This window comes from Aulostomus chinensis, chromosome 9 (genome assembly GCF_037954235.1).
Source record: "Aulostomus chinensis isolate RoL2024-O1b breed Wild chromosome 9, RoL_Achi_v1.0, whole genome shotgun sequence".
In the NCBI taxonomy this organism is placed as follows: Eukaryota; Metazoa; Chordata; class Actinopteri; order Syngnathiformes; family Aulostomidae; genus Aulostomus; species Aulostomus chinensis.
This window is the reverse complement of record NC_141328.1, coordinates 5,511,181-5,624,928: the sequence shown is the minus strand read 5'-3', so window position 1 is coordinate 5,624,928 and position 113,748 is coordinate 5,511,181. Positions and strand designations below refer to the sequence as shown.

Sequence of the window (113,748 nt, the reverse complement as noted above, 5' to 3'; positions counted from 1 at the left end):
GTAAACAATTGTAAAATTAGCTTGTAATTTTGAATCTAAGGCCCTTTTTCTTGACCACACGTCACTTAGTGGGCCACAATTCTATCTGATAGGTTTGGAGATCTCAGCTGGATTTGGAATCTGTTTTCAACATTAATAATTTTCTATATGCCGGATTTAAACCTGCGTTTGCTTTCATGGGTTTCATTCAGTGACGTATTTTCTAACTTTTTTTTTTTTAAATCCCCGTCCTCATACAGATCTGGAAGACCTATGTGTATATTAGGGCTCTATTTAAAAACAATTAAGACATCCAAATAGCAATAATTGAAACTGAGGTAATAGCAAAACAGAACTTTTTAAATTTAGCAATTTATTAGCTTTGTACCTGCGTGGGTTCTCTCTGGTACTCCAGCTTCCTCCCACAGTCCAAAGACATCAAGAGGGGACGAGGCTGATTGATACTCTAAATTGACTGTAGGTGTGACTGTGAGTGTGAATGGTTGTCTGTCTGTGTTGGCCCTGTGATGGACTGGTGACCTGTCCAGGGTGAACCCTGCCTCTCGCCCAAAGGGTGCTGGGATAGGCTAGAAAATGGATGGATGGAGTAGCTTTGTGGTATTTACTCTTTTAACATAAAAAAACCTGGTGTGGGCGATTCATTTCAGCAAAAGAATAATACCAAGTAAGAAATAATACCAGTTCAAGGTTTTAATATTCCAAAGTAGAAAATACAGTTCTTCAGTCCTAAGTAGGGTTGCAGTAGTATGAGAGTCATTTCATGGTAGTGCAGCCAAATAATGCACTCAAATGTAGTACTGGTACACACGTCCACCTCCCGTCAGCGACAGCATTAACGAGGGCTGCAAAATGAACACAATCTCCTCATGAAGATAAATGGAAGCCAGCCACCATCCATCACTTCTGTCACTTACATCTACGTGCTTCATACCATGAAAGGTGAAGCGGCCTTTCCTTAATCAACGAAAGTGATTAAAACTCGACTGTGTAACGGGGCAGGCAAGCTCCAGAAAAAACATTTTGAAACTTCATTTGGGAAAACATTTTGCTTTTATTTGGTATTCTAAAGTTGCAGTATGCGCCAACAGCAACACACATAACATCTCCTAATCATATCAGGAAATGTTGCTTTTATACTGACTGAAAATCATCTTGTAATAAGTATATACTGTACAGTATACAGTTATTATGAAATCAAAACACATGAGGGAAAACAGTCAAATATGTCTTCTGTTGGCCTGGAGGGAGATGGGGGGTGGGGGGGGGGCAATTTATCCTAACTTTTGCTTCAAAGTGAGCATCTGGTGTTAAAAAAAGTGTTTTACCATCCAGGGAAGGAGAAATCACCGGTAGGACTGAAATGCATTGTGGGAAATACCAGGCTTCACTATTACTAGAGCCTAAAAATTGGAAGTTCAGGTTCTGCTGCATCAATTCCAACCTTATTTTAAAAACTGTCCATCACGAGTGCCCCAACTTTATGAACGTAAAAATACTGCATTGCTGGAGGGCCCCTTTAAGAGCTTCCTGAACCTCGGAGCAGGAACTCCCAGTCTCAAAAAAGACAACGGTCATTTCAGAAGACAGAGGAGAAATCTTTCACAACTTCGGGAATCATATTTCAGATCATTTTCACGACAGACATTCTGCACTGTCCGAGCAGGAAAAGTACACATGGATCCATCACCAAAGTCACGTAGATCCTTTGACAGTTGAGACTTGCAGCCATGAAAGCACTGCACCTGCTTTTAATCTGAAACTTCCTTATGACGACCCAACACCATGATGTTAAATTTCGTCTGTCTCCTTCCAAAGTCCCCTGCTGGATTGCGACCATTGAGGCCATTTGACTTTAAATGTAAATGTTGACCAGCTCCAGTGACATCATTTAATTATGATTCAAAGCATCCTAAAACAGCTGGTCATTGTAGTTTTTAAGTAAGTGTCACAAAAACTGTAGATTAAACGGGTTTGGACTAGTGAGTATTTACAGCAGCAGGATGGTTATTAATAGTTTTTTGGAAAACATGATGGCACAGATGAATATGATTTATCAGGTTTTGGCTACACAGACAACACTTAAGATCAGTTACGTTCAAGTAACTTGTTAGTTTTCATCTCTTCATGTTGACAATGAGACAAATGTGGATTATTACTAGATGCTAGTAATGCTTTGTTGTTGTTTTTTTTACATAATTGTTTCACTAAAAAGCTACGAGATCATTTATTTAGGTTTTTTTTTTTTAATTTTCTTTAACTACCTGTAGACAGACAGCGCCTCAACATTATTAGTGCTCCAAGAGCCCATCCAATTACTGGCAGATCAACCAACTAGATACTTGTTAACAGTTTTCTGGAAAGGTAAAAAAAAAAAAAGAGGAAGTAAACAGACATGCACAAACATCGGTGGCTTTAAAAAGATGGGCTATTTATAAATGAACGGCCTGCTGACTACCAACATGTGCGAAGGAGTCTGGATATTAATTAAGAGGTCTGAATCTACAAAACAAATTTGTCCTTTTCTTCTCTGTGGACATCCAGGTGATGGGACAAAGTTCACATCTGAGGTTCATGATGTCAAATAGGTAGAGGATGTTTAATAGAAGCTGTGATAACAATGCTGCCAACAGCCTTTTCCTGTCTTTCAGTGTGTAGTTTGTGTGTGCGTCCAGTCCCGCTCGGTCGCCCCTTATTGCTTTAAGAGTCACGCTCCAGCTGCTCCAACTCATCTTGTAAGGCTTTTGCCCGACCCAGCTTCTCCAACTGATCCTTTGTCGGCTGTTTTATTTCCCCCGAGTCCACTTTCTGCTGCAGCTCCTCAATCTGTCGCAGCTTCTTTCTCAGATTTTTGATTTTCTTGGTCTTTTCAGCGGCCGCGGAATCATCCGGAGATGAGACGGGAACCGCCGCCTTGTCTGAGGACTCGGCGCCGTCAGAAATAGACACACTCTCCACAGCATCGGTAACCGACTCCACGTCCGCATCCCCGTCCGGGCCCTGTTGTTGCTGCTGTTTTCGTTTTTCTTTGCGTTTCATGTTGCGTTTGGCCGACTTTGAGAGACCAGCCGTCTCAGCGTCCACACAGCCAGGGATCTTCTGCTGCTGCTGCGGAGCTGGAGCTGCCTCTGATGGGTTCAGGCCAGGTGGCAGGCCTGGCTTGCTCTTGAAAAACTTCACATATTTGTTTTCATAACTGAAACATTTAAAAAACAAAAACAAAACAAACAGAAAATAAATGTTTGTGTTGCTACAAAAGCCCATTTGGCTCAAAACATTTGAGCCAAATGATCACATTTGATTGGTCCATATCTGGTATCCCCTCCTGTTTTCTCACTTAGATTTTATTTCACAGTTCAACTAGAGGAAAGGAAGACATTCACTTACACTGGGACTTCTTCCTGGGGGACATAACCTTCCTTCACCCGCCGTGGTTTCCTCCACGTTCCATCGGGTCGCTGAGTGGCAGCAATGTATTTCCCTGAAGAGAAACATTTTTAAAAACCAATGTCATTTTCAATTTTGTGTCTACATGATGTCGAAGGGCGCTTTTCCACTGTCTCACTCCGGCTCGGGTTGGGTGGGGACGGCTCGGTACGGGTGCCTTTCCACTAGCACTGGGTACCACATCAGCGTGGGTGAACTCACCAGCCGAGAGTTCCCCAGAGTAATTTGTGTGCGACACAACAACAACAAAGGAAGACATGGAGGCAGCGTGATGCCTGTTGCTCACTCAGTCTGTGGTTTTTGCTTAAACTAAAAGTAAGGGAGGAACCCTAACCCTAACCCATGCAAGGCTTCAAGTGGAGAAACAGAACACCCAAGAAAAGTATAAAAGACTTGACCAGTATTCCACCGAGGCTAAGATGATATGAAGTAGACGACACAAGGTGGTAAGTTACCCAATCAGCAACCCGCTATGTGTTTACATCACATTTTAGTCCCCGCTGGGCTCGCTTGGAATCCCAGCGGAGCAGGGACCAAAGTGGTAACGGTTAGTACCAAGTTGGGGCCAGTGGAAACAGGGCCAAACCGACCCAACCACACCCGAGCCAAAGTGAACCAGTGGAAACACACAGTAAATGGCCACTCTACCACCAAACCATGCCACAGGTTTGATCTCAAGAGCTCTGACTTTCATCGTGAGGGCTCTTACTTTAATCTCTGACAACTTCTTACTTGGATCTGATTTGGGTCTGTTAAATTCTGAGTCCTCACTTCACCACTGATGTATAATAATATTTAAAAACAGAAAAAAAAAAAAAATTTTGTCATAGCCTACAGAACAATAATACATGCATTAACTGCAGCCCTTGTGAACAAGAACATTACAGCTTTAATAAATAAAACCAAGGCTGCTTGGACTTTTACTACACACATGAGACTGGAAATATGAAATAAATGCAGTATCGCTGCCGTGTTTCGGCCCCAGTATTGATGGACTGCAAAAAGGTTTACCAACCATCAGATGTCACTGTTAAAGGCTGCAAAGCTTCTAATCTTTTTCTGGCACAAACAGAGTTTAAAGCCCCACAGCTTAATAAGGATTCATCTACTCATCACTAGTTTGACGAGCTCTGTCTGTGTGTGTGTGTGTGTGTGTGTGTGTGTGTGTGAGCGCACGTAAACCTTCATCCCCTTGCAGACACACATGTTCAGTCTCACACTCCTGAACCATTACATTCATTATTAAATGATGTTTAATGGTTATACAGACACAAACTACAGCTTTTGCACCGTGGGTCCGAGAGGAATGAAATTTCATTTATGCTGTATGTCATGCACGTACAGTATACTTGACAATAAAGTTGACTTTGACAAACCCAAAAATACCTCTGAAAATATGCCAGTGGCTCCCAGGCCCTAAATCCAAAGCACCCAAAGTAAATTAAGTGTAAAATAAATGTGTAGTTTAAGGGCATTTTTCACCAAATGGTTCCCTTATCAATTAATTTCTTCATAATTTTATCACTTTGGTATTCCAAAGATTAAAAAGGTACACAGTAACTTTCATACATGCCAGCACAGGTCCATCACACTTTGTAATACTGCTTTACGCCTCGAAAAGTGAAGATGAATGCAGTAACACAGAGCAGCATCAATTCTAGCCTGAACCCCATCCAGATCAAAACTCCACGCGACATGAACTTCATTCCGTATTTCATAAGTTTAAAGACCCATAGTAAGTATGTATATGGGAGGGCATTTTCTTGTTATTTCTTGTGGTATAGCTGGACATTTCAACTTTCAGGTATTTTGCTGCCACCTGTTGGTTTGCAGTGTGGAGTACGACGTATAAGCTTGATTTCAAAGTTGCAAATTGCACCTTTTAACAACAACAACAAAAAAAAGGACATCGCGTTTAATTTGTTCTCTTGTATTGGAAATGTAACAGGCTGAGAGGATGAATACTTGTGCTGTACTATCAACAGGTGGGACCATTAGAGGGAACGAGCAGGACTGCTTCAGGGCACTACTGCAGTAGTTCATCATTTTAACATCAATGAGACTGGATAGTTCTCAGCCAACGAGGATATACAGTGTACAGTTCAGATTACTTTGGTTACGACGTGAGCTTACTGTCCAAACAATTAACCCTAGTGTCAGATGTCTGATCATAATACAAAAATCTATTAGACACTGAAAAGCCTGTAGCTTAACATGAGACCAAATATGAAGTTTTACACTGTTATTAACAGAGGTATGATAGCGACATGCTAACTAGCGGCAGTGGCTAGCATTTTAGCTAAGACTCGCTTTAGCCACCCGCAAAACAAACGTCGTTCAGTGTTTCATAGTGAACAAAAACAGCGAAGATGAATTTGATGGAAATGGCGCCAATTCTGCAGCCTTTTGTAGAAAGAATATGTGTTTTCAGATGGACAAAGATCTGCCACATGGGTCAGCCTTACCCGATTCATCCGTGACATAGGGGGTTGCCATTTTGGTGTGCTCCGCTCCCCTCCAGTCGCTCGGTTGGTCCCCCTCGCTTTCCTCTATCCCCCACGGACGCAAATTACGGCTTTTGTAGCATTTGCTTTAAATAACTTACATCCCTCAAGGCGAGACGTGTCATGGCAGCTTCTACTGACAGTTATGGGAGTGTGGAGCTGGACAACAGAAGCCAAACATCGTCCTGTATGTGTAGTCGGGCGACAGAAGGTGACAAAACAGGCGAACCCTTTTCTTCGACCGCGGAAGTGACGACGTGGAACTTGGGTTGCCAGATTTGCACAGAAAACCTCTTCGATATAAATTGTCTCTGAAACAGAAAAAACATTCAGCACCACGTCAACCACCAAGAAACGCATTTAGAGAGAAAGAGTCGATTTAAAGGTTTTATCTAGAGTCTCAAGGGTTTGACCAGAGTGACAAACATATATAAATATTATTTATGCCTCTATTTGTTACATTTCAGATCTAAAGTAATAGTGAAGCTGAGTCTACTTGTATACTTTCATTAATGACAACCATTTTGTGATAACTGTCTGACCTGCTTGTGATAATTTACTTTACTTAACGTCCCCCAGTGACTGAGTGAATATGGCCTCTAAACAGGGCACTAAATGCTTAAAACCGTTGGTTTGGCTTTTTTTTTTTTTTTTTTTTTTTTTGCACGCTCAATTAAATTAAACTGTTGAATTATTAAATGTTAAATGATCAACAAGGTCCAAAATGTCTAAGACTGTAAGAGCACCATTTTGCTATTTTGATCCATCAGTTCATAACAGATTTGTACAGGGATTTAGAATTGAAATTTTAAAAATTCACACTTCATTTCACCGACTGGTTTATTTATCATAAGGAATAATGCTAACTAACAAAATGATAATGTAATTGTAGAATAATTTAGATTCAAGATAGTCTAGGATGTGCCAGAAGAAAATTACATCAGTAACTTGTTCATCTTATTTAAATAATTTAAATATCTAAAGATAGATCAGAAGCTCTGATTCATGCAAAAGGCCCCAATCAAATCAAAAACATCCATTCCTGTCCGTTTTCAAACCTGTTAAAAGGGTGTTTTTTGACTCTGAGCTGGCAACCCTGGAAGAGTCTAGTCGAGGAAAATTCAGCATACTTCTCGGCATTGAAGACGGCTGGTGGTAGGAGCTGCGTTTCCAGAATCTACTGTCCAGTTTTCTTGCCAACACCAAGTAGGTATTTGATGTTGTTTACATACTAACACAACGGCCTAATGTCGTTGTTAATCTAAAAAGTAATGTCTTAACAAGTGGTGAGCATTTTGAGTCAGTAGCCAAATGATGGTTAACCCCACAGCAGAGATTTGAATAATAAAAGCAAGCTAGCTGCGCACTAGCTAGGGCTGCATTCAAATTTCCATCCGTAATGGAAGCTCCTAATACTTAATACTGCACCGATTTACCGCGAGTGTAGTGCTGGTGGTAGTTTAACCTTAAATCCTAATAAATGCGGACAATAACGCAAAACTGTTAGCGTCGCCAAGCTAACGCACCGTTAGGTAATGGCAGCAAGCTAACGTTACCCTCGGAGTTAAGCCAAATATGTGAAATAAACGAAAGCTCATTGCGTAAGTAAAGTTTGGATAGGGGTTTAGCTCATTGTATTTGGGTACTACAATAGTTTTCAGCCACATTACATGATAAATTAATTGACTTTGCCTTCTTGAAAGGGGGAACGTCTGTTGGCTAATATCACACGAAGTTGCCATTTAATGATCAGCGTTCGTCCTGACTCTTTAAGAAGAATTTTGAGATTATTTTCTTCTCAACGACATGGTAACCAAAGCTAATAATTCACTTCTGCATTAAAGTGCAGTAGATTTTGTTTTCCCGCCTATGCTGCAAGCCAAATTTTACGGACTGAACTTTATATATATTTATATATATCTTTAACGTTTTATGAGGCGAGATTCCAGCTTTTGTGGGAAATGATGACAGGGATTTCTGTTTAATTAATATCCACGTCATTGCCCGTCATAATTAAAGACATGTATAGTATAATTATCTGGTTGAATTAAGTAAGGTTTTTGGCCGCAAGGATAAAAACGTTTACAAGAACACATGAAGACTCTTGGCCTGCGGCCTCCTTTTGATAACCACATAGCCTTACAAGCCCATTTAGCTTTCACTTGGATGTGTCACACTCACCTACCATCTTTTAAATTTGTTAACTCATTTGGTTTTCCTTTCCTCTAAGTTTTATTTGAGCGATGAGTTTGCACTTCTTTTTGACTGCGTCACTCAACTGAAGGACTCTTGGCTCTCTTGCCCATTCAAGCACCAACCCACTTGATAAACACAATGCATCCTTGTGATAGCGTGAGAGGCCACTGCAGTTTCACTTGCCGATTGTGTAAAAGTGAGCATGACGTCTGTACAGGTGTGGAGGAAACATGACTATGGCATGCCATGTCTTAAGCAACAGAGTGTGGAGTTGCATGACTTTTTAAGTTTCATTTTCTGGAGAACAAGCAACAGAAACCTAGCAGGGGGAAAGAGCTGACCCATAAAACAGAGTCCAGATTGCTGAGGGTAGAGTTGGAACATTTCAAGGGCTAGTGTGGACATGATTGAAGAAGAGTAAAATATGTCAGCAGTCAGCAATTCGGTGTGGGGTATCAGTGGAGAGATTGATTATTCAGCAGCATCATTCCAAGAGGAACAGCTATTGTTTTAGGGACTTGCAGATGTTACTTTTTTTTCCATTTCAAAGTGCAGAAATTGCATTTTTGGCAATAAAGATGTAACCCTCCTCAATGAAGCTATTTCGTCATTCATGCAGATCTGATGATGAATATTTTGGCATTCCTGCCTGCCTGTTCCCATTTTGCTGCTTGCAGTCTTTACTCAGGCTTCATTTCCCAGAGCCAGTAGTGATGTCTTCACATATATTACTGCATGAATTTATGAGAAGCTTGTAAGCAGCAACTGTTTAGAATTTTTGTTCAATAAAAGAAGGATTCATTGATGAATTGACTAAGTATTGCAGCGCCAGTCATGTGAAACATCCTTTTTTCCTCTACTTGTGCCTTTGTCACAAATGATGTGTCTTTTCCATTTTGAAGAGTTTTCCAATAACGAGAATCCAATGCTCTTTTCTCAGGGATACATTTGTTTGCCTTCTCCTATGCTTTTTACCAGCTATTAACGGTGTCCCCTTCCTCGCTTCTTCAGAGATAAAATCTTAGTGTGTGTGAGATGCAGTTCTTGGCTCTGAGCTGCCTCAGTCTCAGACTAACTGTTTACAAATGCGTTCAATCAAAATCGCATTTATCTTCAGCATGTACACATTGCTGACATCATGAAACGGCCACCCGTCCCATTAATTATGAGTTTTGCCATCGGAAAATATGTGCGTTCGTCTTTGATCATTGCTATTGAGAGCATTTATCAGAATGTTTGAGTTTGCAGTCGTCAGCCAGTTTAAAGGGCCAAGAGTGTGACATTTGCTTGGTTCTTATTATATCACCTACCAGTTCTCCAGAGAATACAGAGGAAGGAATTGCCCTTCAGAGATGTGTTGCTCTGCAGGCCTGCTTAAGTTCTCCCCCACAACTAAAAGCAGGGCTTCTGCCAAGGACAATATTAACTGCAGTTTCTCCAGAATGCTCTGCCAGAGAGACAATAGTTTATTGAAATCTGTTTTTCATTGATATTAAAAGCGAGAGGAAATGGATTTCATGTGATTTGCATTTATATTTTCACTTTTTGAAGGTACACATTGGTTTTTTATGTTTGTTTCATATAGCATGACTAAAGCTGAATTCATACATTTTAAAAAACCGTTTTAGATGCAAGTAGTAAACAGTTAGGAATCAATAACTTTTTATAACAACTGAGATTTTTTTCTGCATTTTTCTCACACAGATTTGAAGAACTTGGCTGAGAACCGAGAAGAATCTTTGCCTGAAGAGTGAAGGCCTTTCTGAACCTGGTTCTTCCAATCCCCTTTCCAGTTGTGAGCCTTGTTAGCATTTTTCCTAACAAGAAAAACTCAAAGTGATACTGCTCTTGGATCCAACACTTGAACTCCTGCTTGAGCAAATCGGAAGGGATAATAAAGTCTTGAGGAGGAAATACATATCGAAGCATTTCTTGGATACATCTTTGTGAACTTGTAACATGGCAAAGAAAAACAGCCAAAAGGGTACGTATTTGTTTTATGATGTTTTTTAATAACTAACCAGACTAAAGCCGATGGATGCATGTCATACCTATAGCGTGCAAATACGCTCAGAAGATGGCATCTTCCAGAAATGTCCAGAGATTATCTGCGTTGCATTACAGATAGTAGATACAGTGAATTTGCATAGTTGTGTAAAAAAAAAAAAAAATCACTATGAACATTAACCTACTTCCATGCAAAAACGGCTTGTAAAAGACCACAGTTTAACTTTGGACTTTCATCTGTCTCTCATACTCCGTTGTGGGGGTTTTCCCATCACAACGTCCTCTGATCACAGTTGGGCTCATTGCTCTGAAAAGAATGCCTTTTTGGAGGCGGGTATTGGTGGTTATTAGTTCTTTAAATCCAATGCAGATGCCAGACTCTTGAGGCGCAGATGTGATGAGTTGTTGTTATGTTTTGTTTTTCCTCAGTGCTTGTTGCTTGTGCTGGCAGCAGAAGTAGCTGTACTTAAATGCTTTGTTAGTTCACTGCTGAAATTGAAATCCTTCCACCTCCACAGTCCAGCTTGCAGGAAGGACATCTTCTCTTTTTTACTCTGTGGTCAATTCCTACTACACAGACTGAAGCTTTACATCTCATTAGTCCAATTAATTGGACCACCGTTGTTGTCCCGCTATATTTGAATGATGATCTCTTCATTGACCAGAAGTACGTCTGCCTGTGGAATAGTTGTTGTACTCCTCTTTTATAATTTGCGGGTCCCCAGCTTTTATCATCACATTCCAAAACAGGTTAATCAGCAGTAAATGACGTTTCCCTCCAAGGACGATCTTAAATTCAAAGACTTATTAGGACAACAAACAACTCGTTAAATGAGACGGCATGAAGTTCGTCTCTTTATTGACTTCCAGTTTACACACCACAGTGGATCCCACAGAACACGCCGATTAGGGGCAGATTGAAGCGTATATGAACCTGTGTATCTGTCGATACCCATCCAATACAATCGTTTTCCTTCAGTGCTACAATTGTAGGCCGTCATCAGCTTCATCTGCCGTCTGAAAAAATATATACATATGGAACATTTCTTTTCTACATATTCCCTTCTTCCATAAAGAAAGAAATGCATTCCATTTGGCCCTCAGTGTTTACTTGAGCATTTATGTGGGAATTTGGGCTCCTGGATCAGATCAACCTATGTATCAATATCACTGCCGGATTCGTTGGCTGGTGCTCTGAAATGGAAACTTGTTTGTACAGAGCAATAACTGCAGAGATGGAAGATGCATGTCAGATTAATTCAATTGTGTAATCAGAATTAGTCCAGCAGAATGTTGTGTTCAGGGAATCTCAGCGAAGATATTTGTTGGTTGTTTTGTTTTGCAAATGATTCTCTGCACTGGTTTACGAATACGATTCCAGACCCGAATGGACAATGGAGTTTTTGTTTGTTTGTTTTTCTCCTAGATACCTCTGGAGTTGTATTCGATACTGCCTCAAAAATGGTCATGTCCCAAGGAGGAACAGCTGAGAGGATGAAGGAGAAGGTAAGAAATGATGTCAGAGATGATGTCAAAACCTCTGATGACCTGAAATCCCATGGGGGGGGGGGGGGGATGCTATAATTAAGTAATGAAATTAAAATTAGCCTCCAGAATGTAATAATATTTTAATCTGAGATAATTGTTGTCTTGATGTGTCTCGCTGAATGATTTGCAAAAAAAAAAGTCACGGCATCTCTGTGGCACCATTGTAGCTCTGTCTTTGCTGGCCTTGAGTGTATTATGATTTTGATCATATTTGGATTAATCGTGATTAGATAAGTTACGTATGCTTTTCCAGGATTTTGTAAGTGGCACTCGGTTATAATTGGTGTCAAAACTACTTTTGGGGAAAAAAATCTGAGTGTAAGGAAGCAGCTTCATAGGTAATAACCTAAGTAGTTGCAGTGGTGTTGCCGGTATGCATGTGTTTATAGAACAGCGTGTGAATGTGATCAAGAGTTTAGGACCTCATCCTCGAGCTAAATGACTTTTAAATGAGTGTGTATGTAGTAAATGTGGAATCACTAATGGAGATGATCCCCTCGCACTCACTGTGATGCTTGTGTGTTGTATTTCTTTTACAGATCAGTGCCGTCAGAGCAGTTGTCCCCAACAAAAGCAACAATGAGATTGTTCTGGTGTTGCAGCACTTCGAGAACTGCGTTGACAAGGCTGTGCAAGCATTCTTAGAAGGTATGAGAATGTTTCAGTGATGAATGAGCAAAGAATTTCTGAAAATAACTTTCCGTTAAGTTCTCATCGTAACGAATCGTGTGTGTAAAGGGGAGAGCTGGAAAGTTGGAATTACTCACTCTGCGACATGTCATGCCTCTGACTGTTGAACGCTGCAATGCTATTAAACCACGTACCTCTGTGGCATTGCGTCAGCATTATGTGGTTCAACTCTGAGCAAAGCCTCATAATGGCCGTGCATTTTTCAGCAGTGTTGTGAATCTGTGTAAAAGTGGCTACTGAAAATCCAGGGTTGAACCTGAAGCTAGCATGCTAACCCTAAACTGCCAACCCTGTCCGTGCTGCCCTGGCCTCGCGCCGGCTGTACGTGTTTGATTTGACCTTGAGAATGGCGCCGTGAATGCCTTGCTTTGTATTGATAAAACCATGAGAGTTATGCATGTCATTGTTTTCTCAGGTATAATTTTAGCACAAGGAGCCTCTCTCATTTTGTCACACCAGTTTGTTCCTTATTTAGCAGTGACTTAATAGCACCTCGGGGCATTTGGATATTTTATACTGGTTTTGATATAATTTCTCACTGAGTACCTTTTGTACTTTTTGTCATAGTTGTTTGTGTTTGGTTTTTGTTTTAGGTAGTGCAGTTGAGATCCTGAAAGAGTGGAACGTCACTGGCAAAAAGAAGGTAGGACTAATACTATGTTTTTTTTTTATTCATAGTTATATGAACTATATTGCGTTAAATGCAGCTTTTAGTTGTGAGTGGCTCTTACGAATGTCAGTCCAAGTAAATTTCAGCTTAAAATCAACCTGTTCTGTCCTTATGTGTTCTGAATTTGTCCATGGCACTGCACTGATTAGCGCAGCGATAATGAACAAAAGAGGATTGGAACAAAGCAGATTGACATTGATATCTTGATCTCCAGCCCAAGAAGAAAAAGAAGCCCAAGCCCCAGCCAGAGGCCTCAGCAGAGCCTGGCCCACCTGAGGCCGTCACCCCAGAGGAGGGCAAAGACGAGACGAATGGCTTTCATGCCAACGGATCGGTAATGGATGGGGAGTCCCTGGATTCCCTGAGTGAACAGTTGGACTCTGCCTCCCTGGATGCATCCGAGCTGGACTCTGAACCTGCCACATCCGAAATCACTGGTAAACACAGCCTATACAAGATATAGGAAAAAAGAGGAAGGGGTCAAAGATTTCGAAGGTTTTCCTTCAAAGGGATGCATAGATGATGATTTCCCCGCCCCAGTTTGTGTGAATTTATTATTTTGAAGACACAGGGTCTGTTTTAATCGTGCCAATGCGGCGTGGTAAATCTGAGGCTAACACACCTCTGGCGAAATCTTGCTGATGTCAAAATGTTGTTTTTCATCAGAAAGTTTTGCTGTGAATGAATCACACCCAACCTGTGAACCATTCTAGTTCTGTCAGTTTTTGAGAGAGTTGCGTTGTGGCCTTTCATAGGTGCAGAAGCAGAAAGTCCTGCCTCTCAGCAGGGAGGGAGGAATCATCAGGGTCCTCGAGGCTACAAAGGTCGACACCGGCCAAACTCGCATCCCCACTCCTCCTCATCAGCGCCCACCAATGATGAAAGTCGGCAAGCATCATCGGGAACCAAAAAGATTGGTAAGAGAATTAACTCTGTGGCCCAGAGCTGGATTGATTCACACAAATTAAACATCCGCTGGAACATTGGTGTTTCATTCAAATCAAATGTTTACCCCTCAGCTCCAAACATTGACCGCTCTGTGAAGGATCTGCAGAGATGCACTGCCTCTCTGACTCGCTACAGGATGGTGGTGAAGGAGGAGATGGACTCTTCCATCAAGACCATGAAGCAGACGTTCTCTGAACTTCAGAGCTGGTACGTTCATTTCTTTTAAATCTGGCTCTCGTCACAGTTGTAGTTCCAACGCTGAAATCAGAGGTACAAGAAAACTCTCCAAATGCAGGAACTTTACCAGGCGTCGAAGAACCTTTTTCTTAAGGGATTCTGGAGATAAATGTGTGTTTCAGCTGAAGGAATTGGAGACTACATTCACTTTCTGATAGTCCAGAGAGGCTCATTGCCACCGACTGGTTAAACACTCATATCACAGCAATTGGTGCACTGCTTCATTGTTATAACAAGTACTAACTTAAAAAAAATCATAGAACAAAATACATTAAAATTGGTAACAGCTGAGAGTCTGAGTACGTGGGTAGAGCAGACTGAGAGAGGTACAACTTTCACGAGGATTCATTCTACAATTGGAAATAAATAACCATCAGACTCTCAATAGAATGCCGACTTTGGGGAAAGGTGATCTGAAGTTTTTGGTCTGACCCTGCTCTGCTGAACATTGCTCTCCTCATGACATTCAAAACACTCTTGGTTCTTTAGTTCCTCTTCCTCAACAGTACCAAGAAAGGGCCTGGTGTCAAAAATATCTTCCTTTAAGCTCATGTTTACATAAGCAGTTTGAGTGTTGCAGCATTTTTATAGATTCTCCTGTGTGTCAAAGGGCATCTTTCTTACCTTTGTCCCACTTGACACTGGAGTCCAGGAGAACACTGGGAGATTTACACAACAGGAACCTGAATATTCTTTAAGTTGACCCTCCAGTGACTCTTACAATTATGCTCCTTCGTGTGATGAGTCAAAAAAAAACTACAGATCACAAATTTTAGTGGATGAAATTGTGGCCTATTGTGTAATACGGTTTAAAAAACTGCAACCATGCATCCATGTGTCTTTTTTTTTTTTTTTTCCTTCAATATTTTGTCTACTTACGCTTTGAAAAATCTTTGAGTAACTTTACACACATCTAAAAATGTAAGTGTCAAATTTCAATACTGCATTGTCACAACTAACCAAACCTATTTAAGATCTTCTGATATTTTTTGTGTGCAGTGAACTGCGGCAGAATGAACAGGTACAGATGAAAGCGAGAGAGAAGAAATTGATCCCGCTGGAAATAAATCGCTAAAATGAGCCGACAAATGACAACTGTCTTAAACACACTTTGCTGGGAATACTGGCCGAAAATTTAAATTTTCCACTTAAGTTCTGCAATATAATGGTTTGAGCTCCGCTGCTTTTGCAAAGAATCCCTCTCTGTGAGGAAACCCCTCCCCTGCCTCAAGGGTGTGGGCACGCACCCACACACACACACACACACACACGTGCGCGCGCACACTCCATCAATGTAAAACCACAGTGTTGGAGATTTTTCATGTTACTATGAGAATGTACAAATATTTTCAGTTCATGGTTAAACTGGCTGGACAAATTGGTGGGTGGACAGTCAATTTATTTAATGGGAAAAGCAGACAAAAAAGTAATTTATAATGTCTGTTTTTTTGTTTTGTTTTGTTTTTTTACCAGACATCTTCAGTAATGACCCAGAAAGTTGATTTTGGGCTTTGATTTAATTTCTGGCTTTTAAAATCTCTTCATTTACTGTCTTTATGCAATAAACATCCGACGGCCTCTGGGACAAACGATAAAAGTGGTGTTTATTCGGCTGCACATATAACCGATGTCGCCATGTCAGCGTGGTGCAAGGGTTCATCCAGCTTGTTCGGTGATTACTGATTAGTTTCCAAACTGAGAGGGAAGAGGGAAACAAGATTACCCAGCAGTAGTAATAAATTGAAGCCTTGATGGGTCAGCAGAGTTGCTGTGGATGCTTGCAGCAGATAAAAAGCTCAGTAGCTAATTGATTACAGTAGATTGAGGATTAGCTGGAATTCATCCTAACCGGCTTGTGAAGTGGAGGCACAGATGTACGGCACTAAATATTTGGAGTACCGCACATTCACAATTAGCCGTTTGAGATATATTTGAATTAGCCGTGCACTTCATCCTAAAGAATCTTTGGTATGCGTTTCATTTCTCACAGAGAAGCTCCTTCATTCTGTCTGAAGAGCTGAAACATGATCTCAGGATCCCCATTCTTAGATCCTTTTAGCTCTATACTCTGCCCCCCACCCCCACCCCCACCCCCGCCTGATCGCTCACCCGGTTTATAAAAGGTTAGCGCCTGACCGTTTCAGCAAAGACTCTTAAGATTGTTTTGTAAATGTTTAACATTAATAAATCCCTTGAGGCTCTGAGAACACTTGTGTGACATTGCTGGTAGAAAATGTTTTATTTCCGATAGGTCATTCATTTTGTGTCGGCAGTTGTTAGGCTAACCTTTATAAATAACACACTTACATGTCCTATTGGCGTGCAGTAATGGGAAGGCTCCAGGTTCGATACCCCGGCTCCACAGAAAGGAGTTGCGGTGGACTGATAGAGAACCTGTTTATTGTTCCTGATGAGTAGGTTGGCAGCTTACATGGCAGCTTCCGTCATCAGTGTGTGTTTGCATGAGCGGACTGTGTTGAATGGGTCAGGGCCCCCATATGAAGGGCTGCAGAATGGAGCCGCTGGGATGTATGACAAGTGCAGCAAACATCCTGGGTGATTTGGGCTGCCTGTGAAGGATTAGACCTGCTCTGTTCGGACTTGATTTCTTTTCATTTCTGGCAGAGAAGACACCAAAAATGAATTTCAGCCTCTCACAGAGTAAAGACAACGCGCTGGGTCTTTGCAAACAGAAAGGATTGCGTATAGTGCTAGGAAATCCAATCACAAGTTGTCACTGAAGACACAGAGTGGAGGAGTGCGAATCTCCATCACTGAGGCTGACTCAATACATTCATTACCACAACAATATGCAGCATTTTTGGGTTTTGTGGTATAATTCTGTTAAAGTTGTCAGATGCAAAACTCTGAATCTCACTGTCAGTAAGAATTTACGGTCTATAAGAGGCCTTAAGTGGAATTGGATATGAAACGAGTAAAGTAACTGGCAGCATTCATCCATGTTTGTGATGGCGCTGAGCAACAATCGAGAGCTCAGTGGGGTGAATTTGTGACGATGCCGTAATGGCACTGTTTTGTTGTTTTTGGCAGTCGGGAGAACTGCAGTCGGCTGGAGCTGAAAACACATTATTGAGCTTTCAGGATTTTTTTTAATGACTGCATTTATGTCATTGTGTGGAAATCATCATCTTTTACCGATGCCGCTGTGTTTCTGTTGGCTCTCATTTCCAGGATTTCTCTGGAATCTCAAGTCGGCGTGTTCAGTGTTTTGGAGCCAGTTAAGAAAAATGACCCCTCTTCTCTTTCCTTTCCAGTTTAATGGACAGAGAAGTGACTCTACTGGCTGAAATGGACAAAGTGAAAGCAGAGGCTAGTAAGTACCATATTTTATATATAGACTAAACCTCAACCCTGCCTGGCACATACCACCCGGGAGCTACTCGTATTCCTCGCATATGATCACCTGGCTCTAGGGCTCAGCGAATCTGACCTGAATAATTTCCAGAAAGGTAGAAAAAAAGATTGTTGTGGAACAGGAAGTCCTAGTTTTTTCCCCACTACACTGGTGCCCCGGGGGTCCTGCTATAGCTGCAGCATGCCACTGTATATGTATGTGTAACATGACGGAGCAGGACTGCATTTTTTTGTACAAGTAGGCCATTCTCCCTTGTTCTTTTCTTACAGTGGTAGCGTGTTGTGTGTTCCAGGCCTGGAAAAAGTGAATAGTGTCAGGTGTCAAGGGAGACTCAATGCTTTCTTTGTGCAAGGTGTGTGGGGAATTGAGAGGAAAGCGAAGGAAGTCGAATACAAAACCCAGGTTTCCTCAAAGTCTCTTCAAGTAATCTCCTTCCTTTGTCACGTTCAGTAACTGCTGGTATTCTTCGAGGATTATTAGCTGATACACAGACCCAACTTCAGGATTGATTGGTTCGTGTCATTTGTATATATTTAGATTCAATTTTCATTGTATTTAGGGCTCATACATTCATGGGGGAAAAAAAACCTGGAAAATTCATTGCAAATTGCCTCCAAAATACATTCATGTTGGAGTACATACGGCTTCGTGAACGTAGATCGGGAAAAATCTTTTTGTTAATTTTTTTTTCTTAAATAGACATTAATATTGTATCAAGCCACATAGCTTGTACCTTGCGTTGGTAAATCTTGACATGGATTTGTTTTTAGTGTGTAAATGGATGTTTCATAAAGAGCGCGGTGTCTTAAAGGAGCAGGAAAGTCATGGGAATGTACATGTGTGGTCAAAGGAAATTCAAATTCCCATCACATTACTGACCTTAAAGTCGCATTTGGGTGCACTTCTCAAATGCAGACGACCTCTTGTGTGTTCCAGACAATGAAAAGGCTATTTGACAGGATGACACTAAAGAAATAAATGATCAGATGTTCACATGTAAGGTTATTGTGTAAAATTTTTTAAAGGTTTGTAAACCTGGTCCCCAGCAGAACAGTCGTGAGCCCCCACAGCCAGTTTTTAATGGGAAATTTTGAGCTGATTTTTGATTTGCGTGAGAAATCTCGCCTCAAGATTCACTGATTTGAATACAGTTTTATTTTCTGTTGTGACTCAGAGCGGCTTTAGTCATTGTTGCGTTTCCGTAGGTTTCAACAGGCCACCTGCTCTCTTGAAGGTAACGTGATGATAATGAAACCAAAGACAGTTGACCAGCGGGTTAGAGAAGACACTCAGTCCTCCATTTGATCTTTGTCAGAATCTATTCTTTTTGATGCAAAGCCACATCACGAAGTGGGAGCAGACTATTAATTTGGTGATTAACTGGAGTTCATAGATTTAATGAGCTGTGTGAGAAGGAGCACAAACTCCTCATCATTTTAAACTCTTGTCAAAAATAGCAGTTCAGAGCAAAACCTTGTACTTGGAGTATCCTCCCATATCGAGAAATGACAACCCTTCAGGTTGTGAAAATCTCACAAGACCTTCGATGCATCATAATCACAAAGTGCCGTCTTCTTCATTGTGTGTAACCTTTTTTGATTAAAAACAGTCATTATTACAATGAGATTTGAATTCTATAATGAAAGGATGGACAACAACATCCAAAAAAGCATCCCTTTCAATGTTGTCAAGCTGATTTCAAACACAAAGCTCAGTCCTAATGTGGATTTGTTTTTCCTCCTAGGATCATCACATTTTCTCTGTGGGGGTCTTGAAAAGGTTTTTTAAGGAGCATTAAATTAGATTTCACAAAGCACCGGCAGCCCTAATGGAGCTGTAGGAGTTCTATTTTGGACCGCAGCACCATGCCCAGCTGCACTCGAGCTTCAGAAACGTAGCTGGACGTCTTTGTCGAGCTGTTTGATTCAAAAAGGACGTTACCACCTCCATTTCTCACCTGCATTTAAAGTGACGCCTCTGCCGTGAACACTGCATTGCCACTGTATGTTTACGTTAATGTTACTTCCGACCTAACGCACACACTCTCACGGCAGAATTGCTGATGTTACTGCCTACACACTGACTTCTTCCTTAAGTGAACCCTGCTGTCATTTTTGATTCCTGCCAAGGAGCTTCAAAGTGCTTCGGGGAAGTTGGTGCCACCTTAGGTGTCTCCAGGCTCACATTGTGCTGTGATCACTCACACACACACACACACACACACACACAAGTTGAAAACAATAGCAGCCATGCACCGTCACGCCTGGTGATAATTGGACCATTAGTCATCGCTAACCGTTTACTAATCTCTTTTTAAACATAAATACAAACATTCTCTCACTCTGGTTTCTCAGATATGAGGATTTTCTTTGAGCAATGTGATGGTAAATTTAACATCTTTGAGCTCTGTATAGTCGGTCAGAGATGAAAAAATATTGGACTGCACCGTCCCGAGGCTTCAGGGATGGATACGTTTCTAAATGTTACATTTTACAGCATTTTGGAGTTGACAGGGGTCGCATGAAAATGACTTCTTGGTTGCTGATCATAGCAGGTCGTTAGTTGTTGGTTTCATGTTGTGGTGCTGTGTTTCAGTGGTAATCTTGGACGCCAGGCAGAAGAGAGCCGAGGAGCTCAGGCGGCTAACCGACCAATCAGCTTCCATGTCTGAGGAGCAGCTGACTGAACTGCGTGCCGACATCAAGGTATCGACTCTGTCATTCCTGTCACAGCCGACTAACTTTGAAAAGTCAATTCAGTTGCAGTTGAAACACGTGGAGTCGGTTGTTGCGAGCCTGTCAGAATATAATGAACATTTGCATATTTGAGAGTGTGAAGCTTGTCTCTTTTTCCTCTCAGCACTTTGTGAGTGAGCGTAAATACGACGAGGACCTTGGGAAAGCTGTAAGATTTACGTTTGATCTTGAGCCGATGAAGACGAGCATCTCCGGGTTTGGATCAGGTGAACAGTCCCGTTCGTCTGTGTGGTCCTGCTCTGTTTATTGATCTCCTATACCTGATCAGCGTCCTGCAGTTCCATTCAGTGCCACCTCCAAACCCTATCAGCTGTTCTTCAGGGGCTTGTCGTTCAATATTGGAACTATTCTGATCATTTCTATCCTTCAAATCAGAGATTCTCAACATTTTTGGCTTCAAGTCCCACCTACTCATAATTATCATGGATCAGGGCCCATATTGTGGGCCAGGAACATGCCTGTTATATGGGTAGGAACCCTGGAATTAAATAAATGATAAAACAAAAAAGTTACTTGCCACACCAGGCATCTCAAACCAATGTTGTTTAAAGATGTATGTAATTATTTATTTTAATACATTACAAACTTGATGTGATTTGAATTTCAATCATTTTAGATTAATATTCTACCCGACAAACAATTCTTTCACTTGCAAAAGGTGAGCTTCAACTTTTCACAGCCCATTTGAGGGCGCTCATGGGCCCCAGACCAGTAATTGAGAAGCACTGATATTCATCATTTCAACCCCAAAACCCAGGAGTCATGGCCCAGGTGGAGGGGTGTTCCTGTGTCACTTTATTGCTGCTTCATGTTCATGTGTGCTTCATGACGATGACGATAACGTACCTTCCTGTCTATTCCAGTTTACCACCCACGTACAGGTTACTCAAATCGCTCCCGCTGTAGCTCCACATCCTCTTCTGTGGCCAGCCCAAGTCTAGTGGAGACCCCCCCTTCCACCCAGACCCAAAGCATCCCCAGTGAAACCCGCCCCCCTCCAACCAAACAGGTCAGCTGGAAGAGCAGTTACGGCCATCAGACGCTCAGACTGTGAAGTACACTCCAGAGACGCATAACTCCTTTTCTGCTCCTCAGATTTTCCAAGGCAACAGGCGCACTTTCCAGGGACAAGGTTACCACTCAGGTGGTCAGCGGTATAACGGCGGCTCCTACCATGAGAGAAACGCCGGCCGCGCCCACCACCGCTACCAGAGTGACAGCGGCTCTACTTCACACCACTCGAGCAGCTCAAGAGGTCCCTTCCATTCCTCATCGTCCTCCTACAACCAAGACCGACCCTCTCATAACGGGCTGCCCCAGAGGCCTCCGCGGACGCACTGTCCTTGACAGTGGAATTCCTCGGCTCAATCAAACCCCTTACTAACCTTTGCACTCCCCTCCCCTTCCCCTTGCCATACCCCACACACTCTCCCTCCCTACTAATCCTCTCAATGAAGAATAGAATCCAAGTTTACATATTTCCACCAGTCGAGCTCCTCTCTACATCGATTCATTCATCCTTCAGACTTGAAACACTCGCTGTTCTTTAATGGCTTTTTTTGTTCATTTCACATCTGGTGATGGTAACGGCTTCTATCTTTAGGAGAGATCTTGTGTTGTGCTCTCATTGGTCTCCTGTTTTTCATTTCTGCGCCGCTTCAGAGAAACCAGTTAAGCATTCTGTAAAAGACTGACGCGATTACCTGCAACAATTTGTGCACTATTGAAGTTGAACTCTTAGTACTCTTTCTATTTTTGCTGTCTTACTTCAGCTGTCGAATTTGCACCTCAAATCTTTTTTTCCTCTTTTCCCAGAACCATTTCAATGCCTTCACTATGTAAAGTGAAAGTGCAACTGTAGTTGTAGGGATTTCTGTCATTGAGAGAGTAGACATGCAATCAACACTACAGACTATCGTTAATCATGTTTTAAGGTAGGAAAAAAAAAGGAAACATATCAAACTATTTCAGAGCTTTTCATACATGGCTGCTACAAACAGTAGGGAAGTTGCTCTTGTTTAGTAACTAGATTTGTGTGAGAGTATCTCCGGGAGCACAGACGTTGTCCTCTGTCAGGAGTAGTTTTGACATTTGCTGAATACAAATACATGCTATTCTTAGCTTAGCATAATGACTGGAAACCAAAAACCTGTTTTTGGACAAAAAAAAACAGAAATTGCTGGACTATTTGGATTCAATACTGTCGCTTCATCTTTAAGCCTTTCATTCCAAATTAAACAAAGAAAATAAAGGATGCTCGTAGGAAGATTTTGTACTGTTAGATTGAGCTCATCGTTTCCCGTCTTTATGCTAAGCTAACAGCACTTGGCTGACCCGATGGTTTACTCTGATCCTCTCAAAACGCTCGGAAAGACTGAAACGATTTCTCAAAAATGTCAAACTATTCCTCTCAACATTGCCTACGGCAGTGATGTTCTCTCCTCCCACTGGCCAGAGGGGTTATCGTGTGCTGTTGTCTTACTACTTGCTGTCTGTTGTTTTGTAACTAAGAGAGGGCTCATTTTCTTTTTGTAGAATAATGTTAAGGGATGTCTGATATAACATTAACGTTACTTCAGATCATCCGAATGACTTGATTTTCTTCCACATGCGCAGTTTGCTCCTTGTTTTTGTTTATATGCACATAAACAACATGCTTGCCTTTTTAGTCCCAGAAAGACTTCACATTTGCCTTTCTATAGTCATGGATGTCTGCGTCACCACGGCTTTCTAAACAGATGGTACTCAAGCAGACGTGAGACACAAATATAGATGTGGGAACCCAGCGTGAGATTTATTCCTCCTCTTCTTTAGGCTTGCTTTCTCTCCTCAATGGAAGTAGAACTGAACACGGTGGTTTGATTTGACAGGCTGTTGTAGTGATCAAGTCTCCTCGTAGCGTCCGCGAGATGTGAACAAAAAGCAGGCAAGTACCTCATTGCTGGCGCTGCGGTGAGGCCTGTTCTCAAGTCGTGTCTCTCAGTCGGCTCTTAAGGGAACCGCTGAATTTCTTCTTTTTTTTTTTATTTCATCTGTTATCTTTTGTAGAGCTGAAGTATGAAAGCAGCTGTTAAATTACTGCTGCATCTTGCGGCGTCTTCCCCTCCAGCAGCCTTTTGCAGGAAAAAAGTAAAGATGTTCTCTCCCCAGTTTTTGTTTCCTTGTTCTTACAAGAGGGTGTTTTTTTTTTCCTTTTTAATTTGACATGGCATTGATATTCATTATGTTATGGATTGATGAGGGGAAGATATTGCTGGTTATCTTTTGACTTGTAGGAATAGTTTGAGACATTTTGGGAAATATTTTGAATGGAAGCTACAATCAAGAGCTAGTTAGCTTGCTCTGAGCAAAGCAACATGTGACCCCCAGAATTCATTGCTTTACATGCTAGTTCTTCGCTGGTATCTGGTCCCAATAGAGAAGTAGTGCAGCATATAACCTCCATTTAAAATTTTGCTTTCACTGTTTTTGTATAAATTATATAAACTGGTTGGTTCATGTTGAACAGAGCCAGGCAAACAGTCTTCATGCTAAGCTCAGCTAATCAGCTGCTGGTTGTAGCTTTGATAGTGGACAGATATCAGTCTTCACCAGGTCTGAGTAGTTTTCTAAAAAAAATGGCCGACTATTCCTTTTAGTGTTTTCAGCGGCAATGATTTGTCAGGAGCTGACTGTAGGATTCTCCTCCACCTGTCTGCTCAGTGATGGAGGGTTTCAGGTTGAATTGATCAAAGCAGCGTTCCAGCCTCTCTCCTGGGAGATGTGCAGGATTTCTTGAGTCGCAACTCAAAAGGCTTCTCATCTGAGATTTTGTCATTAGTCTATTTTTGTTTCACATTCCAAACTATATGAATATTAGTTTATAGCCAAAGATTTAATTTCATCCCGTTTGAAGTTGCTGCATTTTTTTCTCCTTTCCTCAGTCTATAAAAACAAAAACAAAAAAAACAAAGGGGATAAATCCAATGCTTCACTTTCTGTTTGTTCTTCTCCTCTCACCTTACTTCCCCATTCCTCCCTGTATATACATATATGTCGCTATATAATTTGTGCTCACATGGGGCATTTTGTATGTGATATTCATATTAGGCATAATGGAGGTTTAATCATCTAGTTTATTCGTACTTCCTGTAGACCTCGTGTCCTTCTCAAGTCAAACTTCTGAGACAGCTGTAAACTCAAGTGCCTTTTCTTGTCTCCCACCGATCCATTGACATCCCCTCCACCGGAGAATGGACCAAAGACATCGGCCGTCCCTGATGCCCCCACCCTTTCTTTCTCCCTTTCACTGAATGGCACACTTTTCATTTACTACGAATAAACAGTTTGCAATACTGACTGCGTTCTGTTGGGGTTTTTGAAGGAGGAAACTGTGAACTGTGTAAGATAAAGCAGAAGTGCTGATGTTAAACATTTCCCAGAAGAAAGGTTCCTGCAGGTTCAAGATCTCTTTAGATATTAAAGACCTATTTCAATCATACTGGCAAAAAGCTTCTGGGTTGCCGGGTGTCCTCCGTCACCAGGTTCTGCATTGACGCTGGCCATGCTCACTGTAGGGGGAACTGACAGGTTATTACCCAAAAGGTTGCTGTACAGCCTGTAAATTTCTGATTAGATATTGCAACATTGAAGAAACTTCCTGATATTTTTACCTTCATCTAAGCTAAAACCAAAAGACATTTTCTTTATTAAGACCGCAAGAGGAACCCTGCTCAAGTTGACACTGTATGAAGATAAACATGTTTAACCAACAGAGGGCACTGCTGGTCTTGGAAAAACTGAACATGGAGAGCGTGAGACACTTGAAATTATTAGAATGTTCATTTAGTAGGACATCCACAACCATTTGATTCACAGACTCTGTCTTCATTCTAAATAAAATTCAAAGAGGAAGTTAATCATGAGATTCACAACGTTGACCTAAATCTGAACTCTGGTTCAGTCAGAAATGCTAGAAAGGTAATATTTCTCATAAGTCCCAGGCGGACGAAATACCCATTCAACTTGTTTGTTTAGCGCACTGAGAAGCCTTCATTTTTATCATTAGGGGCGGTTCCAGAAGCTACCATCACAATATCAACGTTATTTAGACGTCCCCGTACCTCTAAAACTGCAGATCAAATGATGCACTTCACCCGTTTAACAGCAGCTTAAAAAAAGACGTAAATATGGGAAATTCCACTCGATTCTGTTCTGACTGTGGGGTAAAAAAAAAAAAAAAAAAAGCATATCCGACCATGACATTTGTGATATAACAATTATTAATAAGTAATAATGCAGTTCTTTATGTCAGCGAGCCTGAATGAGTCAAGTTAGAGAACCTGGAGGGGAATTCAAGGCCATGATGCTCTCCTCTGGGGCTGAAGTTTTCTGGATCACCTGGATACAAATTTGAACAATTTGATGCCTTTTAATATGAGAACTATTTACTAATTTAGTCAGTACGTCTGTTAATTACCAATTAATTCTCACTTTTGTGAGAATTAACTGGCATCCATGAATTTCACTGAATTCCAGAAAGCAGTCAAACTGAATTTGTGTTCTGAATTCTCATGTAAAATGTGCGTCCTATTTCAGGGTATTACCACAATAACGTGCTCACGATCCGTTTATTTATATACATGCACCGAAAACACACTTTTCTGTTAAAAAAGAGGCCTTACAAAATACAAATTCCTTTCAAGAATTCTTTCCTAAATGAAAGAACATGTAAAAAATTAAAAATGTTCAGCAAGTGACTGAAAGTTCCACGCTGATGAACGGACTGCTCGGGTAACAGAGACCTTTGCAAACACAGTGAAGAAAATTACAAAATAAGATTTCAGTCTAATTGCGTGCGCTAGGAATGAGTCAGTGTGCAACTCACAGCCCCATCACAGAGGGAAAGACAGCAGCACCTGTTGGAGGAAGAAGAGTGTCAGTCCACTCACACCAACTGCACTGACTCATCGTTACTCACTGAACACACGCCCACATCTCTTCCAGCTCATTTCGTACTTTTTGGGCTACCTTGACCATCTCCTGTGTCCGAATCTGGGACTTTCCAGTCCAGCTGTCGGCCTTTCTCATAGAGTCCCTTCAGGACCTTCCTTACTTCATCGGCCCCACCTCCCCGACTCAGCTCCAGGTACTTCCTGTAGAGTTGTAGGGCAGTGCGTGCATCCTCTATGCTGTCATGGGTTTCCCCCTGGATGTTGAGGTCTGACAAATCGGGCCAAAGTAAAACAGCATCATGATCATGAGTCCAACAGCAACATTTCATTGTTAATTAGAAAGCAGATGTTGGGAATTAACGGGGTTAAAGATGTCTGTGTAGGTTCTCATTCATCCAGGTCATCGTAGATCGAAGCGAAGTAAAATCTGGTCAACTGGACGTAAGTTTATCTTGAAGACGTTTCACCTCTCATCCGAGAGGCTTCTTCAGTTCTAGTGAAGAGTGTGGAAGCTCCAGCTTATAAACCTATGCGGGAGTGGTCAGTGCTATTGTGGTGGAAACGACCCTCCCGAGACTCACCTGGCCTCCCCAAACGACAGTCGTTGTGCGGTGTCAGGGAGTTTCAGGGGTGGTCGTTAGGGAGTTTCACCGACCACTCAGATGCTAATGGGCTGTGCTGGCATCCTCTTGGATCCTCTTGGCTCTATGTTGGGGAAACCAAACAGCCCCTCAACAAGCGCATGGCCCAACATAGAAGAGCCAACTCTGGAGGACAGGACTCAGCGGTTTTCCTCCACCTCAAGGAAGAAAGCCACTCTTTCCAGGACGACCATGTCCAAATCCTCGACAGAGAGGACAGATGGTTTGAAAGAGGAGTTAAAGAAGCCATCCACGTCAGGATAGAGAAACCATCTTTGAACAGAGGAGGTGGACTGCGACATTTCCTTTCACCTATTTACAACCAAGTCCTTTCAAAGCTTCCCCAAAGAGTTCAGCTGAAAGACCCATGTGGAACGGCTGATGCCAGCACAGCCCATTAGCATCTGAGTGGTCGGTGAAACTCCCCAACGACCACCCCTGAAACTCCCTGACACCGCACAACGACTGTCGTTTGGGGAGGCCAGGTGAGTCTCGGGACGGTCGTTTCCACCACAATAGCACTGACCACTCCCACATAGGTTTATAAGCTGGAGCTTCCACACTCTTCACTAGAACTGAAGAAGCCTCTCGGATGAGAGGTGAAACGTCTTCAAGATAAACTTACGTCCAGTTGACCAGATTTTACTTCGCTTCGATCAACGGGGTTAAACACAAGCAAGAATCTGACCTCTGAGCCCAAAACATCAGACGATCAACGCTGTGCTATTTTGTTTAGGTCAGGCTTGCATTGCCCCTCTGTAGGGTTTCTGTAGGTTTCAACAAGTTAAGTTTACGACCCTTTAGAGATGACGTTTTACATCCAGAATGGCTACAAGTATGAAGCAGCCTTACAACGAAATACATTTATCACACTCAACTGAACTTCAGACTAAGTGGAAATTAGGTCACACAGGGTCCAGAGTTTGGTGATGGTCTATACGGAACAATTTCTGATGGCTTTTTTGAGCTGGTGGCTTTTCACTGCGGCTTTATGCTTATCTAACTTCCCCTATGACTCGAATGGGCTAGATAGTTCACACACGAGCTGGGCGCGCTCTGATCAACTATGTCCAGGCTCCACCAGGTTGAACTAGTGGTTATCGTTTCCACATTGGTTCAAATTTGTATCCCGAGTTGCTTTTTGTGTTGAAGCTGACGTGAATGCATCTTCAGAAAAAAGACATTTCTAGACTTAAAATTCAGATGAATGGCTTATAAACTTGTTAAAGGTCAATGGAAACACTTTTATCTCACCAAGAAAGTACCAAGCAAGAAATCTCAGAGAAATCATCCTCTTGCGTGGTAAATGGAACAGGTAGACCGTATCGATGACTTGGTCTTTCAGAACCTTGAAAAGGGCAAAGAAACACGCTTCAAGAAACTATCAGGTTACAAAACTAATCTGACTTATGGCTGTTGACATACCAATAAGTTAATAACCCGGAAGTCCTTCTGTAAGCCATGACCCACGAACCGCACTCCTGTGTCGATGAGGAAGCGCAGCTTTAGGTAGGTGGACTTCAGGGTGGTTAAATGCTTTGAGGAAATCTTTGCGTCCAGGTCCCCTGGTTTGATCCCAGAGTACTGGGTCAAATAGTCGACCACCTGCAATATTCACACGTTAGCCACGTTCACGAACACACAATCTGACACTGCACCAAGACAAACTCATTAAAACTTTAATTAACAAGACCACAAATGGGATTGGGGGGTGTCCATCCCAGCTGGAGCCTATCCCAGCTGCCTTTGGGTGAGAGGCAGGGTTCACCCCAGACGGGTCACTAGTCCATCACAGGACTGACATCATACCTGTGGTCAATTTAGAGTATCAATCAGCCTCGTCCCCTCTTGATGTCTTTGGACTGTGGGAGGAAGCTGGAGTACCAGAGAGAACCCACACAGGAACAGGGAGAACATGCAGACTCCACACAGAAAGATCCAGTGCCGGAGCAAGGGCTCAAACCCGAGACCTTCTTGCTGTGAGGCGACAGTGTTCTTATCCCTCCCTCAGGGATAAGGTGAGAATCCTTTCTACACCTATTTAATAAAATGACTTAGGTATAATCTTTCATTTACTGATCATACAATTTAAGCTGCTAATACGGACAAAAGTAAGTCCCGGCGACACGGAGTGTCTGTGTTAACATGTATTACAAAACTGTATAATGACATGAAAACATGAGATATAAAAAGGTTTGCTTTCCGTAAATGATTAGACTCAGTCCTGATCATTCTATTTGATAGTGCATGTCTTAAGGAATGATCCTGCTCTTCGCTATTGTGACTTGTTTACAGGAACAAAGAGGTCTTGTAACAACAAAAGCCTCATGATCACATGGTGGTACAGATACAAAGGCTCAGCTCTGTGTGATATTTGGGTGGAATGAATCCTGATACCACCCAAGGACAGAACTTTATTTCTGTCCCATTTGTGTTCTTGGTGTTGACTCACCTGCTCCTGAGTAGAGATGTAGTCATCAATGAAGGGCACCCCCTCATTGGGCCCTTGACCCCTCACACAGGTGATCCTGGCAACAGACATCTGACTGGGCTTGATGGTCGACTTGGTGCCATCGCTCCGCAGTTCTGCCTCCTCCTACACACACACACACAAACACACATACATTTGCACATCTTGTGTATTTAAAAATCTATTCATCCAGTACAATGAGTCTGTGTGAGGGCTCTCCAACCCGTAGATCTCTACTTACCTCACTGACACGTATCTGGGTCTGTCTCATTCACACGCAATTCAAAACAGTTTTGTTTGATTTGACAGTAAAAATTTGATAGAAATGATGCCAAAATGGCAACATAAGGATGCTATTTGGTACAAAACCTGAAGTAATGTTTTGTCATGCGTTTCCACAGAATGACTCGTAAATAACTTTTAAAGTGCTTGTTTACTGAATGGAGTTTGGATTTGTTCAGTGACAGTAACTGTTGTGGTAACGCACTACATCACTCGTTCCAGCCTAAATAAAAATAGGATGCTTCTCATCTTCACCAGAAAAGAGCGCTGAATATAGTGAGTATTTTTTCAATACATGAGCCTAAATTTATTTTTAATCAGTGTCCACATATATCCTAACAGTCTATTAGTCACTGTGAATATTCCTCCCCCATCTCCATTATTACCATCTCTTCGATGATGCCTTCCCACGTCTATTCAGGTGTGGTTTGATGACACATTACACTGTTTGTTTAAACAAAACAGTCCAAACTTTGACTAACTCATGTCCCCTGAAGGCTCCTCTCACCATCATATATATCCAAATATAGAGATGTCCAGACTGACCTGGTTGAGTGTAACAAACTCAGCGTCCAGCCCCACCAAGTCACCAGCCTGAGGCATCTCACTGACCATCAAGGGGATGAAGGTGGCGTGACTCTTCCTCTGTTTTCGAGCCAGCGAGGCCTCTGTCAGTAGCACGCTGGCATCTATGGGGTTTTTAACTGAAACAAACAAAAAAGTGTGAGTAGACAAGTTAATGCACAGTCAGAAACTCCAGACTGAGCATGATGAAACTTACTCCGAAGGTCGTATTTAGTGTGGTAGTCCCTCTTGGCGTAATAGAGAATGGCGGGCACTTTCCAGCTCACGTCAAACTGCGCAGCTTCAGTCTAAAACAAAAATAACAGTTCTACATGGCTGCAAAGACGATATTTAATGAGTAGAAATTAACAGATGGGTTAAATATTTACCTTGTCAATTGGCTCGATTAAGAAATCATTGAAAAGGTACCACTGTTGGTGTGTGACTCCCTGAAACAAACATCATTGCTTCAGTGCCATCGTTTGCTCTTAGATGCAGTCAGGATTGGAGCGAGTGTGTGTGTTGGTTGGTGCATGTTGGTCTCGTTATTCCTCTCAAAAAGCAAAATCATGATTTCATTTTTTAATTTTTTTTTTTTTTTTGCATTAAGTCTCCCAGCAAGTCAGTAATGTGAGGATTCAAACACAAAATTACAGATAAATTTCACTGTAAAAATAAAACAGTAATACTGACATTGACTTCTCTAGTGTGTTTTCCAAGCTGACTAACCTCCTTTCTTTGGTGATACGTCTCTCCCACTTTGATGTGAGCAACCAGGTTTCCACCCGTGCGAGCGTCCAGGACATGCGGCACGGTTACCACCAAGTCGTAGAGAGAGGCACCCTCCGCCTCTTCAGTAGAACTTAACTAGATGGGATAAGTCAGTAGTTGCATGTTACGAGAGTATAATAACCGCAACCAGAATACCAAAAGAAGCAATAAAAAAAAAAACCTGTCTCTCTCACCTCCCCGCCTTCAGACCAGCTGTTGATCTCCAGTCCCTGATTCTTGCTGATGGACATCTTCAGAGTGAGAGGGATCCAAACGTGTCTCAGGTCCTCCACCCGAGTGTCAAAGGTGAAGCCCTCCATGCTACATAATTCCTCACCACTACTCGATGTACATTAGAAAAAAAAAAAAAAATTAAAACTTGACTCACTGATACAAGTGATGTTAATTGATATGAAATGGGATCTTACTCCAAACACCACTCAGTGGGCATCGGTGGGGGTTCTTTGGGCTTCACAGGTTCAGTTGCCTCTTTCTGCATGGCTTTATTGAAGGCATACTGAGAGGGGAAACATACAATAAAAAATGGGGAAATTACTACATTTTTGGGGTCTAAGATTAAAAATTCAGAAGAATTAAGTTACCTCTGCCTGAACTTTCCAGAACTCAGCCTCTTTGGCACTGTTCACCTCACAGTTTATGACCAAAACATCTGGGAGACATCGAATGTTTCTTGTCTGCACCTACAGAAGCACACACACAAAAACCGTCTCACGCTGCAGAACAGATTTAAATCAGACTAACTTACCTGTTAAGTTTTATCAACAACAGATGGACAAAGGGCAGCAAAGGCAGTCATTATTTTTTTACTGAATCCTGGCTTGATAGCAGAATACCCAACAGTGCCATTGAGCTAACTGGATATAGCCTCCACAGAGCCAACTGATCAGCTCACAGCACAATGAAAACCAGAGGTGGGGGTTTGTGTGTTTATGTCAACAAAACACTGTACACACACTGTGGTACACAGACAGTACCACCATTGAGAGTCATTGCTCTGCTGATGTGGAGTTTATTATGGTCAGATTTAGACCTCTCTACCAACCTGGAGAGTTTACAGCTTCCACAATGACTGTGGCCCATATCCCTCTGGACGCTAACACTAAGCAGGCAATGACCGTGTTTCATGCTAGCATTAGTAAACAACGCAGAGACAGCCTTCATTGAGGCTGGAGATTTCAACCACTCCAAATTAAGGTCTATTCTACACTCCCTAAATTTCAACAATATGTCTCCTGTCCCACAAGAGGAGACAAAACTTTGGATCATGTTTCCAACATTCCTGAGGCTTACAAAGCTGTTCCCCTCCCCCACAGAGGACAATCTGACCATGCTTCTTTGTTCCTAAGTATGCTCCACTCGTCAGACGTGTGAAGCCATTAGTCAGGACAGTTAAAGTATGGCCTTAGGGGGCAAACTCTGAGCTGCAGAAAGGGTTTCAACAGTTAGACTGGAGCTCCTTTGCCACCCAGGCTATCTTGGACCTCTACACCTCATCTGTTATGGATTACATCAAGGCCAACATCAACAGTGTAACCACCCTTAAACAGATTACCACATTCCCTAATCAGAATCCACAGATGAACAGAGAGGTTATATCTCCTGCTAAAAGCGAATGACACCGCTTTCCATGCTGGTGACAAGCAGGCCAACTGTTCAGCCAGGGCTAATCTGAATAGGATTGTGCTCAGGAACTGTGCTGACCGAGGTCAGAACTGACATTTTCAAACTGTCACTAGGCAGTTGTCCCAGCGTGTTTTTGAACCACACTCATCTGACCAACAGACCCCCCGTTTGTAAGGGTAGACCATCTGACCTCCTCAAACCCTGAACACTGGCATCCCAAAAGGCAGTGTGCTGAGCCCCCTTCTCTACTCCCACTCCACCTACGACTGCACTCCAGTATATGGCACTAACAGCATAATCAAGTTTGCAGGTGATACAACAGCGATAGGCCTCATAAATGAGTCGGCTTACAGGAAGGACATCCAGCACCTGGTGGCGTGGTGTGCCAACAAAAATCTGGCCCTCAATACAAAGAAAACCAAAGAGCTCATTGTAGACTTCAGCAACCTCTGTTTCAAGTCTAGCAGATTCAGGAACAGCTTCTTCCCCTCAGCCGTCATCTCCCTGAACTCTGTACCACGCCAGCTCCACCCTCACATTCTAACTACAAATACTTGAACTGCGTCGCCTCTACCCTAGGCCCTGCACCACTGCAATGAACTTTGATCTCTTCCTACACCTGCCGACTGTACGAACTTTGACCTCTTCTACAACCTCCTAATATATATATATATATATATATATATATATATATATATATATATATATATATATATATATGTGTGTGTGTGTGTGTGTGTGTGTATATATATATATATATATATATATATGTGTGTGTGTATATATATATATGTATAATATATATATATACTGTATACATACTTATCCATACCTGTATACATTTGCATATAAGACTTTTATTTAACACTATACATAGCTTTATACCTCATTTAACCACTGAGATTACTCTGTGTTACAGCACACATAACAATGTTGCAAACCTTATATATTTACTTTATATTTATTTCCCACTTCTGACAAAATATACATTCTCTTTATCCACTTTAATAACTGTATATGCCAGGGGTATGCAAATCTTACGGGCCACAAAGAATTTTTTTCAATGAGTGAAAGATTCATTTATAGAGGTCGGTCAGACCATGTGCAATAATACTGTAATTTTTTTTTTTTAAATGCCCTTTTCATTCAAAACAACAACAAAAATACAAACTAAAATAAAATGTCATTTCCATTTCGACGTAAAAATAAATAAATAGTTGAATAAAACGAAACATGAACCTGTCATAAATCCAAAACAAGTATCTCAGGAGGAGGTTAAAAAACTTTTCTTTAAAAATAGAAGCACAAAGAGCCACAAGGAAGAAGGAAATATGTATTTCTGTCCTATGGTGAATCAAGCATGTTCCTTTCAGTTTAACAAATTGATTACAATTTTTAAAACTGCTCCGCAAATGAAAGTGAAAGTTAAAAAATTGTGCTCTCAGCGTTGAACTCTGAGTGACCCAGCAACCGGCTGTCTGTGTATTGTTGGCAAGAAGTCAAGTCCCGGCCTGTGTATCGCGTCCCAGTTAATGGGGTTGCGAGTGAAATGCAAGTGCAGTTGCTTGTAGTTTATCGGTGCACCTGTCTGTATACGCTGCGACTGCGAGGGCAGGGTGTAATATAAATGCAACATTTGGGGTTATTTAAAAAATAAATAAATAAATAAAAACGCTCCAGCCAGATCGGCCATATGGGAAACCTCCCAAACCTCTCTATGACCACCCTACCTTGACGCGCTGACCCAACCAGGGGCCACCTATTGAGGATCACTGGTATATACTATACATACATATATGCCTGTACATACCCCCACTATATAACCAGTATGACTGCTCCTAAAGCACCACAATGCCATCGCCACTGTACATAATACGTATTACTATAACACTGTCCCTCCAGGTACTCCAGCTTCCTCCCACGGTCCAAAGACATCAAGAGGGGACGAGGCTGATTGATACTCTAAATTGACCGTAGGTGTGACTGTGAGTGTGAATGGTTGTCTGTCTCTATGTGTTGGCCCTGTGATGGACTGGTGACCTGTTCAGGGTGAACCCTGCAGCTGGGATAGGCTTCAGCACCCCCACAACCCTTAACAGAATAAGTGATGGGAATGGATGGATGGATGGATTATAACACCGTACATACAGGTGACTGTCTAAGTACTTCGTAGCACTCAATAATTTATGGTAATCTGTGTGTACCCCTATTAATCACCGGTGAATTGTATATTGCTACTGAACTTAATGCTATATTTGCATTCCGGTTAGATGCCGAACTTCTTTTCATTGCACTGTACTTGTGCTGTATAATGACAATAAATCTGAATCTAATCTAATCTAACCTAAAGGAGGCGGTAACTTACAGTGGGCTGATACTTCTCACAGTTCTCACACCAGGCCTGAGTGCTCTGCTCCAGACAGATGCTCTTCTTGAGGATCTCAGCAAAGTCATACTCCTTTATTGTCTTTTCTGATCAGTCAGAGTGAAAGAAAGATAGTCAAAAACACTGCCAGACTATTTCACTCCCTAAGGCCACATTAGCCACCTCACAAATGTCTAAAATGTCAAGATGAGCACAGCAACGTGTTCAACTCACCCTGAGAGTTTTGCTCAGGGTAGTGCATGGTGAAGAGCAGTGTGAGGGAGGCGCGGACCGTCTCTTTACCACAGCGACACAGGCTGCTGTTCTCTACCTCACATCCAAACAGCTTTCCGATGACAGACTCACCAGATGAGCCCAGGGAACTGAAACAGACAGACACCAAAGGTAAGTGAAAGACACACTGGACCCTGGATTTTCCCAGGAGATTGTAGGTCAGTGAAGAAGCAGGCAGTTTCCTGGTGTGAGCAAGGCTAGTAAGGAACCAAGCTAAAAGGTAGTGTCATTTCTTTGTGATTACATGGTGCAATTAACATTCATTTCATAATGACAAGTTTGAGCAAAGAACTGGTCTGAAGCCAATTTAATTATCTTTAGCTGATCTAATCTGCTGTCTGAGATGTCACTTTATCCACGGAAAGCAGATCGGATGACAATGAGACGCTCCCACACTGTCGTGTGTAGCACTGTTTGGGAATAAAAACAGTGAGGCGAGTTAATTAAAAATGGGAAATTACAAGATTTTCCTGATAGTGATACTATGAATGATTCTGGTTATCAGTCTGAACCTTTATTAAATCCCTTATTGATTCCTGATGAATTTTCACTGTGAAACAAGGGAGGCCAGCAAAGCTCATCCGTAAAAAGGAATATTTTTACAGCATTTGTTTTCATTTGGTCAAAAGAAATTCTACTAAGCATGCCGGGAGCTACCAAAGTTATTATTACAGAGGACAATCACCTGCATTTGTGGTGTTACATACATGACACTCCTTAAAAATGAAGCCCACAATGCACAGAAAGATGAAATTAAAATCACTATTTTATAGACATTACAATCAGCAAAGTTGTCATCTTTCTTGGTGAAAAGATGCTTTGAATCCTTTTTTTCTCTCTAGTTGCAAATCAGATTTATTAGAAGACCAACTGCTGGACACCAAAAATACCAGGGACTCATTTTGAGGCCTCTGACCTGCTGCTGGCTCCCCTGTAGGCCTGCGGACCCTCCTGTTCCTGTGTCTCTTGGTGGAGCTGAGTGAGGATGAAGCGATTCCAGCTTTGGATTAAGCGACCCAGTCTGGCCTTCCCCGTTTGCTCATCGGAGTCTGCGAGGATCAGGCCCAGCGCTGACGCTTCAGGGATGGTGCGAAATGCTCTAAGGAAATTACTGGCCTTGATGACAGGATACAGGAGAGACAGATTTAAGAAATCTACTTGAATCTCTAAAAGTCCAAAGGGATTGGCCAGCTGTCGCCCTAAGAGAAGCACTGAGAACCACCTACCTGACATGGATCTCCTCGTGACAAATCCAACATGTGGAAGAGGAAGCCGAGCTCACAGGCCAAACAAAACTCCTTCTGGCACAAATGATTCTGCACCAGACATCGGATTGGCTCCAGGAAATATAATACCTAAAGTGCCAAAAAACACGTGAACAACAACTTAATGTGGAACCAACCTTTTTTTTTTTTTTAAAAAAGACAATGACATAAAAAAAACGAACATTTTCTAAAAAGGACTTTTTTTTAATGGATTCCATAATGCAACTTCTCACCTGAATCATGCAGTTACAGTAGGCATTGGGGATGTGAGGCTCCAGGCCAGCAAACAAAGTTCTGTTGTAATGTTTGAAGTCAAAGTCTTCAAGTCCCAGTTTGGAGTATTTAATAGTGACCTGGTCAAACACAAAGATGCCTCCATCTCATATGTCAAATCAATCAAAACTATTTATATTATTTTTATCCAGAAAGGAAAAAAATATATATACAAAAACACACATCACATGCTCCTGTCATGTGAGAATCAAAATGCAGTAGATTTATTGCTTTGTGGTAGTGTGCCTCCACCATCGTGTCCTGTTGCAAGCTACACATTTATCTAGACTCAAAGGATTTCATAAAATCATCTAACATAGTTCAAATTGAATAACAGCCAGAAAATTTGGGATGGAAAATATCATCAATTGATCATTTGATGTCATTATTTATGTGACATTTCTAAGCACGTGAATTCTTCAGTTATGGCTAAAAATGTGTTTTGTAAGGTCCAAGTCTGACCTAATAAGTTCATCCTTGAGTCCAAGAGAATGGAACAGACAGACAGATAACCTCGCAACTACAGCTTTCTCTGGCACAGATTCATAAAAATAAAAAGACTAACCTTTCTGTACTTTTTGGGCACCATGTAGAGGTGTGGCTCTTCATCACGTCCAATTGGCGATTCTGGGACCTGGTTGTAATTATCATAATCAAGCTCCACATCTTTAATTTTATAGGGAACCTGAAACACAGAACGTAGATTTAGATATTTTATATCAATACACAAATGGAACACAGCAAAATCCTAACTTAAGACCAAACCCTAATATATTCTGTTGTGAAGTAGTGTAAGCGCTACGCTGCATCTTGCCTGGTTGCGAGGGCGAGCACGAGGATTTGCTGCATAACCAATGAATCCGACTGTCTTCATTGTGCGCAGAATTTCTGGGTCCACGGGAGGTGCTCGTCTGTAGGGGCAAGAATGTCTCATGACATGATGGCAGTGCAGTTAGGAAAAACTCTGACACATCACCTGCTTCCAAAAATGCTAAGATGCAATTAATCAATCTTTTCACATGAGAAAAAAAGAAAAGTTAATTTTCAAATTAACTTCAGTGAGAGGAGGCAGGTGGGCATAGTCCCTCAATACTTCACACTTGAGTGCATCACAGATGAAAATAAGACAACTTTTGAACCGGCAATGCAGGAGTCACATATTGCTTAGAGAGGACCAGACAGATCAAATGCAGTTTTTGGTGGTGGTATATGACTCTTATATTGAGGTATGATTTGCATATCAAAATCTACATGATCATAATTGTACAGTGAGTGCTTGGGAGGGGAGTCTGAGGGTAAAAAGGGAAGAACCACATTCGTCTCCTTAACTTCCACACCATGTACAGCAGATCAGTTTAACACTTTTCACTCCGAAACAGTTAGAAAAAATTAATAACCTGTGTTGTTTGTTGAATGTATAGGTTTAACGTAGGGTTTAAATCACTGATCATCTACTAAGGATGGTTAGGTAGCTGGTCATGTTTTGAGCACTTGATTGACAGGATAATGTCCCCGCTTTGATCAATAAAGTTTTTCTATTTCTGAAATAAGTTGTCATTGGTACTGGCTTACAATATTGCGTTGTGAGAAGTTTGAGAGGGTTAGAAAAACTAGAAAAATATGTGACAGCCAACAGAAAAGGGTGAAGTGAGGGATTGCAATCTCCAACTTCACCACTAGATGTCACTTGAGGTTGCATCACCAATATATGACTGGCCCAGGTCTCTTCCATGACATCAGATGTAGCTTATTAATTACACACTGGTTTAGGTTTGATTCTCCTTATTGGTCAGTATCCTAGCTATCGCTATCCAGACTGAAACAGTCAACTCAGTGACTCCCTATTTTTGGTTTGTCACCATTGGTGGAATTCACTGATTATTGGTTAAATATGGAATGTCTTTATAACATCAATTTAGTACTTCATGAAGCATTGCCATAACAGAGGCGTTGTTACCTGGGGCTAGGTGTTGCCAGTGCAGTTGGCCAGTCTGAAAGCAGCGGCTCTGTGCTGGTTAGTGGCATAGGGATGAGAGAAAGGGGTAGAAGATCATGGTTCCAGTCAAGCTGGTGTAGCGTGTCCACAAGGCAGGGCAGGGCAAACTCTGTCTCTCTGGAATAGTCATTGAACGAAACCTCCGGAGCATCAGACCACAGATGCACACATCCCCCAGAGTCACCGAAGGCTATTGCTTGTTTACTGGCCGATACATCAAAACTCATGAGCAACTGGCCCACGGTGTTCACATGAAAAATATCCGCCAAGTTGGCGAGACCAGTCGGCTCACAGAACTGGCACTGACCTGTAGAGAAACACACGAGTTGGACAATGAGTTCTCAATTAAATTTACATTTGGAATCATATAAAAAATCATATTCATTAATCAAGAATTAACATGAAAGTAACGCCACACTTCCTGGTTGATACCTGTCTGTGAGATGATAGCCAGGCGTGACGTGTAGGTGGGAATGAAACGCAAGAACAGAGGGTCTACATGCACTTGAAGCGGAGTTACGGCTCGCATCATTCGGAGGTCATACACCATGAGGAAGCGGTCACATGCCAAACCATTCAGGCCTCGACTAGAGAAGCCGCATGCCGCTAGAAGGTTTCCGTGGACATCGAAGTCTGAGAGACTGCCTGAGAACGCGTCGAACTCGTGCTCCATCTTGAAGCTGCGCAAGTCACGAAGGGTTACCTGGTTTTTACAGAAGATGACCATGAGCACTGCGGTTTTCACTCAGTCTGAAATTTTTTTCATAACCTTTTGGGAGTGTCCTTACCTTACCAGATGTGTGCCCACAGAAGAAGAAACGACTGGTATGGCGCATTATTGCCACTCCAGGTACCTCAACAGTGAACTTTAAAACAAATAAATAAGATTCTGATTTATCTCATTTGCTAAAAGATGGAATGTTAAAAACTAAGGGAATTACAAATCCCAGGGACTCACCTTTTGAGTTTCTTGAACAGTATTTAGGTCAACTTCAACAACGTAGCTCTGTAATCCACCCATCAGCATGGTGTTGTTGTCAGTCATAAGGAGACTGTGCATATCAGCTCCTTCATCCATCCTGAAATGTATATAAATTAGTATAATAACATAAATTAATCAATAAATTAAGTAAGATAATACAGTATATGAAAACGTTCAGTTCATCTCTGCCTAAGGGCACTTACGGATAATCAAACATGACAAGCCCCCCTCGAGTGTAGCACTTCAGGTTACACTTAGAAAGGAACAGCACGCCTGTTTCCAGACTTTGAATGTGTCGGATGTCATCAGTTGCATGGACTTGGAAAGAAGAATAGCGACCCATCGTAGGACCGAAGAATGAGGTTGCATGACCCTAAAGAGAAGAACAGAAAACATGGGAGGCTGCTGAAAAATCTGCAGTTTGTATGTACTAGAAGCAGCAATGCTTGTGGAAAACGATCACAATAGTCAAGGCTCTCACTCTGTGGTTTCCCATCCAAAGTATCTCTTCCTGTAGATCGAAATGTGTTGCTGTAACTGGGATGCCAACTTCGGAAACGACACTATGTAGCTCAGAAAACATCCCCTCCATGAGATGCACAGGTTCAGGGACGGTCACAGCCAGGGCCTCTGGATCAAGCTCCACACCTTGCAGTAGGGTGGTATTAATGTGGGGATCCATGGAAGGCTCCATCCCGGCATCCAGAGTCCCGTGGAGGCTGGGCGAGTACTCACCCAACCCAGCCTCGAGACCGTCAAAGTTCATCATGTGTACCCCTCAAACAACCTGCAGAGGAAATGACGACATATATAAGTAGCAATACCACATTAGCTTAGCTAATATACCATCATAATAATTCCGTGTTTGTGATTCAACTAAACACAACGCATCCACTCCCAGCGTGTGTCAGAGGCTAAAAACTTCAAGCTTGTGCTAGGACTCGGCTAACAACAGCTAGCTAGCTAAGCCCTCGGGCTAACAGCAAAGCTAACTGCTTTGGCGACCTAACATTCAAAATTTAAAAAAATATATTGTTATAACTAAAAAACATGTAGGAACCACAGTTAAGGGTTAAACACGTTCATTTACAAAGTCATGACCGGTATTTTGTCAGCATTCACGATGAGGTAAAGATACATCTACTCGCAAAAGGAACTGAAACAGGAATCGCTGCACATACAGTCAGGTTTTACAACCAAAATACTGAAACATGTGCGTCACTTTTTTTTAATAAAACGCCCGGTTGAAATATAAAAGATTTTACGCATTTACGCAAACCTATTCTTTATTCAGCGTCCATGCTCATTCCAGTCACAACAATAACACGTTCACGCAAACATATCCGGAGCAAACAGCGGTGGTGCGTTCAACTGCATAGCTGGATCTCCGGGATTGTGGGGCTCTGAACACAACCCAGGAGCGTCGGTGTTATAAAATGACGAACCCGTTCTAATTTTTTTTCTTTCCCATTTTGTGCGAAAGCTCCCGCACAAAAGGTACAGTGTTTTGAAAAGAGCTTCGCAATTTTAACCTCGTGAATTTTTCTTTTCTGTTCTCAGTTCAAACGTATCGCTTAGCTAATAAAGGTTTTAGGGGGTTCATTAGACAAAGCTCTAGTCAAATATATGTTTTACTTTTACTTTATCTTGGATATTTCATTTGACGTTTGGGCGGAGCGCGACGTTGGAATTTGGTTTTCACATCAATTGCACATCAATTGGCTGAAAGATTAAAATAAATAGTGCGCAAAAAAAAAAAAAAGAATTTGAGAGCCATTAAAGATTCTACAAAAGATAAAGGGAGTTTCAGTTGAGGCAAGAGAAATAGAATCCACCTGATAAAGACTTACGCTTTCATAGTAATAAAACACATTTACAACAAAAAAAAATTAACATTTGCATATCAACAACAGTCACTGTTTTCACGGGGTAGTCAGGGATTGGAGTTGAACAGTTGTGTCAGATACAACAAAACGTTATATTTATACTCAAAGCAACACAGGCAGCAGTGGGAACAGTGAAACCAAGCGCGGTTTTAAAAGGTACAATGAGGGCATGTTTCTTAAGTGGAAGCCTGTAGATATTCTTTGATTTTTGTCCAAAATCAAAACATCAAACTCACTCTCAACGAGTATTTCTTCATTTCAGTTTCGGTTATCAGCAAAATATAGTTTGAATAAATCAATTTAAAAAAACAGGTATAAAGTTCTTATTTCATGAAGAGATGAATATCACTGCTGACCACTCGTCTGGTTCTTGTTAAAAATCATGTCTGAATAATCAAAGAAAACAGAACAGCAGTGGGAAAACTGGAGGAAGTATCTTATGCTTCTCCTTATCATTTTCTCACACGCACCGAGGAACTTTAAGGTTTTTCTGTGGTAGAATAAAGGGACAGAGGGAAACTTTGTCCAGCCTGTGTCGAGGATTCATCTCATTATTGTCATAAAATGTAAATTAATCTCACTTCCTCGGTACAACTAGATGTGAAACTTGATTACAACATATTTAGGTTAATTGGCGTGTAATTTTGAAAACATTATTATCAGTCAGACGCTATGTCATTGGAAATCAGCGGTAGATACAATTTGGAGAAGGGTGGTAATGTGGCAATGATGAAACGTAATGATTGTAATTTTAAAAAAAAATCCTGTTCAATTAACTGTCCAATAATCTGTTTCGAATTTTATGACACAAATGACATCAAGGCATAATTTGGGAGGCTTTCCTGTGTATTGACTCTCTTCATCACGAACTCACCTGAGGGATACCCATGTAGGAAAACCCTGCATGACTCACGTTCCACTATAAAGATCAGCACGCATCATCCACCCAACACAAGAAGGACGAGGCCTCTACAGAAGACGCTGGACTCACTCACTCACACTCTCGCTCACTCTCCTCTCCGAAACGTCATCATGCCGTCCGACACTTTTGCTGTCTTTTTCATGCTGCTGGCCGCTGCGTCCTGCTTTCCTGTGCAAGATCCATGCGCTGATGTACGGGAGAGCTCCATTGAGCTCAACCACATTGCCAAAAACGCATCAGTGGAGGTAAGATTTTTAATACATATCATTTTAGTTTTATGGTTCAAGAAATATTTATGCAAAATACAACTCAAAAGTAGCGCTTCCTAAAGTGTACCATCAGCAAATATATATATATATATATATATATATATATATATATATATATATACACACATATACACACACACACACACACACACATATATATATATATATATATATATATATATATATATATATATATATATATATATATACACACAGAGCGAGAGAGAGAGACATCTGGCACATTCAATTATTTCAGCTAACTATGTGTTTAAGTGACAGATTTACTGCTGTGTCCTAATTTTTGTACTAAAATGTTCTGCAGGCACGAAATAATTCCAAAAATGTGGCAAATTTCTCAAGTCCCCTTGAGTGGATCGAGGCCAAAGATATGTGCGACCCCGAGAACCTAAAAAAAAACCCTTTGGTAGGTAGCAAAACATATGTATATATGCCAATTGAGGCTGTGTGGCTTTGATCACTGTAAGAGGATAGTCCCAATCAGTTAATGACCTTTTCTTTTGCCCTCTCCCTCCACAGCAATGTATTCAGAAGATATCCAGTGTCCTGAAAAGCTATGAAGTTGCTCTGGGTATTGTGGAACCATTTGAAGTCTGTTCACTGCATGTCAGAAGAGTGAAGTTGCCACTGACGAATCTGCAAGAAAATGTGGACAGTTGTCTGAAGTCAAAGGGAGGAAATCACAAAAATGTGAGCCCAGAACTCTATTTTCCTTAACAAAATGAGGCAAAAGCACAAGCCATGTCAACAAACAATCAGAAAAAATTAAGATGCATGCTTTATCAGCGATTTCAGTGTCTGATTATTTTCAAGGTGGGGCGTTACAACTTTTCTTTTTAATCTTTCAGATTCCTCAGGTGGCTCACATCAGCAGAAAGGAGGCGGACAACATGGAGCCCTGGAACAAGACTTTGATGTGCCACTATGTCCTGGACAGGCTCTTCTCCTTCTCCATCCTCACAGCTCGCGTCTTTGCCGTGGGGGATCCAGCTTATCACGCAGATGCTCACTCCAAAAATGTGTGCAGCAAATGATGTTTGATAACTTGCTTCATTATGATCACATTGATCTAAGTATGTAGAACGGGCCAGAGTGGTTGATCTTGTTTTGACAACAGTGTTTCTACTCTTTTTTTCTCCCATACATGAATGGAACAAGTATATTCTATGATATATTTACACTCTATTTATTGCAGTTTTATTTATTGATATTTATTGAAATCACCCTCTTTTTATCTGTGTATGCAAACAAAAAAAGTTCAAAATAAAAATATGACTGTCATCTTCATGCGTGTTGGGTGTGTAAGTGATGCCGTCTACTTCATGGCAGGTGCTCCTCTCCCAGAAAACATTCCCTGCAATCTTCTTTTATTGAATGAATGAATTTACTAAACAGTACATAAAAAAATATGCTGAGATAAGGGGGAAGTTGTGTTTTCCTGAAACATTTCTTCTGCTCCCCGGACATCCACAACTTCCTGCATACTTCCTACCTGTCAGTGTGTCTATTGTTTTGGATGCGCTCATACTTCAATGATGCAATCTTAACTTCGTTGTTATTCAAAGCAAACAAAGAGAGAGGTTGAATAGTTTAAAAAAGGAAAGTTTAAAGGGGAAGAGGAAGTAGCAGTGAGCACAATGTGAAGGCACAGGATTGCTCAACAAATTTGATTGTTGTCCAAGTGACAATGCCCACAATTCATTTAATAATTTAGTTCAGCATTTAGTTTCATTGTGACAGGAGTCTAGTCTGTCAGCAAAAACTCCGAAGTTTACTGAGTACGTCTTCTGCGTCAATGCCCTTCTACTGGCACTCCCAGGAGTAGAGGAAATTACAATGCAACTTTTTCAAAACAAAGAAGGTAATATCACAAAGGGTTACAAAATAATATCAGACTAAATAGTCATGCTAAGAGTACAGAATTAAGCCAAGGTCCCTTTTCTGCTCTCAAAATCTGCAGCTTATACCATTTTATATGTACTGATGTATTCCTTCGTTAGAATGTTGAGGAAACACACTGCACAGACGTACATCTAACCTTAGTTGTGCACATTTTGTTCCACAGGATCTGAACATTTTTTTAAGTTCCATGTAAAATCCAACACAATAGATATTATCACTCTAAATACCTGAATAATTTCATACACCTCCATGTAATAATTCCTCATAAATTTTCCATCCATCCATCCATCCATTTTCTTCTGTTTATTCCTGTTAAGGGTCACGGGGGGGGGGGTGGAGCCTATCCCAGCTGCTACAGGCGAGAGGCGGGGCTCACCCTGGACAGGTCACCAGTCCATCACAGGGCCAACACATAGAGACAGACAACCATTCACACACACAGTCACACCTACGGTCAATTTAGAGTATCAATCAGCCTCGTCCCCTCTTGATGTCTTTGGACCGTGGGAGGAAGCTGGAGTACCAGAGAGAACCCACACAGGAACAGGGAGAACATGGAGACTCCACACAGAAAGATCCCGTGTCTGAGCCAGGACTGAAACCCCGAACCCCGAACCTTCTAGCTGTGAGGCAACAGTGCTAAACACTGCACCACCGTGCAGCCTTCCTCATAAATTTTATTTATTTTAATTTTTTTAAATTTATTTAACCTTTCTTTAACCAGGAAAAGGTCCAACGGAGTTACAATAACTCTACCCCAGGGAGTCCTGGCCAAGACGGGCGGCAAAAGAAAATTTCAGAATACACCAAAGACAAGACAACACACTACACACAAAACACCACAAACCACACACCACACACATTAGAATGCTAGACATTGCACTTAATATCAAGCTAAGGTACAATCTAATACACACAAACAGCGAAGAAGGGCATCAAGTTAAAAAGTTCAGTCAGGTTTGGTTTTAAATGATCTTTAAAATTATTAAGAGGCGGGGGCGATTCCAGATTTAAGGTAGCGATAAGCGATAGAAGTTTCTCAGTACAACCGCAGTCTGATCTGTCACCACTGCTGCTCCACTGGGGTCAGGGGCATTGCTGAGGGCACCTCACTGGGGATAATGAGGAAGAAGCAAGTGCTGCTTATTTACTTTTCCAGGATGTCAAGCACATGTATGACCAATGGGGTATATGTGTTTTGAACATGACATCACTTCCTTACCTAACTTTTTAGGAACTCCTCATTCTGCTGGGAAACCATCCGCTCAGCTGTGGGTCATTCATCATTCGTCCCCCTCAGGGATTGTCTCCCACCTGTACTTTACCTGTAACAGGAAACCCATCAAAAAAATCTATGAAGTTATACAACTGCTTCCTGCAAATGTCGCCACCCCAGTCACAGTGATTTTGGCATAAAGTCCAGTTCAGGACTGTGAAGTGACTAAACAGGTCTGGGGACTTTTGTATTTTCACACCAGTAAAACCAGTTAAGTTGTTAATTTCCCTAAAGTAACCAAAGCAAACAGCATGCTACGGAGCGTGCCTTAATTACAATTATTTTTTCAACAGGTTCAAAACAGTTATGTAAAGGTAGTCAAACGAACAACAAAAGAAAGGAATGCATTTATTTGAACATAATTTCTTTTTTGACTTAAAGACATGTAATATGACCTAACAAAAACAAATTTTTAAAACTTTCATCCACTTTCTTGAGTGTTAAGACAATGGTTGGCTTTAAAATGCAGTAGAGACACTATTTGCATATTCAATTTGGATCTCTGCTGCAAAAATGAGCTTTTGTTCTTCATCCACCTTCCTCTCTCTTTATAAGGCGTCAGTAGCCTTTATCTGCTAGTGTGGCGTAATCAGCAGCACACTTGAACACACTTAATGGACCACAAAATATGGACTGCTGATCATGACCCCCCCCCCCCCACACACACACACACACCTTACTCCTCCCCCCACCCAACCCCCCACTAATAAGGCAGAAACGGTCTGTAATTTTGTATATAAGTGGTATAAATTCTCTCACAAACTTGCAAACAACCACCAACTGGTTTGGGATTCCTCAGAGCAGCTGCCCACTTTTCCCACTGATATTACTGCACTGGGTAGACATGGAAATGGTGAAACTAAGGTAAAACTGTTCTTGAGATACCGGAGATATTTTATTTGCTGTAAACATCCAACATTCTCTTTCCCTCTCTAAAGATCCCCTCCACACTTAAGGTATACAAAAATACTAAAATGTCTGACCAATTTTGTCTCAGAAAAAAACGAGTGCCAAATTAAAACCCATAAAATTCCACAAATTCCTCTCTCTTTCTCTCTCTCTCTGTCTAAAAAACATCAGCTACTGTGAATCAGGGATGCTGGAAATCAGTGTATCATAGGTATAAGCAATATCGGTTCAATGAGAAAAATTCAGTGCTCACCACTGAACTACGCCCAACCCTCAAACTTATGCGGGAAGTTTAAGTCAGATTATTTATCACCAGATGCATTAGAATTAGTAATAGTCATAAGTAATAAGAAGTGACAGGCTCTTCAAGAATTGATGCATTGTTCAATAAACTGTGACTTCATATTTTTGTCCATTTAAGGTCCACCTGAGTATCAAATAACTGGTGCAAACTGACTGAAAACTGAAATAAAGCTTTAAAAAATCTAAACATGACCCATTATATTTTTTTAGTCCTACATATTCCAAATATTTAAGTGGGCTCTTTGGGATACCAGGACATAGAGCTGCACAGAGCTGAACTTGTCAGGTCGGGACCATTTACTGAATAAAGTCTGGACCTGGTAGTGAATAAGGTCAGGACTTGGTAGTGTGTAAGGTCTGGACCTGGTAGTGAATAAGGTCAGGACTTGGTAGTGTGTAAGGTCTGGACCTGGTAGTGAATAAGGTCAGGACTTGGTAGTGTGTAAGGTCTTGACCTGGTAGTGAATAAGGTCAGGACTTGGTAGTCTGTAAGGTCTGGACCTGGTAGTGAATAAGGTCAGGACTTGGTAGTCTGTAAGGTCTGGACTGAGCAGGCAGGCAGGAGTTTTGACAGATGTCAGATGCTGCAAACGAAGCATCCTAAGAAGGCGGGGTTAACGAAAAACAAGGAATTTCCTGGTGAGCAACGACCACACGAGAAGGTAAAGTTTGCACCGTTGAAATGTCAAGTATTAACCTCTGAAAATCTACAAGTGGCGGGTTTGATTTCCCCCAGCGACCAGAAGCAATTTACCCCCGGTAGTTATAACCTGCCAGCTGCAACCGCTAAAGAGGACCGTAACTTTCAGCTAGTTAGCATGTTAACCTGTAGATGGCAAACGTTAGCTAGCTAGCTTATTAAAGTATCTTGTCTCCCAACGTTGTGAGGGTAGAAGGTTTTTTTTTTTGGAAGATTTTCTACTGATACAGACGTGTCTTGTTACCGTAAGCTCACATTTAACCGTTTTACACCGCTTTATTTGGTGTTGTGAATGTTTTCGTGCCTGAATGTTGCGGCTAGATGTTGCCGAGTCCTGTGAGTGGAAGGCGCTTGTCAAGTCACACAGCAGACTACAGACGGGCGGAGTCGTTCTCCCGGATTAGTTTTAAAGAGCATTGTACCTAATTTTCATTATCTGTGTTCCTTTTTAAATCAACCATGTATTTTTGAAATACCAGTCACAATCAAGAGTACAAAGAGCTCAAGTTTTTTGCCTTCACAGCAGCTTGTTTTACCTCATAAACCTAGAAGTGAAGTCTTCGAATATCTGGATATTATGAGAATTTCACTATAAATGTCAGGAGCACATTGTTCCTGTCCTTTGTGTGAGACTATATTAGGAGCTCAAATGTGTATGAACAGATTTCATTTCCATTTCCATATGTAAATAGCTGTTCCAGAGCCCCGAAATTAGGTCCCAGAAGTAGCAGTTCCTGAATGGAGCCCCAAATTTTCATTTCCCCAGCTACACCGACCAGCTATGGGGATGTAATCCCTCCCTTGGTCCTGGCCCAGCCCCACAGCCCCTCTCATCTGGATGTGCCCAGAAAACCTCAAAGGAGAAGTGCATCCTAAAATGATGCCCGAACCAACTCAGTCGGCTACTTTTGACGCAAAAGAGCATCGGCTCTACTCCATGTCCCTCACGGATGACTGAACTTCTCCCCTTATCCCTAAGGGAGACGCCACTCTCCTGAGGACATCAGCTTTGGTCATTTGTAATAGTGATCGTCTTCCTTGGGTCATGACCCATATTTCAGGACCATAAGTTCGCTCTCCTCTGATTCAAGTCATTGCTTAAACGTTTTGTCGAATTGACCTTCAAGCTCATAAAAACAACACACTCAAGCATGAAGTACAGCAGCATTGTGATCATTTTAGTGACTGTTAATGCTGTAATATCACGTATGTAATGTGATAGTAGCAGTTAATGAAACATGTTCAATATTTAGACCTATCCTCCTCATGTACAGTTGGACATGACAACCAGAAACTAGAGGGAGCATCATCCCGGTGTTTCAAGACTAAAGACTTCAAACCAAAGCTAATTCGAACTTCAAAATTTTTGCAAACTGTGCTTCAAAATTTAACTGCTTCTTCCGTGACCCGTTGCGGGGTCAGCCTAGTAGTTTTGACACAATCCTGCCTTGAAAGAAAGGGGTACTGATCACGTAATGTCCTTGGTGGAGAAAATATGTAGGTTTAATTATGTATCTGTTGATAACCACACATCCATCCATTGTCTTATTCCTACATTAAGGGTCGTGGGGGGGTGGAGCCTATCCCAGTGTCAACGGGCGAGAGGCGGGGTTCACCCTGGACAGGTCGCCAGACCATGGCAGGGCCAACACATAGAGACAGACAACCATTCACACTCACAGTCACACTTACAGTCAATTTAGAGTGTCAATCAGCCTCGTCCCCTCTTGATGTCTTTGGACTGTGGGAGGAAGCTGGAGTACCAGAGAGAACCCACGCAGGTACAAAGCTAATAAATTGCTAAATTTAGCAGGGACTCGAACCCGGAACCTTCTTGCTGTGAGGCGACAGTGCTAGCCACTGCACCACCGTGCCGCCCATGATAACCACCATTTTGATTAATTTTACGATATTCCAGATGGCTAAAATCGGTGAAAAGCACATTTTTTCCTTTCAGGTATAAGATGGATCTTGCTTGCTTGCATTGTGTTGAGGCTTGATACCAAGAGTCAGGGGGGTCTAAAAGTTCCTCTTTTACCAACATATTTTTTTTTTAGCTTTGTCCATTTTTTTCCCTCTTTTCAAGATGAATGTGGGCGTAGCTCACAGCGAGGTCAACCCCAACACGCGGGTGATGAATAGTCGAGGGATATGGCTTACCTACCTGCTGCTGACTGTCGTGCTGCACATCATCCTGCTCAGCATTCCCTTTTTCACCGTTCCGCTCGTCTGGACCCTCACCAACGTCATCCACAACCTGGTAAGTTGCACCGTATGAGGACACGTCTAATGACAAACAGTCAGGTACAAGTGACCAGGAGATGCTTACCTTAACGTCATGATTTATTTGGGATTATGTCCTGAACTAATTCACACACACACACACTTCTTGAAATTAATCATGTATTTAAAATGCATGCGTTTACCATTGACTTTTTCCCAAAATGTGGAACTAATCTTTTAAGATCGGATATTTTTTTTATGCATCTGTTAGATGGGTTAAGCTTCTATTTAAATCTCTACATGCATCCAGAAGTGATGATTCTGCCTTATTGTTTAAATTAAAACCAGCTAGTTAGTTTGAGATTCCTGAAAATGTGCTGGATCATCATACGTATATCCATACTTTCAGTTATTGTGATATCAAAACCATGCGATTGAAGATTTATTCATTTACTGTGTTTTATCATTTCTATTTGTGTATGCAAATACAGAATAAACTACAATTTGCGTAGGTCATCTTCTTCACATTTTTACATTTTGCCACTTCAGTATAAAAACCAATAGAAGTTGAAGTAAAGTCAGTTTTGTTTGTATTCGCCAACTCACAACAAAAGTTGTCTCATGACACTTCACAAGTAGAGCAGGTCTAGCACCAAACTCCTTCAATGAATTTTCACCCAACAATTCTCAATGGGATATGGTGGTCAATGGTATCAAAATCTGCACTGAGATCTGATAAGACCAGCACAGAGACCAGTCCCTCACCTGATGCCAGTGGGAGGTCACTGGTAACGTTGACCAGTCCTGTTTCTGTGCTATGATGAACCCTTAAACCCAACTGGAAATCCTCCAATAAACTGTTGCTTCAGAGAAAGTTTAGTGACTGCTTTCTCCAGGACAGACATGGGTCTGTAGTTTTAGTCTGTAGGTATTAAGGTTACTTTTAGCCAGCAGGTCTAAATTTGACTTGACGTCGCCCGCTTTGGCCCCAGGAATAAACATTTGACTGTAGTTGCCAGTGTCTTTACATTCCTCAGAATGCAACTTTTAGTTAGCAGAGCTGTTTTTTTCAGTGGGTGTTTCGCTGAGTGGGGAAGAACTATCAGAAATGTGAACCGGTGGTTGGACACCCAGCTCAGCTAGGAGTTAATATCGGCAGTCTGCACCAGCTGACCGGGCCCGCCGGCTAGCTCTAGCGGCTAATTGTTTGGATCCATCAGTGCGGAGCAGGCACAGGTCCAATTCAACCTCACCAAGCCTCGCCTCCAGCGTTACAAACAAACTACATGTAACACACTCATCAGCATCACTGAAGGAGGCAGAGGAGTAACTGAACATGTGGCACACTGAGCAGGAGAGAGGAGAGCGAAAAGTCATCGCTAGCTTACGAGTGAAGACTTTAAAAGGCAGAAAGACGTTATCACTCGTTTTATCTCTCCCGTCGGTGCACTGCTGTACTCTCTTTGTCCAGGTGATATCGCAAGCATTGCACAGAAGTGAGAGAAAGATCTTGACACAGAGTATTTTGACAGTGACTGGAAGGAGGCCACTGAAGTATTTAAATCCACCTTTACATGTAGACGAATGAGAGAGACAGTATAAAATATTACACTGTCTACACCTAACCCCTTACAGATTAAATCAGGACCATCAGGTTTCACCTCTGTGTAACAAGTGTCATAGCGGGGTTGGAACATATCATCACCTCTGGCAGTGTAAATTGATAAAAAGGCTTTGGGGTACAATCTCGCAGGAACTGAGTGGCGTCTTTCAAGTGAAGATGAGGAGGGACCCTGGTCGATTCATTCTCTGACTTAAACCCGTTCGTAGTTCAAACTATGCAACAAATTGCTAGTAGTGGCCGGAAAATATATTTTGATTAACTGGATCAATGACAAACCACCTACTGTCCTCTTCTGGTACAGGGAAAAATTCCGGGTTCTCCCCCATGAAAGTCTTAGTGCAGTTGTGAAGGGTAAGGAGAGGTCCTTTAATGAAATGCGGGCTCCTCTGCTGAACCATCTACCTGACGAATGGACTCAGTGAGGGATGAGGGGCCAGTCTTCCTTACTGGCAGTCAAATGGAATATTTGCCAGTTAAGGATAGATGGATGGCAATATTTCATTTTATTTGTATTTTATCTATCTCTGTTACTGTCATGATGGCAAAATGTAAAAAACAAAAATTCTGTTGAAAACCAATAAAAATTGCACCCCCCCCCCCCCAAAAAAAAACAAGGCAGAAAAACTGTCACAACAAGACAGATGGTCTTTTGAGCTTTGGCCAAAAATAATGCAGTTAACTGTGCAGTTTTAACAGGTAGATTAATCTGTGCAATTATGAATCAGCAGGGATGATCAAACTTCAGCTAGCGCAACAAAGCCACACAGTAACAGGAAGTGAGGTCACACACTTACCGCAACGCCAGTGAATTGAAACCCCCAAAAAAGAGTTTAATCAACACTCATCTCCCCATGATGGCAACAGGCCTGCAGTCTCATTATGTGGTGATCTGTCTTTGTGACTGACCATATTTGTGTCTCTGCCGTGTGGTTTGTCCTCTGCAGGTGATGTACCTGTTTCTGCACACAGTGAAAGGGACTCCCTTCGAGACCCCAGACCAGGGCAAAGCTCGTCTGCTCACACACTGGGAACAGATGGACTACGGTGTCCAGTTCACAGCTTCACGCAAATTCCTTACCATCTCACCAATTGTTCTGTAAGGATGGTTAAACTGTCTCTTTTTTTGGATGATGGCTGGATCAGCTCACAGTTAAATGTAACGGAACCGTAGTGGGTCTAGACTGGCCTTCGTTTCACAAGAGGGGATCCTCATGAAATTAAAACACGGTTGAGGGCCACACACCTTTAAGAGACTATGATCCTCCCACAAAGTCCCAGCTCAGCCCATTTTCAAGTGAACCCTGGTTTTCTTCTGATGCGATGTAATCAGACTTTATTTGGGACCTGATATTGGAAGCGAACCAACACAAAGGGCGCTGGGGGCTGTAAACAAACACTTTAGCAAGTAAGAGAGAGAGAGTTAGAGGCCGACCATTGGACCAAATAAAAAAATGTAAGTTGCAACACATCCATTGATTCCTACCAGGCATGAAAGCCTGCGTTTGTCACATCCTGGATCAGGATATCTAAATTTTGGTGACCAATTCAATTTTAAGGGCTTATGCTAATTTTGCTTCAATTGAAACATTTTTTTCAATTCTTCCAATCTTTACTCAACCACGACTATAGATTTTGCAGGCAACTGCCTGGCGGACACGCAGGGCCTACGTGATAGCCTACGTGATAGCGAGTGTGCTGGTAATAACTCCTGCAGCCCCACTGCACTCAGTATTCATCGTCATCAACTGAATGTGCGGCCACACTGACCACCTCATCGCACAATGCATCGCTGTGTTTTTCGAAGGCAGGTTTCCTGTGTGTTTGTTTTTTCAGAGCACATGACAACTTGGTCCTCCAGGCATTTAAAACGACAGAGAAGCTCAATGAAATATGCATAGAATGAATACAATCTCTTCAAGTGATTTAAGCCCCCACAAGCAGTGCAAAAGCAGCTGTGTCTGTCTCTGTGTGCGTTTGAGTCATAGCTGAGCAAGAGGTGGAGGTCATTGATGAGCTGTGTACCAGAGAAGGAGGTAGTGTTTAGATATCAACCTTTACCCAATTTTAATTACAAAGCAGTCATAGGACAACTACAGACATCGCAGCAGGAACCAAACCTGACATGTCACGTAGTGCTGTGTACGCTGACATTGCCCATCACGAACATCTCCTGAGTGCTCCAGGCATGTACATTTTGCTGCTTAATTCCAGCGTTTTGCTTTCCAAACAAGTGCATAATTGTGCAATTTTCTTGAATATGTTGTGAGCTTAAAGTTGTTGATGTTTTCTGTGAAAAGAGAGTAAACATTAAATCGGCTGAATGGCAGCGGCTGTTTTGCATCCTCAAAGATGCTGCCGTTGGCTTGTGAGCGAGTTCATGGTTCCACCTACAAAGAGTCAGCTGATGAGGTGGTCCTTCAGTTTGCCCCAGGCCACGTTTGATCCCTCAATGTGTTAAAACTATGTGGCCCATGCGTCCAGACCACCTCTGAATCAGAGTTGTCTACTTGTAATCAAATCACTCTCTCATTAATTCAGTTCCAGTTGAAGTCCTGATCCTAATATGTTGTTAGATAAACATGATTTTTCTCTCATATTTCTGCAGGTATATTCTCGCCAGTTTCTACACAAAATATGATGCCACGCATTTCCTAATCAACACGAGTTCCCTCCTGAGTGTCCTCCTCCCAAAGTTGCCCCAGTTTCATGGAGTACGAGTATTTGGGATCAACAAATACTGAAAGAACTGACTGAACACTGGATTTTAACCACCAACACTGGACTCTGAGTGTTCCGTTTTCTGCTGAATTGTTGTAGGTTTAGAATTTGAGGGAAGGAGAACGAGTTTATCTGTGACAATTGTGCAGAATAATATATTAAATTTGCAGGTTGGGCTGTATATGTGCTCCTGATTCACAAGTCTTTTTTTAAATAAAGTGTTTTTGTCCAAATCCAAACACTTCGATGCACTGTTCAGCCTGTCCTGCTCTGAGATGTGAAGTTAACTCATTATTTTAAAATTTGCTGTAGGTTTTCTCTCATAAACCAGTGCAGCTGCAAGTCTGTTTCTACTTTTGGCCATAAATGTGATTGAAAACTTTCATTCATTTTGGCTCTAAAGTTTGTTTTTTCTTTCTTGCTTTTCTTTAGATTTGTTATGGAAGATTTACACACCTGCAATAAACTCTGCAGTCTTTGTTTTGCTATGATACACATCATGATTTATGTGATTTGCATCCAGGTGTCCTTTTCCACCTAAAAAACGAGCAGAGCAAACTGGAGTGTACATCGTCATGCTATCTTTACTCAGCATAACCAGAAAAAAACAAAATCCAGAATCAGGTGAGAAAAGTGGGACAGTTTATTAAGATGTGGGAAACTTAAGACACTGAATTCCCAGTGTTGTTTTGGTTATTTTTACTTGCAAAACACTCAGCATTGAGTGGCTTGGTGGCGCAGGGGTTAGCAGTGTCGCAAGAAGTCACAGCAAGAAGGTTCCGGGTTTGAGCCCTGGCTCGGGTACAGGATCTTTCAGTGTGGAGTCTCCATGTTCTCCCTGTTCCTGTGTGGGTTCTCTCTGGTACTCCAGCTTCCTCCCACAGTCCAAAGACATCAAGAGGGGACGAGGCTGATTGATACTCTAAATTGACCGTAGGTGTGACTGTGAGTGTGAATGGTTGTCTGTCTATGTGTTGGTCCTGTGATGGACTGGTGACCTGCCCAGGGTGAACCCTGCCTCTCACCTGTAGCTGCTGGTATAGGCTCCACCCCCCCCCCCCCCCCCCATGACCCTTAACAGGGTAAGTGGAAGAACATGGATGGATAGACTCGCTCTCAGAGTTAAAGGCACTTTTGTGAGAAATTGCCAAGGTGTAACTACTTGGAAAATATACCTACATAACTGTTGCAGTTAACGTATTTCTCAAATGCTGAGCCAAGAGGAAGTGTGTATAATGAGAATAGGTACTATTGAGTCTCTGGGGATGCAGACTCATGAGGCCTTTTTTCTGTGGTAGCATTTGAAAACTGAGCTCTGCAGACCAGCTTTGTTCTTCAAACTCTTTGAAAGAATAGATGGTTGATTAATAAGGACTTAAGTAATGAGTAGTAGAGTCATTAACCTTCAACAGTGTGTACTCACAAACCATACGGGAATTTGTCAAATGTAAATTTTGCCAAAGCTGAATACTGCATTCCAAAAGTAGAGATTAATACAGGGATTAGTCCCTAGTTGTACTCTTGCATGTTTGAAACAGGAAGTGACAACTTCTTTGAAGTATTAAAGCCCAAATAAGGATACTTTGACGTAACGAACCCTGAGGTGTGTATGACGAGCCGCCTCAAGTTGTCATGGCTGGATGTTTATCTGAGTCTGGCTGATGTTTTGGGGGAAGTAGGTCACAGGAAATGCAGCATGTAAATGTGATTACACTTGAGTCCAGTAAACATGCAAATAGTTTTTGTTGTATTAGCTGTTGCAAATATTTGAGTAATTGAAGACTGAATGAGTCACAGTGGTGGGATGCAGGGGCCAGATCAGCTAAATGTCACAGTGTCCACAAGACATCATGGCTCTCTGAAACCAGATAAAGCATGAATAGTATGAATGTATCTGTGGATATTCTCTGTCATCCAGGTCATGGTAAGTCTCAAAAAAGCACGAGATTAGTCCAGTTGCCATATTTTGTGCTTTTTTGAGACATATTTTGTGCTTTTTTGAGAATAGTATGAATGCTTTGGACATAGAATAAATTACCAGATCAACGATAACGTTATCTAGCATTCGCAGCACATGAGGTCATTCTGGAGTCTATTGCAGTTTTGCTTCCACTTTTAATATAAGTAAACTCCATTAATGTTGGGGGGAAAAAAAATCTAAACATGTTATGTAAAAATCCTCAGTCTGGCACATAAAATCAAAGTGTGTTAGTAACCAACTTTGACTTCAGGATACATAGTAGATTGGACAGATAGACCCAGGGATTCCTCGGGTGTGGCAGACATGTAAAGGTCAAGGCATTTCTTTGTCACGGTTTACTCGCTTCTTAGAAAACGATGCTGTATTTCAAGGGGGAAAAAAAAAGAAGTAACGATAAGGATCAAAAGGCAGGGAATCCAAGAGAAATCACTACAGGTGCTGGGGGTTTTCAGCATCTGCTGCAGTTCCGTTTAAGATTCTAGACAGACTAAAAACCAAACATGTCATTAATCACGCTGGTTTTAAATGACATCTGCCAAATACACCGAATACCAATTAAACAGTGGAATTTTCATCAAAGGAAAATTATGCAAGTCATACAATTCAGCTGTTTGGAAAGTAGTTTGTACTGATCATTTCCATGACAAACAGGAAGACGAGCTTTCTTAATACGATGTGGAGATTCAGCCACACAGGAAAAACAAAATTTGTCTTTTCAGCTTCTAAAATTCAGGGTCAACACACTTCTAATGTGGAATTGCATCTTGGAGGGAAAAAAAAAACTTACTTGAATTTCTGATGACTTTTTTTTTTTTTCCCCCTCCACCACCACCACAATCCTTTGACATTCTGATGAAGTAACTTCTGGAAAATGGTAGAAAGAACTTTATTCGGCCCTCACAATAACAGAAGAACCGAAAAAAGAAAGGTGTCAGTTATAATTCTGGAGGAACGTTACAGAATAAGACATACAGCTTGTTATTTGAGGCAAAACGACTTTGTTTTTCCATATACATTTCATAAGCACAAGGCACTTTGAGAGAGCACATTTCTCTTGTCAAGATTAGCCCAACAAAACTTCTTTCTTTTTTAAAATGTTAGACAGCTCTTCACTCAAATTTCATGCCATTCCTCCACAGTTTCAGTTCTAGCGAAGATAGGCCACATTGTATTTGCATAATGCCAAGAGACAATTTGTTCCCTTGGTGAGGTAATGGACGACAAAAACAATGAGACAACCTTTTCGGTCAAATAATTTATCATTGAGAGTACAAATGTTTATCAGAGCTCCAATTGGGTTTTTTGTAATTCAAAATATTTTGGGGCTATAACATGTGGTAACATGACCTCTGCCAGCAGGATTTTTTTTCAGTTCTGGTTTGTAAAGCACACAACCGCTACTCAAACATGCTGCTGCCAAGACAGGGAACCTGTTATCATAAAACCCGAACGTTCTCATTTGAAACACAGAGACTATAAACAATGTTTTGACAACTAAAATATCTTCCGAGCTATTGAAACGAACTACCATTACACAGTGAAAGTTCAACTGCTTTGTGTGCACAAAATCACTTTCAGTGTCAGAAAACCACAGCTTAACTGAGCCCTGTTCCCTCAGAGAAGAGATCCGGCTTTAATGTTTTTGAAAACAGAAATTGCTGTGCCATTCCTGACAAAAACGACCACGCACTTCAGTCTGATTGTCCATGACATCTTGCTTGAAAACCAGGACACACGTGGTGGATTGCACTTGGAAATGACAATCCTGGGATTTCTTAATCCAGCCGCCAAAGAAACCCCTAAAAGTCAGACTGGACGTTTGCCCTGATGCTACCGAGCGCTGTCTGTCCTCTGTCCACCTTTCTGAAAGGCAAAAATAAGTGGTTTCTACTTTAAGAAAACGTTCCCCCTGGTTTCGATAGAGGCTTAATATCATCCTCTTCATCATCAGTGTCAAAAAATTCATCCTCAAAAAAAGATCCTCCGAAGCCATATTCCTGTGCGTGCACCGACACTTCATTAGGCATCAAATGAGGGGACCCTTCAATGAAATCAGCAAACCTGTGGATTATAGACACAATATCAGCAAAACTGTGAGACAATAACAATGTAAGTGAAGGACTACACAATTACCTTTCCAATAACACTTGGCTGCATCTCTGCACTACATGCTTGCATGGTGATTATTGAACAAACACACTGAGACTGAGGAAGTAGATAACTGCGCTGGAGCCTGAGGCCAGAGGGTCCCGACAGCCCAAGGGCCGGAAGGCAGAGGCCGCTCTGCACCTCCCCTTCACTGTATGTCACTCACAATGACATCATGCTGATCCCATTCGCACGTCCAGCCCATAGGCAAGGCAAGGCAAGGAAATTTTATTTGTAGAGCCCGATTTCACAAACAGTTTGTCTCAAAGGGCTTCACATGGCATCATAACAACATCCTCTGCCCTTAGACCCTCACATCGACTGAGGAAAAACTCCATAGAAAACCCTTTTAACAGGGAAAAATCTGAGAAACCTCAGAGTGAGCGACAGAGGAGGGATCCCTCACCCAGGACGGACAGACGTAGCTCAGGTTACTGTGGGTTTAGGTGTCTGTTGTGCCATGATAAGGGCTCAGACCTTATTTGGGTATATTTCGGGTTCCTTTTGAAACAAAGACTTGGAAAAACTCGTCCATGCATTTGTTCTTAGTAGGCTAGATTATTGTAATGGTGTCTTTACAGGTCTCAGTAAAAAAAATCAATCAAGCACCTGCAGCTCATCCAAAATGCCGCCGCCAGAGTCCTGACCAACAGTAAGAAAATGGACCACATGACACCTGTCCTTAAATCACTGCACTGGCTCCCTGTGTGTCAAAGGATGGAGTTCAAAGTCCTGTTACTGCTCTATAAGTCGCTGAATGGGCTTGGGCCTAAATACATGTCAGAGCTGCTGACTGGGTATGAAGCATCCAGACCCCTCAGGTCATCAGGGACAGGTCTACTCAGCGTCCCCAGGGTCAGAACCAAGCAGGGTGAAGCTGCTTTCAGCTTCTGTGGTCCACACCTGTGGAACAAACTCCCTAAAACTCTGAGGGGGGCACAAACTGTCAGCTCATTTAAATCAGGGCTGAAAAGACTGCTGTTTACTGCAGCCTTCTTATAGTGTATTGATCTGGGTGATTTGGTATTGATGGATTGATTTACTATTGATTTGTCTGCTGTCGAATTGACTTTAAATGATTTTTGAATGTCTTAATTCACGTATTTGATTTTAAACTGTTTTTAACTTTCAGTTCTCTCTTTACCTCTGTAAAGCACTATGAATTGCCCTGTGTATGAATGGTGCTATACAGAGAAATTTGCCTTTGCCTTGATATTAAGATTATTTAGGAAAGCGTTTGAAGCATTTCTGGGGATGCTTTATTGGTTATTTTGTTTTATTTTGACTGTGTGATGCGACTGCAACAGTGAGCAGCAGCGCACAGCAACAGTCGACAATTCCCATTGCATAGGAGAATACAGTCATCCAGTTGAATCAATTTGTATTTAACTTCGTCCTTTCAATCAAAATATAATTAATATCACTTAACACCATGCTAGAAACACCAATTAACCCATTTTAATGTCTGCAACATAAACAGCTTAAAAGGTAGTTATGGAAGGTTTAAAAAAAAAAAAATAGTCAGGCTTTTTTCGTGGTTAGGGCCTGAGAATTCTGAAAATCTGTCGGGCCGGGGCCGGAGGCCAGGGGCCCAGAAGATAGGCCCGTGCAGGGCACTATGAGGAAGTTCTGATGTTGACTTCAGCAGTTATAAGGAGGCTTCACACTGAATAAAGTTTTGCGTCATTAAATCAAAACGGGATTTTGATGTGTCTTTTTCTTTTTGAACCTGCGAATGAACAAATCTTCTTGAATTCATCCGAATAAATTACAATTACAAACTACAGCAACAGTACAGACCTGGATTATCGCGGGTGCAGCCAAATGGTTTTGTGTTTCTCCGTTTACCATGAAGTAGCTACATGTGTCTTGTGATCACATGATAAAATGAGTGCAGCAGAACAAGAGATCTTGTCTGTTTTCTTCCACGCTGAAGCTTAAAAAAACGAAGCAAAAAAACCCACGAAACAATAAATCGCCATTGTTTTGGTCAATTTAAGATTACATTTCTTTGTAAAAGGTGGAACAGGTTTTATACTTCTTGCTTAACAGAACACCTGTCTTTCTATCATGGAATGACAGACAGAGAAGAAGAAAATGAGAAAGAGAAAAACACTGACACTAAATAAATCACAATATTCATTTTATCTCCTTTACCTTCTTTGATTTATCACCAGAAGCCAAAATTGTGATTGAAAATAAAATTTGGTTAATTGTCCTGCCCTTCGCCACGTATTCTGCTTCCTTGTCAAAACCTGGTGCCTGCATTACCCCAATGCAACTCAGTCTTTCTGTCTTTTACACCACTGCTGGGAATAATGCACATCTGTCACGTCTCGACATCTGTATAAAAAAACACACAGACAGGGTGACGAAAAAAGCAACAACTGTGTCATAGAGACAGCTGCTATGGATACACTACAAGCCTCTGTTATGAATAAGGGGGATGATACATGAATTCCCCTGCAGGGGCAGCGTTACATTTGCATCATTTAGTTCTACGTGAACAAGCAACATGTCATCATGATGGGATCATTTTTAAAGTGATTTCAAACTTGTCATCGATTCAAATTGATAAGGGACATCACTTGAAGCAATTAATCAGAATTGTTTGTCAGACTTCCTGCAGATGCTGGATTTCCCCCTCTAATCTCACTGTTTTAGCTGAATGAGACAATCAAATCGAACACCCAGCGAGTGTAAAACTCTTGTGAGATTACATGTAAAAAAACAAAAACAAAAACAAAACAGTAATAGTGACCTTTTTGGGGACTGGAGCCTGGAAACTGCCTTCCATGGGCTGAACTCGGGGCTGTTACAATGTTTCCGCAGCTCTTCCAGGGCACGTCGAGTCTCCTCCTCCCCCTGTTTCTGATACTCCTCCTCAGTCAACAGGCGACGTGGCTCTGGCTTCCAGTGAACATACCGTCGGATTTTCCTGTAAAACAATTCCAATGACAATTGGTGTGATGACAAACACGCAAGGGAAAGCCACATGTCAGTCCTTCCATTAGACAAAGTAACTCTTAATATTTAATATAGAAACTTTTAAAAAGTACACCAGAGATTATAAATAATATGCAGAAACAAAAGCATTTGTCCATTCAATGTGTTTATGTTGTAAGTTTTGGTAAACTCAGACATACATTATAGAGCCAGAGATGGCAGAACTTTTGAGCTGTTGCAGCGCATGTTCCCTGTTAAAAATATTACTGTACTCTTGCGCCATCTTCTGTCAGCATTAGGAAACACCCACCTCCATGCAGCCACTATCACAGAGGCTGGATATGCCAGGTTTTTAATGATAACAGCGATGACAATCATGGCAAAGGCAACGTAATAAATCTGAATCCCAAAGTAAATCAGGAGCAGGCCGAACAGCTGCAACGTCCACGACAGGATGTTAATACTCTTCTCGTCCACCAGAGGGCCGTAGCGATAGCAAACAGCAAAACTGATGAATCCAACCACCACCACATAACCTAAAGAAAACAAAGGCAAGTACTGACTCAGTGCTGCAGGGCTATTGCTGTGGACAGGTATGAAACATGGACTGCAAGACAAAATAGTGAAAATATTTTATCAAAACTGTTTTTGCCGACACTTCATCATACTTTTCTTATGGTTCTAATTACAGATATCCTGTTCCATGTGATAATAAAGTGTATGAAAAATCGAGTACCTAGTGCAGCATGCCAGTGGTCTTGCAGTATCAATTTCAGATTCCTGAAGGCAAACTGGATGGCGTAGACTGAGAACGACCAGCCACCAACAATTAACACATAAAAAGGGCTTTTCTGTACAAAGGAACAAAAAACTGAGTGTCAATGAGAATCAAATCAAATCAAATCAATGACATTATTTTGTGAAAACTTGAAATATTTAAACGAGCAAACAAATACTGTACCTTTGGCAGAAAGCGAGCCAGTATGAAAAAGAGGATGATGAGAGAGGCAATCATTCCTGTGCTCATGCCAGCAGAGTAGAAGAAAACTTCACTCCTTTGTGCATAAAGAAGAGATTTAATGAATAAAACATGATTAACTCTCAACTGTTTTTTTTTTTTAATCTGAGGATGGGCATGGGGTAAAAGGAGAGAAAGCAATTAAAATTACCTGCTCAGTGACTCTGCAAAGATAAACAAGAACGCTCCAGAGAGGAATACCAAAAACAGATAGATGTCAAACTCTGCAGGGAAAAACAAATAATATGTTGGACTGATTCAAGAGTCTGAGCCAACTTAGGGTGCGTTTCCGCTGGCTTGCTTGCGCTCTGGTCGGTACGGCTCGGCACAGGTGCATTTCCACTAGCACTGGGTACCACATCAGCGTGGGTGGACTCACCAGCTGAGAGTTCTACGGCATAAATTGTGTGCAACACAATAACAATGGACGAAACTAAACTAAAAGTAAGGGACGACAGACAGGCAAGGCTTCAAGTGGCGAAACAGACCACCCAAGAAAAGTATAAAAGAATTTACCAGTATTCTACCGAGGCTAAAATGATACGAAGTAGACGACATAAGCGGGTAAGTTACCCAATCAGCGCCCCGCTATGTGTTTACGTCACATTTTAGTCCCCGCTCGGCTCGCTTGGAATCCCAGCAGAGCAGGGACCAAAATGGTAACGGTTAGGGCCAGTGGAACGGGGCCAAACCGACCAGACCCGAGCCAAAGTGAGCCAGTAGAAACAAGCCCTTAGACCCACAGCAGAACTTTGAAAAGCATTACAAAGTGGAATAGATGCTGAAAGTGTTTGGGAGGGGGATGTATTTATGAGGAGTTAATGACAGTCTGACCAGACGACAAGGCAAATTTGCTCTGTTGAGGACGAGGACTCTTTCATCCAGAATGTTTGGAGACAAACGTTGGGGCTCCATCCTCAGTAATGTGCTATTCCCATTCTCTGCTTTTCTGAGTTGTAACAGAAGTGGAGTTCCAAACCAGTAAACTAAGTTGTGTGAACTCCAGATACTCAAATTGAATTGATGTGAAAATTGGCATCAATTAGAGGAGAGGCTGTCAGCCAATGAGAGGACATTAACACTCCTCATCGGTCTGTGAGGGAAGACTTGGCTTTAAAAGAAGCAGCAGGGTGTGACGCTGGCAAAAGCTGATTCCATTACGTCACCTGTTGCCAGGTTTCAACCAGTGGGAACCAGAGGGAAGTCGTGCTGCATATTTGTACCACAATAAGAAGTATTCAATGCCTTGCATTAAAATGTCAGTCATAAACATTACATACCCATAACATACAATCATTTTCAAACAGTTAAAAACACCAGCAGACACATGTTGCAAATGTGCCTTTTTCCCCCCACTTACGGCGAATGGGCTTGATGGTGTACCGTGACTGATCAGCGGGGTCAATCCTGAAACACGTCTTCTTGCTGAACAGGCCGATGTTGATGGTGGTTTCATTGTGGCCTTCCCGTATGAAACTCTGGACCCAGCCCCAGACACTGAAGCGTACCAGTTCTTGCAGCTCCTCCTCACCCTCTACAGTCGCCATCTTGAAGATGCTTGAACTCCACACTCTGACCTATCAGGCACCCTCCATTACTATAGCAAGCGAGTTCTATGTGGAAATCCTTTTGTTTAATAACTAGAGATGCAACATCACTTAGAATTTTTATGCAAAGGATTCTAATGTGACTAGAATCAGAAAATATACGTAATTCAAAGCGAATGTGTACTCTAGATCAAAAATACTGTAATAGCTAAAATAAGGGGAAATGCATTCAAAATAAACTTGAAACAGTGTCTGGGTGAAATGAGGATGGTCAATATAACTTACCTTAATTCTTGTCCACGTCTGCTTCCAGGTTGGTTCGATAGAGTTTGTGTAACAGAAGAGGTGTGACCCGGACATCGCATACTCCTCTCCATCTCTGAGATCAGTTACAGCAGGCTTGTTACCTGGGATTAATAGGTAGAATCATGATTGGAATGGAATAATCCTCACATCAAGCTTTCATGCTAATGTGTTTCACTTGCATATTACTGAACTTAAAAAAGGTCAGCAGCTTTATTTTATTAACATTCCATCTATATAAAAAAAGTAGTGTATACAGTAAAAAATGTATACTTTGTCTGGACTGTTAATTGCAATGTACAAATCACCATAAATCAAAGTCTTTTAAAAGAACACTCTTGTTTTTTCTCCCCTGGTGGTTTGCAAAACTAACTGATCAAAGCTATAAGTCAAATATGGTAGCACATAGAAGCGTTTTGATATTCAAACATTTAGATACAATTTTGGATGAATGATCACTTTCAGCTGTGTGGCAGTTTTCAACGTTTTTTTGTGTGTGCAATTTTCTGACATATTACTGACAAACAAATGAACAGAGGAAATCAAGCAAAAAAACGGTAGTACATAACAATCTTTAGCTTCAACTAATAGTATGACAACATTCTATTCTAGAGTTGATATGATTTTCTTCCCACATTGTTCCCTTCCCACACGGGTTTCTAATATTCAAGTTCTTATAAATATGACAAACTGCCGAGTGGCGCAGCACAGTTAGTTTCAAATTTGAAACTAAGCAAGTAAAAACAAGAGGGCGGGGCGCAAACGTTAAGGTAGGACAGATATTTACCTCAGGAACAGTAACAATAATCGTATTAATTAACTTCATTTCACTCCTACATATATATTAAAAAAAATCATCCAAGGCCGGCAGTCACAAGGTTTGGAGAACTGAAAAAGAGCTAAGCTTTCAGAAATCTCTGTGGGGCTTCACTACCTCAAACATGAAAGACAGGCTAGGACGAGTTAGCCTAAATATTCTGTAGTGTATAAAAACACGCATTAAATACCCTGCAGCCCCGGTTAACGCTACGTAACACTCCATCTTACCCGTATCCTGGTGTGAGTTTTGAGGTAAACAGAGAAGCAGCACCATGAAAACCAAAGAGTTGGTACTCGAAGAAACAAAACCTTTTAGCATTTTCATGCATCCCGCCATGATGATAGCAACACGCTCCTCCGTTTTGCCGCGCCCCTTCCTTCTCCACCTCCTCCTCTTCGCCTGTCTTCTTCTTCTGTGGAGTTCCACGGCAGCTAACCTCCATGAAGTCGCATTACTGCCACCCTCTGGAGTTACACTACCCCTACAACGTCTCGACAACTGCGAACTAAAGGTCAGATTAAACAGAGGCGGTTAACAGAAAATTGAGTTAAGATTGCGTCGAAAAGACAAAACACCCAGAATTGGGAGGTAAAAATCTATAATATAATCAGAATCAAAAATACTTATGGGGGTTGTTTTGTAGCAAGTGCTTCCATTCAAGTATAGAAAATATATAAGAATAAAGATAACAAAATAGAAGTATGTAAAAATAAGTACATTCAACAGCAACAACTAAAGGGCGTGACAAAAATACAAATCAGATGTAAAAAAAACAACAATGTGTGTCATAAATCAAAATGTTAACGACAATATGTACGTGAAAATACAACATAGTTAAATTTAAATACACAGGAAAAGAAAGAAATTGAAGATGAAAGTGCATAAAAATGCAAGTATAAATATGATGTCTGTAAATTTTGGGTACTATCAACTCAGTATATTCAGGGTAGAAATATGGGTCAGTCATGAGTTTGTTTAGAGATATTGTTGTAGAATAAGTGAACAGGTATTTGTGAGACCCAGCATTCAGCTTCGTAGCATTAATGTGTGAAGGCGACAACAAAAGCCTCATGTTGAATCTCAATAACTCACTGGCTTGAGTCAATTTTCATGGGAATAACACCAGAAGAATGTAAGCTTTCCATGATGCATTATTCCGCAGCATTCATAATAACTTGTGACTTCCACCACATGACCAGTAAGTTGAGTGATGAGTTCACTTAGTCTAGTTTACTAATAACGTAAATTTGGAGAGTGATGACATGTAAAGTTTAATTTCATGATCGCATAATTCAATCTTTAACTGCCAAAAACACTCTTTTAGAACCTTTTAGAATCATGTTGGTTTCAGAAGACATTGCTCAAGAGGATGTTATTCATCAGTCTGGGGTTGTTTCTTGTAACGTAGAAAAGGACGTTTCTTACACGCCACACTATTACACAATATTTCTAAGCTGTATTTGTTACAGCTCTGTTTTACAACAGTAAGAGAGATTGTGAGTGGATAAGTAGAGATGATTCTCTCAAAAACAGTCAAACATCTGTAGTTCTGAAGCTTCCGTCTGCCTATACAGGAGGGGAGGGAGTCTCTTTTTTCTTTGGCAAACAAGCAAATTTAGTTGGAAGTTGGCATGTCAGGTGATGACAGCAGTTTCTCAGTCCAAAATGGTGCCGAGTCAAGCCCGGTTTAATTAACCGTATAGTTTGGTAGTTTGCTAAAACATCTGCGGCTTCATCTTCCTCTCTCTCTCCCTTCCCTCTATGCAGAGATTAAGTTTCCTTTCATTCTCCTTGAATAACAGCCTCAAAAATGTGTCTATTCTCTTTCTATTGGACATTTAGTTTTGGTTTGTTTTTTTCACCAAAAGCTCTGAAAAGGCATAAAAACTGATTTCTGATGATGGCGCCATTGTAGTAACCTCCTGTGAGTGTGTCATCTATATCTGAGGTGTTTGACATTTCACTTTATTTCATGACATTTGAATGTTCGTTGAGGTGACGTGAACGCCCCAGGCTATTACTGTTTCCTGACGTCTGATGAATTTGACTGGAAGTGTCCTGTTTCTGCCACCAGACGCAGGACACCACATCTCGGCTGGGCACAGGCCCTTCTACACATCATGAAGACTCAGTGACTCTGGTAATATAGTTGTGCATTATTAACAAATCTTTATTATGCTATTAACATTAGTATCTGAATACATACATAATTAATTCAGATACATTTGAAAAAAATTCCATCTGTCTTACACTCTGATTTTAATTTATCTATGTACAGTATTTCTTTATTTAAGCTAAGTTGAAACAAAGCTTAAACAGAACCGTTTATTGGGGATTGTTATGTTTTATGTTGTGTATTTTGTTCGTCGTTGTTGCCCCCCCCCCCCCTTGTTCAATTGCCTGCAGTGCTTGAAGACTAACTTTATATGTTTGTAGAATTGTGGTGTTATAATTTCAAGTCCGTTTAGCATGACACAAAAAATAAAAACTGGAGCAAAAGGACAAACCGCGTTGTGGAGTAGCGGTTGAACGAGGAGTCCCTGAAGGCATCATTTGCAGTGTGGTGGCTAAATGGAGAAGTAGCGGAGGAGGTGGGGAGCAGCAGCAGGACACAGGGAGGGACTAACAAGCGTACAACTTCAGCCTTCCAACACTTTGTCGCCTTCGCCCCTCGTTGTCGGGTCTCTACAGTCTTCTACTCAAAGGTAAGCATCAGAAAACCGTCAAAGTAAACCTCCTTTGCTGCCTCCTTTTAATCTGATTTCATTTTTTTAACCCTCAACGTTGGCTTTTGGAACGTTTGTGGGTTTTTTTAAGTGTTATTTATTCATTAAAAGTGGAAACACACACACACACACACACACACAAAAAGAAAAGAAAAGAAAAGAAAAGGCGAGTGACACGGAGGAAACGCTAACCCAAACGTTGTACCTGCCTGTGTTTATCCAAGGAAGACTTTGTTAGCAAACTCTCCGCAAATTTAATAAGTAGAAACCGCTTCAGTTGATGTAATTTGGCCTTAAACAAAGCTAGTATTGTTGCTCGCGGTGATTAACGGTCCGAAGCAGGGCTGGACAGCCTCACTTCCTCCCGAAAAAACACCACTTTGGACGCCTGTATGACCCCTTTTTTCTACGCTAGTATATATTTTAAGACACTGGCGGGGCGGTATTTGATAAATTGACATGTTCCCCCTTTTACGAGCCAGTGGACTGTCAAAAATAACCGGTGGTGTACTCAGCTGAACCAGGGACACTTGTTTTTTTTGTTGTTTTTTTATGTTTTCATGGATGTGTGCCATCACTTGAACTGGATTCACTTTCAGTCTAATGATGGGAAATGTTATTGTCCATCGGCCCAACGTGTTAAAATGTTTGTATAAATTGTTTATAACAGCTGCCCTGCAAGTTGTTGGAATTTTTTTTTCATGTACAATCTTTGTGGGTGAGTCAAATGTGCTGCTGTTCCTGTTACTGCTAATCTTATCTAAGTTTAGTCCTAAAAATTTGATAAACTTGCACCAACCTGTCTCTTATGCAGGAAATAGATCCTCCTGAATCATGGGTGTAGAAGGGGGAATGAAATGTGTCAAGTTCCTGCTTTTCTTCTTCAACTTCATCTTCTGGGTGAGTAGTTGTAAAAGCTAACCACTCTTTTTTTTTTTTTTTATTAATATTCTCTATCAAAAGATGGCAAATCTGTCTGCCAGGAAACAAAGACCAGGTGATGTTGACCGAGTTCATTTGTGGTATCAAGATAAATCTGCTTTTTTTTTTTTTCGTCTTGTTTTCTTTTTTGCCTGTTGAAATATTTGCACCGCTAGACCTGTTTTGCAATGTTTCATCTTTTTGTCAGCTTTTTGACTTCCAACACAATTTTTTTTTTAACTTTTCTAGTTAGGTTCAGTAAGGTTGTTACACATAATTTCCTTTGTAGCATCATCTGATAAGTGAAAACACACACGTCCTGTACGTCAATTAAAGCAGGGCAGAGCATGCATCCACCTAAACTACTTCAACCTAATCTGTGTGTGGTTTTCATTGTATGATCAAGCGCTTTACAGTGAGAGGTAGTTATAATGGAATGTGAATCTTATGACCAGATTTTCAATGTGTAACTGTATCATGTGACTCATCCAGATCAACCTTTTTTTTTTTTTCCTGCACTGACAGAGTACGGCTTAACTCTCCATTGTGTTTGCACAGTGAAGAGGAAGAGAGGAAGAACGCAGCTAATTGTGCTCTCTCTACCTCTCTCTCTCTCTCTCTCTCTAGTGAAGTTAATTTTAAGGGACGTCTCCAACTCACAGTAATTATGTTTACTGATTAATCTGCCAGTTTATTTTCTAACGTGGATGAATCAGGAAAAACATGTATATACAAAGTGACCAATAGTGCATTAAAATGTAAAAACAAAAGAAATTGGAAGAGGAAAAATGGCAAAACATTCACATTGGAGCAGCTGGAATAAGTACATTTTTATTTTTTTGTTTTCTGTGGAAAGGCAAAAACTTAACGCACCTACGCATCACATGATTTGTGTCAAGTACTGCTCCTAGCATCAATAGGAGGACCTCACATACATGCACAGAATATTAGCATTAGCTTTAAGTCATATGCAAACACGCCCACTACATAAACCTCCAGAGCTGCAGGTCGCTGCCAGCAATACCTTTGTTGTTTTTTTTGTCTTCAGGGACAAAAACAACAAAGATATTGATGAGATTGTGGGCTTATAGCTTTTTCAGGGCCAGTGAGGTTTTAAATAGGAATGTGGTGCAAGGTGTTGTGGTATTGATTTGCACAGAACTGCTACTGCTGCTGCTGGTGATGGGATGGACGCTGAAAAGAATTGGGGCAACTGTTCTGACACAGCCTGGTGTCCTTCGGTCTAATAGGTTCATTGATAGATTGTTTCAGCTCCACAAAATTTCATCACGATGACAATACCAGTATCCTGTCTAGACTAGTGTTCAGTTGTATTTGTTGTTTGGACATCAACATACTTGTGTGGTAATAGAATGACAAAATGCATGAAAAAGGTTAGAGGAATCATCGTAATACCGTATTGCGAATAGTTCAGTTTAAATGGTGTCTACATGGGGGGATGCAGGTAGTGTAACAAAGTGGTTTGGTTTGTGGCTCTGTTCCCACCTTGTGGTTTTACTTAGAGGGGCGGCATGGCTCAGAGGTTGAGGCTCAGAGGTTTTCCATCCTCACTTCCCCCTGTGACCATGTGGAAGTGACCTTGAGCAAGATACTGAGCCCCTAATTGCTCCTGATGCCTCTGTGAGGGACTGGCGACCAGTCCAGTGTGAACCCGCCTCTCACCCAATGTCAGCTTGGATAGGCTCCAGCCCCCCCCAGATAAGCGGTATAGAATGGTATAGAATAGATGGGTTTTACTAAGGCAAAAGTAATGGTGTTGGGTTTTTGATGGCCAACAATTAACAGTCTGCATGTGCAGTTGAGTTGTAACTTGTGGCGTCTTCTGCTTGCTGAAATCCTGAGGTTAAGACGTGTTTTCAGCTCACGTCTCTTGGCGTACGTATGAGTCCAGCCCAGGACACTCGAGAAGCGCCTGTGTGGTGTTGTCAGCATGTTTGGCCTGGGCCAGTGAGAGGCTCGGTGTATATTATATATTCTATTATGTATAATATTATGGAAAATAGGTTTTCTGGACCACAGATCTGTTCTTTTTTTTTTTTTTTTAACATTTCACATGGACTCAACAAATCTGATTGAATTACATCCGTGACCTGTCCAGAAAAATACAGCAAATAGTTACAACCTTCCAATGGCCAAGAACGCTCCTCAGGATGTGAAATTTCTTCCTACAAAATGTAATTACTTGTTTCATGTAATATTGCCTATCTTTCCTCTAAATTTAACCCAAACCCCTTCAGTTGTTTTTGAGACATCCTGATAAATCACCTCAGTGGTAAATGAAGTTCTACCAGAAGGAAATGTGTGTAACAGCAACCCATATGAACACTTAATTCTGCATGATTCTTATGGATATTATCCTCTTTGCTGTGTTGACCTCTACTGCTCCCTCCTTTATGCTTTCCTGTGTCAGCCATTAGCCACCTATTTGACTCTAGCTCAAATATTTACATTGGTGGTGCCAACAAGGAGAGGTCTCAGGCGGCAGCAAGGGCTTGACATGAATAACAACATACAGGTTCATCTGAAAGAAAAATTAGGGACAGACGTCAAGTTTAATAGGTTTCATACTCTGAGAGCTTTTTATTTGAACTGCTTACATTTAAATGCATTAAAGAGATGTAAAACCAGTTTGACTGGTAGTTGGTCCTGGTGCTTTGGTGTATTTGTTTATAGTAAGCACCCTACTGATAATACAGACTGTACATGGATCTTGTGTGATAATGCGAGTTTATGCCTACATCCTGTGTACTTTCCTCTAGTATGTGTTTACTTTTGCTTGGTGGAGAGTTCCATAAAAATGTGAAGGTTGTTAATGTCCGTCTGACTCATAAATTACACATAAACTGTGGGAGGCCATAATCACATGATTGCGATTTTACAACAGCAAAAACAAAAAAAAAAGCTTGTTCCAGTTTCTCAAGTGTGAATATTTGCCATTTATTTTTATTTTTTATCTAGTTTTCCTGCTTTTGCCACTGAACAAGCAATTTGAATTGGTAAAATGGGTCTCTCATAGGTAAAAAAAAATATTTTTTGTTGTACACCTGTTTATTATCTATGTAACTGATTAAGCAGATTATGAGTTAGTCCCTGGATTTCCAGTAGTTGTTAAATGTTTATAGTACTTCTCGCTGTGTGATTTTTCTCTCTTACTGCACCTTTGTCAATGTTGTGACAGCGATGTTCTCCTCTACACCCTCAATGATATTTATTGAAGGTGTAAAACTTCCATAGTCTACAGGGCTGTAGCAGAGCCCTCGTCCAGAAGCACCAGGAGTGAGCTATTTGTCAGACTAGTTTTATTCAGGAGTAATTGAGTTTTGATCATTTAACTTTCGTCACTCCAGTGAATTCTAAATGCCAGTTACTTGCAATGTACTTGGTGAGCAGTAAATCAAATCTTAAGAACAGTTAGTAGAGAATGCTATTGTTGGGGGAAAAAAAAGTACATTTTTAAAATAAGTAACAGCAACAAGACTAGCAATGATTATTCATGTACATCAATATTTCCACCATCTGCCACAGTTAGCAAACCGACCGGTTGAACAGAATACAGTAAATATGTGATGTGAATATTTCCCTAGGGTGACCATACTTTGGTTTTCAAATAAGGAGATATAAGTTAGAAGGCTCTGGCTCTCATGCTATCAGATGTGACAGAAACACTGAACAGTATGTTCTAATTGGCTGAAACGTGTTTAATTTGGTGGATTGGTTTGAGAATGGGGTCCACAGAGAACCCAGTCAGAGTAGTCGACCGCTCTGCCTAAGCTTTACATTAGCATTTACCCAGTAGATGCATCAGCAGGAGGATTTGTAGCAGCACAAAAAACAATTATAAAATGAAATAATTCACATTGACACAAAAATAATACAAAATGTGGGAGCGGCAAAACTAGAGATGTGTGCGTGTATGTGTGTGTTAGGATGATTGCCTGTCAGCGTGCAGGTACAAAAAAAGTGATACAATTGTGACACTAAAGATTTTTGCTCATGGGTATTTGTTTCTCTCCACATGCCTGTACATCTCACCTAAGGTACATCGGATGCGGCTGCACAAAGCTACTTACCTTCCAGTTTTGCTTTTGGAGAAGCTTGGGTAGCTTTTCATGGCAGGAACTCTGGTGCAGACAGTCGTATGTTCTTTAAGGTCTACTTAATGTACCTACTTTTCTATCACATAAAACCAAGAACAGAAAAGATCGCAATTAAAGTCGAGTCAATGAGCAGAGAGAGTCCATGCATTTATTTTTTTAAATTACTTTTTTTTTGTGATAATGGGATATTAAAGCTTGCTAACTAAAGATACAGTTGATGACTTTTTATAATGAGATGATTATCTAGTAATCTTCAGAAAAATAACCGTTGTCTTTTAATAGTGAGTGAGTTGTCCTATCAGGGGTTGAGTTATCTTGTTGTCACAGATACCAAAGCTTGTTCTCACAAAACCATAACACCCACTGATTAGAAGCAAACGGCATTAGAAAATGATTTGTAATTTTGGTTTTTCTCAGCTTCTGTAAGCATCAAATCACAACAAGGTATTTCATGACAATTTACAAAGAGAGCAAATAATCTTGAAATTGATTTAAAGAGGAGTAAGTGAGTGACCATGTTTGGCATTTTGTTTAGAAATTTAAATGATGAATTAGATCAAGGTCCGATTGACCAGACAGGCTCGTCTGCTGTTGAGACACTCCTGTCAAACCACAGGACGTGATGTTTGCTGAAGAGCGAGCTGATCCCAGCTGATCATGGTCGAACAGTTCTCCCACACAGTGTTTTTTCAGAGATGTAATGGTCTGCACTCACCACCTCAGCCGCCACAATGACTCATGAACATCTCAGTTCATCATCCGATCCTTTTACGTATGTGTACAGGAACCAAACGCCCACAGCTGTTTCCTTCCATCGGTTTACCATCAGTGCTTGCCCATCTGACCTGAGACCGCTTTCCACAGAAAATTTCTAAATTTAGTCGTGACTACTTCATTATCAAATGTACTGTATATGGAAGAAATTTGGAATGAAGTTGGTGTAATCAGTTAGAATTGAATGATTGTGGAGAAAATATTAAACTTATTATTTTAATGTTATTTTAATGATATTGAAACTGTGATGATATTCACACCATTAGAGGGAATTATCATTATCATGACAACGTGACTTGTGTGGATCTGTACCAAACAAAGGTGTTTTGGTCAGTCTGTAGAATACCATTTGCAGGCTGAGATATCATTGCAGCCCTGCAATACTTTATTTAGAATAGCATTTTGACACATATGTGGCATTTTTAAAATTGTATTTATTTATTTATTTATTTGTTAAAAGCGGGACAGTGCATATGAATGTACATTTGCATGTAAATATGCCAGATTGTAGCCAAAGGCTAGTTTCTATCCGTAGTCCCACTGGCAGGTTGTTCTTACGTATAGACAGACAAGTTTGTTGTCATGTCTATGTTACGTACATTCAGAAAAGTAGGAAACCACAGTTATTACAAAACAAAGACAGACCCACAGAACCACCAAACCAAATACAGTCATGGACAAGAAATAAAACAAAACAACAAACAGACAGTCCTGACTTCAGTGTACTGAATTCACACATAACTGCTGCACCAGGCCCAGTTTGAAGTGCATATAGGGATTGACTGTCAAGTGCAAGGTGCGTGGTATATTGCAGCTGGAATGATTGCACAGTACCCGGCAAGGTGTACAAGATGCACAGGGCATAGTAAAAAAGGATTTGAGTAATCGCACAGAACCCAGTATGATGCAGCATCCCCCAAATATTACATCTCCAGTTATATGGATATTGCATATGACCACATTGTGGATTCAGTATTTTTCAGGCCTTGCTGCAGTTATATAATCAAAATTTATACTGTCTGCATGAAATCACCACTTAATCAAAACTGTTAGTTATCCTAATACCACTGTCAAAGGTTGACTTTAATGATCTGCTTTCTTTTCTGCAGCTATGTGGCATAGCCCTGATCGTTGTGGGAGTCCTGGTTCAAATAGCTTTGCACAGCACCCTCAAGATCGGTGATGTGTCATCCTCAGGTGCTCCCATCGTCCTCATCGGAGTTGGTGTTGTGATTTTCTTCATTGCCTTTTTCGGCTGCTGCGGTGCCTGGAAAGAGAACTACTGCATGGTCACCACGGTAACCCATATAGTCTTGTATCTGCCAATTTACAAAACAACTTAAAGCAGTAATGTGTTTTATGTGGCATTTTACAGATGAAGTAATATAATTTTAAAATGTGCATTTTTCTTAATCTCCCCCAGTTTTCCATCCTTCTCTCATTGGTCATCATCGTTCAGATTGCTGCTGCCATCGCTGGATACATCTTCAGGAACAAAGTGAGTGAAGGAAATTCACAGTTCTCTGGGTTAAAATGAGATTGAAATGAGATCGATGTGTGGTTTCTCATGGCTGTCCTGTTGGGGCTCACACCCAGGTCTCAGCTGTGGTCCAGGATAGTCTCACTGAAATGATCACCAAGTACAACAGCAGCTCAGCTGAATTCAGAGATGGCGTTGATAAACTGCAGAAAGATGTAAGTTCAGTGTAACATCACTTACTCAGTGTTTACTCAGTCTGACAACACCTTCACATAACAGTGCTACATCCTGGGGGTTTATGCGGCATGACATTGCATTGTATGTTGTTACGTCAGGTGTTGACACAAGTAATGTTTATACATCGGTCATGTGGTCACTCTGCATTTTTACTTCCAGCTGAAATGCTGCGGTGTGAATGGCTCCTCTGACTGGAGAAACTACAGTCCTGATGGAGACTCGGTGCCTGACTCGTGCTGTGTGAATGTCTCTCAAGGCTGTGGAGTGGGAACCATGGCAGATGCCACCAAAGTGCACCAAGAGGTATCACATCACCAAATTTTAATTTTTCTCCCAGTGAAACAACCCCCAGTGTTGCTTACAGATCACTTGACTGTTGAGAAGGTAGAAATTAAATAGAATGAATGGGTCACATATATACACTCACTGGCTCTGTTGAGACATTATGTTCTATTCATTGCACTTGAAGTTAAAGCCAACACAAACAAAATTGCCAGATGAAGCACCCAGGAAGTGACCTTGGCATTCAGTTTCATGTGGGAAGCTGCTTGGTTTTCAGTTTTTTGTGGTTCATTACCCCCAAACAATGGGGAAGTTTGCTGTTATCAGCAAAATGCAAGCTGCTGATTTACGCTGAGATAATGTATTACATGTTAATTACATTTAACATTTCTCTTTTGTTTTTCAAGGGTTGTCGGGAAATTGTTGAGGAATTCCTGAAGAAAAACATCTTGTGGGTGATAGTCGCAGCACTTGTTCTTGCTTTCCTGCAGGTGAGTTTCATCAGTAAGCAAAAGGTTGTTGCCTCACAGCCTCGATCATCAAATATTTTTGTTGGACATAGTAAAGAGTGGTTCAAACTTTTGAAAACCACCGCAGGAATCATGTACATTAACCCAGGGAAATATCAGAGTGTGTCAGGGCCAGACAGTACACCAATACAAATGTCCCACAATGCACGGCAGTTGTGGTTCAAAATCAGTTACTCCACATTTTCAACTTGCGCCGCTTTTTTGTATTGTTTTTAATTTATTTAATTTGGGGGGCCAGCGTGGCTTGGAGGTAGCGTAGCTGTCCAGCAACCTAAGTGTCACTGGTTCAATCCTCACTTCCCCTGGTGACCGTGTCCAAGTATCCTTGAGCAAGATACTGAGCCCCTAATTGTTCCTGATGGGCCTGTAAGGGACTGCCGAGTCTGAACCCTGCCTCTCACCCTGTCAGCTGGGATAGGCTCCACCCCCACGACCCTTAATGGATAAGCAGTATAGAAAATGGATTGGTGGATTTATTTATTTTGATCGACCGCCTGATTGTAGGATTATTTACACAGCTGTGTTAAAGGAGCTAAAGGACAGTGTAAGTGATGAGTATGTTTTTTTCTTTCCTTCCAGATAATGGGCATTGTGTTCGCCTGCTTGTTGATGAGAGGCATCCGTAGCGGTTACGAAGTCATGTGATTCAACTTCACACCTGAGTAGGAGTTGACTTCGTGTCATTTCCTGTGCTTCATTAGGAAACTTTTGTTTATTGTTGTTTTCTTATACTTCAGATGTTATGCACAGAACAACATATTTCTTTCCTTGAGTTCAGTATATTTTCATAGGTCAGCACTGTTTCTTTCTGCAATACTTAATGTGATTAGATGAAATTTAATTCTTAGAAGAGTTGGTTGACTTTTCAGCAGTGTATTTTCATGTTGGTCGCGAGGAATTTTAATAGCTTTTACTTGGCTCGTTCTGTTCGTGTCAGACACAAAATCTGAGTTTATGAGTTGCTGGTTCCCAGTTCCTATTTTTAATAAAGACTCTTTAAATTACATCTGAATTTGCTGTAACTGTAAATTTATTTGACAGTTCCATTACAGTGTATACAATGGCACATCAACACAACATTCAAACATGAGCAAATGGTATCATATTCAATACAACTTATGCAACTCATTCATTAAATGTAATGCCAGTCAATCCAAAAGGCACTGGAAAATAATATTTCTGACTGCACAATGCGAAGCATCAGCACAGGGGATGCAGTGTTGTTCTTTATTTCATCTCCAGGATGCAGGAAAAAACTTTTAAGGTGTTTGAAGTCTTACATTATTAAAGTTCCATCCCCAAAGCAAGAAAACAAAAGTAAACATCAAGTGCCACTGCAGTCATCTGAGTCACCTTGTACTTGCTGTGCACAGACCAAACAGGTTCTTCTGGACGATAGTGATCTTCAAAAGCTTTTGACTAGAATTGTTTTTGTAATTTAGATGGCTGTTTTTTTTTTTGGTTTTGTTTTGTTTTTTTTACAAAATCATTTCCTTCCCTCAATACTTGCCACAAAAATTTTACTTCCATATTATGTACAACGTTGTCACAATTCAGCATTGGGAAAAGAAAAAGGAGGAGTGGTCAAAGTGGGGGTACGTGTGTATGTGTGTGTGTGTGTATATATATATATATATATATATATATATATATATATATATATATATATATATATATATATATATATATATATATATATATATATATATATATATATATATATATATATATATATATATATATATTTATTAAAAAAACAGTGCATTTTTGATGACATTTAACATGCTTGGATAAAAGCCATCTGTATTTTTATGCATGGAATGTGTGCGAACAAATTCACCATTCCACTGAAAGCCAAAACTATGCACAGACTACTCAGTGCTACCCAAATTTGAATCACTCCTCCCTGCTCGCTTTTGGTACTGCAGTTACGCATTGATGTTAACAGAAGACAATCTGTGCCTCTTAAAAAGCTTGAGATACAGGTAGTGACATCACCGCACCATTGTCCATAAATGTAGTCCAGTGAATCACAAACAGAGTTGAATCTTTTGACACATTGAAACTGCTTTAAACAGTCTTATCAACCTTATGTACAAAGCCTTTCACCCCAGTAAACGCACCAATAGATTTTTCTGATGTACATATATATTCACACACACACAAATTTCACTCTTAACTGGGCATGTTTGAGTCCCAATTGTATATCTCACTTCATTCAAACTGACACTACAACTCTTAATAGATAGGGTTTTTGTCTTTACTACAGCCATGCTTTTGGTTTAGAGTTCATTTGTTTCCCCCAAAACCTGAAATGAGAACAGTTCAAAAAAAAATGTTGTTGCTTTTTTTATTCCGCTAAAGCAAGATGCTGACAACTCTTTCAAGTTGTGCTGCTCAGTGCATGAAAGACAACAGGATCGCTTTGGGCTTCTGTCAGTGGTGGCGTTGGCCTTTGGGGTAGTTGGCGGAGAGAAATACAATGCTGTGCAAAAGTAGAGACAACTCTGACTCTGCAAGAGAGAATAAGAAAAAAAATGCATACCAATGTGCAATAGTTAGTTTAGTTGACAGGAGTTATGAAAACTGATACTCCATGACTAAATATGAAGGTTGCTTCATCTTTAAGCATCATTAGCTTAGCATTAATATGGAAAACAGTAAACTCTTTAAATTGTCTATTGTTACATTTCTTTCAGTAAAAATAAAGACAAGCGTTTGAAAGGGCTCAGGTTGATAAATGATAAAAGAATTTCTTTAATAAGTGAACTTGAGAGTTGCTGGTTCACTCTGTTATTTATTTGGGAAAGCAAGGCTAGCTATTCTTGCTAAGCTAACTAGTTGCTGGCTGCGGATTCAAATTTAGTGAAGTGACATGTAGGTGGTGGCTATCTTCTCATCCAAGTTAAAGAAAGGGAATAATATATCCTAAAATTATTCCCTTATATATTAGACAAGATATATGTGATAAGGTTATAAGCTTAAAACATCTTGATCACCTTTTAATGAGGAGGACACCTGAAGCCACAGATACAACCACTCACGGCACTGGTCGATGCCAAGACTGTCAGAATTGAGCCCCCTCACATAGCAAGCCTGCAAAAGAAAATTACTCATGAAAAAAAATGTATGAACTACCGGTAATTTTTTTTCAACCATTTTTTAATTAGCTGATATTGTGATGACTTGTCCTTTTTTGTCTCAGGTTATGCCAACAAAAAAAAAAAAGCCAGCATTTTTTTTCTTTGACAAGATGATCAGGGTCAACAAAAAGGCCATCACAAATCCACCGGCAAATATGCAGCCGTAAATGCAGCCAATCACTTTGTTACAGGCTGAATCTTCGACTGCTGCGAGTGCATGAGTGCCTAAAACCAGCTAATCCCGCAGCTAATGTGGGTCCTTCAACTTAACCACCTAAGGGACACTGGGTTCTGTCCATGACCTCCTGAGACATGCCTGGACCTGGTGTCTGCATGGCATCTATTAGAAACAGATTTAAGTCAGCTATAGCGCATGTTAGCAATGTGTTCCAGTCCTTCAAGCACTTCCTGTGGTGGTCCTGGACATTTGTCAGCACTTATCTTTTGTAATTTAAACGCTAATGTGTCCTGAAGCATCCCTGAGAAGGACGGAAAAGGAAAAATCCGTTCAGGACATCTTAGTTGTTCATACATGTGTAGAAGTTCTAGCAAAACCTTTTCATTTTCATAGTTAGCTTATTGTGACCTGTGAACAAGTTGTTTTTTTCAACCCAACACAATGCCCGTCTTCATGTTGCTGGATTTGAACACAGTTTCTGAAGCTGAAACAACCCTGTCCTCCAGTGGCTCCCGAATCACCAGACATGTCCCTCGATTGAGCATCTGCAGAACGTTCTGAACCATCATGTTCTTATTCCTGGTCTTGTGGTGGAATGGGACGGCATTCAACGAGCCTCGATCAATAATCTCATTCACTGTATGCAAAGAAGTTACCTTCATTTGCATTTTGTTATGCAGTGGAACAAACACGACTGAAAGGGAAACTTTGAACACTGACCTCCTCTGTCTCTGATTGACTGCTGCTGTTATTCTAGTCGCTGAAAGTGTCTCCATTTTGTACCATGTTGATTTGAAGTAAGTGCGTTGTTTGGTAAAACTTGAATCATTTATAAACTTTAAGTCTTTCAATTATAGTTTTGGTTCAGTTTCATATTTACGATATCACACAGCTAAATATGGAATCTGCAGCTGTGTAGACGGACGGACCTGTCTGAGTTCAGAGTCACTCAGCTGGTGGAGACCCAGCCTGGCGAGGGCTCGATCCATTTGGAGCAGCTCCAGGGCGTGGCTGTTCAGCCGTCGTTTAATCAGGAAACCGGGAAGTCGAGGTGTCAAGAAGAGCAGTTGGCTGATGTGTCTCTGATTGGCAGCAAAGACGGACAGAAGAACACACAGACGTTCCGCTGGAGCCATTTGTGTTTGTTATCAAATGAACTGTTACCACAGATAAGGAGTTTTACTAACCATCTGATCAACTTTCAAGCTTTTCATACCCAGAGGAGGAACAGAAAACAGGCCTCGAACTGCAAGGATTTCAGACACTTTGGGGTTTGCTCCACTTTGCACCTAAAAATGCACAGAACACCTGTTCGTCATCACATATAGTCGGGAGGACGAGGAGATGGCTAAAGACAGTTTTCAAAAAACACTCTTCAAGGTGATACACGTGCATTACAGGATACACGTATTTTTTAGCTTGAAGCTAATGGCGCTCAAACTGTTTAAAAATGTTTGCTTTAATCCACATCTTCTTTATCCAGCTGTATGCTCAGTGATACATCAACACTTTGATTTCAGTGGCGCTACTGCGAACAAGCGCCAAACTGGGGTGGGGGATGTAGTTAAGTTTGTTTTAGCACTTTTTTGTGACTACTTGAAAGGCGAAATTCCCTTTTATTGGGTCAAGTCTGACTTTAACAGCTTTGTCCTCATAATGCAGTTTTCCTATGACTAAAAATTTTGATTTAGTCACTTACCTTCGTACAAAGGTCCTTAAGGCAACACTTTAGTTTGCCATCTCTGACCTTGCCACTGGTATCCTGGAGCCCTGTCAGCACCGGCCGGAGGTGTTGAGCTCTGAGTGAGTGATAAAATCCCCGAAACTCTACTTGTTGCTTGGGAGTCCAGAAATGAGGGATCAGAAACTGACGGGGGAAAAAGTACCTGCCAGTGAACAGGAAGGGATGGTAGGAGAGGGGGCAGGGATACATGGAGGAATGGAAGGGGCAGGGAGGAGGAGCCATGGGTGCACACAAAGTGTTATTTTTGGGGACACTGTGAACACGATCTGTGACAGGAATGCAGAAAGCTATCAGTATAAAAGCAGGCTAATGATATTCACATTTTGTACATATTTTGTAATATTTACCACAGTTTCCACGAAGCTTGAGTGTATTGGCTCAGTTTGGTTTATCAGAGCAGATACGGATACACGAACAAACGACACAAACCTGTCAATGATGTGCTGATATCTTCATGCATACCTAACTGACATTTCACTTTTCAGAGCCCTTTGCAGTGTCTCAATGAGGGCGTGCCAAGAAAAAAACAGAGGCTGTTATTCAAAGTAACTCACATCAAGACGAAAACTAGGTAGTTGGCAAAAGGAGGGATGGATATCATCACCAGTGGAACCGCCTTGATCAGGTCTCTACGTAACTGCGGAACAAACACAAACGCAAGTTAAGCTATTATGAGAAAATAAACATTGTAAAGCAGTAATGAAATAAAGGTCAAGAACTTCAACCTAAGTCTTTGCCTGCCTTATCAGTTAAAGGATTTAGATTTTCAGATTCCATCTTTCTGAGGGGAGTAGTGTGTAGGATTTAGATAGATACTGAAAATTATATTCATATAATATTATTATTATTATTATATTCACAAGTATGTTTTTAACAGCGTATGATCAGCTGAAATTAAAAACTAAGAGGGATGCTAGCTAAACAAGCTAGCAGAGAGTGTTCTGCCCTGCTCTAAACCTGGGTTTTAGCTTTTTCTTACAACCACAGGAACAGGAACAGACGAAAGAATCTTGAGGATACCAAAAAGAGCCAGAAGAGGAACAAGGAAATGAGAGGGGAGCGCTGGGACAGAGACTGGAGGATATCCTAGTCAGAAAACAACCTTGTCGTCTTGTGTACAGATATAAAAGGTAATCAGTGATATGATGATGTTTTTTTCCGGCTTTATTTTCATCTATTTATTGAGATTAAAAGCAAACAGTAAATTGGAGTAGCAGCCATCAGATGCAGCTCCTGGGGACGTCTCTGAAAGTCAGCAAACTCTGATTGCTTAAGAATGAGTTGAATTTTACAACGTACGTGGAAATTTCTCGAGCATAGCAGCAGCAGTTCAGTTGTTATCAGCCAAAGATTAAAGTAAAGAAACAAAGGAGTGAAGCGTTGTGGCACCTGTCTGAGTTTCTCCATCTGTCTGTAGGGCAAATCCTCGAATTTCAGTCCATCACGTTTCATCTTTGATTTTAGTGTGCACGCGTAACTGACATCTCGAAAGAGAAGTTTGAATCCTAAAACACAACAGAAAAGATATTGTTAATGGCAGTAAAAGGATTCATGGAGGTGAACACATGTGCAATACTGCGTGAAATTCCAAGAGGACAAATCACTTGAAAATGCGCGTTCACCCACACACACTCAGTGGTGGTGGAGGTGGCATGCAATCAAGAGTAACTGGATCCTTGCTCAAGGACACTTCAACACGTCAAAGACCTTGGACTGAGCCACCAACACCCCTCCAAACATTCCATTGTTATTTTAAATTTCAGCTATGAGGTCCGGCTGTATGACATTGCTAAAGTGTCACGACTTTCCTCCCCAAAAACAGAGATCACGGTTCTCTCATGATTATTGTCATTTATTATTTTCTCACCAAAAACATCTATCTAACTCTTTAAAAAAACAAACCTCTAGAGATGCGTGTGAGTGAATGATTTACATTGGGCTTCTAACAGATGGTACAATTTGTCAAAGTGCTTTTTAAATGGCACATAGAAACCAGAAAACAAGAAGAAAGCAGAGAGCGTTCTTGTACCTCCGCCTTGTTTGTTTTAATATTTTATGTTAATCTTATTTAAAGTCCATGTATAACAGTGTTAAATATGAATTAATAAGCCGTCTGAGTACCTTCACTTACTCATATTGGACCAAATTTAGTGCACAATCAACATAGAAACCTTAATTTCTTTCAACTTTAAAATCAGGATCTTGCTCAAAAATTCCATATTGGTCGGACCCTGGTTTGCAGTGATCAACATATACATTTTTTCAACTCTTGATATTAGCTTTATCTGTATATTGTGATCATTAATAAGCGATGCTGACTTGTATGCAAGGAGACAAACATATGACGACTAATTATGTTATTTCAAATAATACAAGAGTTTTGCAATTAAGCATTTTCTTTACTTTCATGAATTTGAGCCCTGTTCAGAGTTCCATTCTAATTCAGTATCAATGCTTTACAGCTCATTCATAACTTAGCAGCTATCCAGGGACGTACCTTCCAAAAAAGTTCGGTACAGCTGATAAAAGCGGGGAAATCGCTTTTGGAGGAAACCATTATATTTGGCGTTTGCCCACTGGAGCCTGGTGGAGATGTGTCGCCCAATACCTTGTCTGACATTGGATGAAGAATACAGTCTACACAGAGACACCCTGAAAAAACCCAGCAGAGGTGGACACATAAATGAACTATAGACTTGTTTTAGTCCTTAATTTAATGTTTAAAACAGAGAGCAAAGCTTGAAACTCTTTACAACTGACACTTTTAAATTTGAGGTGGCCATCACCCAGGATTGGTAACAGTTCATGTTGCAAGAGTTAAACAGTTGATGTCAGAGTAACAAATAACCACCAGGTTCTGCTTCCTTAAGGGAAGTAGTAATAATGTGTACTAAAGTAATATAATGAATAAAAACAAATTTGCGCCCGTGAAAACTTCACGAATGAGGTCCATCGCATGGTAACATCTCTACCGTCCATTCCCTGTCTGCATATCTATTAAAAACACAAGGCGTTTTTTTAATAGTGTTACAAATCGTCTCTGCAAAATGCGATAACTAATACAACCTTGTTGCAGTTTATATTAATTATAGTTCATATGAACTAGACAATTCCAAAAGTACAACTTACAAGTACAACATAAAAATCTAACAAATTGGTTTATAGCATCCTAGCTACCTGCGGCTAGCTTAGCAAGTGGGATGTTACAAGTCGCGGACAGCCAAAGCTTAAAGACTTTAAACAAACCTGGACTGAGGGGACACAACGGGATGATACAGGACATTATAGAATGGGTTTGTCCTGATGCCACCCAGTCGCATCAAAGACAAATGGCTACACAGCCTCGAACAGGACAGCGCCATTTTTTACACGAGCAACTTCCGCGTTGTACTGTCATGACACACGTGACCAGCCAAGGCCCAATTATTGCCACATTTCAGTTTGTAATTAGCCTCGACTGATTCAACTCTGAGATAGTCTGGAGTGAAAGTCTAAAGGAAAGACAAGTTAAACTCTGAGGACAAAGCAATGTCTTTAACACGTCGTAACAAATTCAAAGTATTTTACTTTGAAACCAAGACCATTGTGTGACCATTGGCTCTCGCAGTTACCGTAACGACTATAATGTCATGCATTACGTTTCTATTTACCTGGTGCATGGGCCCTGAACAAATTAATGTTTTACAAAAAAACAAAAACCATGTATTTAATTTGATTATCCAGATTACATTAAAAAAATGAAATGCATTAATGATATAGAGGAACAACAATATTATTTAAATAAGTGCAGGAAAGGTCTGCTTTACAGGAATAACAACCTCAGCTTTTTTTTCTTCTTTTTTTTTTCTTTTTTAATAAGATCAGTTTACAGCATGAGGTTCCATGATGCTCTCCAGAAAGCTTCTCTTACCTCGTGTACAGTTACAGTCCTGTTTGGCTGCACGATTGCTTTGAAATCAGGGAAATCTAATGCAACACTGATTATCTATTCATGATAAATTTGGTCCTTTAATTATGTGATTTCCATAAAAACCTTTCTCTAAATAATTGCAATTAAGTAGCTTTATATCATCCTCCTACACTATGGCTCCCTTTCACCATGCATTTCTTTCCCTATAGGATCCCAGACAGAATGTTTGAAACAAAAGCAGTATAATTTTATAAGAATTAGGACAATACACAAATATTGTATTACATATTTTAAATATTTAAGTAGAGAGAAGTCCACATTTAGATGCTAAGGTTGAAAGGCAAGAATAGCATATGCACACTTGATTATAATTAATACATATATAGTTTATTTTAAATGTAACTTTGGTGTTCAGCTCCTCCAGTTTTGAATAGAAAATACAACAAATATATTATTGTGTATTTTTTTTAATTTTCTCATTCTAACTATAATATTATATTTTTCCCAAAATTCCAAGGCTAAGTAATGCAGTTTAAATTTTATATACTTTTGGCACAAGCTGTAATATCTGAAGATATCTGCAGCTGTAATGACAGGATAAACGTGAAGCTGTGGAGCCAAACGGAAACCGTGAAACTGATTCTGACATCGTGCTGCAATCTGACCGAAAACTAAAACAACACCCTTCGAACAGGCGATATCAGAAGTATTGATCCGAACGTAAACAGGAAGTCACGTGATTTTAGAGCGCTTCATTCACGTTACAAACTGCTGAAAGGATTCACTCGCTGCACCTGACCCGAGCAAAGAGGTCAGCAAACCTCCTCAGGTACGTGTCTTTTCCTGTTTTTTTCCACTACAGTGTGTCGCATGTGTAAAAACTTGATGATTTTAGGCTTTTTGAGCTTTGACGCGCGTCATCGTGTCAGATTTGATGCGGGATGCCGATTAGCACGGCGACGTGCCAAGTTTTTACTAGTAAACGTGAATGGCAAAAGACCTCTGGATGCGCATTTTATGGTTTTGACCAGCTGAGCAGGAGTAGTACTAGTAGCAGTACTACTACTAGTAGTAATTAACACACCAGAAGATACCACTTATTGCCATTTAAAAAAAAAAAGAAGTTTTGCTACTCTGAAGCCAAATGTTAGTCTGCGGGGGGGTTTTATGGTTCACCACAATGCGGCCGTTTGGCAGTTAAGGTAAAAGATGTGGGTGAGTGTTGGTGAAATGAATGATTTCGACTTAATTTTATGGATGATTGTCTTCAACTTTTCCCAAACCATCCTTCATTTTGTTCAAAATACCGATGTGAAATGTTTTGGAGTTGCTTTTGTCTGTTAAATCCCGCATCCTAGTTGACTTTCCCCTCTGGAGCAAAGGGTTCTGTTGTAAACGACGGACTAATTAATGCTAGATTTGATTTCTTTTTTATGCTGCAACCATAATCAAATTTGCTCTTTTCTGTAAAAGATTTCAAATATATATATATATATAATGAAATAAAGCATTCCAGCATCTGACACTCTTGGTGTCACCTGCAGAGCTGAATGGCTTTTCACCCTGCTAGTGCATCTGTTAACCTGCAGAGCATTTGGTACTTTATTTTACAGATACTCACCTCGTTTTCCACCTCCAGACCTTGCCAGTTTACAAGTTGGTGTTGCCTGCAGACCCACAAGTAGAGATGGACCCTCGCTTTAAATTTGGCACCAGTATTGATCCTTGCAACGTTGCTACAGCTGAAAGGGCGCAGGTTCCAGTTGAATTTGGTAAGAGTTAAAATCATTTATTGCATTTTTCAACATCACCTGAGTCATGAAATATTACTGAGCAAATGTAAACATTTCTCTGGTTTTAAAGATTCAAGGAAAAACTGTGACCCTGACAGACTGCTGCAGTGCCCTTTTGACAAGAACCACCATATCAGGGCCAGCCGCTTCCCTTTTCACATCATAAAGTGCAGGAAGGTGAGAAAAGGTGTTTCATACCTCCATCTATCCGTCCATTTTTTAATATAACTTTTTTAATGTCTGATCATCATCTGCTGGCTTGTACACCCCCCCCCCCCCCCCACCAAGTCATGGCTGACAATAGGTTTTCACTGTGTTTGTCTGTCCCTGATGCAGAATCATCCAAAACTGGCCAGCGAGCTGGAAACCTGCCCTTACAACGCTCGCCACCTGGTCCCCAAGCACAAGATGAAGCGCCACACTGAAATCTGCGAGGACAGGGTGCCCGTGGACGCAGACCATGGTAGGGAGACTACTAGTGGTGCTTTGTCTTAACTCAAGTTTGTTTCAGAGTTTCTTATATGAATTATTCTTTGTTGACAGATGAAGATGAAAATAAACACCGTGGGTGGAAGGTCCCAGTCAGGAACTGGGGAGCCCCAGAGATGATCGAGGATTGGGACAAAGGTGAGTTAGACTTCTGGCAGTGCTTGGTTTTGACTCGACTTTTTCTTTTTCAACTTGAGCGCAGCGCAGCGTGTTTTGGTGGGATTTCATCCAGTTTCGTGTTTCTTCAAGTCCATTTCTATCTGCTTGTTCCTGCTGTGCTGTGACCATAAATGCTTGCGGCAGTAAAACAGAAGAATTGCGGATATATACTTTCCTGGTTTGGCAGATGGTGGCTGTTTGGGGTGGGAGGGGTGTAATCCAAGGGCTGTCTTTGGCGTTATGCGTCCATCTATTTGGAATTCGGTATCATTTTTTTCCTCTAAATGTTTTCTGGCTTGTGTTTGAAGCTCCACATGGTGATAAACTGTCCTCTTCACCCATTTGTTTTCTGTGTCTGTAAAATTCTGTCTCGCAGAAGAGGATCAAACTGCTGCTCCGTTCGTGTGGAGGGAGTGTAAAATCTTGAATTCAAAGTAGGTCATCTGCTTCACCAGAGTCTGATCTCGTTTGTACAGGTTGTCTTCTTGTTTTTGACTCTCTCTTTCTCCTGTCTCCCTGCAGCCAGGAGACCAGGCCCCCAAATAATCTTGGTCCAAGAGGGCCCCATGGACACCTGTGGTCGGGCCATAAATCATAATGCACAATAATATTTTTAACCAAGGCTTTTAAATCAATCACATCCATGGCTGTTGCTTTTTATGAGTTTTTGATAACTGCAGGCTTTGCCGCTTCCCTCTCAAAAGGTTGCACAGTTTTACTCGAGTGTTGTACAAAATCTAATTTTAGTCATCACATCTTCCATGAAGTACTTGATTTTAATGTTGATCATATTCACGATGAAGTCATGTATTTTAAATCTTGTAATGTCAATTATCGAATTGTGCGCATCTTCTATTAAAAGTGTGTTTTCAATAAAGATCATTGTGAGAGCAGTTTGGCGACGACGTGAGTTTGTATGTCAGTGTTTTTATGACACGGTTTTGTTCAGCTGCCCGCCTGCCGGGAAGGTGTGGATGACTCGAGTCTACATTTGCATGAGCCTCTGGTCCCTGTCGTTGCCTCTAACGTGGCTCCGGTGTTTTGGGTTGATTTCTATCATTTGATCAGGTTAGTTACATCGATCAGTATTAAATCACTGAACCGCACAGGTTCCCTCTAAGAAACCATGCAAAACTAAGTTGGCTGGGGAACGTTCACACTTGCTCCTGGTACCAAGCTGTACTTTTAAACTGACTTTTTTGACTGCAAGGATATTATTGACTTGACTCATGTTTGGTGCGTTGCTATGACTTTACATATCACAATGTAAGTATAGCAGAGAGCGTTGTCTGTAGCTGTCTATCACCCAGGTTAGCAAAGATGTAAGAGGCACATAACGGATGTCACAATCAAGGAGTTGCAGGATTTGTTTCTTGTCTATCAGCTTAAAATCAGCATTAAAAAAAAAAAAAAACCTTCAGTATCAGAACAAATTATGCTCAAGAAAGGTTTGTTTTTTTTAATGAGACCCAACTTTTATTAATTATTACTGTGTATGCGATCCTACTTTATTTATGCTATTGAGACATTCTTTATGACAATAATTGTTTAAAATATATCTTTACTTTTTAATGATTTTTAATTTATTTGTCATACTATAGGTAACATCTATCTAGAGACAAAAGATGGAAATTCACCTCTGGCTACACTCAAGCTTGTTTATATTGTTTTTGTACAAGAAATATTCACCAATTTGCATGGCACTCCCAAATAATTGCATTTAAATCTAAATGAAAAGCACTTTAACAAAAAGAATTAGTCGGTGTCATCCTTGATACTCTGCCAGTATGATAACCAGGCCAAGGGCCTGATGTCTGCTTATTTTGATGGGAACTTTTACTATAATGTCTGTGAAATTGAGATATTTTAAAACCTTTCGGTGTTCAAGAAAAGTATGGTGAACAGAGAACATAATACTTTTTTTTTTTTTACAGCTCTTTTTTTGACACAGTCGCTGTTGTTACTGTAAGACAGTCCTGAGGAGTAACATCTGCAATGACTGATCAGTTTTTTTTCTTTTTAAATCTCAATGGGTCAGAACAAAAACTCTCAATCACTCTCGATCTGGACTGAAAACGCAAACATGTCAGGTCTGGTGTGTTCCTGGATTAAGAATGAGGGAGCAAACTTTATGATCAGCAGGATAAGTCTGGATGGGGAATGTGTGGAAGCAGCATTTGAACCTCCCCATTACTGAGGTACCCTGGAGCAAGGCCTTTAGCCTCACCTGCTCCAGTAGATTAGACTGGTTTTACTGGGCAGCCTCCAGTTGTGAATGTGATGAAGGTGTTCCTGCACAAGACAACATTTCAGTGGACCCTCCCCGAGAAAGTAAAGGCACAGAAACACTAATATGGGGGTGGAGATGAAACCCAATGTTTATTTTCTTCTAATGCAGATGAACACAAAATGGGCAGTGACAGACAGTTGAGAAACAAGCACACAAAACACAAATATCATAATAGATCTCTCAAATACAGATGCCCAGAGAAGTGGATGTGTAACAAAGTTGCACAGCGTACGCACATCTGGCTGTAAACAATTTAAGTGCAGTTCTTTTGTAGAACTTTGATTCCCACCTCCTCAGGATTCATATAAAAAATAAATAGCCTTTTGTTATTTTTTTCTAATTTTTTTTTTTGTGTTTTGGATCCTGGGGTGGCTCAATCTACATTTTTTTTTAAATAATTTGATTCAGGAACTAATACTTTTCCAGCCCAAGCTGTGATATTTGAATACATTTGCCTTTTTAATAACAGGATATTGAAGTATAAAGAGCTTCATATATATATATATATATATATATATATATATATATATATATATATATATATATATATATATATATATATATATATATATATATATAGTTTAAAAGTACAAACAGGAAGTCACGTGACTTGTCTTAAACTTAAAATCAATTCGCGAGGGGGGGAGGGGGGTATTCTCATTACCGAGCAAACGGAGAAAGTCGCGGGCGGTAAGGATGGTGAACTCGTAATGTAATTAATTTTGGCGTTAATATGATTTTTTTCAACATGGAAGTGAGTTCCGGTCCAAAATTTAAAACCTTAGCGTTTCAAACTCGCAGCTAGGGTCGTTGTTCCTGGTTAAACCCGGACCCGCACTGAATGAGCTCGGCGGCTCCTCAAGTTCTTCCTAGCAAACGTGGCTGGCGGCCAAAGCTTCCTATGCACTCCCAAGGTTTCGGTCTGTAACTAAGTTTTAGTTGGCAATAAATCCCCGGCAGTTGCTTCATATCGCAGTGTGAATCAATTTACAGTAAATTGCTAGCCGCATTTCACGCTTTTCAAAAGTAGGCCACACCTGCCGATGAAAAGTTCTTTCTGGAAACCATGTAGGTTCATGCTAGTTTTTCATTTTTGATGTTGAAACCACAGTTAAAAAAATTCTTTAAATGTGACATTAAAATACAGGTTTTTAACTGATCTGAAATGTGCAGAGGAAGGATTTGTTTGTCCCTGCTAGCATGTTTGCCTTGTTGTCAGCTCACTGGTAGGAATGGACATCAGCTGCAAATTTGGCTCCAGCATCGCACCTTACAGTACTCCTGCTGCAGGAAGACCGCAGGGGTCGGACGAATGGGGTAACATTTGTCATCATCATCAGTATTTTTAAACATAAGTGAGCAAATGTAGTGTGTTCGTAACAGTTATCGAATTTTAAAGGTTCAAGAGGAAACCGTGACCCTGACAAACTGCTGCAGTGCCCTTTTGACAAGAACCACCTGATCCGAACGTGTCGCTTCCCTTACCATCTCATGAAGTGCAGGAAGGTGAGATGAACACTTATATATTTTATTACAATAATGTCAACACCATGATGTTAGCGTTGCATAGCACCTATTGTCCTTCCTGTCATCCAAAATATCATTGGAAAATCCATTTGGACCACTTACAAATTAGGAGTAAACCCTAACCCACCACCACCACCACCCCCCGCATTGCTGACAATAGGTTTTCACTGTGTTTGTCTGTCCCTGATGTAGAATCATCCAAAACTGGCCAGCGAGCTGAAAACCTGCCCTTACAACGCTCGCCACCTGGTCCCCAAGCAAGAGCTGACACACCACACTGAAACCTGCGAGGACAGGGTGTCTGTGGACACAGACCATGGTAGGAAGACTACTAGTAGTGTTTTGTCTTGACTCTTTTGTTTGTGCCAGTGTCTCTGACTCAAATTATTCTCTGACAGATGGCGATACCGATGGACACTGTAGGTGGAGGGTCCCAGTCAGCACTTGGGAAAACCCAAACTCAACGGAGGATTGGGACAGAGGTGACATGGATAACATATTGTGCTCTAATCTGAAGCCCCCCTCAAAAAAAACTGGCTAAAAAAGCAGCCAACACCCAGGTTTTTCCTGCATGGGAAACCACTTTAATCAGCATTCACTCCCAGGAGAAATGACCCTGCTGTAGACACAGATAGTTATCAGTTCCTGTCAGAATTAAGGGGAACACAAATCCCGTTGAATGCTGTTATTTGCTGCCGGCTTCCAAAACTTCCAGTCTCAGACACACGATGAGCAGTCGACGCCCCATCAACTGTATACGCGGAGCTTGTGTGCAATGATTGTTGTGTCAGACGGTAACTTCTGCAACAATTTGTCATCTCTTTTTGTCAGTTGTCTGCATTCAAGGGGTGACGTTCTCACATGATTCGGTCAGCCTCGAGTTTAGACTGCAACAAAATTACAACTAACACCGTCATTTTGCTCCTTGCTGCTGTTTCCACAGCTCCCAAAAGACACGAAACCGAGATACGACACCCCAGGACACTTCTTGCTGGTGTGGTGTTTGTAATTTTGAGAATCCTGCTTAGACTGGGAAGCAAGTATAAACAAAGGGAGGTAAAATCTTGATCTCAAATAGTTTTTTTTATTTGAATGCTAAGTTCTAATAAGCATTTGCGAGGTACAACAGGGACCAACGATTATGCCGTGGCACCTTAGTTTCATCTCATCCGCGTAGTTGTCAGTTTACGTTTAACAACTCATCAGTTTGAGAGTAAAACAAAGTTCCCAGAATTCAACAAATTTGCATCCAGATGATTCGGATCACGTGTGGGTGATTGGTAGCGTTGGGCTGGTTTTAGCTCCACTCTGCAACGTGGCAGCAGACGAACATCAACAGCTAAAAAGTATGCTTGAGCTCACTCTAGTGTTTTTAGTTTCATTGCGAGCCAGCTGCTTTGTGCGCAAGGCACCTTATTTTCGTGAATTGGAGAACAAGCAGTTCTTCCGATCTGTCGAGCTCTCTGCCAACTGGACGTGTTGTATCCATCCTGCGCTGTGCATCTCTTCATGCACACGGTGATATAATTGCAATATTGTGCTCTTTATCTGCTGTGCGAAACATAATTATGTCTTGTCTTGCAGAGGAGGATGAAACTGCTGCTCCATTTGTGTGGGGAGAAAATAAAATCTTGAATTCAAAGTACGTCACTGGTTCCATCAGTCGAACTAAGGTCTTTGCTTTTAAAGGTTTACTTCTTGTTTTAACTCTTTGCTTTGTTTGCCTGCAGGCTGGAGGTCAAGCCCACCAATAATCTCGGTCCAGGTTGTAGAGTGCCCAACACACTCCCGTGGTCGACATATAAAGCATAATTCTTACTTGTTGTGGTTCAAGAAAACAATCTTAACATGGGTTTTTGGTTGAAGTGCATCCATGCCTGTTATTGTTTTTATAATGCTATTTGTTCTTAATAGCATCAGGCAAGATTTAATTTGCACAACTGTATGCAAATGTTGGAGGAAATCTCATTTAGGAATGAGGCCTTACATTCTCTACTTAGTACAAACAATATTAACAAGTAGATTAGTGGATACACGCTGATGTTTATGTTTTAAATGTTAGAATGGCACTGGTTAACTTGAGTGCTTGTTATATTAAAGGTATGTTGTGAAGTGGTTTGTGTGGTTGGAAGTGTTTTAACAAAATCAACATCAGAGCAGTTTGACTATGAACTGGAAAGAAACGACTCCCACAGGTGCATGAGCCTCAGGTCTCTGTCTCTGCCTGGAACGTGGCTTCAGTGGTCATTGCTTGATTGATTTCCTCCTCTGTTCAGTCTGAAATGCTAGATATTGTTGTCCCTCCAAGCAGCAAAGCCAGACTTGGGAATGTGCGGTTGCATACCGTTCACCCTTTTGATGGACTGTCTCTAAAATTCCAGCACTAGAAAGTTAAAACTAGGGTTTTTAATTGACATTATTTTAACCCATGTTGCGATATGATTTGTGACATCACAAGGAATCGTCCTTGGAACGTTTTCATCAACAAACATTAAAATTAGTATAGTGGGATTTTCACAGGGATCATGTCCAAAAAAAGTGGGTAATTGTAGTTGTAGGTGGGACATCTGCAACACCACAACATTTAAACTCCAATTTGTATTTTGACAATTAGATTTTAACAGATGATGCAGCTTTCTGTGAAAATCTGGTTGAGGCCATGTTGCAGTTTCTAGGAATTTGGGGAGCCGAGTTCAAACTCCTTTCTTGGTGTACCGTCTCCAAAATAATTGTGCTTAATATCTGAAAATACCCTTTTAAGCATTGTTTAAATTCACTGCAGAGCAACACAAGTGAGAGATGATTTGAAAGACATTTTTAAATGAATCTGACATTTCCAAAAAAAGTAAAACCAGAAAAAGGTGCATATTGAATAGCAAAGTGTAAATCTGAGGCTTTAATGTATTCCAAATATGATGTAGGAGTAAAACAAAGCCATTTCAGTGCTTCTCCACTAGATGGCAGCACTTGTTTCTTTCTTGTGGATCCTTATGTCCCATCTGCCTACTCCTCAGCACTTCAGAAACTTAATTCCCTTCGTCTGATTATCTCCTTTTGATTCAACTAGCTCTCTGGTTCATCATAGACTTTTAACTATGGGTGCTCTCTGTGTATAAACTACAAAATTTGAATTGACTTGTTAGTCGTTACATTTGTTCAATGAATGCATTTTGTGAAAAATTGTGAGCAAAAATGCCCAGGTGACAGTAAGGATTCTCCTGGTGTGAAGGCAGTCAGCCAGCCCACTCTGTCATATCTAAGTGGCATAATTGATTTCATGTGATGTCTATTTATGTTGCATCTATTATTGGAAGTGTTCAGACGAACACTGTGCTGCCCTGCCACCATCTACAAGTAGGCGATATGACTCCACAGAACAGAGTACATGCTGGACCTCTTGTCAAGGGCTCCATGTAGAGGTTTGTCACATCCCAGGCTTGTCAAACACAAGGAGAACCACGGCCTCTGGTTGGATGTATATTTGTCATTGTTTATTCTATGGCACGTCGATGCTCATCTTTTTAACTTGTCACCAGCTGAGTTTAAACGTTCCTTTTAATCCCTGTCGGGTGGTAACTAGTGTTCCTCTGAGCCCCAACACACTCCTGGTGTCATGTCTGACTGCTGTGCTGCCAAGGAAAAATAGGAAAAGGTGTAAAGGGATATAGATAAGTTAAAAAATGGAATGAATAGATGGACAGATGTCAATTAGTATCCAGTGCTTAGTCAGCTGGTCTCTTAGAAGTCCTATATTAGAAATTTCACACTCATAAATAAGTTGTTTAAATTGTTTACTAAAGGTCATTGATGGACAACAAATAAGTTCGTTAACACACCATAGAAATAGAAAAGGCTACTTTTTTACACATCAGTTACATTATACACAGTCAATTTAGAGAATCAATCAGCCTCGTCCCCTCTTGATGTCTTTGGACTGTGGGAGGAAGCTGGAGAACCAGAGAGAACCCACACAGGAACAGGGAGAACATGCAGACTCCACACAGAAAGATCCCGTGCCCGAGCAGGGACTCAAACCCGGAACCTTCTTGCTGTGACTTCTTGTGACAGTGCTGACCACTGCACCACCGTGCTGCCCAATAGTGCCACAGACAATGTACAAAAAAAATGAGTTTAGTGTCAGATAACTATTATTAACTGTTGGATAGTTTAAATTGCATAATTCATACAACTGAAACTGCGAAGAACACAATAGCCTGAACTGTTAGCTTGTACTGGAAATACTCAGGTAAAGTACAGGTATCCTTATATTGGGCTTCATTCCAGGAATGCTCTGACACAAATTTGTTTTCGTACACTAAAGGATTTTTAGTTCACAACTCAGTCTCATAGACAAGAAGGGAACCCCGATGGCCGTCAGTAACTCCTCGCTCCTCAGGTGTATATTGTGACTATAACTTTACCTAAACAAGCTTGAATGAGTCATACACACTCAAAAAAAGGAGGTAAGAGAAAAGAACACACTGGTACACTTTCAAATAATGTTCCCTCAAAGGTATATTTGTTAACTCTAAATTAAAATATTAGTGTTGAAGACACCAGGAGTGCCCCATTTGACAAATGGACAAGATGCAAAACAGACTGAGGGGTACATGTATGTCCTTTCAGAAGGTAACACACCCTTGTACTTCTATTTTTGGGTGTGTAGATGCCAGGAGCAAGGTGCCGAAAATATTTGTTCACTGTCTATAAGACTAAACCGAGGGTTAAAATGATCCTATAATTTATCGAAGGACAAATTTTTGCACAAGAATATGTCCTTAATTGTAGTAGGCATTTAAGTGCATGCACTTTCCTCTGTTGCCAACGCCCATAATTCATTCAAGTCTCACGTAGAGGCATAAACAGAAAATTGGCATTTATTCAATGTATTAAACTGTAGATATTTTATATGGAGATGTCAAAACTTCTTTCCTTTTTAATTATTTACTAATAAAGTTTCAGTAATTATCTATCTTCCCCACTCCCCCCACAAAAATCAAAAATTTAAACAGCATTTCCCCCTCTAGGCCAGAAGTCTAATGGCAAATTCACATTTATACTCCAGCAACCCAAAATGAAACTGAATAGCTCCAGTATGTCTTGTTCCAGACTGAGTGCCACAGTCAGAGGGTCGAGAAGTGTTGGTGTACTTGACAACCTCCAATTATAACTATTTCTAAATATAGCACTGTATTTTCCTGCCTTTGCAGAAAATAACTATCATTATTTAATATATCATATCACAGCCAGCCATTATATCATTTTCTAAAATTAACTATAAATGAAATTTTGAAATGAGGGCCCTAAAATGTTAGTTGCTCTTTGTTACTCCAAATTTTATGATTATAGTCTTCATCCTATTGTGTTCCTAACCCAGTTTATAAAGGCATATATGGAGCATGTGTTGAAGTTAGACTCTTACATCGGTTATTTGTTACGTTCTGTTAGTCGGATCTGCGTTACCGTGCTCATTTTGCTCCGTGTCTTTGGGAAAAGGGCCACACATGTTTCACGTAAAAAGTAAAATAGAGGACTAGTGTGTTTTTACATTTGTAGGGAGTACCTCTCTCACACAGTGGTGCACAGTGGTACTATGTTTATGTTAAAGGAGGCACAACTTTGCAGTAGCTGCTTCGCATGTAGTCCACACATATGCTTATAGAATCTGGAGTCATCACTGCAGTAATCCTATCCACCCATCCATTTTCTTCCGTTTATTATGGGCGAGAAGCGGGGTTCACCCTGGACAGGTCTCCAGTCCATCACAGGGCCAACACATAGAGACAGACAACCATCCACACTCACAGCCACACCTACGGTCAATTTAGAGTATCAATCAGCCTCGTCCTCGTGCAGTGGTCAGCACTGTCGCCTCACAGCAAGATGGTTCCGTCTTCGAGTCCCTGCTCAGGCACTGGATCTTTCTGTGTGGAGTCTGCATGTTCTCCCTGTTCCTGTGTGGGTTCTCTCTGGTACTCCAGCTTCCTCCCACAGTCCAAAGACATCAAGAGGGGACGAGGCTGATTGATACTCTAAATTGACCGTAGGTGTGACTGTGAGAGTGAATGGTTGTTTGTCTCTATGTGTTGGCCCTGTGATGGACTGGCGACTTGTCCAGGGTGAATTCCACTTGTCGCCCGAAGGCTGCTGCGATAGGCTCCACCGCCCCACGACCCTCAACAGGATAGGTGGTAGAAAATGGGTGGATGGATGGACTTCACTTCCATAAAAAAATGACAAATTATAATCATCAGACATAATAACTATAGAGAGGAATAAATCCTAAAAAGTAACAAAGACTTTAGGGGATTTGCTGTGCATCTTTCTTTTTTTTTTTTTTAAACAAATCTCTTGATCTTTTATCTGGTTTCCAGCAGTCTGTGATATGAAATAGTTCAAACAGAACAGAATTCTCACTTTTGAGCAAGACTCGTGATTGTGAAATTTCCCAAAATATGGGAAAAAAAGGATCATGTCTCTAGAAAGACAGTGTGGGTGGGCAGATTTCACACCTGCTTTTCACTTCTTGCTTTTAAGTAAAAAGTCACTGAGCATCCAGCTCGACTTTCATGGTGCTTGTTCGAGAGACATCAGCGTTCTTTTATTGTCATGTTCTTTGTCACATCCCGGGGCTTGCCGAGGTGTGACCCTTACAAAACTCGTCTTGCTCTCACAGACTGCTGGACAGTCTGCAAACAAGTTTCAAGCATGCGTGCCTGGCTTGATGCCTGCAAGTGAAACTGTAGCCTTTCTGTTGGGCTTACTTTAAAAATGTGACATTCTCATATTCTCACAGACAGAGGAGTCCTGTACTGTGTTCAGTGAGCAGTTCTGGATCTAATCCTGTAAATCTATCTGAAGCCTATGATCCTCTATTATCACTTTTCATATTCCACTCAATCAAGTTGCTTTCACCCACCCCAGTTTCCACTGAGGCACGTCGGGTACATCATTACAGAGTAATAACATAAGTTCTGTAATCAGAGAGATGCTGACTTTATCCAGTTGCTCTTGTTGCATAAGTCCAACATGTACAAGGCCTCGAACTTGTATACAAGGTTGCATGAGAACAGCAGGCACAAATTTCAGAGTACGTAATTCAACAGAAGCATGAGATCAGCTGGTTGATGCTTCTTTAGTTGTACTGCACCTCTGAATTAAATAGTAATGTCTATTCTCAGTGTCTGATATGACCTTGGATCTGATGAGAATCATGTCTGGCCAAGAGTAATAAATCTACGGGGACTCATCTGACTGACACCGATGCATATTGATGGAAGCACGTGCTGCTCTGCTCTAGCGTCTATGTTACAATGTGGCTCCAGCTGAAATGGCTGTGCCATCTGAGTGGTTGGTAACTATACTAAATATAGGTATTTGAGAATTGTGGCTGAGATATGTGTGGAGAAGTTTTGCAAATCAAATTAGACCTGGTAGGTAAACAACTCTTCGGTCGACAAACGATATTTCGGAGACAATTGGTGGGACAAAATATGATTCATCTCTGTATCGTGATACTTCCTCTTGCAATACAATATCAGTACCTTGACACTAACTATTCCTGTTAAAACAACGTCAGGCTCTGCCATCACTATGAAGAAGAAAAATGTTGAGATTTTGTTATTGTGGTTACAATCACACCAAGCTAAGGCTATGCCCTTGGTTGGACATGGTTTAATCTCATAGTTCCTGCTGTACACAGATATTATGATGTATAAAGGAAAGTTCTTGCAATATTTGATCATCTCAGAATCAGTGATACTACTTGTAGTTGTAGGAAAAGTATCATAATAGTATGGAATATTAATTAGTGAGTCACAGAGGATTTACATAAAATCCCATACAGATTCTGAGAACACATTTGTGCATCAAATCATTTGGTGAATGTGACCCACTGCACCTAAACGTCCTCCAGCTCCTCTGGGTTGTCTCTTTTCTGAAGTTTCTTGGCATCAATCTGCAAACTTCTCGACACCCGTGCAAGACGTTACCATTGACCAGTGCCCTGCTAGCTTCACATTTTGATCCACAGTGACGATCAGATAGACTTTTGGAGCTGATTTATTGAAGTATTCTTCTCATACTTACTTGGAGTGGAAGAAGCGGGCGCGGGAGTGTGTGTTACTATACAATGATGAATAGTCTGGGTCACATGAGACTGGTAGGGAATTCCACTGGCTTCTAAAAAGAGACCAGCACATAACTGGTAAAGAGGTTTTCAGAGGTACATTTTGCAACAGCATTTTTGATCAGTTGCCAAAAGAATAATTTACATTTGACTCAGGCTTACAAGCTGAAGCCTCACACGATGGTAGGAAATAAATTGGAGTGAGGTCAGTGCTGATAATACTCACCAATATAGATAAGCACATGTAGGCGCATCGTTTTGAAATTATATCAGCTACTGGTATTGCTCCAAGTATTCAGCGTAAAGATGACCAAAAAAAAAAAAAAAAAGCAGTGTGAGTATGCAGCTCAACATTTTATTCCATGTTTATCTGCAGTAAAAGATCATTTCTCTGTATGTAAAAATAACAGGCCCAAAACAGATTTACATTTCCCCAGACTCAGTTCATGTGGCAGTAACCCCAGAGATTCAACATCATTTACAAACAGTGTATAAGACTGCACTTTTGATACACAGTATATTAGCTGCTCAATGTCTATTCATGATTCATGAACGCTAATCATGAACAATAGTTTTGTCAGATTTAAAAATCAAACAGAGCTATCACATGAGAAGAAACCTAGAAAGTGACGCTTTCGATGTTTATGCGTATAGACTCACCAGGCTGGAAACGACTGAATGACTCAGCCCCTCCGTGGCATAATTTGTTTGAACATGTGGAAGCATATATTCTAAAAAAGAAATATATGATTGACTGTGTTAATACTTTAGCTAAAGATAATTTGTCTGATTTTTATGTGCAATTGACATTCATCCAAACGACAAAACAATATATAATGTTACAAGAAAAAGAAAATGATTGTGCTTGTTCCATCTTTGAAATGGTGGTGCAGATATTATTTGCAATATGTAAGTTTGTGGAAAACAATCATCTTTCTTCCTTGCATTCATGGCAGCTTGTCTGATGTAAACAGTCACCTTTTGGTCCATGAGCTGGCCTGTCTAACTTCATCTGGATAGGATCAAATTTCCTGAAAAATAACTTCAGACGAGACTCATGTGGTTCTCCAATGTCTTTTTTCACAAGTTTTATAACTTCAGCAACAGCCATTTTCGCTTTGAGCGGTATAATCCTCCACCAGTTCTCTTTTTCTGTTCTCTTTAGTTCTCATTTTTCAGCTCCATCATCAACGATCACTTTCACATCCCATGCTCAAAACGGAAGCGTATCCATGAAGATTTTGTCCACAATCGGTGGTGGAGGAACCAGATCTTCTAGTTTAAGGTAAAAGATGCGCTGGAGACCTTGAGTGCACAGTGTTCTAAGCTCAGGCAGCTTCCCGAGCAGTCTGGACAAATAATTGGGGCGTAAGGAGCCTGAGGCGCAGCCGGAGACATGATCTTTCAGGCTGGTGATGAGCTGGTTCTGTAAGTCCTCCAAGCGTTTTGAATCCTTGAGTCCATGTCGGTCTGTGGACGAAATCAGAACACAGATTAGATCAGAGGCTCCAAAGTGGTACTGATGAATCAGTGGAACAGTGGAACAAGTCCTTGTCTTTAAATATAAACCTGCATTGTGGTAGGTCTGGTGTCCTATATTATTTTTTCTCTGTGCTATACATGAGGTCGAGTTACATTTTGTCATACACCTGTTGTGTCAATCCCTGTGTTGCATAACTGTCTTGGACTGTCTGTACCAATGAAACCAGATTCCTCCAGCAAACAGTTGCCATGGTGGAATAAAACTAACTCGTGTCTCCCCATCTGTTCGGTGTGTATGCGGTATGGTAAAAGCGCTTACCAGTGATAATGACTAATGCTGTGAGGCAGGAGAAGGAGGAGACATCAAGCTTCATGCGATGGAGGCTTTGAGAAAACTCCAAGATAGAGTCAATCCAGTCCCCAAAGCCTCGGACACACTGCATTTTGTGAAGCACAGCCCCGTTGCAAAAGATGAGTTTGTCCGTTTCAGGATTGGACCTTCAAAACAATTGTATGGGATTGTTAACTCAATAATTAAGTTACAAAATCACAAGTTGGTCTACGGCCTTTATCTTTTGCAGATTTTGTTAGCAATGCCACTCACCGATATGCAAGACGCAGGATGAAGAGTTCCACAAACGCAGACTCCAGGAGGAGATCCTGATCTTCAGAGCAGAAATCAGAAAAACCTGGGATGCTCTTCGCCCACTTCCTAATGACCTCCATGGAGGCTGTGAGCAAGTCGTAGAACTGTGTGATGTCATTAGCATCTTCCTTCTGGTTCCGACTGACCTCTGTGTCATCATACTAAAATAACAGACAGCAGAGAAGTTCAGACACATGTTCCATATGAGCGGGCTATCGAGTTAAAAACAAAGAATTTTGGTTTTGCTTACCTTGGAATAATCCATCTGCCCAACACCGGGGTTTGAGTCAATATGAGCCCTAACAAGTGAAGCGATCATGCTCACTGGAGACACTGTGGTTGTCACATCCTGGACAACTTTAGGCTTGGAGGGCAGGCGACCTCTTCGTCCTTTCAGGCTGTCCGTCCTCACAACTGGAAAAAGAGGGCATTCGTGATTGACGATATTTTTTTTTCATTAATATTCATTCAGTTCATCCTTAACATCACCACTCAACTCACCTTCCCTCACCATGCCTACAGCGAGGCACTTCTGGAAACGGCAAAACTGGCAACGATTCCGCCTCCTCTTGTCCACAGGACAGTCCTTGTTGGCGAGGCAAACATACTTGGAATTCTTTTGTACTGTACGCTACAAAATAAAATTTAAAAAAATGAGAAATCATTCTAAACTTGTATAAAAGCCTGGCACATTTCTCTCTTTCTATTCAAAAGTTATGTGCTGCGCAAATGTTGAACCTACAAGACATATCTGATTACCTTGAAAAATCCCTTGCATCCCTCACAGGTGCGAACGCCATAGTGCTGACAGGAGGCGTTGTCCCCACAGACAGCACAGCAGCCCTCATTTCCACTTGGACTCTTTAATTTGGGGGATAAACTCCTATCCATCTGGTCTGCACCATCTTGACTACATGATTGCTCCATCACCAAGGTGGGGAAAGTCAGTGCAGAGGCATTAGGGTGAGTTAAAGTGAAAGGGTCCTGCTCTCTCAAGTGGGGTTGACCCAGATGAGACATGTCTTCCAGAGACCCTGAACCAAATGTGAAGAAAGATGGTGCATGTGTCACTGAGGTCTCCTCAGTCGCCCAGTATCCTGGATTAGGTGAGTATGCACCATAGGCTGAATCCCAGGGGGCTGCATGCTGACTCTGGAAGCCGGGGGTTGAAGGAGATGAGGTTGATGCGGAGCTGCCAAAATATTCTGAACCACTAGGGGAGACAGCCTCATCCAAGTAACTCAGCATGAACCCTCCGGGGTAGCAGCCATAAACCTGGAGCTCATCGAGCTTGAATGGAGTCTCTTGGCCTAATGAAGGAGGGATGTGAGCAGGGGTTGCAGTGAACTGGCATGAGTATGCATCAAAGTTGCTCGCTTGAGTGCCCACCAGGGAGCTGATGCTTGGCAGGGACGGAGCAGAGAGGTGGTCCAGTGGGCTGCTCATATCCACAGCCAGTTTGGAGATAAAGTCTGTGCTTTGAAGCTCTGAGCTGCCAATGCTGTTCTCATAGGGCTGAGATCCATGTTGGGGGTGTATGCAAGTCATAGCTTCAAGACTGAAGAGACAGAAAAAAATAGAAATATTAGCACAAAAATATTCTAACCACCAAAACTGCTCACATTATATCAGCCCAGGTTTACTGTCTGGACATTTAATTAAACACAAATCATTACACACCACAGTATTTCCCAAGAGCTTAAAATAGATGTTGACCTGGAAGATTGGGTAATGCAGAAAGACGACCTCCATAATATCTGTCTATACTGTGTGTTATTTGTATATTCCCAAATAAAGTTATAGATTTAAATCCAAACTAATTTGTATTTTTTTTGTCATTTCTAGCAGAGTTAATTAAAAGGAGTTTTTCCCCCATCATATTATTTACTTTCACACAGGCAACAATATGCTGCCTGTCGACTCAATTATGTTGAATAATAGTTTGTACCTAATGGAGAATTCATACAAAAAAAACTGATAACACTGTGTTTTTGTCAAATAGGCTGGTGCAATTTAATTTTTTTGGGGTATATTTTCAACTTTTTATTACATTTTTTATCAGCACATTAACAGTTAAAGTTATAAGCATGATGCCTGATGACACAATCGTCTGCTAGCTTCTGCTGCTGCTACACAGCAGTGGTCCCTGTCTTGGTTGGGTCCCCTACTTTTGTCAGATGTTGATGTATAAATCAGTGGCGGGGAAATAAATGACAGGGGAAAAAAAAGAAGAAAGTGTTTGTGGGTTGAGTTTTTTGGGGGTGTAGGAGGGGGCCCACTAATTTTGTCCCTGGCATCTTGGACACCGGCTCTGGTCAGGGGCACATGCCTGCAAATTGGGGTTGAATTTCAGACAGGACAAGGATGCCAGAGCATGTGGCACATGCCAGATACACACATGTATATGTACATACATGTAGGCAATACATACATGTATACATACATACATGTAGGCAATACACACATGTATACAGTGAAATGGAAAACATTGTAGCAATCTCCATAGTGCATTTAAATTTTATTCTACAACTTAATTTGAGTTGTGACACAGAAATAACACATATATTAATAAATATGAAAAGTTGCCTTGCTTTTAAATCTTTCTTATTGCATTACAATTTATTCTTATTCTTATATCCACTGAGCATTAAGACATGCAGTAATTTAGCTGTGGGTAGCCTACATTTATTAATAGCGGTCTGAAGAAACTGCTTTTGTTTCTCTCTACTTGATGTCAGTTGAACATTTAAATATGACAAGGTTATATCTATATATCTATATATCTATATATATATAAAATTGTTTTTTATTTTTATTTTTTTAAAAGTCAGAAATGTGCCTTACCTGCTTGGCTCTACAAGTGTTTCGAACCGTCTGTACTCCACAGTCAATCATCGTCGGCATTACTGAGTAGACGAGCGGCCCCTCCGCTCTCATCTCCACAGCTTTAAAGCGTTAGCTTTACTGTACCCATGACGTCAGAGAAAGGTTTCCATACATGGCTGGGCGGTGGGCGGGGAGATTTCCAGCCGCCAACCAATCACAGCGAGATATCGAAAGAATAGTCGTCTGATGACGCACTACGGGATTCCGTTGACGCGTGACAACTGAAGAACCGCAGCATTGTCCTCTCAGACGTGCGCACTCAAACACACACACACACACACACACACACACACACACACACACACACACACACACACACACACACACAGATAAATTATACTCGATAAGCACGAAAAAGAGGAAGAGCCTCCGAGAAATACTCACCACTGCTTGTTTGCTGATAAAATAGGGAAAAGCTTTCACACAGGAAGTCACAGGAGATATTTTTAAAAGAGGAGGAACTGCTTTAAAGTTGGCTGTTGGTGGACAAATACTTCATTTTTATATGATCTCACTCCGTGTTTCATTTTTGTGTGTGTGTGCATATATATGGACATTGTACATATATATATACACACACACACATATATGTATGTATGTATGAATGTAAGTGTGTATATATGTGCATACATAAATAAAAATAAATATGGACATTGCACATACACACACAAATACACACACATATATACGCATATATACATACATACATACATACATACATACACACACACACACACACACACACACATATATATATATGTGTGTGTGTGTGTGTGTGTGTGTCCATCCATTTTCTACTGCTTAGCGTCGGGGCGGGTGTATTCAAGCCAGTGGTCCCTGTTTTAGCTGCATGGTGGAAAATGAAATTCCTTGTATGTGTGCACTTATTAAGCCAATAAATCTTGGTCTTAATCTGGCAACAGTTACAAAGCAGACCTGGCAGGCTATCCCCAGTACACTATATATAAACTGGTTTGCTCATACGCATGTTGGAATATGTTTCATTTCATATCTACTTACATGACAGTCATATGGTGGCTCATGTTTTATTACCTAATCTTTAGGTGCCATCTTGGAGAGAGTTTCTGTGTCACCATGTATTTTATGCTGCATTATACTTCAATTAATTTTAGATTGAGCAAATTTCCATATGGCAAATCTGGGGACAGTTGCTACTGTTGCATAGAGAAACTGCACTTTGCACATAGTGGGTACCAGCAGGGTACTCATTCAAGTAATCAACAGGGGTTGGTAACACCATCATCAGAACATATGCAACCCAATCCAATTACTGTACTCACACTGACAATCCTCTTTCCAAAGCTTATAACGGTGCATTATCTGGGACCGCTAATGAGACGCCATTTTACGGAGAATAGTTTGTGATTCCATTCTACTATGTTTAGACGGATGAGGTCCAGCTACAAGTAACAGTTTAACATCATCAGACAGATTTAAGTTCTTATATGTACTCTCTCCAGGCCTCTGACATCACGCTATACCACTTCCCCAGAACGTAAACCTGTTCTATACCCTGTACTATACCCTTCCATATAGGCATGTGCGCAGTATCCAAATGTCTGCCAAGGGGCCATATGTGAACAATTTTTTCTTCGCTCTTATATAAAATGATACCTTTGATATGTATCAGGATGATATTTATCCCACCACATCAAAACGTCAATTCAAGAAACTAACATCAGCACATTAAAGCTATTTGGTTTCATATTTGAAGGGCGGGTTGTACAGGCTCCCCATGAAGCTGGGTTGAAATGGTCCTGTGCTTTTTCTCAAAGCATTTCTGAAATCCGTTATGCTCACTGACGATGGGCTGACTGTCCCTGGATGTCATTCATATTAACCCCATGAGAGAAAGAAGCTCGTCCAGAGGAAGTTAGCTGTACACATCTGGATTAGCTGGAGACTTTCTAGGCTGGAATTGCAATTCAAGGGAAGCTGAATATTTTGATAGTAAAACAGACACACACAAAAAAAGCCTATGATCTTTGTACTTGGTTAGCATCTGCTCCCATGAAAAACAAAGTCTCCTGAGCCACTGACTGAGGGCTGCTGTGGAAACTAATCACCCTCTTTTTGAAGTTTTTTCCCCCCCCATCTATTAATGACGTGTGCGGCTGATGTCATGTCAGGGTTGGCTAGGTCTCCCTGCAGCAGCATACAGGGAACTGAACTGTTTCACTTGTTATCTGATCCTCATGACCAGATACAACATCGTCCTGACAGTAATTTTGTGACATATCAATTTTTTTTTTTAAATTTGTCTGTCAGACTCACATTGTTTGTTGGAGGGACGAAGCTTTTACTACAGAAAAGGTTGGATGAAAGTTTAGTTGTGATATTGTGTGAGGAAAGGCTGATGCAAAACACTTGTGGCTTTTATTTGACTCAGATGCATACGCACGCACACACACACACACACACACACACACACACAAATGCACATCCCGTACTTGTTATGCATTATCACATGTGCATGACCACAGCTCCACCCACCACCTGTTGCTCTGTCAGACTGCTATTTTCGTGTTGAGAAGATGTTTGTCATTGTGGAGAAATCCTCTAGTTCTTCAGTCACAGCTTGTCGCCAGAACACGTCCGGGTGTGGGTGGGTGCATGCGTGTGCGTGTGTGCGTGCGTGTGTGTATATGTGTGTGTGTGTGTGTGTGTGTGTGTGTGTGTGTGTGTGTGTGTGTCTTTCTGCAGGGAGATCCATCAGAGATCAGGATTGCGATATGACTGATAACAGATGAGAGCCCAGTGCACAGAAAATGTTTTGATTAGATAGACTTAAACTGTTGCGGCCGGAAAAAAAGAAATGTTACAGCTGTCAGCGCTTGTCTATTAGATCCCCGGTAGTTTGCATACAAATGTAAATGAGGCAGAGATGATGCTATCAGCAGTGTTTGTCATCTTTTTCCTTTGGAGGATTCTCCCTTTCTCTCCTGGCTCAAGAAATGTCTTTCATTGTTGACCAGGAATAGAAAACGGGTCAGTTGATAAAGACACTGCATGGATGCAATTTCTCCTTCTTTTTATTTTTTTTCTGTTGCCTTTTCACAAATTCCCTTCGATTACGAACTGTATGTTCACATCGCAACACTGAAAGAAAAGCGCAGCTTCTGTGTAAATAATGTCAGCTCCTTGAACAAAAGGTGGACTGTGAAGGGAAGTTCACAAGATGACTTATTCTTTCCTTATTTGGGGGGGTTCTTCCACATGTAAATCACGTCAGATTTTTTGCCTTCATACACACACACACACACACATATATATATATATGTGTGTGTGTGTGTGTGTGTGTGTGTGTTATTGACCCTGCAACAACATCACACCATCTGAACATGATTGGTATAAAGCAACACCTGACACTATCAGACTGTTTTAAGACCTGCAGATAAATTTGACACAGCTCATATTCTGTATGTGAAATATCAACTTCTGCCAGCGGGTGAACCATCAGGAATTCCAGTGCAAGGTGACCGAATTCTCCATGGTAAGCAAAGACATTAATGTTTTTATGGGTTTTGTAAGGTGTGGATTGTTTGAATCTTTGCAACATGACATGAATTCATGTTTGTGCACATGTGAATTTGTACGCATGTGCTTGTGTGTTTTATTTATCTGTGCACTTTATCCAATATTTACTGTTTACAGAGTTGTATGTACGCACTGAGTGTCCTGAAATATAGAAACCCCTGTGTGATGTAATGCAGTGAAACGCACCAGTCCTGTAATAAATGCTAACTTACTTGGAAAGTTCAGTTTCTGTTGAAGCTTCACATCGGCGGTGTTCTCGGCATTGCTTTGCTTTATTGGAGTGCATTTGATTGTCGTGTACTTAATTGTATTTACTAACTAATAACAAAACTACAACCACGATATTGACCTTTGACCTCAAAAACCTTTCATTTCATCCTCTCGCACCAAATTTTGAGAAATCCCATCCAGGTGTCTCAAAGATAATTTGGTAATATGAGGTGACAGTGACCGTAACCTTTGACCACCATTTCTTTCTCAGTCTATCATTGAGTCCCAGTGGACTTTTGTGCCAAATCTATCATGTACAATTTTCTACAATTCTACAATTGCATTTAGTACACGCTTTTGTCCAAAGCGACGTACAACACAAGCAAGAATTTAGACCTAATTAAGGAAAAGTCCAAAGGAAGCGCAAAAGTGCTTCAGTTGTGATTTGGTCACAGGTACTGCCATCTAGTGGCAGAAGAAGTGTCGCCCCCCCCCCCTCCCTTTTTAAATTTTTTTTTTTTTTATATAACAGACATACAACATCACACAACACAGTTAGTGCTACACAATCACTAAGCGCTGGGTCTTGGACCCTCTGACTTATTCTACCCCAAAGAGGAGAAGGGTCAGGTTCAGTGCCTCGGTGCTCTCTGAACAATTGAGTCTTCAATTGTCTCTTAAAAGTAGAAAGGGACTCAGCAGAACGCACAGAGTTGGGTAGTTCGTTCCACCATTTGGGAACAACAGAAGAGAAGAGTCTGGCTAGAGATTTGGAGCAGCGCTGGGCTGGAAGCACCAGGCGTCTTTCGCATGCATAATGTCCATTTTAAGTAGCAGTAACCTTGACCTTTGACCACCAAAATATTCTCAGCCAAAGTTTGAGTCCCGAAATTTGAAATTTGAAATTTGAAAAAGTCTCTCAAGCCCTCTGGCCACTGGTAATGTGCAGTGGTTTAAAAATTTGAATTAACCGTAACACCAACAGCAGTCGAACAGTTGAATAGTTCAAGATGATGAGTTAGCAATAGTTATCAGTGACAAAAGGACAGTTTCTGATGTCAGTTGTCAGGTTATCTGCAGCACTGTTAGATACCAAGTTTCAGCTCAGTTCGGCCGTCTCACGGCCTTTCGTGAGGGCGTCACATTCTGATAGGGTAATTAACAACATGATGCCATCACGAATATGACCTGGTTTACGTGATATGGTCACAACTCGCTTTACGTCATGTGGTCTCGGCTCGCCGTGAAGTCAGTTGATATATCACCTCACGGTTTAATTCTTAATATAGTTGCTATTTATGCTAGTTGGCTATAGTTGAAACACATTCAGTCATTTCCATTGAGGGTTAGGGTTAGAGTTTGGGGTTAGCGTTACCTGCGACCGCATCACGTAAATCAGGTCATGCTTGTGATGGCATCACGTTGTTAATGAAGCTATCAGAACGTGAAGTCACCATGAAAGGCCGTGAGACTGGGTTGCTCAATTGACTCATTGCTTTCATACCCAGACATAGTTAGCAACTAGCTTGAGACAGCGGTGTGGCATGTAGCTGCTGAAGGGCCTGGTATTCGTCCACATATACTGAGTTAGTATGGGGTGTGTGGGTCAAAAACGTGGATGGATCAAATAAGCACGATGTAATTATGTTATAGTTGGGGTGGGCCCGGGTTGTCCTGCTCTTGGCTCAGACATGAGGGGGATTCCCCCACGATGCATACATTCACATGCCATTAATTCATATTACTAACTTGGCATCATCCCCAGAGTCTTTTTGCTTTCCCATGATGCAGATTCCACTGGATGAATTGAATGCTGCTGCTTCTGCTCGATGATCAGTCTTGCTGCTATTAGTAGCAGTAGTAGTAGTAGTAGCACATTGTACTTCTGTATATTTATCATAGCAATTCGAGGATATTATTATTTTTAGCTGTATCTATTATTACATTTGCTGATATTAATATTGTTGTTGCTGTGCCTCTGAGCCTCTTCTCCCCCACCTCCTCTCTCTCTCTCCCTCTCTCTCCCTCTCTCTCTCTCTCTCCCTCTCTCTCTCTCTCTCGCTCTCTCTCTCTCTCTCTCTCTCTCTCTCTCTCTCTCTCTCTCTCAACCTGACTGGTCAAGGCAGACGGTTGCCCTCCTTGAACCCATGTCGGCTCCAAGGTTTCTCTTTACTACTGTCACCACCAAGTGCTTTCTTATGAGGGAAACTTGGATCTCTGTAAATTAAATGAGATAACTTTCGATAATAAGATAATTATTGATTTAATAAATTATTGGGCTAAAGTGTGATTTGCGTTCTCCGAGCACATAAAAAAACACTTCTCCTAGTCCAACACTGCTTTCTTTATTGCCTCCATGTCCGTATGTCAGAATCTTCAGCAACTAGCATCATGGACGCCATTCTTTCAACGTATGGTTTTGTTTTAATTGGGGATGCACAGTAATATTGGTTCATTGGTATCCACAGATATTGGTCATTTTCTTATATATCATTATCAGTTTGTTTTGGTCCAAAATCTATCTTTGCTTATAAACAACAGACCACTCGTGACTTTGTAAATAAGTGTTCATCAGGTTGTGCAGGCTGCACACTGTTTTTGCGGTTCTGTATTGAAGCTTCTACATTTACTCTTTCCTCCCCTCTAAACTCTCTCTCCTCAGTAGAGACACCATCATATGGAACAGCCATTTATTGTTGGTATGTGTGACATCATTTGTATGACGTGATCTCATACTCACATTTCTTCAATCCTAGGGAGATAGATTTTTTTAACAAGTTTCAAGCCTGGACTTCTTCATCACCACAGTTTTGCTCACACGTTTATATGAACCTGCACCAAATAGCAACTCCACATAAAATCCGGTAAGAATGGATATTTTACAAGACAGGTTTGAGAAATAAAGATGGCCACGTTGGTGAGACATTTTGCCATGAGGTTTCTTTACTGTCACATATGGAAGCTATTTCAAAATAACAGGAGACACAGATCATGAAATGTATTTGATGAAGCTGTGGAACCCACGATGACAACACGAACGGGTCTAATGTGACTCTTCCCCTTTTTTAAAAATCCAACACGTGATACAGTTTTGTATCACTCCCACATTCCTCCAGGAAGCTTAAGTCACCACTGTCCTTATCAGGTTCCACTTTCAGGGTCAGCAGATCAGACATCACACATAAATGATGTCTCATATTTTACACACAGATCACATAAATTTTGATGTACTCCTAACAATTCCAAAGCCGCTGCATTCGTTTTGAATTTGACTGTCATTTCATGTAAGTAATTGAGTATAAAAATCAGTCATTATGTTTTAGTGGCTGTGAGAAGTTCTATCAGCATGAACCCTAAGACAGCCGGTTATCAGACACTTCAGTGCGGGAACAAGTGACATTTTATCAGTTATGTCTGTGGTGACTTCAATGCTCTCAACTTTTGCTGACATGAGCAGCAACAGGACGATGTTTCACATACTGTTCGTGCTCCATCTGCTGGTGCAAGGGGGGGACCATGACATTCACATTTGCATGGAGCTTCTCACTAGTTTCTCCTCTAAAAAGAATTCTATCGAAATATTGTGGGTTTTTTTAAAAATAACTTTTATATCTCAAAGGCAGGTTTGAACAGCGCGTATTATTGTGTGTAAACATTCTACTTCAACTCATGTTAGAGACCATGTGACTATATAGCTGAGTTCAGCACGTCAGTATAGAAGCTGAAACAAATGGGAGCTGCAGTTTGACTTACCCTTTGGCACACAGTGTTTTCTTCCTGATGGTAGGAGATCGTATTCAGAGCGATGGAGATGTTGAGGGGCTTAAATTGCTTTTTGTTGCCTTTTTGATGACTTTAGATCAGTTATACCGTCACTATGCCTCTGTGGCCACTGCTCCAACACAGAAAGACTCGGGAAAACTTTCTTCCTTCAGGTTGTTAGGATGGTGACCTCTGCATTTCCCCAGCCATGTACAGAACATTATCCTTTTGAATCTTCTGTAGTGCCCTGCACAGATTCACACCAGACAGAATATAATCTGCCACAAAGCTTTGTTCATTCTACAATTTATAAAATGTAAAATCCAACCTACACATTTCAGCTGCATGCATTTTATAATCTAAATGGTGTTTCTCAACAACGTATATAGGAACCTTCTCAAGTTTATGAGCTAGTTAACCACTAGAGGGCAGCATCTGAACATAACTTAGTAGCCTGGCGAGTTTCATGCAGCATAGAATCCATCAAAAGAAAAGATTCCATAGAATCCAAAAACTATTGTGCAATACAGTTTGTTAAAATGTTAAATGTTAAGAAGTATGATGGTCTGTGATTGGAACCCACCCTCTGCCCCCCCCTTTTTTATTTTTTTAAATGAGAACCACTTTCCTTGTTTGCCAGGTCACCAGGTCTGTCTCAGACCATCATGTGGCACTGAGGAGGTGTGCCACAACAAGTCAGCCCCATAAATATCCAGAGCCTTCAACATCTCCAGGTGAGTCTAACCACCTGAGGAGCTTCCTAACTACCTCAGAGACTTCTCTCAGGTACATGGGCCAGGCCTCCCCAGAGTCAACCAGATCTGCCTCCTCCACAGAAGGCAAGTCAGTGAGGATCGGCATTCCTCAAAGTGTTCTTTCCACTGCCCGACCGTGGTACCAGTTGAGGTTCAGTTCTCCTACCATCCTGTAAGCCCTGCCTGCCCTTCTTGAGTCATTTGACAGTCAGCAACAATCAATTTGAAAATACCTAAAAGTCCTCCTTGTGGTCAGTGACCTTCCTACCCTTCCAGCACCTTCCAGTAGTATCAAGACACCCCTGGGCCAACAAGACCCAAAAGGACTCTTTCTGCTAGACAGCCTCCTCCACAGTTGGTATCCACAAACCGAATCTCATCATGCCACCAAGACAGGCTCCATGGACCTTCTGGTCTGACTCTCTGAACATGACCTACTCAGATTCCATGCTCCGATTGCAGAGACATCAACCTCCCTGCAGCACCCTGGAAGACCCCTCAGAGAGGCCCACGCTCCAGACCTTTCCAGTTCCTACATGAGCACTGAAGTCCTCTAGCAGAACTCATAGAGAAGTCACCAGGTAGCAGCCCATCTAGAACACCGCCCTGCGACTCCAAGAAGGCCAGGTACTCTGTCTGCCACGAGTTGCT

General features: G+C 41.1%; 10 protein-coding genes and 2 long non-coding RNA genes across 28 annotated transcripts; 6 read left to right on the top strand and 6 right to left on the bottom strand.

Annotated features, from left to right (window-relative positions):
* Positions 1-607: 607 nt before the first annotated feature.
* pym1 (PYM homolog 1, exon junction complex associated factor) lies at positions 608-6,259 on the bottom strand. The gene is made up of 3 exons (XM_086212563.1): positions 5,910-6,259; positions 3,385-3,478; positions 608-3,193 (listed from the first exon to the last, which is right to left on the bottom strand). Exons 1-3 carry the CDS (start codon positions 5,938-5,940, stop codon positions 2,698-2,700), a joined length of 621 nt encoding a protein of 206 aa, XP_086068689.1. The 5' UTR covers positions 5,941-6,259; the 3' UTR covers positions 608-2,697.
* A 765-nt stretch (positions 6,260-7,024) lies between these two features.
* spats2 (spermatogenesis associated serine rich 2) lies at positions 7,025-24,709 on the top strand. Of its 2 annotated transcripts, none has more exons than XM_086213314.1 (13): positions 7,025-7,154; positions 9,849-10,128; positions 11,578-11,657; positions 12,239-12,347; positions 12,983-13,032; positions 13,274-13,496; positions 13,815-13,976; positions 14,079-14,214; positions 17,520-17,578; positions 20,216-20,325; positions 20,480-20,582; positions 21,240-21,385; positions 21,472-24,709. In XM_086213314.1, the coding sequence occupies exons 2-13, from the start codon at positions 10,104-10,106 to the stop codon at positions 21,721-21,723; spliced, it is 1,455 nt and encodes a 484-aa protein (XP_086069440.1). In that variant the 5' UTR covers positions 7,025-7,154; positions 9,849-10,103; the 3' UTR covers positions 21,724-24,709. The 2 variants fall into 2 exon arrangements, with proteins under 2 accessions (XP_086069440.1, XP_086069441.1); XM_086213315.1 differs by having other exon boundaries at positions 7,045-7,158.
* A 263-nt stretch (positions 24,710-24,972) lies between these two features.
* pan2 (poly(A) specific ribonuclease subunit PAN2) lies at positions 24,973-41,256 on the bottom strand. Of its 2 annotated transcripts, none has more exons than XM_086213313.1 (26): positions 41,136-41,256; positions 40,338-40,643; positions 40,060-40,229; positions 39,833-39,953; positions 39,663-39,740; positions 39,307-39,577; positions 38,836-39,181; positions 37,693-37,789; positions 37,444-37,563; positions 36,839-36,958; positions 36,567-36,695; positions 36,257-36,456; positions 35,281-35,429; positions 35,047-35,153; positions 31,640-31,738; positions 31,466-31,554; positions 31,232-31,376; positions 30,996-31,133; positions 30,656-30,715; positions 30,484-30,574; positions 30,249-30,406; positions 29,403-29,546; positions 28,376-28,555; positions 28,205-28,298; positions 26,386-26,577; positions 24,973-26,273 (listed from the first exon to the last, which is right to left on the bottom strand). In XM_086213313.1, exons 2-26 carry the CDS (start codon positions 40,623-40,625, stop codon positions 26,239-26,241), a joined length of 3,621 nt encoding a protein of 1,206 aa, XP_086069439.1. In that variant the 5' UTR covers positions 40,626-40,643; positions 41,136-41,256; the 3' UTR covers positions 24,973-26,238. The 2 variants fall into 2 exon arrangements, with proteins under 2 accessions (XP_086069439.1, XP_086069438.1); XM_086213312.1 differs by having other exon boundaries at positions 24,974-26,273; positions 26,374-26,577.
* A 1,620-nt stretch (positions 41,257-42,876) lies between these two features.
* On the top strand, positions 42,877-43,570 carry LOC147255529 (uncharacterized). The gene is made up of 3 exons (XR_015117777.1): positions 42,877-42,909; positions 43,256-43,357; positions 43,471-43,570. It is a non-coding gene; the product is annotated as an uncharacterized LOC147255529 (long non-coding RNA).
* Positions 43,571-45,806: 2,236 nt separating this feature from the next.
* On the bottom strand, positions 45,807-48,379 carry LOC147255528 (uncharacterized). The gene is made up of 3 exons (XR_015117713.1): positions 48,297-48,379; positions 46,076-46,178; positions 45,807-45,965 (listed from the first exon to the last, which is right to left on the bottom strand). It is a non-coding gene; the product is annotated as an uncharacterized LOC147255528 (long non-coding RNA).
* On the top strand, positions 47,838-55,103 carry ormdl2 (ORMDL sphingolipid biosynthesis regulator 2). Of its 3 annotated transcripts, none has more exons than XM_086212560.1 (4): positions 47,838-48,003; positions 50,128-50,301; positions 52,833-52,984; positions 54,494-55,103. In XM_086212560.1, the coding sequence occupies exons 1-4, from the start codon at positions 47,923-47,925 to the stop codon at positions 54,627-54,629; spliced, it is 543 nt and encodes a 180-aa protein (XP_086068686.1). In that variant the 5' UTR covers positions 47,838-47,922; the 3' UTR covers positions 54,630-55,103. The 3 variants fall into 3 exon arrangements, with proteins under 3 accessions (XP_086068686.1, XP_086068687.1, XP_086068688.1); XM_086212561.1 differs by having other exon boundaries at positions 48,003-48,100; XM_086212562.1 differs by lacking the exon at positions 47,838-48,003 and adding an exon at positions 48,159-48,286.
* Positions 55,104-56,735: 1,632 nt separating this feature from the next.
* nemp1 (nuclear envelope integral membrane protein 1) lies at positions 56,736-68,432 on the bottom strand. Of its 6 annotated transcripts, XR_015117855.1 has the most exons (12): positions 68,305-68,431; positions 65,597-65,874; positions 64,532-64,653; positions 64,060-64,276; positions 62,851-62,923; positions 62,643-62,736; positions 62,418-62,532; positions 61,992-62,217; positions 61,497-61,673; positions 60,893-61,078; positions 60,536-60,671; positions 58,512-58,648 (listed from the first exon to the last, which is right to left on the bottom strand). XR_015117855.1 is itself a non-coding variant. In XM_086213306.1 (10 exons), the coding sequence occupies exons 2-10, from the start codon at positions 65,703-65,705 to the stop codon at positions 58,480-58,482; spliced, it is 1,221 nt and encodes a 406-aa protein (XP_086069432.1). In that variant the 5' UTR covers positions 65,706-65,874; positions 68,305-68,432; the 3' UTR covers positions 56,737-58,479. The 6 variants fall into 6 exon arrangements, 4 of the variants coding, with proteins under 4 accessions (XP_086069434.1, XP_086069432.1, XP_086069431.1 ...); XR_015117854.1 differs by lacking the exon at positions 60,536-60,671 and having other exon boundaries at positions 58,508-58,648; XM_086213306.1 differs by lacking the exons at positions 60,536-60,671; positions 60,893-61,078 and having other exon boundaries at positions 56,737-58,648; positions 65,678-65,874; positions 68,305-68,432.
* cd63 (CD63 molecule) lies at positions 67,915-77,449 on the top strand. 2 transcript variants are annotated; one of them, XM_086213311.1, is made up of 8 exons: positions 67,915-68,074; positions 68,910-68,995; positions 75,106-75,206; positions 75,332-75,406; positions 75,505-75,603; positions 75,785-75,928; positions 76,315-76,398; positions 77,017-77,449. In XM_086213311.1, the coding sequence occupies exons 2-8, from the start codon at positions 68,953-68,955 to the stop codon at positions 77,080-77,082; spliced, it is 612 nt and encodes a 203-aa protein (XP_086069437.1). In that variant the 5' UTR covers positions 67,915-68,074; positions 68,910-68,952; the 3' UTR covers positions 77,083-77,449. The 2 variants fall into 2 exon arrangements, with proteins under 2 accessions (XP_086069437.1, XP_086069436.1); XM_086213310.1 differs by having other exon boundaries at positions 67,916-68,074; positions 75,018-75,206.
* Positions 77,450-78,169: 720 nt separating this feature from the next.
* On the bottom strand, positions 78,170-84,892 carry letmd1 (LETM1 domain containing 1). Its single transcript, XM_086213309.1, has 9 exons — positions 84,749-84,892; positions 84,000-84,154; positions 82,892-83,007; positions 82,057-82,139; positions 81,458-81,644; positions 80,946-81,047; positions 80,688-80,840; positions 79,437-79,533; positions 78,170-78,950 (listed from the first exon to the last, which is right to left on the bottom strand). Exons 1-9 carry the CDS (start codon positions 84,862-84,864, stop codon positions 78,874-78,876), a joined length of 1,086 nt encoding a protein of 361 aa, XP_086069435.1. The 5' UTR covers positions 84,865-84,892; the 3' UTR covers positions 78,170-78,873.
* Positions 84,893-86,102: 1,210 nt separating this feature from the next.
* Positions 86,103-88,746, top strand: LOC147255523 (gametocyte-specific factor 1-like). 2 transcript variants are annotated; one of them, XM_086212558.1, is made up of 7 exons: positions 86,103-86,241; positions 87,026-87,184; positions 87,276-87,382; positions 87,542-87,668; positions 87,749-87,832; positions 88,230-88,287; positions 88,376-88,746. In XM_086212558.1, the coding sequence occupies exons 2-7, from the start codon at positions 87,100-87,102 to the stop codon at positions 88,449-88,451; spliced, it is 537 nt and encodes a 178-aa protein (XP_086068684.1). In that variant the 5' UTR covers positions 86,103-86,241; positions 87,026-87,099; the 3' UTR covers positions 88,452-88,746. The 2 variants fall into 2 exon arrangements, with proteins under 2 accessions (XP_086068684.1, XP_086068685.1); XM_086212559.1 differs by having other exon boundaries at positions 86,112-86,241; positions 87,052-87,184.
* Positions 88,747-90,769: 2,023 nt separating this feature from the next.
* Positions 90,770-93,786, top strand: LOC147255522 (gametocyte-specific factor 1-like). The gene is made up of 7 exons (XM_086212557.1): positions 90,770-90,833; positions 91,363-91,460; positions 91,543-91,649; positions 91,863-91,989; positions 92,069-92,152; positions 93,255-93,312; positions 93,401-93,786. The coding sequence occupies exons 2-7, from the start codon at positions 91,376-91,378 to the stop codon at positions 93,480-93,482; spliced, it is 543 nt and encodes a 180-aa protein (XP_086068683.1). The 5' UTR covers positions 90,770-90,833; positions 91,363-91,375; the 3' UTR covers positions 93,483-93,786.
* Positions 93,787-95,184: 1,398 nt separating this feature from the next.
* On the bottom strand, positions 95,185-104,867 carry nr4a1 (nuclear receptor subfamily 4, group A, member 1). Of its 6 annotated transcripts, none has more exons than XR_015117709.1 (10): positions 104,771-104,867; positions 102,686-103,484; positions 102,428-102,557; positions 102,177-102,340; positions 101,885-102,087; positions 101,600-101,778; positions 100,459-101,268; positions 100,025-100,074; positions 99,759-99,851; positions 95,185-95,299 (listed from the first exon to the last, which is right to left on the bottom strand). XR_015117709.1 is itself a non-coding variant. In XM_086212556.1 (7 exons), the coding sequence occupies exons 2-7, from the start codon at positions 103,472-103,474 to the stop codon at positions 101,012-101,014; spliced, it is 1,722 nt and encodes a 573-aa protein (XP_086068682.1). In that variant the 5' UTR covers positions 103,475-103,484; positions 104,771-104,867; the 3' UTR covers positions 100,096-101,011. The 6 variants fall into 6 exon arrangements, 1 of the variants encoding a protein (XP_086068682.1); XR_015117710.1 differs by lacking the exon at positions 95,185-95,299 and adding an exon at positions 95,499-95,760; XR_015117712.1 differs by lacking the exon at positions 95,185-95,299 and having other exon boundaries at positions 99,261-99,851; positions 100,459-100,529; positions 100,777-101,268.
* Between the last annotated feature and the right edge of the window lie 8,881 nt (positions 104,868-113,748).

Coding starts and splice junctions, on each gene's coding strand:
- ormdl2 (XM_086212560.1), top strand. CDS start 47,923: ATGCTGCAAACGAAGCATCCTAAGAAGGCGGGGTTAACGAAAAACAAG. Junction 48,004..50,127: donor AGCAACGACCACACGAGAAG/GTAAAGTTTGCA, acceptor CCTCTTTTCAAG/ATGAATGTGGGCGTAGCTCA. Junction 52,985..54,493: donor ACCATCTCACCAATTGTTCT/GTAAGGATGGTT, acceptor ATATTTCTGCAG/GTATATTCTCGCCAGTTTCT.
- pym1 (XM_086212563.1), bottom strand. CDS start 5,940: ATGGCAACCCCCTATGTCACGGATGAATCGG. Junction 3,479..5,909: donor CTATGTCACGGATGAATCGG/GTAAGGCTGACC, acceptor GTTTCTCTTCAG/GGAAATACATTGCTGCCACT. Junction 3,194..3,384: donor CCCCAGGAAGAAGTCCCAGT/GTAAGTGAATGT, acceptor TAAATGTTTCAG/TTATGAAAACAAATATGTGA.
- pan2 (XM_086213312.1), bottom strand. CDS start 40,625: ATGATGAACTTTGACGGTCTCGAGGCTGGGTTGGGTGAGTACTCGCCC. Junction 39,954..40,059: donor CTTGTCATGTTTGATTATCC/GTAAGTGCCCTT, acceptor TATACATTTCAG/GATGGATGAAGGAGCTGATA. Junction 39,182..39,306: donor GGCTATCATCTCACAGACAG/GTATCAACCAGG, acceptor GTTTCTCTACAG/GTCAGTGCCAGTTCTGTGAG.
- LOC147255522 (XM_086212557.1), top strand. CDS start 91,376: ATGGACATCAGCTGCAAATTTGGCTCCAGCATCGCACCTTACAGTACT. Junction 91,461..91,542: donor GCAGGGGTCGGACGAATGGG/GTAACATTTGTC, acceptor CGAATTTTAAAG/GTTCAAGAGGAAACCGTGAC. Junction 92,153..93,254: donor AACGGAGGATTGGGACAGAG/GTGACATGGATA, acceptor CTTGTCTTGCAG/AGGAGGATGAAACTGCTGCT.
- nr4a1 (XM_086212556.1), bottom strand. CDS start 103,474: ATGACTTGCATACACCCCCAACATGGATCTCAGCCCTATGAGAACAGC. Junction 102,558..102,685: donor GATGCAAGGGATTTTTCAAG/GTAATCAGATAT, acceptor TTTATTTTGTAG/CGTACAGTACAAAAGAATTC. Junction 101,269..101,599: donor AGCATTAGTCATTATCACTG/GTAAGCGCTTTT, acceptor TTTCGTCCACAG/ACCGACATGGACTCAAGGAT.
- cd63 (XM_086213310.1), top strand. CDS start 68,930: ATGGGTGTAGAAGGGGGAATGAAATGTGTCAAGTTCCTGCTTTTCTTC. Junction 68,996..75,017: donor TCTTCAACTTCATCTTCTGG/GTGAGTAGTTGT, acceptor TCTTTTCTGCAG/CTATGTGGCATAGCCCTGAT. Junction 75,604..75,784: donor TTGATAAACTGCAGAAAGAT/GTAAGTTCAGTG, acceptor TTTTACTTCCAG/CTGAAATGCTGCGGTGTGAA.
- spats2 (XM_086213314.1), top strand. CDS start 10,104: ATGGCAAAGAAAAACAGCCAAAAGG. Junction 13,497..13,814: donor TGCCACATCCGAAATCACTG/GTAAACACAGCC, acceptor GGCCTTTCATAG/GTGCAGAAGCAGAAAGTCCT. Junction 14,215..17,519: donor TTCTCTGAACTTCAGAGCTG/GTACGTTCATTT, acceptor TTTCCTTTCCAG/TTTAATGGACAGAGAAGTGA.
- LOC147255523 (XM_086212558.1), top strand. CDS start 87,100: ATGGACCCTCGCTTTAAATTTGGCACCAGTATTGATCCTTGCAACGTT. Junction 87,383..87,541: donor ACATCATAAAGTGCAGGAAG/GTGAGAAAAGGT, acceptor TCCCTGATGCAG/AATCATCCAAAACTGGCCAG. Junction 88,288..88,375: donor TGTAAAATCTTGAATTCAAA/GTAGGTCATCTG, acceptor GTCTCCCTGCAG/CCAGGAGACCAGGCCCCCAA.
- nemp1 (XM_086213305.1), bottom strand. CDS start 65,705: ATGGCGGGATGCATGAAAATGCTAAAAGGTTTTGTTTCTTCGAGTACC. Junction 62,737..62,850: donor TTTGCAGAGTCACTGAGCAG/GTAATTTTAATT, acceptor TTATGCACAAAG/GAGTGAAGTTTTCTTCTACT. Junction 62,533..62,642: donor TGGCTCGCTTTCTGCCAAAG/GTACAGTATTTG, acceptor TCCTTTGTACAG/AAAAGCCCTTTTTATGTGTT.
- letmd1 (XM_086213309.1), bottom strand. CDS start 84,864: ATGGCGCTGTCCTGTTCGAGGCTGTGTAGCCATTTGTCTTTGATGCGA. Junction 81,048..81,457: donor TTAAGGACCTTTGTACGAAG/GTAAGTGACTAA, acceptor GTGCATTTTTAG/GTGCAAAGTGGAGCAAACCC. Junction 79,534..80,687: donor GTGACTCTGAACTCAGACAG/GTCCGTCCGTCT, acceptor TTTCTTTTGCAG/GCTTGCTATGTGAGGGGGCT.